General features: G+C 39.0%; 6 protein-coding genes across 9 annotated transcripts; 3 read left to right on the top strand and 3 right to left on the bottom strand.

Moving 5' to 3' along the window:
* Positions 1-1321: 1321 nt before the first annotated feature.
* On the bottom strand, positions 1322-7616 carry nat9 (N-acetyltransferase 9 (GCN5-related, putative)). The gene is made up of 7 exons (XM_058405508.1): positions 7452-7616; positions 7265-7363; positions 4002-4111; positions 3266-3406; positions 2577-2636; positions 2387-2481; positions 1322-1884 (listed from the first exon to the last, which is right to left on the bottom strand). Exons 2-7 carry the CDS (start codon positions 7339-7341, stop codon positions 1714-1716), a joined length of 654 nt encoding a protein of 217 aa, XP_058261491.1. The 5' UTR covers positions 7342-7363; positions 7452-7616; the 3' UTR covers positions 1322-1713.
* A 2025-nt stretch (positions 7617-9641) lies between these two features.
* itgb3b (integrin beta 3b) lies at positions 9642-35242 on the bottom strand. The gene is made up of 15 exons (XM_058407069.1): positions 34869-35242; positions 32405-32490; positions 30773-30977; positions 30225-30477; positions 27182-27344; positions 26932-27093; positions 26750-26845; positions 25838-25927; positions 24877-25011; positions 22128-22554; positions 19331-19553; positions 17266-17366; positions 17051-17170; positions 12212-12378; positions 9642-10787 (listed from the first exon to the last, which is right to left on the bottom strand). Exons 1-15 carry the CDS (start codon positions 34951-34953, stop codon positions 10719-10721), a joined length of 2382 nt encoding a protein of 793 aa, XP_058263052.1. The 5' UTR covers positions 34954-35242; the 3' UTR covers positions 9642-10718.
* Positions 35243-38432: 3190 nt separating this feature from the next.
* Positions 38433-52014, top strand: synpo2lb (synaptopodin 2-like b). The gene is made up of 4 exons (XM_058405518.1): positions 38433-38786; positions 41545-41696; positions 42781-43490; positions 47647-52014. Exons 1-4 carry the CDS (start codon positions 38685-38687, stop codon positions 50277-50279), a joined length of 3597 nt encoding a protein of 1198 aa, XP_058261501.1. The 5' UTR covers positions 38433-38684; the 3' UTR covers positions 50280-52014.
* Positions 52015-52313: 299 nt separating this feature from the next.
* LOC131363206 (histidine-rich glycoprotein-like) lies at positions 52314-58464 on the bottom strand. Of its 3 annotated transcripts, XR_009206289.1 has the most exons (4): positions 58285-58464; positions 57889-58043; positions 54340-54417; positions 52314-54252 (listed from the first exon to the last, which is right to left on the bottom strand). XR_009206289.1 is itself a non-coding variant. In XM_058405520.1 (3 exons), exon 1 carries the CDS (start codon positions 56367-56369, stop codon positions 55185-55187), a length of 1185 nt encoding a protein of 394 aa, XP_058261503.1. In that variant the 5' UTR covers positions 56370-56405; the 3' UTR covers positions 52314-54252; positions 54340-54417; positions 55062-55184. The 3 variants fall into 3 exon arrangements, 1 of the variants encoding a protein (XP_058261503.1); XR_009206288.1 differs by having other exon boundaries at positions 57889-58464; XM_058405520.1 differs by lacking the exons at positions 57889-58043; positions 58285-58464 and adding an exon at positions 55062-56405.
* Positions 58465-60056: 1592 nt separating this feature from the next.
* On the top strand, positions 60057-67242 carry btbd17a (BTB (POZ) domain containing 17a). The gene is made up of 3 exons (XM_058406953.1): positions 60057-60403; positions 64622-64907; positions 65848-67242. Exons 1-3 carry the CDS (start codon positions 60295-60297, stop codon positions 66866-66868), a joined length of 1416 nt encoding a protein of 471 aa, XP_058262936.1. The 5' UTR covers positions 60057-60294; the 3' UTR covers positions 66869-67242.
* Positions 67243-70313: 3071 nt separating this feature from the next.
* Positions 70314-104335, top strand: map2k6 (mitogen-activated protein kinase kinase 6). 2 transcript variants are annotated; one of them, XM_058406535.1, is made up of 12 exons: positions 70314-70846; positions 87805-87871; positions 88121-88169; positions 90369-90482; positions 91571-91690; positions 92920-93036; positions 95405-95456; positions 98754-98881; positions 100145-100222; positions 101813-101952; positions 102644-102689; positions 102875-104335. In XM_058406535.1, the coding sequence occupies exons 1-12, from the start codon at positions 70753-70755 to the stop codon at positions 102950-102952; spliced, it is 1083 nt and encodes a 360-aa protein (XP_058262518.1). In that variant the 5' UTR covers positions 70314-70752; the 3' UTR covers positions 102953-104335. The 2 variants fall into 2 exon arrangements, with proteins under 2 accessions (XP_058262518.1, XP_058262517.1); XM_058406534.1 differs by lacking the exon at positions 70314-70846 and adding an exon at positions 87323-87581.
* The last annotated feature ends 39844 nt before the right edge of the window (positions 104336-144179 follow it).

Genomic DNA, 144179 nt, shown 5'->3' on the forward strand with positions numbered 1-144179 from the left:
TCCTCTCCCTATATAATGCAGATACAAAACAAATCATTCGCTTATGTCTTTTAAAGTTAATCTCCTTATCCAGGACACATCTACACCTTGAACACAAGCATCAGGAAGCATGGTTACATGCCACCGTCTTCCACAGCACTGTGTATGTACTACCAGTATGGATTTGTACACGTTTGTAATTTTTTTAAGAAAATGTATTTTAATTGTTACTCTGATGATTCAGGGAGATTTGCGGCATAAATAAATGTCATCGTATTGCAAATCTGCGTCTGCGTTCCGTTATGTGTAGCGTGTTGGCGAATTCTTGATTCTGATTGGTCAAAAGGTGTTGATTAATTTTCTATAACAGTAGCTCTGATGTTAGTGCAGGTTTACTTGATGTTAAATATGTTGCTTTTTCTATAGTAAGAGCTTTCACAGGGGTTTGTATGACTGTCTACATAACCTAAGAAAAAATAAAAAATGTTATTTAAGTAAGAACATCAGATCATTAAGTTATTTTTACATTTAGAGAAGTCGTCTCCAGTGGCAGCCTAGTATAAAACTCAATAAGTAGAGCTTTTGTTCCTGAAGAAATGACCGGTCATGCACTGTGTATTCTGACACCTTTCTATCAGAACCAGCATTAACTTCTTCGGCAATTTGAGCAACAGTAGCTCGTCTGTTGGATCGGATCACACGGGGAAGCCTTCGCGCCCCACGTCCATCAATGAGCCTTGACCGCCCATGACCCTGTCGCTGGTTCACCACTTTTGATAGATACTGACCAGCGCAGACCGGGAACACCCCACAAGAGCTGCAGTTTTGGAGGTGCTCAGTTTGGCCCTTCGTTGAACTCGCGCAATTCCTTACGCTTGCCAATTTTTCTTGCTTCTAACACACCAGAGGACAAAATGTCCACTTGCTGCCCAATATATCCCACCCACTAACAGGTGCCATGATGAGGGGATAATCAGTGTTATTCACGTCACCTGGCACTGGTCATCATGTTATGCCTAATCAGTGAATCTGTGCATAGAATGATCCAGGATTTAAATGGGCAGCTGATCAGTGAGGCTTGATGGATTTTTCACTAATAGACAGGGCAGATGTGGTCGGACACATGGTCAGCTAATGTGTAATTAGTTCATTTGTTGGTTTTGATGATAATTCCATATAAAATCCTACAAACATTCAACCACTCACTCTTGAGATGTCGCTCTAATGAGGATCTCTGAAGGATAAAAATAACGCCTCCTCTACTTTTTTGAGCAGGCATAAAAGAAAACACCTAGTGTGTGTGTGTGTGTGTGCATGCAGAAGTAGGACTGCAAAGAGGAGATAAAGAGAAGGTTTCTGTTTCATATTTTACACAAACCGGTCATTTTACACATGATGAAAAAAATGATCAGACTAACACTTTTTGAAAGTCATTAGCAATACATCCAAGATCTCCCTTGAAATCTGTGTCAATGTTAAAAACTTTCTTCTTAAAGGCAGATAATAGCGAAATATTAAAACACGTAATTATAAGGAACAAATTCAGTCAATAAGTTCATTTTGAGCTAAATGAGCCAGGAAAAAATGCCAGAAAAAAAACACATAGGCTATGTTAAAAGTGCAACATGATGCTTTCAGCAGCAACTTAAACAATGTTTAGATAATCCACTGGCGCCCATTTATGAACCGTTTCTCGTATTTTCTCTTCGGATCTTATTAAAACCGCGTCTCATCTCAGTTCCCGTCAGCTCCGGTGGTCGTGGCATGTTCAGCTCTGTGCCTAGAGTCCCGTGTTTTCCCGTACTCTCTCTCCTCGATATCGGTGCTGCCCAGCAGCTTTTCCCATGATGCCTCGCTCACCGTCAGGCCGAGAGTGACTTCCTGAAACACCTCGCTGATGGAGAGCTGGGGACAGAGAGAGAGAGAGAGAGAGAGAGAGGGAGAGAGAGAGAGAGAGAGAGAGAGAGAGAGAGAGAGAGAGAGAGAGAGAGAGGGAGGGAGAGAGAGAGAGAGATCCAGCACTGCATTTATAATAAAACAGCAGCAGACATGACGATCAAGCGAGAGGTCATTTAAACTAAGGAATTAAACATCTGGGGGTGTTTCATTGCAGGAAAATGATACCCAGGAGTTGGTTGTTACCACCCAGGAGCTGATTCATTTCAAGTGCTTTATCAGGTATTTTTGTCTTTAATATATTTATTATTAGTCTTAGATTATGTGGCATGTCCACTGTACAAGTCCCTGTAAATGAGCTGTTACTATAGAAGCGATAATTTCATTAGAATAAATGCAAAAATATACATAAACCTGTGATCTGGATTCCAGCTGCACTAGCGTCAGAGCTGCTGTTATCAGAAATCACCATCACACACTATAGTTTCATTACGATTCTATTCACTGGTACCTCTTGAAACTGGAGCTTCTTGAACATATCTACGCTGATCCGGTTTTCCAAACCGATCTTCACTTCGAATTTCTTGATGCCGAGTTTGTTGATGCCTGTGGAGGTTTATTACAAAATATCCAAACATCAAATCAAGACAGTGTGAAGATTTCTGATTTCTGATTTTTTCCCCCTCTCATCTCCAGCTCACCGTACTGCATCATCATGCGTGTCACCTCTTTGCCATAACCTCTGCCTCGGTAGCTGGGCTCTGTGGAAAGCAAGGCATGATGTAAAATGTTGAAAGATTCCCTTTCCTTTAAGTGGTTTTAATACAGTTAAAGCATAAAGCTTAGTCTAAAATTTCATAGTTAGGACATCCACCTTTTGGACGTTTTAACTGAATCATAATAAATCAGTGAATCATTAGGACCTTTAACTGAATTATAATGAATCAGTGAATCAACAGGATCTCTACCTAGATCTTAATGAATCAGTGAATCATTAGGACCTCTACCTGAATTATAATGAGTCATGGAATCAACAGGATCTCTACCTTAATCATAATGAATCAGTGTACCATTAGGACATTTAACTGCATCATAATGAATCAGTGAATCATTAGGACCTTTAACTAATGAATCAGTGTATCATTAGGACATTTAACTGAATCATAATAAATCAGTGAATAATTAGGACCTTTAACTGAATCATAATGAATCAGTGAATCATTAGGGCCTTTAACTGAATCATAATGAATCAGTGAATCAACAGGATCTCTACCTGGATCATGATGAATCAGTGAATCAACAGGATCTCTACCTGGATCATGATGAATCAGTGAATCAACAGGATCTCTACCTGGATCGTAATGAATGAGTGAACCATCAAGTCTATCACCTGCAATCATGATCTCCATCTCGGCCAGTGATGGGTCACTGGGGTCAGTCAGGAAGAGGTTGACGTCTCCCACCATGCACTCTTCCTCTGAGATTGTTGGATCTGTCCATCGCTGTTTGTCCAATACGATGAATGTGCACTCTGCGTTTACAGGCGTAACATGTTCATTAATTATTTGAAAACTTTGGACTTAATCGTAGAACCTGACAATATTCTTTCAGTATTAGAGAATCAAATGAAAGCTATATTTGTAGACATCAAGCACAGTATCGACCTAAAAAAGGTTTAAACACAACCGAATTGCTGGGAAATTGTCAGCAGATCTATATAAATATGGCCACTTTCCTCCTGACTTGGAGCCTGGTCCTGTAGGGTTACGTGTACAGATAATGTTTAATCCTGTAGGAAGGGATAAAACACCATCCTTCAAAAAGCTTTAGTTTAGTATAATTATAGTTTTATAAAAGTCTTATAAAGTTCATGAGAAAGGGAGGGAGTGCCTGTTTACATATCTTCACTGTTTGCTTAACTTCTTGTTCCACAAAATGGACGATCCACAAAATGAAAAGTAATGATATACAAATAAAACGTCCAATTAAAAATTGTAATTGTTAGAAATTCGCTGAAAAACACCAAGTGAGAAAAGCAGCCTAAAACTATACACATCTGATTAAACACCATAATGACATTTAACAGAATGTGTGTGTGTGTCTAAGAAGTCAGGAAGAAACCTCACTATCCTCATCTTCTCTCCAGCTTCTCTGCATGTCGTATTCCTGCTCCAGGGTTAAAGGTTCAGACGCTGTGAGTTTCTGCAGCTCCTCGGACGTCATCCACTGGTGATATCTAAATGATCAGAGATTCATACAGTGCTTTATTTAGCTTCTTTTCATATTCAGTATGTAGGAAAACATATTTTGAGGTCACTCTAGAATCTACTGCAACATACACTTCTCTTTGAATAATAATTTACCTATCCTAACTTTCACCACCAAATGGTGATCAAATCAGACGCTGATCAGGAACTGTGAACTAGCCTACAGTTAGGGGGGGGGCAGCTCTGGGGATCTTTCTCCCATTCAATGGTTTGTTTAAGAGAATCACCTCTAGGCTTTTGCATTATTATACCAGGGAGTCGACACCTGTGAGGTCTACCTCCCCCTGGGGTTTTTTTTGTATCACCTCTAGGCTTTTGTATTGTCACACCTTCAAGGCCTGCCCACTCAAGGCCTTTAAAACTGTAACGCATGTTCCTTTTCACTGGACTCGGTGACTACAGTACCACTTCAGTGTGTTCTGATCTACAATAAAACATTCCTGCTGAACACTAGTTATATACAGGGGTTGGACAATGAAACTGAAACACTGGCCAATTTAGTGTTGGAGGTTTCATGGCTAAATTTGACCAGCCTGGTGGCCAATCTTCATTGATTGCACATTCCACCAGTAAGAGCAGAGTGTGAAGGTTTAATTAGCAGAGTAATAGCACAGTTTTGCTTAAAATATTGCAATGCACACAACATTATGGGCGACATATCAGAGTTCAAAAGAGGACAAATTGTTGGTGCACGTCTCGCTGGCGCATCTGTGACTAAGACAGCAAGTCTTTGTGATGTATCAAGAGCCACGGTATCCAGGGTAATGTCAGCATACCACCAAGAAGGACGAACCACATCCAACAGGAGTAACTGTGGACGCAAGAGGAACCTGTCTGAAAGGGATGTCCGGATGCTATCCCGGATTGTATCCAAAAAACATAAAACCACAGCTGCCCAGCTCACTGCAGAATTAAATGTGCACCTCAACTCTCCTGTTTCCACCAAAACTGTCTGTCGGGAGCTCCACAGGGTCAATGTACATGGCCGGGCTGCTATAGCCAAACCTTTGGTCACTCGTGCCAATGCCAATGCTGTGGACAATGTGAAACGTATTGTTCTCTGATGAGTCCACCTTCACTGTCTTTCCCACATCCGGGAGAGTTATGGTGTGGAGAAGCCCCAAAGAAGCGTACCACCCAGACTGTTGCATGCCCAGAGTGAAGCATGGGGGTGGATCAGTGATGGTTTGGGCTGCAATATCATGGCATTCCCTAGGCCCAATACTTGTGCTAGATGGGCGCGTCACTGCCAAGGACTACTGAACCATTCTGGAGGACCATGTGCACCCAATGGTTCAAACATTGTATCCTGAAGGCGGTGCCGTGTATCAGGATGATAATGCACCAATACACACAGCAAGACTGGTGACAGAGTGGTTTGATGAACATGAAAGTGAAGTTGAACATCTCCCATGGCCTGCACAGTCACCAGATCTAAATATTATTGAGCCACTTTGGGGTGTTTTGGAGGAGCGAGTCAGGAAACGTTTTCCTCCATCAGCATCACGTAGTGACCTGGCCACTATTCTGCAAGAAGAATGGCTCAAAATCCCTCTGGCCACTGTGCAGGACTTGTATCTGTCATTCCCAAGACGAACTGATGCTGTATTGGCCGCAAAAAGGCCCTACACCATACTAATGAATTATTGTGGTCTAAAACCAGGCGTTTCAGTTTCATTGTCCAACCCCTGTGTGTGTGTGTATATGTATATATATTTTACTATATCTCAGTTTTACAATTAATCTACAGAAATCTGGACAGATAAACAATATTTAATTTTTTTCTATTTCTACTTCTTGGCTTATTTGTGATTAATGGAAAGAAAGAAAATCAATCAATCAATCAGTCTCCAGTCCTAATTTAAAATAAGTGTACAACATTTATTTTACATTCAAAAAAGGACATTAAAACTCCTTAAATTCATATTATTTGTTTATTTTATTACTGATATCCTCACATTTGCTATTTATAAAAATGCAAAAAGGTTCAAAAAACCCATCACGCTAAATGTGTATAAAATAAATTATTTTGCATATTATATATTTTGTATTGTGTGTGTGTTGTATCTATGTATCCATCTAGTCTTCTTCATTCTAACCCTAAGGGTGTGCGAACTCTTGCACACAGCTGTACTTCATTATCTCAATGAACAGGTCCAAGAAAATGTTGATAGCTTCCCAACAACACAAAGAGTTCTGTTGTCTTTCAAATACTTATTATGTTATTATGAACATGCCAAGCCTGCAAAAGTAAAGGCACCCCAGTGAGACCAGACGAGTGATGAATGCCAGTCATCTACAGGACGTAGGATTTTAGGAAACACTGCTAACATCACTATAACTACTGGATTTAGAAATAATCATTTAACTGACCATGAGTTTTATTTTACTAGTGAACAATTATTCTTCGGTATTTGTGCTCATCAGTACAAACATGATCATGACCTAGGCACATTTGCTAGAACCTACAAAATGACTGGTTGAAGCTGAAGATAAACACAGAAAATAAATTTGAATATATTCAATATACACTGACCAGGCAGAACATTATGACCACCTGGGAACTCTGACTGGTGTGTGGCTATGCAGACCCATACACAGAAAACTGTGATGCTCTCTGTATTCCAAAAACCTTAATATCAGAACCAATATAATAATAATATCAGAGCATTAACTTCTTCAGCAATCTGAGCAACAGTAGCTCGTCTGTTGGATCGGATCACACGGGCCAGCCTTCACCTCACGTCCATCGATGAGCCTTGGTCACCCATGACCCTGTCTCCGGTTCACCACTGTTTCTTTCTTGGACCACTTGACAGATACTGACCACTGCAGACCGGGAACACCCCACAAGAGCTGCAGTTTTGGAGATGCTCTGATCCAGTGGTCTAGCCATCACAATTTGGCCCTTCATCAAATTCAAAGCTCAAATCCTCACGCTTGTCCATTTTTCCTGCTTCTAACACATCAACTTTGAGGACAAAATGTTGACTTGCTGCCTAATATATCCCACCCACTAACAGGTGCCATGAGGAGATCATCAGTATTATTCACTTCACCGGTCACCTGGTCATAATGTTATGCCTGATCGGTGTTTATGTTTATGTGAGAGATGCTGATACCTGGGAACATGTTCAGTGTTGTAGGGAACCAACACAACCTTACTGCCTTCCAGTAAAATGTCTTCATTTATCCGCATTTTTTCAGAAAGCTTATTTATCCTGAAAGAAAAAGCAGAAAGACATTTATAACGCAAACTAGCCTGTACTCCTTTAATTGATTTTTCTTTTTAGCACAAGGTTAGCATACCTGCTTTTAACGGCGTGTTTTCGAGGATAGTTTAAAATAATAATTTAAATAAAAATTATTTTATAATTATACACTTCAACACACAATCTTAATAGAAATAACTAAAGCGACACGATTCCTGTCTCAAACGGATTAAGACCCACGCACAGCAACACCGACGTCATCAATGTGCGCTTGGGCTTATTTACCTAACCTATGGAGAACACACGAGGGCGCTCTCATTTCACGTCCCAGTATATAACAACCCAAACCTCTGTATCAGTCGCAGGTCTTCTGACACGTCAATGCGTCCGCCATATTGGAAAGGGACACGTTCACCCGTAAACCTGTGGAAGAAACTGTGGCCTAGTTGGTTAAAAGAAAACGGCATGTACCTCGCATTATGTTTACCGATTTTCAGAAAATCTACGCGGTTACAGATGTAAAATATTTCTGCAAAGTCTATATGCACAATAATAATAATTAAAAAAACAAACAAACACATTGATAATCTTATTGAACCCAGGTCACAGACACAGCCATAGATTCAGTACCAGAGGTTTCCTGCCCTGGTCCTGAGGAACCTCCTGCTCCCTGTTTCAATTAATATGTTCATTAACAGTTCTTTCTCATGTGAAACAGGTGTTTTAATTAATACGTCCATTAACAGTCCTTCCTTCTGTGAAACAGGCATGTCTGTGGAGGGAAAACACTAAAATGTACAGAACATGGAGTTCTCCAAGACAAGTTAAGTTGCCTTTATTTGTCACATATACATTACTGTACAGTGAAATTCTTTCTTCGCATATCCCATTCTTGGAGGGTTGGGGTCAGAGTGCAGGGTCAGCCATGATACAGCACCCTTGGAGCAGGATGGGTTAGGGGCCTTGCTTAAGGGCCCCAAGAGTGGCAGGTTGAAGGTGCTGGGGCTTGAACCCTGATCTTCCAGTCAACGACCCAGAGCCTTGAGCAGAACCACTTGAGTCACCACCACCCCATAGATAGATAGATAGATAGATAGACAGACAGACAGACAGACGATAGATAGATAGATAGATAGATAGATAGATAGATAGATAGATAGATAGATAGACAGACAGACGATAGATAGATAGATAGATAGATAGATAGATAGATAGACAGACAGACGATAGATAGATAGATAGATAGATAGATAGATAGATAGATAGATAGATAGATAGATAGATAGATAGATAGACAGACGATAGATAGATAGATAGATAGATAGATAGATAGATAGATAGATAGATAGATAGATAGATAGACAGACGATAGATAGATAGATAGATAGATAGATAGATAGATAGATAGATAGATAGATAGATAGACAGACGATAGATAGATAGATAGATAGATAGATAGATAGATAGATAGATAGATAGATAGATAGATAGATAGATAGATAGATAGACAGACAGATAGATAGATAGATAGACAGACGATAGATAGATAGATAGATAGATAGATAGATAGATAGATAGATAGATAGATAGATAGATAGACGATAGATAGATAGATAGATAGATAGATAGATAGATAGATAGATAGATAGATAGATAGATAGATAGACAGACGATAGATAGATAGATAGATAGATAGATAGATAGATAGATAGATAGATAGATAGATAGATAGATAGATAGATAGATAAACAAATCATCACTTTGTGGTGAAAAATGACAGTCACACCTAATCTGGCTAAATTAGTAGTTTGCTTTACATCGACTATAAATGACTCAGCACAGCGAGCCACTTATTACATTTAAGCTTGGGTCCGGGTTACAAACTTATAATCAACATAACTAATAACTTCAGCTTGCTTCAACTGTTTGTAAAATCTACAAGACCGAAATTTAAATGATGTAATGCATGGCCGTTGATTCTTTCGTAACCAGAAATATTTCACACTTCTTCAATTTGACTATGAGGTTTGACGTTTTTCACCAGAAATGTAGACTTTAATCGGAACATACGTCAATCACATATATAAATTAAAGTTAAAAGTTTGTTTTCTAATTATGCTACATGAGGCTCCACCCCCCAAAGCTGGTAGATAATAAATGGATACGTACACATAATGTGTTTTGTTTTACTTATTTAAAGTTGTAAAATACACAGTGTGCACAATTCTTTCATTAAAATGAAGAAAATGCAACATGCAACCAGTGCTGACTAAAGAAAATTCACCCATTAAAGTTTTGCCACAGATTTATGGAAAAAGATACAGGATCAGACAGACTTTATGGACAATATAAAGACATGAACAATTGAGCAAAATTGAGCAAAAAAATGTCTTACCCAAAAATTTCACAGCTTTCACTGGAATTCTTGGCACCCTTCATCAACATGACCAAAAATACAGTGAACATTAAAAAAGACAATTTGTGACATTTTGAACTGAAACATACACGGAGGCTGTATATTTATTTATTTTTACCACAAACTTTCAACATAAAATCTGCGAACAGAAGAAAAGCATCTTTATCCCTGGTTTTAAAACAATGAACTGTGACCACATATAGCAACAACAGCTCATTAACATGGACTTGTATGCAGGATGCTCCACATAAAAAGCATAATAATAAACGGATGAAATATATATATTTTTTTTTAAAAAAATGACATTATTTAACAAAGAAGAACAAAGGTATTGAGATGCTTATTTATGGAAGGAGTCTCCAGTGTCAGTGCTTTGTTACAGGCAGAGGTAAAGATGTAACTAAGTTTATCCAGCAAGGGAAAAGACAGAAGACGTAGCAGTTTCTCAGCACCATGGCACATTTTTGTGTGGCTGAAGAAGAATCAACTGTTTGTAGCTGCTGTAACATAAGTGATAACAAGAAACACAGCTATAAAGAATGACTTGAACATGGTAACAGTGACTCCGCTTCATCACACCAAAACCCATCACTGATTATTATCCTATATAAGAGTTTTATTCCATATTTAACCTTTATTTATTTACAGAACATTTAACAAGCATTAAAAAGCTCTTCCTGCTCGAGTGACATGACATGTTAAGCGATGGAATCCTACACATGAGCCCGAAGCAGACAAAATGTTCCAACGATATCGCGTCCTAAAACACAGCTCAGAACTGAATCATAATTTTGTTCGTCGAGGCTCTCGATGATTAGCTATCTCTACACGCAACTGCTCTATTTACACACAAGGAAATGTACATCCCGTACACGAGAAATGACAACAACAGTGCTACATCTGGAAGAAAATAACGACCAAAACGATCTCCAGTAGCTTCGATGATGATCAGTCCTTTCCTCTATAGGTAATGTTCATGAAAGTAGAAGTAGCACCTTTGTAGAGAGGATTGTGGCCCTGAAATAAAGAAAAGTGTATATTAGAATTATGTTCTAACAGTTCAGGTTCAGGTTCATGTTCTAACAGTTCAGGTTTAAGCACCTTTTAGATTCATCAGATCATTATATTTCATTTAGGGTTTTTTTGTATAGCGCTTATAACAAGGTAGCTTTACAGAAATATACAAATTCAGGATGTAAATTTAAAATTTATAAATTTTACCCTTAATTTTTTTTTTGTTTTTAAATAACATTTAAACCTAGAATTTTGTTGGTAAAAAATGGATCTAATGTGAATTTGTACACATTTAAATCGGTTCATAATTCATCACCATGAAGAGATAAATCATCCTTTTTCAATGACATAAAGGAGATCCGAGGCATTGTGTATAGATATAGATAGACTACAGTCAGTGATTTTTCTGCAAAAAAATAATTTTATAATTTTTTTCTTTTGAAAAATTTAAAATGCAAAATATCAAGAAAACATTATTTCATTTAAAAACTACAAGACAAGATACATTTTATATGTTACAAAATAACCTATTAAACAATTACTATTACTAAAAAAATGAAATTAAAATGACTAAATCTTTAAAAGATTTGTACTAAATCTTCAGTCCATTCATCCATTTTCTATACCCACTTTATTGCTAATTAGGGTCATGAGGATCTGCTGGAGCCTATCCCAGCACACATAGGGTGAAAGGCAGGGGTACACCCTGGACAGGTCACCAGTACATCCAGTAAAAAATTAATTTGGACATTTAAATAAGAAACCTGGAATGTTCCAAACCCAACGAGAGCACCCGGATCTGCAAAATTTATGTATAACCTCAAGGTGAGTTTCTGCACTTTCATACCCAGATTCCACTGTCGATATTGAACACAGTGTTAAATGACAAAACCACCACCTGTCCGCTCTGTGATTGGTGCATCTATAACACTATCAGCGTAACCAAGACAATGCTAGCCCTCTATTCTACATCAAGAAATTTGAAGAAAAACATAGCTGTAGATTTCTACCTTTAAGCATGTAAGTGGGAGAGCTGTAAAGAGGGCTGAGTTTTTAAAGCAGACGCAATCCCCACATGTGTTTGGAATGAGGTTATGTGAGTGCGAGTGCCTACAGACCTCACCAGGAAAGCCTAATTAGCAAGGCATCAGTTAAAGCCAAATGTGCCTTAGGGAATGGAGGCGTTGCTTTGTTCGGCAGGGAAAACAGCATGCCACAGGGACAATAAAATCATCCTGCCCACATCTAGGATTTACCAGATGACTTTTACAAAAGACTAATGCTAATTTTGACACGAATGTGAACTAGTGTAGTTTTAGTGTAATATAACACGTGTTATATTGCAAAACATACCACGTGTGCAAACGCAGTAAAGGCAGAATAATTATGAAAGTTTATTAGCTTTTAGTTAAATGTCCCAGACTCACCGTTTCCCACTTGGCTCGTGCTCGCTCTTCTTCAAATTTGGCAAACTCGCGCCGGTCGTGAATCGTCACCAGAAGCTTCCAGATGAGCAACGAGGCAAGACCCAGGATTAGTATAGCTCCGGCAACAAAAAGGAGGACGACCAGGATGTCAGGGCCTTTAGGGCAGTCTAGGACACAGCAGGAAGTGGGGACAAAGTCAGAGAAGATTATATGGTCCAAGAAATAACACAGTGGCTCTGAGTATGAAAACATATACTGTATAAAAGGCTTAAAGGAAAATTTTGGAAAAATTACAAAAAGCATCTGATCAATAAATAAATGCATTTCAAGTGAAGTTTGTTGGTAAAAAAAAATATCCTAATATCGCTTTTACACAAGAAATGATTTATCACACAGTTTCATCTGCCAAGAAGAAATGTCTTTCATCCCTACAGATAAAAAACATAGTCATGCCACAAATATGAAAAATATACATATTTTCAGTTTGTGATTAGTTGTTTAACTGGAATGTGTACGATTTTATTATTATTTTTCATTCGAATTGCTGTATAGCTTACCAAATTGTACGAAAGCTATTATTTTGTTGCGTCATTGTTATATTAAATGGTCAATTGAATCCCATTTAACTTAAGTATTAACTATTTCACTGTGAATTTATTTTGAATGCATTATTAAATATGATTGAAATATTTCAATATTATTTCATAAATAATGATATTTGAAACTTGTCTGTACGAGAGAGATTTGGATTCTTTTTACAAATGTCTGGCTGGGGTCAAAAAGTTATTTGAAGATAACCCGATAACTTCAACGATCCGCTCGAGTGAACTTCCTTGCAGTGTCATACTTTATCAAATGTGTGTGTAGACACGTATCCGCCACTTCATGTGCGATTACACGGCACACATTCTGCCATGTCAGCATGTTCCTCAGTAGCTCGGATGCTGTTTATTGCCTTGCTTTACTAGACCGGGCTCCTTTCTGTGTTCCTGGCCTGTGCGTTGGAGTGTTTAATGGAGCCCATGTTTAACATGTGGGTTTGTTAAAGTACAGGGGCTCAGCTCTCACTGCAGGCTCCAGCCATTTGCTGGTTTAATGACCCACACCCTCACCGAAGCTGCTTCAGAAGCTGAAATGCGCATGGGCTCAGACATACACACACACACACACACACACACATCCACCCACCGCCGTGTACCTGGACACCCTGGGAAGTAAACCACAGTCTGAACTGGAAGTTAGCTTAAATAATACACAGCACACGGTTACACATTCTTTATTCGGGAGGTTTAACCACAGCACCTACTGCCACATGCGCTTGCTGGTCTAGGTGTCTGTCTGAGGCTGTGATTTAATCATTTACTTGCTTAAAACGCGTGTAATTTAACACCTTCATAAAGCCTGAGCTAAGTTTCAAACAGGGTCTTCGGGAGATTTTAGGTCTTTCAAATGAACAAGAGTTGTATAGTTTTAGGTTGCTATTGTATATCTGTTTACATTTGCATTTTGTGCTACATCTGCACTATACCTCTTTACATCTACACTATACCTGTTTCCGTCTACACTATACCTGTTTCCATCTACACTATACCTGTTTCCATCTACACTATACCTCTTTACATCTACACTATACCTGTTTCCATCTACACTATACCTCTTTACATCTACACTATACCTCTTTACATCTACACTATAACTCTTTACATCTACACTATACCTCTTTACATCTACACTATACCTCTTTACATCTACACTATACCTCTTTACATCTACACTATACCTGTTTCCATCTACACTATACCTCTTTACATCTACACTATACCTGTTTCCATCTACACTATACCTCTTTACATCTACACTATACCTCTTTACATCTACACTATACCTGTTTCCATCTACACTATACCTGTTTCCATCTACACTATACCTCTTTCCATCTACACTATACCTCTTTACATCTACACTATACCTCTTTACATCTACACTATACCTCTTTACATCTACACTATACCTCTTTACATCTACACTATACCTCTTTACATCTACACTATACCTCTTTACATCTACACTATACCTCTTTACATCTACACTATACCTGTTTCCATCTACACTATACCTCTTTACATCTACACTATACCTGTTTCCATCTACACTATACCTGTTTCCATCTACACTATACCTCTTTACATCTACACTATACCTGTTTCCATCTACACTATACCTGTTTCCATCTACACTATACCTCTTTACATCTACACTATACCTGTTTCCATCTACACTATACCTCTTTACATCTACACTATACCTCTTTACATCTACACTATACCTGTTTCCATCTACACTATACCTCTTTACATCTACACTATACCTGTTTCCATCTACACTATACCTCTTTACATCTACACTATACCTCTTTACATCTACACTATACCTGTTTCCATCTACACTATACCTCTTTACATCTACACTATACCTCTTTACATCTACACTATACCTCTTTACATCTACACTATACCTGTTTCCATCTACACTATACCTCTTTACATCTACACTATACCTGTTTCCATCTACACTATACCTCTTTACATCTACACTATACCTGTTTCCATCTACACTATACCTGTTTCCATCTACACTATACCTCTTTACATCTACACTATACCTGTTTCCATCTACACTATACCTGTTTCCATCTACACTATACCTCTTTACATCTACACTATACCTGTTTCCATCTACACTATACCTCTTTACATCTACACTATACCTGTTTCCATCTACACTATACCTGTTTCCATCTACACTATACCTCTTTACATCTACACTATACCTCTTTACATCTACACTATACCTGTTTCCATCTACACTATACCTCTTTACATCTACACTATACCTCTTTACATCTACACTATACCTGTTTCCATCTACACTATACCTCTTTACATCTACACTATACCTGTTTCCATCTACACTATACCTGTTTCCATCTACACTATACCTCTTTACATCTACACTATACCTCTTTACATCTACACTATACCTCTTTACATCTACACTATACCTGTTTCCATCTACACTATACCTCTTTACATCTACACTATACCTCTTTACATCTACACTATACCTCTTTACATCTACACTATACCTGTTTCCATCTACACTATACCTCTTTACATCTACACTATACCTGTTTCCATCTACACTATACCTCTTTACATCTACACTATACCTCTTTACATCTACACTATACCTCTTTACATCTACACTATACCTCTTTACATCTACACTATACCTGTTTCCATCTACACTATACCTCTTTACATCTACACTATACCTCTTTACATCTACACTATACCTCTTTACATCTACACTATACCTCTTTACATCTACACTATACCTGTTTCCATCTACACTATACCTCTTTACATCTACACTATACCTCTTTACATCTACACTATACCTCTTTACATCTACACTATACCTCTTTACATCTACATTATACCTCTTTACATCTACACTATACCTCTTTACATCTACACTATACCTCTTTACATCTACACTATACCTCTTTACATCTACACTATACCTCTTTACATCTACATTATACCTCTTTACATCTACACTATACCTCTTTACATCTACACTATACCTCTTTACATCTACATTATACCTCTTTACATCTACACTATACCTCTTTACATCTACACTATACCTCTTTACATCTACACTATACCTGTTTCCATCTACACTATACCTCTTTACATCTACATTATACCTCTTTACATCTACACTATACCTCTTTACATCTACACTATACCTCTTTACATCTACACTATACCTGTTTCCATCTACACTATACCTCTTTACATCTACACTATACCTGTTTCCATCTACACTATACCTCTTTACATCTACACTATACCTGTTTCCATCTACACTATACCTCTTTACATCTACACTATACCTGTTTCCATCTACACTATACCTCTTTACATCTACACTATACCTGTTTCCATCTACACTATACCTCTTTACATCTACACTATACCTGTTTCCATCTACACTATACCTCTTTACATCTACATTATACCTCTTTACATCTACACTATACCTGTTTCCATCTACACTATACCTCTTTACATCAGCATTTGTATCTATTAACACTTACTTTATGTATCATCTGTTCACATTGTATGTGTGTGTGTGAATGTGTGCACCATTTAAATGAGAGAGCCTTAATTTTGTTGTGTAGCTGTACAATGACCATAAAGTATTCTATTCTATTCTATTCTATTCTATTCTATTCTATTTCTACACCCAAAGTGCAAGGCAGTGTTTACACAAATAGATTCCTTTGGCACTCATGAGTATGATATAGCTAAGAGGAACAGCGATTTGTGTGTAAATTAGTGCCAATTTGCGGAGGCTAATTCTCACCATTTGACAAAATACTATTAATATTACTTTAATAAACGTTCTCAAGTCTAAGTATGTTAAAATAATAGGGATAGCTTTTCAACGTATGATTAAATTTCACAACAATAAAACAACTCAGGATGTGAGGCTGCATGATCTGTATTTCAGCCTGTACGTGCAGCTGGGCAGAGAGGAAGTGACTCAAAAACATAAGACAAAGATCGTCAGCATAATGACACCATGGGTTTAATTTGTTTGTGCCACCTTTAAATGGTGGATTTTATATAGCTCCCTGAGAACTGACTCATATATATAAATATAAATGATTTTCTTCCTTTATTTATTTTTTCTCTAATAACCGAGTACATATTTCGTCTTTCCAAATCACACAGAAATCTAGACTGAAAGTGTTGAGATTGTTACCTGGCTCCTTTACCACAGACAGGATGGACTTCCCGCTGTTGTCCTCATAGTACTGAAACCTCTGGACACAATCGTTCTCGTCCTTGTAGGTACAGTTCACGGAGTTCTTATCATTCAAAACTGTGGAGCAAAAGAACACCAGAAAACTCATATGAAATAAAGCACTTATGATCAGCCTTATGTTGCAGAATACAGACTGTATAGTTGTTTCTTACCCAGATCATCAACCAGACTAATCTCGTCTCTGCAGATTCGGGCACAGCTTTCATCTTCGAAGAGCTTCCCTCTCTTAAAATGCTTACATTCAACACAATCCCTGTAGAAATCAAACAGCAAATCACGCACCAGCCTTCACTACAATATAAGATCCAAATTTACACAAACTCTCTTCTCTTTATCCAAATTAAATCAACCCAGATTCAGGTCAACATTTGCGTCCTTACAGTGCCTTACATACGTATCCACCCCCTTGCCCCTGGGAAAGTATAACGCTTCCAATGAATCATCTTGTTTGATTCCCTTATCTGCCCAGTCTTGACTTTTGGTGGATCGTCTCCTCCTTCCTGGTTGTCTCATATTCTTTATTATTTATTTATTTATTTATTTTTAATAACAGATTTAATGATGTTCTCCAAAAAGTTCTGGATTATTTTAAAAACCAAACCCTGATTTAAACCTTTCCAGAACTTCTTTGTTTTTTTGATAGCTCCTTAGTCTTAAAGTAATAAACTGAGCGCTTCTAGGAACAGGTGTATTTATACTGAGAACAAATGGCACTTTAATTGAACACATTTGAACTCCATTCGTCTAATTACGTCACTTCTAAAGGCAACCTGTTGCACCTGATGAACTAGGGATATTTCCGAGAGCGGATACCAGAGCTATATGCATTCGCAGCTTTTTCGTCTTCTATCTGTAAATAATTTAATTACCTACGTATTTTTCCCATTTCACCATTTCAATGTTACTGGTTATTTTGTGTAGGTTCATGACTTCTTATTGCATGTTACATCTATTTCATGTGCAGGATGTAACACAAGGAAGTTCAAGGTGGTGAATACTTATGCAAGACACTCTTCTGACTGAGCAAACTGTTCAACAAAATCGAAAACAGATGAAGCTCACTGGATTACTTTACGAAAAGTGATCTGTTATTTTTTTCTGCTTAAATGTGAAATCTTTCATTTTAGTCTTATGAGACCCTGGATAACAAATAAATGTATATTATTTGACAAATAAATTAATTCAGCACCCGCTGAGTGTGATCTTGCTGAAAGGAACAAAGATTGTATGTGTCAAAGCTTGTTTTCAAAATTTTTATCTTTTATTAAAAAGTCTCAAAATCATGTCATGGAATATTAGTGCAATATGACGTTGGCTCCGGGTGAGCTATATGCAGCTATAAAGGTTATAAAGGCTATTAATAAGTAAACACACACTTACACTATATTGCCAAAAGTTTTGGGACACCCCTCCAAATCATTGAATTCAGTTGTTGTTTTTCAGGGATTGGGCTCGGACCCTTAGTTCCAGTGCAAGGAACTCTTAATGCTTAATAATTCATGTGGGAACAGTTTGGGGATGACTGCTTCCTGTTCCAACATGACTGCACACCAGTGCACAAAGCAAGGTCCATAAAGACATGGATGAGTGAGTTTGGTGTGGAGGAACTTGACTGGCCTGCACAGAGTCCTGACCTCAACCCGATAGAACACCTTTAGGATGAATTAGAGTGGAGACTGAGAGCCAGACCTTCTCGTCCAACATCAGTGCCTGACCTCACAAATGCGCTTTTAGAGGAATGGTCAAAAATTCCCATAAACACACTCCTAAACCTTGTGGAAAGTCTTCCCAGAAGAGTTGAAGCTGTTATAGCTGCAAAGGGCGGGACAACTCCATATTACATTCATGTGCATGTAAAGGCAGATGTCCCTTTTTTTTGGCAGTATAGTGGTTTTAATCCCAATAAGTAGCGAGGTGATATTTATTTCAGGCTGTATGTACAGACAGATCATGTGGTAGCTTAGTGGTTACGGCATTGGATTACTAATTAGAAGTAACTACTGCTGGGCCCCTGAGCAAGGCCCTTAACCCTCAGTTGTATAAAATGAGATAAAAATGTAAGTCGATCTGGATAAGGGTGTTTGCTAAGTGACAGATAAAGATGTAGCACTGAGGTTAAACTATGTGTTTTTACTTTACAGCAGGAAATTCAGTGAGAATATTTTTTGTCTCAGCTCATAAGCTCATTCATACACTTTTCAAGTCAAGGTCACTCACTTTTTCATAGTGCAGGCATCAGGGCAGGTGGGACACTTGTCACAGGTGGATCCGTAAGCCCCAGGCTGAGTACACTCACAGCTTCCGCACACACACTGACCACGGCCGCTACACAGCAACCCCAGGCTGGACATGCAGGTATCTGTGCGGGTGGAGCAGTTACAGTTCTCCCCTGACCAGTCCGGGTAACACTGGCAGAAACCACATGAGCACGTGCCATGACCTGTAAAAGACAAATCCATCACATTAACATGGCCATTCTAGCCAGGACTCACATCACCACATACTAAACAGCTGAGATCATGGACACGTTTGAAGTAAATCAAAGAAAGCACGTTTGCTGCCTGAGGTGAACGGTGTAAAGATTTAATAATACCCAAAGTCATGGAGCGACTACACGTGAAGAACACTGGCCTTGTAATGTTTTCTGTGAAAGCACGCGATGTTTAGGTCTGTTTAGTTAATAACTCGGCTGTAAAAATACATCATGTGACCAGCTGCGCATTCCACACGTGCACAGAAATAAAGATCATACCCGAGCCGGCGTTTTGGGGTGGATACGGTTTACAGAATGAAATCCTAGAAGAACGATGCTGCTGTCGATATGCCAAAATGCCTTAATCTCGCGGTACATGGCATGGACTGCCAAAAATGGGAATGTTGTGGAATCTTGGGAATTAAATTGATGGAACTGCTGCAACTGAAAGCACATTGGTCCACGTGCATGAGTTCAAAAGTTTGTGCACCCTTAAAACAACATAACAGAAATTTTAGCATGATTACAATAATCAGTGTATATTAAGAAATCAATAATGAACAGTTCAAAGGTTTGCTTGCCTCTTTTCTTTTGAATATATGTCATAGATATTCTCTTGTCATTCTATTTTAAAGGAAGAAAAATTACATGTAACTAGTTCAGGTAGCTCTAAAACCTTATAGAGATCCGACTAATTCTCGGAACACCTGTTTATTATTTATTCCCTATTTTATTGCCAAAAATTTCCATGTGTTAAAACACTGGTAATTGTTATAAATGGCCTTTTCGTGATTAGTCCGGAGAGTGAAAGAGCCATGGAATTTGTTTGTTTTCAAATTATTTTTTGGCTTTGATGCTCACCAACAATTCTGTCATTTGGTCATATGGTAACATTAATGATGTACTTATTTCCAGTCAGAAGCCTTGAGGGAATCGGACTTTTGCACTGCAGTGTGTGTGTGTGTGTGTTTTCTGTTCAACTGCGTAGCCTATTCAGTGCAATCTGAGGGGGGAAAAAACAGGAAAATTGAATACAATAGCAAGACCATTGTAAACAAAAAATAGAAAAATAAACATAAACATAAACAGTCAGTCCCACAAGGCCTATAATCACGTATCCCACTTAAAAACCTCAATCCCATTCCAGCTCAATAAATCTGAAACCCACTCACCTCCCTCGCTGCGTCCAGCTATTTTAGCAATATGACATCATCGGTGTGTAGTAATGCAGAAAGGCATGTTCACTATAATCACTGAACTTTTAGGGAAGAAGGTAAATATGGCCTTAATTGCTGAGTGACAATGGGGCCAAGCAAGCAAGGCTGTTTATAATGAAAACATAGTAAAATATTATTCCGGTGTTAAAACCCAGACAGACAAAACAAAAAGACAGACAGTATTTTGAGCTGAGTTTGAGTTTAAAGTTGAGGGTAGATATTTCTACCCCACAGTGAGGAGTGAGTGGTCTCTGCTGAGATGTTCCACTACGTTACATGAACCTCTGGCCGGCTCCGTCCCGCCTGCAGCACACACACACTCGCATTGCCGAGTCCATACGCTTCCACACGACATGTTTATTTCAAATGCTTAACTACATAAAGAGACATCCATTGTGTTATTCTCTCCACTTGGGTCTTTTATATTAAGAAAGATTTTGTCAGAATCTCATTCTCTCAGAATCTCAAGCCAAATTTTTATCCATAGTGAAATACTTCAAATACACCTGAGAGTTAATCAGTTCTTTTCCCACAACTGGCAGTAAGGGGGAAATATTTGAAGCACTGCTGTTAGAGGAAAAGTCTCGACATCAGATTATGTCACCATCCTGAAGATGATTATTATCATTTTTGGTACATGAAAGAATGACGTCATGACTTTTCATCAATTTATAGTCACAGTTAGCGTTTTGATGACGAGAGAAGACGAGACAAGATAGTTTTTTTTTTTGTGAAGAAAAGATAGTGCCTGTTATTGCTTACATTACAGGAGCTTTAAACAGCTGTGTTCTCACTAGCCTCTCATTTATTCTACACTTGATTTTAAAAAGACAAGAAATTAGTCAGGACAGTATGGGCTTTCAGTGTGTGATGTTTTTACCTCTGTTTGTATTTTAGAAGCAAGCACTTGAGGGCATCTCAGAAAGCAGAAATGAGGTTGATATCACTGTTTACTTTGAAGATACAAAGGTTTCAAAGGTGAAAAAATCTAGCCAGTTTGGGTTTTTTGGAACTTTTCTATGAATATATGGCTTCTAGTAGGCTAGGGTAAAGCAGAAATACTTAACTAAAACTACAAATTCTTCAAGTCCTGAGTGTCTACTTTCAAATAAGCTTCACAGTAACCACCACTGTGGAGTGGAAGATGACAAACACATTTACTGTTGAACATGGACACAACAAAACAGGCACAAATTCCCCTTTTTGGCCTCTGGGAACGTTCATCATATCTGGTGGATGTCACCATCATTTTTCTTACAATATGGCTATGGCAGCCATAGCTCTCTTGTTGCTATCATAAGACATGAATATGAAAGTCTCTTACCTGAGCACAGTTCTCCTTTATAGCGCAGGCAGCTGAAGTCGTCACAGTCGCACCTTTTCCCCCAGACCTTTCCAAAGTCGTTGTTGTGACACACGCACTGACCACACACACAGTCCCCTCGCCCGCTGCAGACCACTTTGTTAGGGCCGGTACACGTGTCCTGCTCGCTCAGGCTGTAATCCCCCTCTGCACACTCGCACCTCGGACCCAGTCTCCCCGGATGGCACAGGCAGATGCCGCACTCGTAGGTGCCGTTGCCGTGGTGACACAGAGGGCTGTCGGGCTCCCCATGCGCCTGGCACTTACACTCACACTCGAAGTCAACGGTGATCTCGAGTGTGTCTTTAAAGCCCACGGGTTTGATGGTGAAAGTTTTGGTCTTCTCCTTTGGGCAGCCCCTGGCACGTACCTCAACACTGAAAGATACCTATAATAGCAGCAAATACACAACAGAGAGCTGGTCTCAACAGGGAACTGAACTGAGCTGGACACACACACACACACACACAAATTTGTCTTGTTTACATGTACACGTCACTTTAATATTTGTATCTCTTTGCATTCATTGTCAATCACTATTCTTTTGCACAAGAGTCGGCGTTATGTGTCTTGTTTGTCTGCACTGTCTTGTCTTGTCATCCTGTGCACTTATGTTGTATGTTTAGTTTCTAAAGAATGCACCTTGTAGCATAGTTTAGTTCTATGTTTGTCCGCGTCACCTGTACTCTGTTTTTGTTCTGTGTAGCACCTCTGGTCCAGGAGGAACGTTGTTTCACTTCACTGTGCACTGCATCAGCTATATATGGTTGAAGTGACAATAAAGCTTCTTTGACTTTGACTTGGATTTGTGCCTAAAGCTTTGTTTGGATTGGAATAATTTTATATATGGAGGTGAAAATGAATGCTTCCAGGATTTCGGGATTCCAGGGAGTTTGCTTGATGCTAGATTTTCACAAATTTTTTTCACAATTTGTTGAGTTTTTGTGCCTTTTTTTGTGGGAAAACTACTTGAATTGAATCCAAACTGCAATCACTGTAATCACAGGGTTCTTCTTAGCAATGAAATCCTAGCAGTGAAGACACACATGTAATGACTTTCTATGAGAGCTGTACTCATGTTTGAAGCACGTGAACAGAAAAGAGCCTCGGCTGAATGCGTGTTATGATGGTGTCACATGATGTTTCACGGTCCAAATCTGAAATGTACTTTTCAAAAACATTGCAAGCTTCTCCGAACAACACGATTACACAGAACAACAGTTTACTCGATTGTGTGTTAATTTGTGTGATCACAAAATCCTAGAAGAACAGAGTCCCAGGACCACCAAACTGCCACTGCTGGGCCCTTGAGCAAGGCCCTTGACCCTCAACTGTATAAATGAGATAAATGTTTTGGATAAGGGAGTCTGTCAAATGGCAGAAATGTAAACTGATGAATGCAGTTATTACTGAAGAATTTCTAGGAATAAATGTCTAAATCTGTCACATCAGACCTTTTTTTTTATCTGGAAAGCATTTTATCTTAAGCATGACAGAAAATCCAATCCAAACTGACATAATATTTTTAAGAGTCCATTATATCCAGTGGGAAATGAGGTTTTGTATTTTTTTTCTTTAGATTATACACTTCAGGAAGTGCTTGAGCACTTCTTTCTTATCAAACATTAAAATGCACAACAATTGAAAATAGATGACAACGTAAAGTGGAGAATCAACACATCCAGGGATTTTAAATACATGTAAGTTTTTGAGTATGTTTTTAAGTAAGCTTGTTATGGTGATGTGATCTACTAATAATCTGGTCTAATTTGCATAGCCACACCCACTACAACAAGCATGTTATATTATAGGTAAAGTTTCTTAAAGGTATTTCCATTCCCTGTGATTCATACAGACATCCTCTGGTAGCATTACCTAACATTGAGGTATCTGGAAATCTTATCTCATACGAATTGTTCTGTTATTTTTCTACACCTTTATACAGTAATGATTTCTAATCTCCCTATCCGGTGTTACAGAGAAGAGGATGGGTTTTCCTTTTAAGAGATTTGTCTCTTATGTCATATCAGGGAGTTTCGCACGTCTGGTTGATTAGGGATCTAAATATTCAGCCGTAAAGCCGTCTCGTGACAACGTCCATTGTTAATATTGTAACAGAAATTAAATATTAACCATGAACCTAGTCTGTGACTCATTTTATTCCCCAGTTTACAGACCTATATGAGCAGGGAAGGACATGAGGACGTTCTGACAGAGCAGCTGAGCTAACAAGCTGGACATAGTGACTCATATAATAAGACCAGGATAGGTTGAAGGAAACAGACACTTCTGATTGCCAGACATAGTCAGCAAAATGAGTAACAACTCCCTTCCACCTTTCCTGTCTGAAACACACGCCTTATTGTCTTGTTAATCACTGACTGAAATAAAGGGCTACGAACCGCAAAGCTTAACGCAAGTCATTTATCAGGGAGAGCACATGTCAGAAAGGCCTCTTCCTGTTCTTCTGTGTTCTTCCTTATTTGGGATATGTGAGAACAAACCTCCCAATGTGGAAAGAGTAAATAAGGAGCAGTCCATTTTTTAGGGGGAAATGAGAATGTAGTAAAGTACTTGTGGAATGAGTCGTTAAAAAGAAATATTACCAGCCATACTGGAGAGAGAGAGAGACAGAGAGATAGACAGAGAGATAGATAGAGAGAGAGAGAGCAGAAGGAATTTACATAAGCGTCGAGATTAAGGTACTGACCTGGTCTCCTCTCTTGAGTCCAGAGCAAGACTTGAGTCCAGGGATGAACTCGTTGTTTAAACATGTGGCATTGAAGGACAAGCTCAATTCTTCCGGCACGTTCAGGAGCTCGAGTTCAACCTTCGATCGAAGTTTCTGTCCATGAAAGACAATTGAATATTATGTAAACATGCCTTAAATACATGAAAATAATTAAATGCAAAAATAAGCAGAGAAATCACAGCACTAATGGCTCAAGATTCCAGGTTTTTATTTATTTATTCATTTATTTGACATGTACACAGTTATACACAGTATACAACTTGCTATAGTGTACTCCTCCTAGACCGTGCATATCAGTGTACTGAATTTAAAAAGAACAATACGTTATATGGTATACATAAGGTCAATATGCAGGGGTCGAAATGCAAATATGCAGAATTTTTTGTTAAAATATTGGCACACATAAGATACTGAACTACGGAAACCGTTAAAACTGGTGGATCATCACAATTACGTCTTCATGATTGCAGTTGATTAGCTTTCACTGTCGTTAATATGTTAGGAAATAAACAGCTGATTAGTGTGTTTATGTGTTATAGTATGTGTCCTTTATTTAATTAATTGTGCTAAACATTATATTGCAGTACTACTTATTAGTTACAGGGACGTTTTAACTAACATATATGGATCTAGTAGCCAAAATCTCTTCTTAGTATTTCATTTCGTTTTTCTAGATCAAACAAATAATCCATTGTGTTTCCATTTAAATGAGATGGCAAAAATGTGTACATCCTTAAAAATGGGACAGGAAGTCAGAGAAATACACTCCAATAGGGCAATATCCAATAATCCTCGGGCTTGCATAAAAACAACGTATGCTGAGTCAAATGGAGCAACAACCTGGCCTCAGAATGTAGAAATGATGTATGATGTATGATAACACAAAAACTATTTTAAGCGATTAACATAATGCACTTACAGTGTAGGCGTCTTGGATCAACTGGATCACGTTGCGTGAGTCCTGAGACAGAGTCCCCACTACAGTCCCGGGGATCAGGTCACTGTAATTCTGTGTAAACGAACAACATGAGAGAGAGAGAGAGAGAGAGAGAGAAAGAGAGAGAGAGAGAGAGAGATAGACAGACAGACAGACAGACAGACAGAGAGACCGACAGAGTGAGAGAGACCATAATGAAGAACAATAGAACACCAATTTCTTAAATTCCTGTAAACCAGTTCCTCAATGAGCAACACTGAGTGTAATTAACACACAACATAAACTCATGAATGTTATCTTGTCAACAATTAGCCAAATCTGAACACATCCAATTTTACTGTCAATTTGCTCAGGGTTTTTCTATGGTATACTTGAAGAGTATTATTTAAACAGCCTGCTTTAGAAGGTTCAGCCTTGGCTAGTTGGATCGAGTCCATTTGTGCATTTGACAAAAAAAAACAAAACACACATCGTATTTTTTTGTATTTTAAAATAAGCCAAAAAGAAAGCAGCCTGATTCTATGTGATCAGATGTTGCGGTTTATTCAGTCACATGAATAATCACTGAAGGCATCTCACCGGACCACAGACTCATTACAGGGCTAGAGACCTTCATTCAGAAGAGGAGATTACATTGACTCTGTCTGGTATGACGTTTAAAAAAAAATTATCAAATGGACAGAGAAGTATGCTTTTATTCTCTCTACATCGAATTGAAAACAGTTGTCTCATCCGTGGCATAGTGGCGTTACTCAAACTTTTTAGCTACTTCAAGTTAGTTTTAGTTGCTTAACCAAACCTTTGAAAGCAAGACACCTTAAAAACTGAAAATGTTATGCTAGTATCTAAAAAGAAAAACATAAAAAAACACATGTTAGTAGTCTTAAATTCTACCTTGTAAAGTGGCAGTACATTTTTGGTCACGGCGAATATGAGATTGATATTGTTCTCGGACATTTTCTCTGTGATCAGTGCCAGAGATGGGTAGTCCTGTGGAAAGGTAAATAAAAAAGATTCAAATGAAGAATACAGACCGTTTCTACGTTAATATCAAGCTAAATGCTATAAGGCAGTACCATTGTCGTGGACATGTTGTACACGTTATCTGCACCCATGTGACACTGGCCGTCATTCGGCTGTACGATGCCAGCCAAGCGTCCGTCCAGTGCTACATGAGTCTTGGCATCTGTTGTAAACACGAGCAGGTGAGAAGCACCAGGACGCCAGCCGATTTTCTCCTGATACGAGCAAGACGCAAAAGATACGGAGTAAAAATCCAGACTGCATCTGTTTTTGATTGCGTCAGGAACTTTGGAGCGAACCTACCTTGCATACGGCTGCCTGGATGATGGCATCAAAGCCTCCTTCAGGGGCGTCTCTGTTCCGAGACACCTTCTGCTTCTTTACTTCCTCTGTGAAGCGGCTCACGTGATCCGTCAGAGAGAGGACGTGTCTGTAGCCAAACTGCGGCTGGCATTTGTATGGAATCCTGTCACCGTTAGAGGAGAAATAGCTGAGATTTAACCTAATACTTGTAACTGATACCATGCATACATCATCTAAACTATAGAGAGACTTTATCTTACTACGCTTTCAGACATGACTGGTGGTTTTGGACATCACATCCTAAGCTGGGTTTAAAATTGAGTCCCAAAAGTACTGTATGCACTGTGCACTAATCTGGAAGGTGGGATAATCAGACACACTTTTAGGCGTGGTTAAATTTAAATTCTAATAATTTTGTCAAGAATCCAAAAACCAGTTCCAGATCATGTTCAGAGTTATATGTGTTTTTAATTTTTGTTAAAAGTTTTCTAAGAAAGACAAATGCCGCAATAAAGACAAACCCTAAAACTCCATCACTGGAAGATGTGTTAGTTCTGTCCTTTATCTGCTCAACCTCTTCTGCTTTTACTTCTACACAATCAGACTTTCACTCATCTTCACCAATCACACACTGTCTCCTGGTCTGGGTTGCACTGAGTCTATCCCTAAAGCTCTCATTCACAGAACCTAAGGGCAATTTTGTGCATCCTTCCCACCTATCAGTATGTTTTTGATAGTTGGGTGGAAACCGGAGCACCTAGAAGAACAGTGAGAACATCCACGCAATGAAAAACTCATACAGTCAGCAACCGAAAGATTGAACTGATGACCCTGGAGCTCTGATGCAACATTTCACCCTGTACCATCATTGCATCATATTTCATAGTTCTCAACTATGTTTGACTTATTACGATATAATTACTGTCTTCAACATTCTTGATAGGTTGGTTAAGGGAGCACTTAACCATTTAATCTCCTCTATTATTATACAGTTATTTACTCTTAAAACATATAATTCAGAAGATATTAGGAATTATTCATTAATTACAGTCAAATTAATAGGAAAGGTGTGTAGCAACAGGAGTATAGACTATAAGTCTGGAACTATCAAAGTTATGAATGAAAATTATCTTAATGATTTTTCTTATATCCTTATAAATAACCACTTATCAGGGTTCTTCTATCAGTGCAAACAAATTTTCTGGCTGTGAGTCTGATATAAAATGATCGTTTTAGACGTGTGTTTTTCCCTCTGTTGGATGACCTTACACACAGTTTTAGTGGGTGAAGATAACGCCTTCATATTTTAGCTGATTATGAACAAACACCTGTGGCATCTCAGAGAGCAGAAATGGGTTTGATATCAGCATTTACTTTGAAGATAATGTACAAATATTTCTGTGGAAAAAAATTACTCTTAGTACATTATCGCAAGAAAATGATATAAAATTAGTAAAATTACAAATTCTTAGAGCTTCATAATAACCACCACTGTGAAGTAAGACAAGACATTCACTGCTGAGCATAAACAATTAAACAAGGTTATTTCCTTTATCTATATTTATCAAAGAAAAGAATTTCAATAGAATATGGAAGAATATAAAAATTGTATGAATGACTATTGTGAGCAAAGTGCAGATAAAGTTCAACTGAAGTGGTTAAGGCTCTGGGTTGTTGATTGGAGGATCAAGGTTCAAGCCCCAGCACCGCCAAGCTCCACTGTTGGGCAATTGAGCAAGGCCCTTAACCCTCCCTGCTCCAGGGGTGCTGTATCATAGCTGCCCCTGCACTCTGACCCCAACTTCCTCAGCTGGGATACATGAAGAAAAGATTTCCACTGAGCTGTAATGTATGTGTGGCGATAATACAGACTTCTTATATAAAACTGACTACAAAGTTTTATGCAAATGGATACAACATAAACTCAAATTTAGAATGAGGAAGAGCTTCTTCCTGCAGGTCGTTCATGCCATCGACCTGGACTGACCTACTCAACACACATTACTTCTACACACCGTATATTGCGCTACACATATTGCACATTTATTGCACTACAGTTGACCGTTATCTGCACTTTACTTACAATAGTCATTTATACAATTTTAACATTTTTCCATATTCTGTTGAAATTCTATTCTTAATGTAATTTCAATAAAATTTTTCTACTTTAATTTATTGTTTGTTTGTTTGTTTTTGGTAATTCTATTGTCAAGACGCAGACCGTCAGTAAAGCATTTCACGATATGATGTACTGTGTTTGGTTGTTTTACTGCTTAGGTTAGCTGGCCAGTTTTACGTTTCCCATTTCCCAATTCCCCAAAAAGTTAACTCAAACGCACCGTTGTCATTTATAGTGACGCTTTCGTTATTGCGTAACATGATTATAAGCTATCGAGGAATTACCGATGGAGCTTTATGAGGCATTATTAGAGTTAATAAAAATGTTTACCTGGAATCATTACCAATTTAGCAGGAACTATAAACAGTTATGATTTAGGAATATGAGCTTCATAAAAAAACTGTTTCAAATTCATTCCTGTGTTATTCTGCCGCCCGAGATCGTTATTATTTGACATTTTTTGCTTTTGCCTTGCCCGTAGTATTCTGGTGAACGGTTTTAATTGTTCTTTGCCCATGTTTGGACTGTGTTTTCTCAAATTAATCACCTCTCACCATGTATCCTGACACGGCTGGCGCAAGTTTTGCCAGGGAAAAAACACAGCGTATATTTAGATCAGTTAGCGTGCGGCAAGAGTGCAAGTCATCCCCTGAAACCTTAATGAAGCCGCTGAGTCATGACTGACATGTGTGCCTTAAATAACCATGCTCAAGTCGGACTTTAATGGTTGCTTGTGTGGTATGCAGTAGTGCACATTGTTAGATGTAATTATGGTCACCCACCAAAACACAAAAATGAAAATACTGAGAAATGTTAAGCCAAAACATTGTCAGCACACACACATACACATCTTATTAATGTTTAGATGTAGCAGCTGTTGTATTCCTTATGCCAGGTTCTTCTGGTCATGTTTTTTTTACTCACGAGTAGCACGGGTTCTTCACAGCTTCTGGTGGCGAGATGTACATATACGGTGATACTGGTTTGTCCACGAAAGCACCGAAGCCCATACGCAGGTTACTGGTGGTTTTGCTCATTTCTTCAGCCAGTCCATTTCCCAGCTTCCTCAGCTGAGTCAAATCATCATTCATGGAGTAGGACAAGTCCATCAGGTAGTACAGATCCACAGGGTAATCTGCGACCTGCCTCACCTGCAGCGTGAACGTCCGTGAGTCATCTGTGGAAAGGAGAAATAGTTATATACATATATAAATATATACGGTCAGGTGCAAATGATTCTCGAGTCCGACTGGTCAAAAAAAGGTGTTGATTAATTTTCTATACTTTTCTATTACATTAGCTCTGATCAGTAAGCCTGGATGTAAAGTCTTTCAGAGGCTTTATCACCAGTTCTGGATCTGTTAATCTGTGCCTAGTTCTATGCAGGTATTAATAATCAATGTGTCAGACTAGATCAGAATCAGATAAATTATGAGTTCAGATCTCAGCCTAACGAAATCTAAGAGTCTCACCAGGTCTTAGAGTGATGTGCAGTTTCTGTGGTTGGATCTGCGTGGCATCAGTGGTGGACCCCGAGGCCTTGTCGCTAAGAGGTTTGTCCTCGGTAACAGTCATCTGGCTGACGGGATACTCCATTTTTTCTTCTTTGCATCCGGCTTCTACCAGGTTCTCCTTTAAGTCACAGCGTGATGCTGCAGGGCCATTTAACCCAAAATCCTGATGTGTCACACAAACACAGAGACTGCGCTCTACATCCATTCATTTCTTTATCTAAGTCATAACAAATGTATTATCACATGTTTAAAAACAACACCCACAAAAACCAGGCTACTGCCTGTGGCTAGAATATCTGCATGCTAGTGCAAGTGACATGATTGACGGGAAAGTAAAGACAAATCCTTGTCCTAATTGTTTAAACATAATTTCCCTCACATGGAGTTTTCCTTCTAAGTGGATGGTTTATTGGCTAGAAAAAGCAAGACCTTGGAAATATAAGGTTTGAATCTACAATTTTAGCATTTTCAGGACATAAAGCCATACGATCTTGATCTTAAGTAATGTGTTTTTAACCTTTTTAAGCAATATTTTGGTGTAAATCTTCTCACACTTGTTGAAAAGGAAGTAAACATGTTACGTATTAATAACATGTACAACAGTTTCTGTTGAAAAAAGTCTTTTTAGCTGATTATTAAAGGAAGAGTTAGCGCCAGAGTCATACAAAGCTATTCCTCTGTCATGTAAACATTTTATGGTGGATCCAAAGCCTATCCAGATAACACAGACAGGAATATATCCTGGATGGAATGGCAGTCTATCTCAGGGCAACAACTATTAAATAGACCTAATAATATAATAATAAAACTATAAAGATAAAATACAGGTATAAAACCAGCACAAAGGGTTGTTCATTATTAAAGATTGTGCCTAAGAACCTAAGAAGTAAGTTACGCAAGAGTTGTAACCACAATATGTGACATGTTTCAGGCTGTAAATACGCTCCAAAAATATGGAATGTTATCTGAGACCAAATATAATACATTTAATGCTTTACTAAGTATTATTATCTCTTAAATAAACAGAAAACATGACTTTATTTTACACATAGGGACAGTGGAGGAGACAGAGTCTTAATCAGAGACAATGCCTTTGTTGAGGAGTGAGTTTTAAAGTTGTATAATAAATAAATAATTGCTCATCATTTATGAATTAACTTAAACTGGGGTGTAAACATAAACATAGCAAAACTTTATACAGCTATGAGTAAATATGCTTGACAGGCATTACAAACTTCTTCAAGAACCGATTGCAAGTTTATATATAGATATATATATATATATATATATATATATATTAATTAATACAAAGCAGGTTATAAAAATTTAATATAGGTAAATTCATTAAAAAAAATGTTATGGAATCCTTGAAGGTTCTGCATTCCCAATAGATATGGGATTTGAGCATCCTGGTACATGCACAGAACCTTAAGCACACAGGCACCGCTGGTGTTTTAAATCTTCAAGCACTTGTTATTTGCTAGATAAGAACCAATGTAAACACTGCACATACTGTATGGCTTTGAATACTGTGTCTCTAAGTTCACAGGGTCAGACGTTAGGAGTGAATAAAGTGAATGTGTACCACACCTCTTGGAAGCACCAGGCACAGGAATGGTGCACTGCCAAACACTGCTGACACGTGCTAGCTCCCCGAGAGGTGCACATATTAGATCCTGAAACAGACAAAAGAACATGCACTTGAGTGATATATTCCAGGAACACACCATGTCATGGCATACAACGCTCTCCCGAACATATGAGTAATTTGATGAAATAAAGAAAAATGCACACAAAGCCACTGGCATTTCATGATTCACATATTTTGTACAAGTTGTCATAGAATTTATCAGAGCTGAGATAAGGCTGATGATTAAGAAACCTCAGCTCATGTGAGTGATGTGACCCATTGATGTTCTTTTTAATCTGGGATAGATGCAGAATTCTAAAATGTCAAAACTACAAAAGAAGGGAGTAAAATAAACTAGATCTGAGATACATGCAATAAAAATGGCTGAGTAAATGCTTTAATGTTGATGCTTCTTTTCTGTTTGGTTTCTTTAGGTTGGCTTAATGCCACAAATGAAAGCATGTAAGCAGAGCTTTACCTTATATGGACTCAAATGTGCTGAGATTTCCCAATGTATAAACATCTTAAAACGTTTCATCCACAAACCTTGAAACATCATCTCTGAGATTCACTTTAGTGTTACATACATAGAACAAGTGTGGTACATGTACATACATTCTTACCAGACACTCTAATCCAGAGAAGCTTACGTTTATCTCATTTATACAACTGAGCAGTTGAGGGTTAAGGGCCTTGCTCAAGGGCCCAGCAGTGGCAGCTTGGTGGTCATGGTGGATTTGACCTCACAACATTCTGATCAGTAGTCCATAGTCTTAACAATTGAAGGATTTGTACGTTAGATACCAAACATAACCAGATTAAAAATTGTGTGTAATTGTTGATATGGAGCTAAAGTTTTCTGTAAAAAGATGTTTATTTAACATTTTTGGAAGGAGTCTCCAGTATGAGACTTCTCTCCAGTTGGATGTCCTTCCTGACGCAACCCGCCCATTTAATCTGGGCTTGGGACTGGCACTGAGAATTAACTCTTCAGTGGCTTGGTTAGCGCCCTGCCCGGGAATCGAACCCGGGCCACGGCAATCTGCCGCTGGACACCAGGAGGCTATTCATTTTAACATTTATTATGCATTATTAACATGTTATAAGAGGAGCACACTGTGTGCTGTAATTGGAAAATAAACAACTTCATGGTTTAACTCTAGTATTGGGTTGCATCACACCACCCCATTGTTGATTATATTCCTACAACAGCATGACACCAAGTCTTTTATACCTTAAACAGCCTATAAAATCATACTTTATGGACTATTTATGTACTTACTATATTTGCTATTTGGCTATGTATTCTACTTCATAAAGCCTACATTGGTACAAAAAATTTAACATGATCTAATAAGGGAATTTGTTCCATATGTATAACTTTACCCTGGAGGACACTTTGAAGCCATGAGTACATTAAAAAAAAAAGGGGGTTCTTCAAAGGCTTTTTATGAAGTTTTCTGGTTTTTAGTTTGGTTCTACTTTAAACAATCTCTGAAAAGAAAACACAGTTCAGTAGAGTTCTACACGGAGCCGCCCACAGAAAGGTGGGGCAAACCGATGATCTTTTATGGGCTGTAAATTTATTCTAAGAGTGTATTTATTATTGATTTAACTTGAACGTGGGCTTAAGGCTGACGAATTCTCTAACAAAAGCTTTGAGTGTACACATTACATCCTTTAAGTGAAATCTACAAGTCGGGGAGTGTGGGAATTCTTCCTCTGTGACACATGAAGCACTGAAGCTAGTGCATCATTTTATCCTGTTGCACATACAGCATCATGGTAAAGCAGAACACACCGATTCTGTCTCCATGAGCTAATATGTTCTGATCAACACTGGGGGGGGGCTTGCAAACTGGTTTTAAGACTTTTTGGATTAATTCTGAAGTTTGCAGTAAATAGAGCTGATTCGTTCAACCAGATTCTTGTCTAAATATAAGTTAAAATGCTTAACAAACATTTTGAGGGTTCTTCATGTCTCAGTTGAGGAACCATTAAAGGTTGGTTGTAAAGTCCTACATACATAGTAGACATTGAACTTGTGTACATAGTAGAACTTGTGTAGCAAGCGAAAACCCTTAAACATTAGTTGAAGATTTAGATTTATACTTACTGATAACGTATACTTGACTTACACTTTACCCTTTACTACTTTACATATATTCTCTCTCTCTCTCTCTCTCTCTCTCTCTCTCTCTCTCTCAGCTTTTAACCCAAACGCACTGAAAGCCCTAGCTATGGAAAGGTGATGAACATGAACGAATACGTTGTCCAGTCACTTTAAATGTCTTGCATAATTAAAAAAAATCCTTTATGGATGCTAAGAGAAATATTCAAGCGAAATAAAATGAGTGCATTCTGTTTTAAAATAAAATAAAGTGCAAATAAAAATAGTGTGAGGATAAAGATCTCGGGACTCACCAAACACTCGGTCAGAAATCAAATACAATAAAAGGAGATAATAAATCCGTAAATGTGACGCGAGGAAAGTCGGGGTTTTTGCCATATTTTTTTTTTGGTCCGTTGTGCGTAAAATCTCCGCACCTGGCGTCCTGAACGCGCAGCTTCTCCGACCGACAGCGAGCTGTGGCAATGAAGAATGAGTGAATGAATTGTTAGATAAATAAGAAACACAACTGGAAAGCTGGATCAAAGCTGTCGTTTCTTAAGAAAACGCGAGGTGGGGCGTGCAGACAGAGAGAGGGAGAGAGAGAGAGAGAGAGAGAGAGTCTGCGACTCCATCAACTCCAGGTTCTACTGCGTGAACACAGCACCACAGGATAAAACACAGACAGTGTGTGGATTAGGATTAGGGAGTGACTTGCACGGGGATTTTTCTAACACAAGTTTATTGGCACAGCTCTAGCATCACAGGCTGAAAATGTGTTTTTTATTATTGTTTTCTTCCCTCTAGTGGCATAAATGACCACTTTTCATGAAACGCGCGCGCGCACACACACTAGTGTACTGTATTATTATTATTATTATTATTATTATTATTATTAATAGTAGTAGTAGTAGTATTATAGTTACCTATAACAGATCATTCATTTGTCATAGTTAAGGCTCCCAGACTTGATTACAAATGATTTCCTAAAACAATATGATTAGGATGCTGCTTTTTAGGAAGCTTCCTAGTCATGGTTCCAGGGCAAGCAGACGATTTTTGCTTCAGTTTAGGTTAGATATAAAGGAGGATAAAGAAAAGTAGTAGTAGTATGTGCTTGGGCAGGGTATCGGTGGTTGAAACCAGGCTACTTCTTGTTATATTTTGGGAAATGGAACCAAATGCACGCAAAATCACTTCAGATTTTTTTTTTTTACATTGTTTTCCAGTGTTTCCAGGGGTTCATATTTAATTTTTCATAATTTAAGATCATGCCGACCTTTAGGGTTTAAATGAGAAAAACTAGTTGTGAGTGAATGTGTGAATTCAATTCAGTTCAGTTTTATTTGTATAGCGCTTTTAACAATGGACATTGCTTTACAGAACATAAGAAACATAGTATACAAAAGTCCTAGATGTTGGACAAAATCATCCCTAGTGAGCAAGCCTGAGGCGACTGTGGCAAGAAAAAACTCCCTTAGATGGTATGAGGAAGAACCAGGCTCAAAAGGGAACCTCATCCTCATTCAGGTGACACCAGAGTGTGATTATAAGTGATTATAAACACCGGGGAGTGTGATTATGAACAATGTCCTTTTTACAGTCATGTACAGTCAGTTGTGTGGTGCAGATACAGCATATGTAGAATGTTATTGTGTGTATTAGTTAGGAGGTTGTTGTCAATGTGTGTGTGTATATACAATGATATAACATTATGACCACCTGTCTAATATCGTGTTGGTCCCCCAGTTGCTGCCAAAACAGCCCTGTAGGTGTGCAAACTGTGATGCACCGTGTATTCTGACATCTTTCTATCAGAACCAGCATTATCTTCCTCAGCAATCTGAGCAACAGTAGCTCTTCTATTTGAACAACAGTAGCTCATCAGTGAGCCTTGGCCATCCATGACCCTGTCGCTGGTTCACCACTGTTCCTTCCTTGGACCACTTTTGATAGATACTAACCACTGCAGACCAGGAACACCCCACAAGAGCTGCAATTTTGGAGACCCTCTGATCCAGTGGTCTAGCCATTACAATTTGGCCCTTTGTCAAACTCCCTCAAATCCTTACGCTGCCCATTTTCCTGCTTCTAACACATCAACTTTGAGGACTTATACTTAATATATCCCACCAACTAACAGTTTCCATGATGAGGAGATAATCTGTGTTATTCACTTCACCTCTCAGCGCTCATAATGTTATTGCTGATGTGTGGTGTTCTGCAATAGACTGGTGTCCCATCCAGGGTGTATCCCTGCCTCACTCCCCATGTTCCTGGGACTCCAGATCCTCCACAACCCTGACCAGGATAAAGTACTTACTAAAAATGAACTAATGAATAAATGATTAAAAAAAATTACTGTTTGAATAAGGGTTATGCCTGTGATATGCAGGTTACAGTATATACACAACACATTAATATTCTTCAGAGCAGTTTCTAGATGTTAGAGCCCTCTGCTGCCGTGGTGTTGAATTGCAATTGCAGAAAAAAAAGAGACTTTTTACTTTCCCCCCTCAACCAACATCCATGTCTGTTTTCGAAACACGAGAATTGCTGTCTCTGTTCCGTTTTGTTGGACTGGGGCTAAATTTTGGAGACATGTAAACAGGAAGTGAAATGAAGAAACGTCTGAAGTCCGTTGTATGGCAATATTGCAAAGGGCAGCTTTGAAACAGACTTTTTTAGACAGCTGCTTTAAATTAAATGAATCTTTAGTGTCTTCCATGTTCTACCACTATTACAAATAGTAAATCCTAAACATTTCTAACCCACAATTACATGTACAGGAGGACTGTTAAATAGTAAATAACAGTACGTAAATGACTTGTATAGCTTGTATCTTCAATCATTTCTGGACAAAAGACAATGGACAATGCACTCAGTACAGAAAAGAAAATAATAGTTATGGATGCGTCCTACAGCAAAAAACATATTAAATAAAAACAGTTTGTCTCCAGACCTGAACTAAAACTAAAAAGGTGTGTGATATATGTGGAGTTTAACCAAACGATCAGGTGATTAGTTAGAACTACTTTCCTATACTATATATAATGTCTTCTGAACAACTACAGGTTTTTTTTTATGTATCTGCAACCTTTTTTATTAGCCGTTTTTATATAGAACACAAATTACATTTTCAGCATTTGGTAACCAAAGCAACTTACATTTATCTCACTTATACTACCAAGCAGTTGAGGGTTAAGGGTTTGCTCAAAGGCCCAAAACTGGCAACCTTCCCTCCAGTAGCCTAAAGCGTTAACCACTGATAATACTTCCCCATGCTCTGGTCTCATTAGACCAGTAGATGTTTCAATAATTGGTTTCTACTCATTCCTCAGTGAAGCAATGAAGCCTCGCTTTGTGGAGTGAACAGATTCTCCCATCTCAGCTATGGATCTCTTCAGTTACTCTGTTGGCACTATCTTGGTTGCTTCTCTGACAAATTGTTTTTGCAAACAGTTAAAAAAATTCCTGCCACTTCAGTATTATGGGCTATTTTGTATAGATTCATGATGTATAATCCCAGTGAGTACATTCAGTTCCAGCGGGTAATACACAAAAATAGGGAAATGTACATTAAGGCACTGTAAAATAAAGTGAACAAAGTGAGATCAATGTGAGAAACAACAGTATAAAGTATGTATTATATTAGTTCAAACATCTTTTCATGCCATGACCTTTTGAAATGCATTACCTTATTGCAAAGTCTAACTCAGGGGTATCATAGACAAAACCCAAAAGCCCACTGGTGGCTTTTAGGCTATATTTAGAGGGTCTATCAGCATCCTCTGGCTGTGGATTGACAGGACAAGTGTGGCCATGAAGGAGGGTCTGGATCCACACCACGCTCCCCAACACCCCACCCTCAAACATGGCATTCCATAGAAAAGAGAGAGAGAGACAGAGAGAAAGAAGACAGAGAGAGAGAGAAAGCAGTCATCGAAGTCCTTCGTTACCCCCCCACCCCAGTCCATTACCACCATTCTCATTCTGCCTAACCTTCTCACACTGATAGTGACCTAAACCCGCAGCACACAGGGCCACTGATTCTGGCCTCGGTGTCCAGGGATGGAACGAGGAGACTGAGCGTGATCAGAGAGGCGCACATTCACAAGAATACTGGCAAAATGGTTGCAGAGGAAGTAGTGGTCACCCTCTCAGGTGGAGCTCCTTGGGGGTTCCGACTGCAAGGAGGAATGGAGCAGAAACAACCACTTCAAGTGTCTAAGGTAAAAGGCTATTAAATATATTGCTGATATCCTTTTCACTACTGTAAATGTATTTACAGTTGTACTGCATGTAGATCATGTTTCATGTTGCTAAATTTGGTTTTCTGTATGTGTGTATGAGATGGTGAGTGAGCGATACCAGTGAGGCCCACACCATTCATTACAATCTATAAAGCTAGCAGGTGTAATATTCAAATACATTTAGATATTACCTTTAGGGAAGACCTTTTTCAGTTGATCCATCATCTATATTTAGCTACTGAAGAAATAATATAGTGTATTACAGGCTATTAGTAGTCCTACAGTTAGTATTCTTGAACCGTAGACGAACCACAGAGTTAGATAGATAGTTGTATAATCTTTCCTTACACATGATACCAGATTTATTTTACAAATTTCCATCTTTGACACCTTGCTACACTCTTGATCTGAGGTCATAGAGTTTGCATGCACCGGATAAACCGGGCTCTTTACAGCATATCTCCTTGCTCTTATCACATTGTCAGCTTTTTATTTGGCTTTCTCTGAAACCCGACACTTTCCAATGGCTCATCTAAATGCGGATGTTATCTCAGGACTGAGTAAAATTACAGCCTCGGATTTATATTTGTATTTGTATATTTATACACCAGGGCACATCTGCGAAACGATGACTTAGACGTTGTGTGGTACATTTTCCCTGATCTAGGAGCTATTTTGGAGTGATGAGCCATAACTGGGTACAGTCTAGTCTCTACATCCAAGTTAATAAATGGTAATGTGTGCTCATGCTCTCATGATCCAAGTTATATGACTTTATATTAACATTTTCCTGAACAACTCTCATCCCATTCCTCTTTGTGTCTCTTCTGTATGAAACAAGGTCACCTCTGTTGAGTTTTATCTGACTTTCCACTTATGGCATGACCTTTTTTCCACTGCCAGACGTGTTCCTAAATGAGATATTCAGATTATCCAGCCATCCTGATTGTCTCTCCTAAGACACAGGCATGTGGAACAAACTGGGTGACAATTAAAGAAACAACATATAGTCTTTGAAGAGTTCCCGTGAGCCAAGTTCATGTGACCTGAATACTTCATGATTGTCCCTGGTTTCGACTCAAATCACAAGCTGGAGTGCGATGTTAAAATGAACCTGTTTTAACCGATTGACAACTGCCTCCTGACAAAATGCTGAGGACTTTATTTAGGCTGTATGGGGAACACATGGTAAATTCATGTCATGCCCCACGTAGAGAAGGAACAGCTGCTCTGGCACAAGGTGTATGTGTTGTTCATTTAGTCCACATTCTTGGCCCATTAGATAAAACAAAATATCAAGCCAAGGTGAATCGTGATTAAACATTTTTGCTTTTCAGTTAGAAGTGTATGGTCATGATCTTGATAACTGGAATGTAAATGACCTCATTTTAGGTGTTTTATGCAGACTGGTCAGGAATGAAAAAGAAGGAACCAAATCCACACCAGTCTGAATCACTGAAATTAGACAAAGATCTGAAAAACATAATTTCTGTGTTCTGTGAATCAAAAGATCTGAAAAAAATAATTCATTATGAATAAATTATTATTATTATTTTTAAATACACAATAATCTGGGACATCACATTTGATTAGGAAACATCTAGACACACGTCTGTACTTAGAATTGGCTCTTATTTATAGAGGGTTAAGCACACTTGTGCTCTTTGTAAAAGGAAAATCCCTACTGCTGGAAGTAGATACGAATATCAGGCTAGTGGATAAAGATGGCATGTGCTGGTGAAGTGGGTGATAGAACAACACGCTCCTATCTGACAGGTGGATTCCAGCACATTGTGACAAATGAGAACACACAAGAGCCACAATTTGAAGGTCACTCTATGTCCTTGCCTTTAGGACAGTTTGTTTGCTGTTATCGAATTAGATTCCTAAGCTAAGTTGAAGGAAGGTTTTAGAGAAAATATTTAATTTCACTCGTTAGAACGATCAGAAATTTGGATTGAAGACTTAACAAGAGCTATTTTTAAATATAAATCTTGTTAAAATGTAATACTTTTGGCCACCAATAATGAGATACTGCAAAAAGAAAACATAAAAACTGTAAAGATAGCCTTCTGAAACCAAGAATTACATCATCTGATCATTTTGAAGCTAGGTGAGTGCACAAGCACAGTCTAAGCATTACCTAGTGCTGATTTACACAGTCAAACTATAGACATAGAGCAGATGGTCAAAAGGAAGGAAGGAACAAATAATTATATGAAAGTAGCTAACCAAATTCAGTAGAAACATGTTAAGCTAGTTTTGAGCGCTATGCTTTAAACACCTGCCACTGCTTTTATGCTATTTTATGTTACATTACACCTGAAAGCTGATAATAGCATTCACTTCAACTTTCTGAAATTAGTTTACGGTATGTTTGGTTCGTTTCCATCTTCACTAAGTGCACCTGCTGAGTGACAGAGTCTAATGATGGGTTTACAGGGAACAGATGCGGCAGTTACATGGTAAATGCCATTCATTTACTTTAATTCCAGTGTATCTGCACAGAAAGCTGCTAATTATAGCTTTAAAAATGAATGGCATATAGGGGCTATGGTGAAGAAAACAACTGAGCGGCATATGCTAATCAAAACAACGTGACTTTCATGTGTTCTATGTATATTTTAAAATGATGTGCTTTTATGAGTGACCTCATGAGTGAACTTCGAGAAATGGCCTGCTGATTGTGTCTGACTTTTGTTGTTTGTGTTGACTTTGTCTCTCCCTGCTGGTGTAGGTGAGGAAGCGCAGTAAGGCTTGCAGGGCAGGTCTACGGGAGGCTGATGAACTGGTGTCCATTAATGATGTGTTTTGTGGTGAACTGTCTCACGCCGAGGCCATGAATTTGATCGACAGTGGCCGGGGAACCCTTCATTTACGGATCAAAAGGTATATGTTTGTGTGCAATATAATGAGAAAGATATGGTGAATTTCAGAAGAAAATGTGATGCACTATAATCTGGTGTCATGAAAGTTCGAAAGTTCGAAAGTTCGAAAGAAAGAAAGAAAGAAAGAAAGAAAGAAAGAAAGAAAGAAAGAAAGAAAGAAAGAAAGAAAGATATAGATATAGATATAAGATATAGATAAGATATAGTCTAGCTCCTGAACTTTCTCTCCAAATTATTTGAAATCATATGTCAATAACTCAATACAAAAAAAGGTAAAATAATCTAGCTTTACTTATTTAAGGTACAAAAATATATAAAATATTTATGTAATATAAAATATTTATATAATATAAAATAATTTCGGCATTAGACTACTGATCGGAAGGTTGTGAGTTCGAATCCCAGCTCCACCAAGCCACTGTTGGGCCCTTGAGCAAGGCCCTTAACCCTCAGTTGCTCAGTTATACAAAAATGACATAAAATGTAAATCACTCTGGATAAGGGCGTCTGCCAAATGCCAGAAAGGTAAATGAAAGATGTGCACTAAAAGGTTACAACCTGTCCTACCTGGAATGTACTAAAGTCAGAATCTTGAAGGGGGAATTTTGACACTCTCTCTCTCTCTCTCTCTCTCTCTCTCCACTTCCAAAACAAGCTTCTGAAAAACATGAAAAGATGATGTTTTAGGAGGAATATATAATCACTAGGCTGACAAAAGTGCAACACATTTCATGCATACATATGGTTGAATGTTTGTAGTGTCAGTACAGCAAGGTTTTTCTCAGAGTTCTATCGGTATAGTTTGCATCATGCTAGTTAACATTCAAGAGATTAGGGATAAAACTGCTCTTAGTCAGATTTAAGCTTGGTTCCTTAGTGAGAGGGGGATTTGCTGTCAGTAAACAAATAACTGTGTGATTTAAAGAGTCATGTTCTTTCTCTTTTGTGGTATTTTTTTATTTGGTCAGAGGAGCATTCACACTTCTACTTGAGTAAGGAATCTGTGTATTTTTACCTTGATTACTTAAAATGTTAAATGTAAAGAGCAATTCTCTATATTTAATTTTCTTTGTTTTTCATTTCAGGGCCCCTTTGGGGTTCCCATCTGTAGTTCTACTGGATCGAGCCCCCTCTCCTCGCATTGATAAAGAATACCGGGCAGCACTCAGAGCTTTGTCTCCACCAGTGTCCTCGAAAGTATCATCTCTCCATAGAGGATCACTCATGTCACCCACCAATGGCCCAGAATGGCTGAGATCCCCTCCTGAAAGTGAAGCATACTACGGTGAAACGGACAGTGATGCAGACGTTGCAGCTCAGGACAGACAGCGCAAGCCAAAGCGTCGCAGTCCCAGCAGCTCTCCAGCCAAAACCTTTGGTCGAATCTCACCCAGTCAGGATGACAACTCAGAGATGAGCGGCTGTGAGAGCACATCTGATATGTCTACATACTCCCAGATTGAATCCTGGGCCATTCCTAATGGCACACATGGGAGGGTGGAGAAGAGTTTACCTGGAGTGGCTCGAAGAGAGGTGGTATACCAGCCTAATGGGGTGGAGTGGCCTCTTCAGGCCGAGCACTCTTCTGAGAACTCTGATCAAAGCCCATCCGGTGCTGTAGAAGTTGATAGCGGATTCCAGGAACCCCCTACAGTTCCACTCGTATCTCCAAAGCGGGCTAAAGAGGCCCTCATGCGTACATCCTACTCACAGCTGGTGCCAATGGTGGGTCCTGTGGATAAACCTGTGGATGAAGAACTCACCATGACATATATGGATAAAGCCAAGGAAGCCAGTGAGTACTTAACCCACAGTACACACCTTGTACACGTGATGTACATACACACATGGCTCCATTCATTATACCAGTCCACTTTTAAACTTTTCTGGCCACAACCTCCAGAATCATGAGGGGTGAATTCTCTTTGTTTCTCTACGCTCCTGTATACAGAAATCTAACCTGAAAAAACTATCTTTTCAGGCAAATATATAGCTGCTAGCCCAAAGATAGTCAAGAGTACCCATAGTTGGATGTTTGTATTATCATTGAAAAAGCCTTTTCCTGTACATGTAGGCAATTCTTGGCCACGTTTGCTGGTGAAACATGTCACAGTCTGCAGTAAAAGCTAGAGGTCAGGCTTGCAAAACTACAGTACCACCAGATACATCGAAAAAATGGCTGATGGCTGCTTTCTTTTACTACTTTAGGGTCTTGACCTGTCTTACCTCATCCACTATAATTAGAAACATCTCATGTTGCCCCCCAGCGGCCATTTATTGAAAGTTGAGTATAGTTTTGTGGCCATGAATTTCAGCCTAAATCACTAGCAATTATCGTCAATCACACAACGATGTCAGGTGTGAAATTAATACAAAATATAAAATATTACTAATAGTACCCAAAAAGTGTTCCGATACTTATGACTACAACAAAACCTAATACAAAATAAATAATGTTATGAATCACACTCAGGTGTAAATAGTTTAAAGTGCCCGTACACATATAGGTATTTGGAAGTGGTTGCTCTATAAGCTCCTGTGTTGTGATTTTGTAAAAGAGTGTGGTGGAGTGGTGAGCTCATATATATGTGGCAGTACAGGTTCTTCCCTAGTCCTATTGAAGAAGCTTTATGGCAGTCAGTTGGGGAAAGGTGGGAGGGAGAGAGGAAGAACTTGAGGCTATATTTTCCATCTGACTCAGGCTAATAATGCAAGTACTTCTGTTGCATGCCTGGAATGGCATGTCCAGTTGCTGCTCCATGTCTGTTGCACGTTTTAGGAGCTTCGCCGCTGTCACTGATTTTGTTTCATGTGTTGTTCTGGTTTGGGTCATCTTCATACTTATCTGCTAAACACACACACACCACAATAAATTTTTTATTTACATGTCACCTATCTATATTACATCTACTTCTGGTCCCAAGGTTTTGTTATTTTCTTGGCTGGCCACATTTTAGTAAAATCTGCAAGGGGTATATTTAGATCACTGTGTAAGGAGAAGATCTGAAGGTAGACACCAACAGGTGTAAAATGTGTATTGAACAGATTCACTGACAAGATTTTTTACAAACCAGATTGATTCTTCTTCTTCTTAAATAGACTTATATGACAAAAGTAATTAATGCCAACCAGCTATTGTTAATAGATATACGCACTCGCCATCCACTTTAATAAAAAAAAAAACTGCACAATGCATAAGATTATACAGATACAGGCCAAGAGCTTCAGGTAATGTTCACACCAAACATCAGAATGGGGGAAAGTGTAACGTCTGTGGCTTCAAACGTGACTTTAACCGTGTTGTCCTGAGATTTTCACACACAACAGTCTGTAGAGTTTACACAGAATAGAGTAAAAAACATTTAAAAAAACATCCTATGTGCAGTGGGTCTATAGGCTAAAACACTCTTTCGATGAGAAAGCTCAGAGAAGCCTGACTGGATTTCTGTAGTAACTCATATAATCCAGGCAACAAAGAAAAGGAATCTGAAACTGTCATGGGCAGATCTAAAAAGACCAGGTGATTTTTTCCTGATCTCCAACTTCCTGTGCCTGTGATAGCCTTACAGTCTTGTTCTTGGCTGACAATAGTGGATCCCAATGTGGTCTTCTCCTGTAGTAGCCAACCTACCTCAAGGTCTGATGTTTTGTCTATTCTGAGATGCTTTTCAGATCACCATGGTTGTAAAGAGTGATTATATGAGTAACTATACCCTTCTTGGTAGCTAAAATCCAGCTATTTTCTTCTGACCATTCTTATTAACAAAGTCTTTCAGAGTGCAGACCCTTTATACACAGGATGTTTTTGTTTTTCAAACCATTCTCTCTAAACTCTAAAGACATTTTGTGCGTGAACAGCAGTTTCTGAAATACTCAAACCAGTCCATCTGGCACCTAAAACCATGATTGGCTGTTTGGATAACTGCAAAAATGACCAGGTGCACAGGCGATCCTATTAGAGTGGATTGTCGTATATTTACACATAAATACTTACATTACTTGTCTATTTTTATGTGCAGCTGATATCTGAGTGTTAATTCTTTGTATCTAGTATCCTTGGTCGATGAGGCGCTAACTCTTATCTCTGAAGTGTTTGGGCTCTTGGCCCATATCTAATCATAGAAGGTCACCTTGCAATCGACTTTTCAGGACTGATTCAGAGAATCTTATACAGATTAGGTAGTGTACCTCGAGCCCTCTTTAGACAGTCACAGATACAGTGAGTAAATTCTTGTTTGTTCATCTGTGAGAAAATGGGATAACCGGGGAGCTTAGTGATATCTTTGCTGTCAAGCTTTAATAGTAAATAGCTAGTATGCTGAGTGGGGATCATTTGAAGCAGCAGTATTAGACTAATCCATCTAGGAATAATAAGATAGCCAAATGCTGTTGAAAAGCGATAATGTTAGACCCTCTGCAATCAAAGACACCTGTCTCCTGCTGCTAGGCTCATATTGGTTTACAAGGCCTGGGACATGGTGCATGAAACTGCGCATTGCAGTATGGTGTTATGTGTCAACACAGACACCGATGAGGACAGTAATGAATGATGATGGCAAACATGAGCAGTTTGTTCTGTACAACTCTGTGAATCAAACAATGCTTAAAGCCAATGGGGTATTACTAAGTCATGGCAGACAGCGCCCAGTGGTGTGCCCGGACAGGTGGGCAGTGTTCAGCGGCACTACTCACAGACTGAAATAGTTTCAATGACATAATGGGGTTTCATTGGGCCTATGGCAGGATCTTGTTGGTAGATGAATGCTCTTTAAAAGGTCTCACCCCAGAGTAAAGGCAGAAGGATTTGGGGGTGATGTGGACAGGGTCTCCACAGATTGCTGGCTGCTCTCTCCTAGCATGTGAGTGTGTGTGTCCTTCCAGTCGAAACTGACGTTGGGAAGGTAGGAGAACAAACACATCATGAAGAACCTCACATCACTTTCCGAGCTTGCGCATGTAGCCCCCTCTGCCTACACAGGTAAAACATGAGCTCTTTTATTTAACTTTGAGTATCCTGCCATACTTTATGATGAAGACCTTTTTTTTTAATCCAGAGCAAAACAAAAAATGGAAGGAAGATTTTGGACTTTGGAATTTTTAGAATATTATAACATTGTAAAATATTTTATCTACTGAGTTTTTGCTTACTGAGCTGTTTGGATTTTTTTTATGGCTTGTTGAGATTATATTCAGATTCTTTTTGAAAAGTGGAATTGATATAGTTAGAAGTTTGATCACTGAATAGTCACTGTGTACATCTCAGGGAATATAGAGGCATTCATATGTTCATGTTTGTTTTAGTTCATATTTGACAAATTAGTGTATTTTAATTTTACTATATTTTAAAAGGAATACATTTAGGGTCTATCTTGCACAGTATCCTCATATTGCTAGTTTGAGGCATTATATGAAAGTATAACACAAAAATATATGTTGCAACATACACACAACATTTTTAGTCTATAGAAAACATAGTTTTTTTTAGCATGAAGACAGTCAGTTTCTCTCTTTAGAGGTCACTCTCTCCTACTGTTAGAATGTGTAGGGCTATTTGTAGTAAAGAGTGATCTCATAGATTCATCATAGGCAGATCTTTGCCAGACATGCTTTTAACAGCTACCTCACCACATTACAATGTCCTATTTCAGCTCTTTCATTACACTATTTTATTACACTGATCGATAAAAAACACATTGCCAGGCATTAATGTTACTAAACATGCTAGCCTGGTGTTTAGTATGTCTGTTCACAAAACTCATATATTCTATTGAACTGAAATTTTGTGTTTGAAATTCCTGTGATGTTATAGGAAGACACTTGTCATTTATAAATTCAGATATATATATATATATATATATATATATAAAATCAAAACAAAATCTCTCTTTGACCACTGGAAACATATTAGTCACTATAATTAACTGTCTCCAACTGTCTTCTTTCATCTCTAGAACTTCACAGAAGTGAGAGTGTGCAGGACAAGCAGGTGAAGGAAGCTCGATCCAAGTGTCGCACCATTGCCTCTTTGCTGACAGATGCTCCCAACCCTCACTCTAAAGGTGTGCTTATGTTCAAAAAGCGCCGACAGAGGGCTAAAAAATACACACTTACCTGCTTTGGCAGTGTTGACACAGACCACTGTAGCAACACAGACGGAGAGACAGAGGACGAGAGCATTTTTCTTGGCAGTGAATCAGAGATTGACGAGGACAGCCTTTCTACAGCACCGGACCCTACATGGGACAGTGGATACCTGGACGTTTTAGAGAGGAGGACCTCAGCATATGTGTTGTCTGATGGGGAGGCAGATGGTAGTCTGGGCTTAAGCGACACTTCAGGGAGAGGGGCAGAGCTTTTTGAGCAGCAAAGGAAGAAGGCTGAGAAACATATACCAACACCCATCACTCCTACAGCGAATCCCATACCCCAGCAACAGTCTGACACTATGCTGACCTACACATCCATTACTCCAGTGACACCAGTCTCCTCCCATAATACCAACATGGTGAATGGGGAGCCTGTGGTGGTGAGCAGAACCAGTGTAGTGCTATCTTCACCTAGCCAGACGTCCATGCCCGCTATGTCAGGGGCCTTTCCAGAGCAGTCAGATGCTTGCTCTGGAAGCTCAGTTATGAATAGAACTGCAAGGCCTTTTGCCCCAGGCTGTGTCAGTCATAGAGCTGCAACAGTCCCAGTCATCTTCAAGCCCAACACTTCTAAGAAGACCCCACTTCAAGCTCAAGCGGTATCTGTGGCAACAGTACCAGCTTCCTTCTCTTCTAATGGCTCTGATGGGAAAAGAGCCAGTTCAACCCTGTACATCCCCCCAAGACCATCCACTGTCAGTCTTCCCACCTCTATCTTGTCTCCATCCTCCTCTGTGGCCTCTGCTCCATTTTCTCCTACTTCTTCAAATGGTATACTTGTCATGCCACAGAGTTCAGGTACTTCTGCTTATCACTCTCCTCCAGTTGCCCCTACTCCACCAGCTATGAATTCACAATCTTTTTCATCACCACCAACACAAAATATGTCCTTCAGCCCATCTCCTACCATGGCTCAACCTCCACCACCATCATCACAATCATATTTATCCACTTATACCCCTAGCCAATCCCTTCCCCAAGTCCCAACCCCTGCCCCTGCTCAAGTACCTGCACCAGCCACTCAGGGCCCAAACACGCAACCACCACCATCACCTCACAAAGTTTCTTTTAACCCATATATCTCAGTGGCAACCACAACGTCTGGAACAGCAGAGTCCTCCATAGTACATCAGTATCCACTTTCCAATTCAAGTACAGGGATTTCTTCTCGAGAACAGCGCATCTCTGTACCTGCTGCCCGAACAGGCATCCTGCAGGAAGCTCGTCGCCGTGGCACTAAGAAGCCCATGTTTAGCAAACCTGAAGAGAAGAAACCTGTGTCCTACAACCCTGACCTGCTGTCTCTAGTGCAGAACCTTGATGAGAGGCCCCGCTCTGGGGCAGAGCATGGATTTGAGTCAGGCCCAGAGGAAGATTACCTCAACCTGGGTGCAGAGGCTTGCAACTTCATGCAGGCTCAAAGGAGCAAGATACCTCCACTAGTTGCTCCTAAGCCAGCAAATACCACAATTGATATCCCCCAGATGGGTGGCAAAGGAGCAGATTTGTTTGCTCGTCGACAGAGTCGCATGGATCGCTATGTGGTGGACAAACAACCCAAGTCGCCAGCCAAGCCACGAGAGCCCTCACCCACCCCATCTCTTCCAGCTCACTGGAAATATTCCTCTAATGTTCGTGCCCCTCCACCTATCAGCTACAATCCATTGCTGTCCCCCTCTTGCCCCCCAGTGGCCCAACGAAGTAGTAAGGCCAATGAAGCTGCAAAAAGTGGAATAAAAACGAACCCTGGTCAGCAAAAACAAGGCATCAAAGCTCTGGACTTCTTAAGCAGACAGCCATACCAGCTTAATTCCTCTTTGTTCAGTTATGGTGGGGGAGTTCCCCAGCCTATGACCACCTATCAACAACAGCATCAGCCATCAATGTCAAATGGAGTTGGGGTAGTCGGCACAACCCTAAACTCACCAAAACAAGTGCCTGTCAAAGCACAACGTATATATGAGATCAAGCGCTTTTCAACTCCCACCCCAATGTCAGCACCCACAGCCTTGAACCCCACTGTGATTGTACCACGCTCTGCCACCACTCTGGCTGAGCCCCTGTGGCATTCTGAAATTGCTTCACCTCCACCTATTACTCCACGATCTTCTGCACCCTTCTGCTCACCACCCACTACCCCAACCTCTCCACCACCTCCTGCCCCTACAGGGGCCCTGCCAGCACTGCCCAAACTTTCCACTGCTCCTGTACCTAACGCAATGCCTATCCCAGGACCTGTTCCCATGCAAGCCAATGCACCTTACCAAGCAGCCAAGCAGTTTAAGAGTGCCCCGAATCTGAGTCCCCTCTCCCCAAGTGGAATGCGCTCAGCTGTATCTGCAAGTAGCCAAAATCTGCAAGCACCTAGACCACGCTTTAGCACCTCAAGTATGGGCCTGCAGCCCAAAGTGTGGAGGCCAGGCTCAATACTATATTAAGCAATATACAGTCACAAAATATCACCTCCAAGGTGCAACACTAACCAGAGACCCTGCCTAAAGCGGATGTATTACACTGCATCTGGTTGTGAATCATTCACCACAATAATAGGATCAAGACACTAATTACATGATTTATTCAGAACATAATTTATGTGTTAAACATTTGTATATCACTTTAAATAGCTGCAACTTTGTTGTTTCACTTGTTATTAATGTTATGAATGTGTGATGCACAAACAAATCATATATGATGCTAATACTGGGATATTTTTCAGATAAATAACAATTAAATGCTCTATTACTATTTTATTCACTGGATTTATCAGGAAAAGGAATGACCAGGGACATTGTTTAAGCTGTGGAAAATGGCAGCACTAGACAAAAACCTTGATAGGTTAAAACAAGGGATGGAATTTTGAAAGATGAAGATGAAAGATAAATGAATATGTGCAGCTCAACTCAGTATCATGAGTTATAGACTGTCCGTGACTGACTCAAGGACTCCAGAGAGTTTTGTATACATGTGCCAAACTTGCCATCGGATGTAAAGAACGTGGATATATTTGAAGCAGTGACAAAACAGCGAAAACAGTTATTGTGATAAAGAGATATAGGAAAGATGCTTGAAGGATTCTGTGTGGAAACACGATTGACGTCCTCATCAGGAGAGATGGTACAAACCATGGTTACTCAAATCTGGACACAATCTATTTGGCTGCTTGATGCATGTGCACATCTGCATCTTTTGCTGATTCAGCCTGCCGATCGCTTGCCGCTGCCTTCTTCTATAATCTGCAATGCATGTGAATCCACCTGTGAGGAGCTGAGATGAATGCATGACCGGTTGGGGAAAAAACCCATGTAATTGCTACACATCATCAACTTTTACATTTTGCTGTTTTGGCGATTATTATTGCAGATGGTTTTGCAATTTTTGTTTTGTTTTGTTTCATTCTTGTTTGTTGTTGTTTGTTTGTTTGCATACCAAGCCTCTTTGTCATGTGTGAATGAACCTAGTTTTTCCAAAATGGTCTAAATGTGTAAAAAATTATATATGCATATACACTTTTTAAAAAAAAGTACTAAACTGTATATATTTCCTGTTCCCTGGTGTGATGCCTTCAGTCATACATCTTTTGTACCTTTAGTATATATCTTTTACTTGGAATAGTCCATGTATTGTACCTTTACATCGTTACAAAAATAATTACAGGCAAAAGAGTGATCATTAAGGTCCCGATAAGTACCTTAATAGACACACACCCCAGGGAAATATACAGGTACAGCTTAGTACTTTTTATCTGTAGTATAACAAGCACAATAGTCAAATTCTGTGGTTGGTGCCATTTCTCCTCTGAGGTTTGGTTGTTGGTTTTTGGCTATATTATTGAGAGCATTTATAATAATAGTCCCTCCTTTTTTATTTCAGTTAGTAGCAGACAGACATTGGTGTGTATGTATCCTACAATCCAAGTTAAGATGTTTTAAGATGTTCATTTTCCTGTTGTATTATCTGCCTTTAGTTTACTTTAAAAAAATATATATACATTAACAGTAAATATTTCTTTTGTTATAATTGCATAACAGCTTTAACTATGAATAAAGCAAAGCAAAAGAGGTAGTAGCTTGTTTGACAGAAATATGAAGGCTCTGGATATTGTATTGTGTCAAATAACATTGACTGGACGACACACTAACGCTTTAGCAGAGCAATAAAATAAAACTTAATAAAACTCCATGTTTCTTGTCAGTTTACAAATATATTCACTTTCATTGTTTTCATATTACATGAACTTTACTGAAAGACAATCGTGTATCACAGCTACATGTATAAACTTCACGTTTATCTGCTATCAAAAATTGTCAAACTTTATCTTCTCTTTTTGTGGAACAAAGTTCAGAGAGCATGTACTTTTGAAAAGTTTGTAATTATTGCATGTAGGTCAGGGTGTCAATATTAAATACCAAAAAAACTCACATAGTAGACCAGTATCACATCAACAACTTCTTAAACATGTTAATTTATCAGCATTTATTTTAGAGGTGCACAAATTATAACAGAGTCGTACAGACTGCATTTCATTACCAGACAAACTTTTTCCACATTTTCAACACATTGAGGTCATTAGGAGGGAAAAATACACTACTCACAAAAAGTTAAGGATTTGGCTTTTGGGTGAAATTTATGGAAAATGTAAAAAGTTCACACTACAGTGATATTATATCATGAAAGTAGGGCATTTAAGTAGAAGCATGCAATGATGATTTCCTCATCTCAAACAATTTGTCTCAATAATTTGTCATGTGCCCTTGACCATCAATTACAGCTTGACAACGACGTCTCATGCTGTTCACGAGTCGACTCAGCTGTCTGCTGAGGCATGGCATTCCACTCTTCTTGAAGGGCGGCCCTCAGGTCATTGAGGTTCTGGGGAGCAGGGTTACGAGTCTCTACACGGCGACTCAGTCTGGTCTGGAGAAAGTGCAGGCCACTCTATTTGAGGTACCCCAGCCTCCAGCAGCCATTCCCTAACGATGCAACCTCGATGAGCTGGAGCATTGTCGTCCATGAAGATGAAATTAGGCCTGTGTTGTTCATGCAGGGGCACAATGACTGGATTAATGATGTTATTCAGGTAGTATTGGCTTGTCACTGTACCATTTACAAGATGTAGGGCAGTTCTGTATTGAGTAGACACACCTGCCCAGACTGTAACACCACCACAACAGTGGCTGATGCATAGCGCTCTCCTTGACGTCTCCAACATCGTTGGCGGCCATCATTTCTGCTCAACGTGAATCGACTTTCATTAGAGAACAGCACTGAGGCTCACTGGTCCCTCGTCCAGTGTAAATGCTCCCTGGCCCAACGCCTGTGCCTGGTGGTGTGGTCAGGTACCCTTGCAGGTCGTCTAGCACACAGACCACGCTGATGTAAATGGTTTTGAATGGTCTGACATGACACTTGGCTGCCTCTCACCTCCCTTAAATGTGCCTGGAGTTGAGTGGCATTCATCATCCGGTTCCGCAGGGCACTGTTCACAGTGAAGCAGTCATCAAAGTGGGATGTGGCCAAAAGAACGTCAACTTCTATACCTTTCTGTGACTCTTCCAGTCTCTCTGTATCTCTGTCGCAACCTGCTGATGACACTCTGTGACACTCTAAGCTCAGTGGCCACTTCCCTCTGAGAACATCCTGTTTGAAGCCTCACAAAGGTGAGGTACTGTTGATCAATTGTTAGGTGTGGTCTTGGTCTCATGATGTCAAAATGTGAACAGTATGATGAAGAGGACTGTTTAAATACCAATTCTAATTGAACCAGAAAATGTATCGGTCGATTTATGGATCAAACACCAGTTGTGAATTTTGCCATTAAGCACCTTGTTAGAGAACAGCAAGTTATGCAAAAAGTACTGAAACACTGAACAGGTGGACATGTGCATTCAAAAGTGTAGAGAAGGTCAAATTAAATTCACCTGGAAAGGTTATAGTGCATTTTAGGTGCATCCTGAAAGCCGAATATCCTTAACTTTTTGTGAGTAGCGTATAAAAGCAGCACCTGGTCATGAAACCACCAAACTGTCTTTACCTTTAAAAAAATCCACCAGCTTAGACAAATCAAGCCCAATGTATCTCACACAGCACACTCTGTCTCATCCATGCTCAGGAATTCTCAAAAACTGTAGGATCATCTACAAAATTGATGATACAGTTTGAGTCACGCCGCATAGTGCAGTCATGTATCATCAGTGGCTGAACACGGACCTGAAGAATGCCAGTACTCAGAGTAACGGTGTGGGAAGTGGTTCATGAGATCCAGACAGTGTGGTCATCCAATTAGTCAGAAAGACCAGGGTCAAGCTGCACACAGACAGAATTAAGCCCTGCATATCTGATTGATTTGGGTCCTCTTCCTTCCATGGCAATGGACTGCAGCTCTGGCTCTGCTCCACTTTGCACTATACTGAACTAACACAACAATGATCTCTAATTAATAAATACACTCCAACTCAAGCGCTTTATCATTCTCAGGTTCAAGATGGATATGCAGCTTACCCTGGGAAGACTCTGGGGGAGAAGACCCTGGATGGGTGCTGTGTGGCAACTTCATTACTCACTGGACAACTGTGCCACCTAAAGAATAAAAAGATGTACAAAATTTTAAAATAAGTACATAAATAAGTCAAAAAGTAAAGTAAATAAATATGTGAATATTTTTCATGTTTCTGTCCATTTTCTTCTCAGGTATTATTATTATTATTATTATTATTATTATTATTATTATTATTATTATTATTATTATCCATTTTAAGATGCAGGGCTTTTTCCCAAATTCACTTGGGTAACATTGCCCTCTTGTGTCACAATTTGTGCATTGTGCATAGATCGTATTATTCCAAAACAAACATAGAAATAAATGAATTGAACAGAACGAGCTGCTAAGCAGGAGGCAAAGAGGAAGGCCTATGAGGAAGATGATATGAAGAGGAAGGATATGAAGCTAGTGGGTGCAAGGATGCAGAAGATAGGGATAGGTGGAGAGAGATGATTCGCTGTGGCGACTCCTGAAGGGAAAAGCCGAAAGAAGAAGCAACAGAACGAGTAGAATAATTAAACAGAAAATATACACACTGATAGTGGTGTAGTGATGTGGCCATCAGTAAAATTTATCCTCACAGATTATATAAAATCAGATTGTTCTAATTGTTTTAAATGATTATATACATTAAATTAAATAGTAGGACAGATTAAAAACTACAGGAGTTACGTGACTTTACCTCTAAATATAGTGGCATTATTATTAGTAGAAGTAGTTGTTGTTGTTGTTGTAGTAGAAGAAGTTGTAGTTGTTGTTGTAGAAGTAGTTGTTGTAGTAGTATTTGTAGTAGTTAGTAGTAGTTCTAGTAGTCGTGATAATAGTAGTAGTTGTAGTAGTATTTGTAGTAGTCGTGATAGTAGTAGTTGTTGTAGTATTTGTAGTAGTCGTGATAATAGTAGTAGTTGTAGTAGTAGTTGTAGTAGTCGTGATAGTAGTAGTAGTTGTAGTAGTAGTTGTAGTAGTCGTGATAGTAGTAGTTGTTGTAGTAGTATTTGTTGTAGTTGTAGAAGTCGTGATAATAGTAGTAGTTGTTGTAGTATTTGTAGTAGTCGTGATAGTAGTTGTTGTAGTAGTATTTGTTGTAGTTGTAGTAGTCGTGATAGTAGTAGTAGTTGTTGTAGTAGTATTTGTTGTAGTTGTAGTAGTCGTGATAGTAGTAGTAGTTGTTGTAGTAGTATTTGTTGTAGTTGTAGTAGTCGTGATAGTAGTAGTAGTTGTTGTAGTAGTATTTGTTGTAGTTGTAGTAGTCGTGATAGTAGTAGTAGTTGTTGTAGTAGTATTTGTTGTAGTTGTAGTAGTCGTGATAGTAGTAGTAGTTGTTGTAGTAGTATTTGTTGTAGTTGTAGTAGTCGTGATAGTAGTAGTAGTTGTTGTAGTAGTATTTGTTGTAGTTGTAGTAGTCGTGATAGTAGTAGTAGTTGTTGTAGTAGTATTTGTTGTAGTTGTTGTAGTCGTGATAGTAGTAGTAGTTGTTGTAGTAGTATTTGTTGTAGTTGTAGTAGTCGTGATAGTAGTAGTAGTTGTTGTAGTAGTATTTGTTGTAGTTGTTGTAGTCGTGATAGTAGTAGTAGTTGTTGTAGTAGTATTTGTTGTAGTTGTAGTAGTCGTGATAGTAGTAGTAGTTGTTGTAGTAGTATTTGTTGTAGTTGTAGTAGTCGTGATAGTAGTAGTAGTTGTTGTAGTAGTATTTGTTGTAGTTGTTGTAGTCGTGATAGTAGTAGTAGTTGTTGTAGTAGTATTTGTTGTAGTTGTAGTAGTCGTGATAGTAGTAGTTGTTGTAGTAGTATTTGTTGTAGTTGTAGTAGTCGTGATAGTAGTAGTAGTTGTTGTAGTAGTATTTGTTGTAGTTGTAGTAGTCGTGATAGTAGTAGTTGAAGAAGTAGTAGTTGTAGTAGTATTTGTTGTAGTTGTAGTAGTCGTGATAGTAGTAGTTGTTGTAGTAGTTGAAGAAGTAGTAGTAGTAGTAGAAGATGCTGAATTTTAACATCCTGAAGCGTGTGGCTGAGAAAAAAATCGCTCGTGTGAAATGTCAGGACCGCGACCACCGTGACGTAACAGAATCCCCACCCCCACCCCCCTCCGTATAAAGCTCACGTAAGATTCTGTGACGTCACGTATCTGATAGAAACGGGACTGCTGTGAGTATTATAACTCGTTATTACTGTCATATTAGCTGAATATCCAGATGTTTCAGACACAAAGTGCAGATCACATCCCCGCGTCCGAGCTTTCCCATGAGATGAGCGCGCGCTGCCTGAACTCGCAGCTGCGCCGGGAAAATAAGGAACTGAAGGGACATGTGGAGCGTCTAAGGATTTTACTAAGCGACGTCTCAGAGACGGTAGCAGAGAAACCCACGATACTGGAGGCTTTCGATCACTCCTGCGCGAGAGAGGAGGAACTGAGAAGGCGCTTGGAAGAGGAGCAGACTGAAAATGATTGTCTCGAGGACGTGCTCATGTACATGAGGTACATCAAAACTAGGCATAAAGCTAGGCAGGTAGAGGCTCAAAATCTGAAGCACGCAGTGTTCAGAGCGAAATTACTAACAGAAGAGGTGCAATACGCACTCGCAGAGAGAGATGAGATCATTCAGAGGAGGAATGCAGAGACTGTGGAGTTACTCAGCTTATACGAGGACTGTATCGCGCACCTGGAGATGACCAGAGTGCGCGTACAGGACGCAGAAGAGGCTGTGCGCATAACGGAGCGCTTGCCTAAATGTGAAAGTGCGCCTTGTATAGTGAAGAGGAAGGAGTCTATGGTCCACAGTGAAGTGAGACCGTCCAGAGTGAAGGACATGCGGATTGCTTTGTACAGCTTCGCCTTCACAATGCTCTTCTTGTTCTTTTTCATTTCCTCCGTCATACCTGCATTCAGCAGTGAAGAGATCTTGGACACCGTGGTCACTGAGCTCATCCCGGACAGTGTGAAGGAACTTATAGTGCCTTTCACTACTGTTATTCATACTAACCTACCACTATGTTGATTTCTAAACAGAGAAGGGGGGGGGGGTGTTTGAATGATTTTAGGTTATAAGAAAAAGAATAGTAAGTTTTAGTTATCTCCATGGAAACAGAATGTGGATCTCGGTGATTGGTTATTTCTGTAGGCTATACACTTAAAACATAAACGCGGCATTAACGTTATCTTACTCTCCAACTTCCCTGGTTGATTTTTGTGGACTCAGAAGAAACAGACATGTTGTTTTCGTCCACTGTGTTTGTGAGCCGGTGAAAGATCAGTTCGACTGGTCATTTTTTTTTACCTGTTAGCTACCTATTAGTTACCTATTAGTGAATAGGGCCCACTTAACGGGCACTGTCAGCGGTCACCATCCTGCAGTGAGCCCCCTGCCATGAGATGGATGAGGGCTGCTTCCAACAGAGGAGAGAGGAGGTGGAGAGAGGAAGAGAGGAGGACAGAGGAGGAGGTGGAGAGAGGAGGAGGCGGAGAGAGGAGAGAGGAGGTCCATCAGTGTGAACAGCAACAGGATGAGCACCAACCTGGAGTGATGCGATCCAATCCGAACAGAGAGATTAGTCAGATAGTCCAGCTACAGAGAGAGAAAGGGAGCCATGAAGTCCAGCAGGTTTGATTGATTTCTCTTTCTTCCAGGGCTCGGGGCAGCAGTTCTGGCATTAGTCCACTCTGCACTATTCTGAAATAACACTAACATAGATCATAACCTGATTCACTAAGTAATAACTTTCAGTAAATACTTCAGGGTCACAATGGATGCAGTGTTTATCCTGCATGAGAAGACTCTAGGTAAAACACACACACACACACACACACTTCACTGACTAACAGAAGTACAGGACAAAAGATGTTGTCTAAATCAGTCTGTTTAGATCAGGATCAGACTCCGCCTCACAGGAAGTCTGTCTTATTGAATTTACCTCAAAGCATTTCACTCTTTATTCTCCCTCACTCTCTCTCTCTCCAGTGTGCCATATCTGCCTTCTACTCATGTCTCTGATCCTCTAGCTGGCAGTAACCAAGTAACATAAGCTCCATGTCTACAGAGAGGCTTCCTCCAGCTGCTGCTCTTTCAGCTTGATCAGAAGAAAAGGAGTTAAAGATCCTTACGCACACAAAACTGGGGAAATTGATATGACACTGGCTCAGGTCCGGCTCTCCACCTGTCCGCTTAAGCTTCACGCTTAAAATAGAACAGCGACCGACTCCATGTGTTGTGGCACAAAGAAATAAGTGAATTCAAAAATAAAATTGAACACATTTAAATCATATGACTTCCTGTTGTCTTTTTGAAAATAGAATTTAAAAAATGTTTTGAATAAAAAAAACAAACAAACAAACCCAGGATTAAAAAAAATAAATGAATAAAACAACATTTATTTATTATTATTATTATTATTATTATTATTATTATTTATAAAAATAAATAAAAAGAGTTTTTCACGCTTACAAATCTACAACAGAGAAACTCAATCTACCACAACATTATTAAAAAATCAGGAAAATAAGCATTGACTCAGATTGTGTTTATTCTTTTATTCCTTATTCCTATTCCAATAAAATGTATTAAAGAATGTTGATCACTCTTAAAATAAAATACTTAAAGGAAGAATATTTATCATCAATACATGAATTTTAAACAAATCTAAAAAATGTTGTTTTTGTTTGTTTTGGTTGTCAAACTTGCATTTTTGTCGTATATTCTCTGCCATTTGTGGGTTTTTGAATGAATAAAAATTGCTGTTTTGGAAAGGTAATTGAGAAAGAAAGAATCTGCACATGATCCAAAACATTCACGCTTATCCATATAACATGAAGGGTCTTGATGATAGCAGCAGAAAAAATTCTATGGAAAAAAGTCTACGAAAACCTTTTTCCTGCCAGTTTACACAGAAATGCAGCCAAAATAATCAGGAGAAACTTCATCAGGCAGTAAAGACAATGACCTAAGAGAACACAACCAAGGACGTTGTCAGACAAAAAGTGGAAGGTTTTAGACTTGCCAAGAGACTGAAGGAGGAAAAGCATCACAAAAGAAGAATGCAACATTTTAGTGATGTCTGTGGATCACTGGCTTTGTTGCAGTTATTGCAAGCAAGGCATATAGCAGTAAATATTACGTTCCAATACTTTTGGAACTCATCACCTAAATTATTGAGTGCCTTTTATTTGATATTTGACTCTTTGAATGTTCTAAGTTGTTTGCTACTACACCCTAGATGTAAACATCAGGAGACAAAAGCTGAAATTCTGATCTATAATCTCTTATTCATCTTTTGCTCCCAAACCCAAATGTCTTCCAGTGTATCACAAAAATACACAGAAAAATGACTTTCTGAGAAGATTGTAAAACATACCCAGACTTGAAATGGGAAATTTGTCTTTGGCAAAAGGTAACGATGTTTTATAAGAAAGAGAAGCAACTTTTATTACACCACAGTATTGTAAAAAATCTCTTGTTTTGTGTATTGTGTTTGTAGATGAAACTACACCAGTGGTGTAAATGCTAACACGAGCAGAGACCACATTTTATGTGGTGTTCTTGAGATAATTTCTAGATAAGGGATGATCATTTGACTGTTGATGCCGATTTAATGTTCTCTAGTGTTTGCACACATACTACACACACACACACACACATACAGTGACCTCTGATGCTACTTCCTCTCCACAGCTGCTGCCTCTACTGATCGATAATGTACAATGCCGACAGGAAGAAAAGTCCAAATCGGAGCTGTCACTATGGTAACTGTCGTCCTATTTCAGATCTGCTTGTCAGTGGAGGTTCAAACTCTGGACTGGTGCAGGGGAACAACTGACCGACCCTCTTAATCCAGAGCATCCGATAGTGAGGGTGCTGTTTACTGACCATCACACCTCCAGCCTGGGCAACAACAACACGAGTTTATGTGAAAGAAGTGAGAGAGTGCATGAAAGACACAGGAATAATGCGTGTTTTTGGACCTGGAAGAAGTTCACACGTCGACGTGTTGTTCCTGCTGCTGGCAATGTCGCACTACATCAGGTCGCTGTGTGGAGGTAAGAGGGTTGGACCAGTTCCTGTGCTGCATTTCAAATGAAAGGAGATAGCAGACTTGGCAGAGATGCAGAAAGAGTCAGATGAGGCGGCTGTCTTCAGAAAGGAGCTCTAAAACGAAGCATGCAGAAGTCAGAGCACTACAGGGATTTGAATAGCTTTTTTCAGTCCTTCTAACAGTTCTACCCTTTTTTTCTTTCTTACTCACAATATTACTTTATTAAAGCTTGGGCTTTTAAATGTTTTTCTACATTTTTATACAGTGAATGTGTATAAAAATGTTTTGGCTTTTTCTTAAAGCTCTGTTTTCTAAATATTTCTAAATCTTCCACCAGCAGAATACACTTTTTTTAATTAAAATTGTTATTCCATTCAATATTATCGTTATAAAATAGAGCTAAATTTTATTTTTAAACAACAATAACAATAGGCACTGTCGCAAAGAAGCTTTATAGAATTTCAGTGTATAAATTCAGGATAAATTTTTTAATTTAAATTTATCCCTAATGAGCAAGCCAGAGGTGATGGAGACTGTGAGATTGATGGAGATGAGATGATATGAGGAAGAGACTGTGAGATGAACCAGACTCAAAAGAGAACCCATTCCCATCTGGATGACAGGCACTGTCGGTGAAAATGCTGGTCTAAAAATCCCAGAATGCCATGCAAATATATTTATGGCACCACTGTGCTGAGTTAAGTCAGAGAAGCCTTGAAGCTTTGGAGAAAAGGGCACAAATGAGGAGGTGAGAGAGCTGTACAGAGTACAAAGTCTAAAGTGCTGCCGCATTGCTGATTAAAATGACGTTTAAAATGACAATAGTCAGTGGGAGAAGTTTAAAAAAACAATATAATATAAAAGTCACCTCAGGATTTAATTACAGAGTAAATATTGGAAAACACTGACCTCATGTAAAATTATAAAAATGAACATTCAGTTGAACTCTTTCTTTAAGCACAACGGTAAACTGGTATATATAAATACACTATATTGCCAAAAGTTTTGGGACATCTGCCTTTACATGCACATGAATGTAATATGGAGTTGTCCTGCCCTTTGCAACTATAACAGCTTCAACTCTTCTGGGAAGGCTTTCCACAAGGTTTAGGAGTGTGTTTATGGGAATTTTTGACCATTCCTCTAAAAGCGCATTTGTGAGATCAGGCACTGATGGATGAGAAGGCCTGGCTCGCAGTCTCCGGTCTAATTCATCACAAAGGTGTTCCATCAGGTTGAGGTCAGGACTCCACACCAAACTCACTTATCCATGTCTTTATGGACCTTGCTTTGTACACTGGTGTACAGTCATGTTGGAACAGGAAGGGGTCATCCCCAAACTGTTCCCACAAATTGGAAGCATGAAATTGTCCAAAATGTCTTGGTATGAAGCTGAAGCATTAAGAGTTCCTTTCACTGGATCTAAGAGGCCGAGCCCAACCCCGGAAAAACAACACCTGAGTTCAATGATTTCGAGGGGTGTCCCAAAACTTTTGGCAATATAGTGTACATTACTTGCTAGCCACATTACACTTCAAGTTACTGTGCAGTAAATGTGTGGAGTGACCACTCCAACTCTTACTACCATATGTAATGTGTATGTGTGTGAAGCTACTGAAGCAGAATATATTACTTGACATTTTTATATAAACAGAAATGTGTTTTACTTTTTTTGAATACACTTTTATTGAAGAGTGAAATGGACATTTAGTTAATTCTGTCTGTCGTCTGTTGATGATTAGTTTATAGTTCACTTTATAGGCCATGATCATGTGGTCAGTTCACTATCATGTGGTTAGTTCATGATCATGTGATTATTTATAACAGGCGAATGGTAACTAGGACACGAATAGGTTTGTTCACACACACACACACACACTATTGCACCATGGACACAGCCAATTCCTATTAACACACCTCAGTGCACTTCAAACCTTCATATTCAGCACAGAGAAGTCGATGAAGTCCGCCCGAAGCGTGCTCGCTGTTATTGAGTGTGTAATTTAACAATGATATTCAGGAGTATTCACACAATAAACCATAAAAAACTTGTGAATGTAATTTACTGACCGTTCATCATGTCTTAAACAACTAAATAATATTGTTGTGCGCGTCATAATTATGATGCTAGCTTCATAGACTCTTTAGCTTTAGGTAAAGGCTTATTATCAATCAAATAATGCAAAGATACTGTAGATACTGTATACAACTCAATATAAATATGTGATTAAAGGAAAAAGGATAAATAACATTTTGTGCAACTTCTGTAATATAATCTCTGTACACAGTGTATATCATATAATATATATACTGTACTAAAGGATGTAGTGGTCTCCCTGGCAATATTAGACCTAACGTTACATAACTAGCCAGTTAGCTGACCGCTAGTGGTCTCTAATGTTACATACAAAGCCAGCTAGCTAACCGCTAGTGGTCTCTAACGTTACATAACTAGCCAGTTAGCTAACTGCTAGTGGTCTCTAATGTTACGTACAAAGTCAGCTAGCTAACCGCTAGTTGTCTCTAACGTTACATAACTAGCCAGTTAGCTAACTACTAGTGGTCTCTAATGTCACATAACTAGCCAGCTAGTTAACCGCTAGTGGTCTCTAACATTACGTACCTAGCCAGCTAGTGAACTGCTAGTGGTCTTTAACGTTACATAACTAGCCAGCTAGCTAATGGTCTCTAACGTTACGTACAAAACCAGCTAGCTAACCGCTAGTGGTCTCTAATGTTACGTAACTAGCCAGCTAGCTAACAGCTAGTGGTCTCTAATGTTACATACATAGCCAGTTAGCTAACTACTAGTGGTCTCTAATGTCACATAACTAGCCAGCTAGTTAACCGCTAGTGGTCTCTAACATTACATACCGAGCCAGCTAGCTAACTGCTAGTGGTCGCTAACATTACGTACCTAGCCAGCTAGTGAACCGCTAATGGTCTCTAACGTTACGTACAAAGCCAGCTAGCTAACCGCTAGTGGTCTCTAACGTTACGTACCTAGCCAGCTAGCGAAACGCTAGTGGTCTCTAATGTTATGTACAAAGCCAACTAGCTAACCGCTAGTGGTCTCTAACGTTACGTACCTAGCCAGCTAGCTAACCGCTAGTGGTCTCTAACGTTACATACCTAGCCATCTAGCTAACTGCTAGTGGTCTCTAATGTTACATGACTAGCCATCTAGCTAACCGCTAGTGGTCGCTAACATTACGTACCTAGCCAGCTAGCTAACCGCTAGTGGTCTCTAACGTTACATAACTAGCCAGCTAGCTAACCACTAGTGGTCTCTAACTTTACGTACAAAGAGAGCTAGCTAACCACTAGTGGTCTCTAATGTTACATAACTTACCAGCTAGCTAACCACTAGTGGTCTCTAACTTTATGTACAAAGAGAGCTAGCTAACCACTAGTGGTCTCTAATGTTACATAACTTACCAGCTAGCTAACCACTAGTGGTCTCTAACTTTATGTACAAAGAGAGCTAGCTAACCACTAGTGGTCTCTAACTTTATGTACAAAGAGAGCTAGCTAACCACTAGTGGTCTCTAACTTTATGTACAAAGAGAGCTAGCTAACCACTAGTGGTCTCTAACTTTATGCACAAAGAGAGCTAGCTAACCACTAGTGGTCTCTAACTTTATGTACAAAGAGAGCTAGCTAACCACTAGTGGTCTCTAATGTTACATAACTTACCAGCTAGCTAACCACTAGTGGTCTCTAACTTTACGTACAAAGAGAGCTAGCTAACCACTAGTGGTCTCTAACTTTACGTACAAAGAGAGCTAGCTAACCACTAGTGGTCTCTAACTTTACATACAAAGAGAGCTAGCTAACCACTAGTGGTCTCTAATGTTACATACCATTTGGTAATTCCTCTTTAGTAAAAGCTTCATTGTAGGAATAGATAGATAGATGCTGTTTCATCAATCAATCAATCAATTAGTGTCTAGGAACAAAGATTAAGGACAGGATTTTATTTGTTTGTTTGTTTGTTTTTTGGAAGCTATGAACTGTATTCATAAAGTCTAAACGTTATTTAAATATTTACATGGGGAAAGTTGCACATATTCATTTATATCACCCAGTTAGTTCTTTTTCATAACAGTTGGAAAACAGGTATTAATGCTTGAGTCAGATTTTAGACCCTTCTCTAGGAGTTTTACACACACACACACACACACACACACACACTGTATCTCTCTCTCTCTATCTGCTGCAGGTCTGTTGAGGTTGGATGAAGAAGTGGACAAGAGCGTCTCCGTGATCGGTCACTCTGAGCATTTCAAGGCACAGCTGGAGGCTCTACTGCTGCACGGGAACAACAGCGACGTGGTTCTGCGTGTGGAGACCACCGACGGGGATGAGGTGAAGGTGATCCAAGCCCACACGCTCATGCTGTCTCTGCAGAGCCATACCTTCCAGAAGATGCTGGAGAAGAGGAACGAGAGCATGCTGGTGCTGAGAGAGAGTCCAGAGTGCATCAACGCTTTTGAGAAGTTTATCAGGTGAAGGGAAATTAATATTAATATTAATTGAGATGAGAGAATAGATAACATGATTACTGTTTTAGAGATGAAGAGTGGCTATCTTTGGTCATGGAGGCATTACAAAGATTTATTTTCTTGGTTGAATCACTTGTGGAAGAAGCTAAATTTCAGGTGGGACTCTGGCGTCTCTGAATACAGCAGAAGAAACATGTAGGTCTTTAAATTACTCAAACAGTAGATTCTTGTGAAAAAATAAATAAAATAAGAAGTTTGGAGTGTTAACTCATTTGTTAGATGCATATATTTTCTGACAGTAACGATGAAAATAATATATCAGCTTCCACAAAAACAAACATCTAATGGTCAGCCACATAAATTCAGCTCCTTTTCCAGCAAGAGACAATTCATTCAATCAGTAAGTGCTTTATCCAGGCTACATCCTTGATAGGATGCTGGTCCATCACAGGGGACCATACACTAATACATTTCTGGCATTTAGCAGATGGCCATATCCAGGGTTTTTATACACCTGAGAGTTAAGGGCCTTGCTCAGGGGCTCAGCAGTGGCAGCATGGTGGACTTGGGATTTGAACTCATAACCTTCTGATCTAACACCTTAACCACTAAACTACAACATCCCAATACATATGAGTAATGTATAATAGCCAGTCTACCTAGCAGAATGTCTAGGAAAACCCACACAGACACTGGGAGAACATGTGAAACTCCAGGATTGAACCAAGTATCCTAATTCTGGTCTGTAGACAGATCTTTTAATAGAAACAAATTCATTCATTTAAATTCATTTTATCACAATCTAAAAATGTATTTGATAAAACAAACAGGCTGAGTAACCTTTATTCGATTTCTATCATTCGAATTGCGTTGTATCAACAACCGAAGAAGTGTGATTACTGCGTTCCAATTTCAGTCTTAACACTGTCTTTTCTCTCTGCAGGTATTTGTATTGTGGTGAACTGCATTTACGTTTGGATGAAACCACCGCTCTTCATGAGCTGGCCTCCAAATACGGTGTCTCAGTTCTCCAGCATGGCCTGACTGAATACATGATCCAGAATCTGGCTAGCGCGTCTCTGAGTGGTCACGTGGTGCACTGGTACGAGTACGCGGCTGCCGTGGGTGACGCCAACCTTCGTGTCAACTGCCTGCAGTTCCTGTTACAGAACACGACGTCTGTGTTGCGGAGCTCGCAATGGCCGTCGATCAGCTCCCAGCTGCTGATGGCGCTGCTGCAGCGCTCCGATCTGGTGCTGTACAGTGAGCTCGAGCTGTTTAAGGCCCTCGAGACCTGGCTGATGCACAACGAGCCAGACAACCTGACAGCAGAGAACGTGTTGCGTGCCGTGCGTTACCCGATGATCCCACCACGTGAGCTGTTCCGCTTGCAGCGTGAGTCACAGGTGCTGTTACGCTACTACGAGTCAGTGCGTGATCTCCTGTACATGGCCTACCAGTTCCACGCAGCACCTCCACCACTGCTTGCCAAATTTTTCGATGTGAACTGCAGCCTGTTCATCCCACGCAATTACCTAGCACCAGCGTGGGGCAGCGCATGGCTCATTAACAGCCCAGCACGTGACGACCGCACGGCTACCTTCCACACACAGCTGGGTCCGAGTGCCCATGACTCCAGCAAACGTGTGATTTGGAATGCACTGTTCTCACCACGCTCACGTTCTGACGGTAACCCACGTATTGTAATCACACCAGCTTCCTCCAGCCCCGACTTCGCGGGTGTCGTCTTCCAGAAGACAGTGATTGTGTGTGCGAGGCAGCAGGGCCTGCTGGTGGTCCGCCGTGTGTACAACTTCCACCAGAGCACAGAAGAGAACGGCGACTTCCTGACTGACAGCGACCTACATGAGAGCACCTCTGAGTATTTGGTGGATGGATGGCTGCACCTGCACGTTATCATCAAACCTGTTTATCAGACACTTATCTCCTCAAAAATAAAATAAAAACATTTCCAATAAATACAAACAATACAGGTGACAGAGTAGTTTGCATGTCTTATCTCCTGTGTTTTCCCGTCGTAATTAATTCATTTTTAATTTTTAATTCATCTCACGATCCCATGTTATTTATATTATAATCAACAAATAAGAAATGTTTTTTCCCCTCTTGAGCAAATTTGTTTTGGGAGGTTTTAGGAGAGTCAAACATTATATTATTCTGAGCATCAACTTTGGAAACAACTATGGTGATATGGTGATATTTCATTTGGACAATGTACAGGTTCAACACTCCTGAAGGCGTTCAAGGTGTTCTGTAACTTGACTAATCTGCTGCTTTTTGGTTTTCTTCCGAATAAATAAATTAAGCCATTGATGTACTTAATCGCTATATCTGCTTCATAATTTACTTCGCACCATGTGTAGGTGCCATATGTAATATAGGTATATAGGTTAAGGCAGGGCTGTCCAGTCTTATCTGGAAAGGACCAGTGTGGGTGCAGGTTTTTATTTCAACCAAGCATGAGCCACACCTGAGTCTACCGAAAGCCAAGATCAACTGATTAAACAGGTGGAATCAGGTGTGGCTGGTATGAAACTACTGACCCTTTGAGGAGGAAACTGGACATCCTTGCGTATATGGTAAATGTAAAACAGCGCCACCTACTGGAGACTTTCGCTTTACTCTGTTAAAGGACTGACAAACATGGTGCCATTTTATGGCTGGAGTAAGTGATGTGAAAGGTGCCAGCAGGTGTCAGGTTGTCTGCTGAAAACCCTTGTAAGAGTGCTCTAATGGAATTGACAGAAACTAGAAAACACTGTAAGCTCATGATAAATTTACTGGAATAAACATCAGAAAATACTGATTGATGAAAACACATCTACTGAATTATATTAATATTATAATATAATGAATTAGATGAATCCATCCATCCGTCTGTCCATTCTATTTAGGTGCATTGAATAAGATGGGCTTAGGTGTCAGCTTCTGTTATAGGCTTCTCAGCCCCATCTAAGTTTCTGCAAGCACTGGAAACTATTTATAAGGACATTTCACATGACAATCAGTTTTTCCTGCTTTAACTTTGCAGGCCAGAATGACGTCATTCTCAACCTGTGTACATCTTTGACATATGAAGTGGAGAAAAAAAACATGGACAAATATCCATACTTGTTGTAAAACATCAATCAGTTTAGTCAGTGGTATAGATTTAACAAGCAAATATGTTGGTATGTTGGCTGATCGAAATCAATTACTTACAGAATTATTGCCATTTCCTCTGCGTGTCCTCTATTGAACTGTTTTACTCAATCACATTAAGCATTAGGAAATTGCCAGGGTTTGTGGAATTGCGGAGCTTTTCGCCTGACTTAATTTCAACGTCTGCATTTAGTTCGGCTTTTAGCAGCAATTTGGAAACGAGTTTTGTAGACTGATGGAGTAACAATGGGCTTCTTTGGCTAAAATCACTAATGTTACTGCATGTTTGAAGGGAAAAAAGGAGGCGCATTTGATTTAAAGAACGCTGTGCCAAGTGTTAAGCATGGGAGTGGGTCTGTTATGCTTTGGGGTTATGTGACAGCCAGTAGCCACGGGAAACTTTCAGTATAAATCTTCACATTCTGAAAGAAAATGTGACAAGCTAAAAAAAGAGACTGGCTTATATAACAGAACAGTGATCCAAAACAAACCTGAAAATCCACAATGTACTACATCAAGGAATGTAAGCTGAAGCTTTTAAACGGCATTCACAGTCCCCTGTATTGAGCTTTCTTGATCTTGAATATGTTGTGTAGACAGACTCCGAGTTGGATACAAAAAGCATTTGCAAGCTGTGATATCTACCAAAGAGGGTGTCACTAAGTCCTGACCAAACTTTTATTTAGCAAATACACTATATTGCCAAAAGCTTTGGGACACCCATCCAAATCACTTAATTCAGGTGTTGTTTTTCAAGGGTCGGGCTCTGCCGCTTAGTTCCAGTTAAAGGAACTCGCAATGCATCAGCATACCAAGGGATTATGAACAAGGTCCATAAAGACATAGATGAGTGAGTTTGGTGTGGAGAAATTTGACTGGCCTGCACAGAGTTCTGACCTGAACCCGATAGAACACCAAAACTGGGACGTCTGCCTTCACATGCACATGAATGTAATATGGAGTTGTCCCTCCCTTTGCAGCTATAACAGCTTCAACTCTTCTGGGAAGGCTTTCCACAAGGTTTAGGAGTGTGTTTATGGGAATTTCTGACCATTCCTCTAGAAGTGCATTTGTGAGATCAGTCACTGATGATGGATGAGAAGGCCTGGCTCGCAGTCTCTGCTCTAATTCATCACAAAGGTATTCTATCAGGTAGAGGTCAGGACTCTGTGCAGGCCAGTCAAATTTCTCCACACCAAACTCACTCATCCATGTCTTTATGGACCTTGCTTTGTGCACTGGTGCGCAGTCATGTTGGAACAGGAAGGAGTCATCCCCAAACTGTTCCCACAAAGTTTGGAGCATAAAATTGTCCAAAACATCTTGGTACGAAGCTGAAGCATTAAGAGTTCCTTTCACTGGAACTAAAACAACACCTGAATCCAATGATTTGGAGGGGTGTCCCAAAACATTTGGCAATATAGTGTGTAAAGAACTGGTGCATGAACATGTGCAGAATTTCCTTTAATAGTTCACTGCAGAGTATGTGTCCATTGATACACTATATGGCCAAAAGTATATGGACACCTGAGCATCACACCCGGATGTGCTTGCTGAACAAACCATTTCAGATCTAGTCCTCTCACTTTGCTGTTATAATAAACTCCGCTCTTCTCCTTTCTTCACTTCTGAGAATAGATATTGGAGTGTGGCTGTGGGGGATTTTTTATTTACAGAGCTTGGGGCATCACTGTAACAGGCTTTGGGCCCCGGTGAAGAGAAATTGTGACGCTACAGCAGTAAAAGACTTTCTGTTGTGTGCTTGGTGGAAGAAGCACCTATGGGTGTGACGGTCAGGTGTCCACATACTTTTGGGCGTAGAGTGAATGTGATGTGCTCCAGAAAGAAAGAATGAGCATGGATATCGTATGGCTATGGTTAAATTTGTGATAAACACCACCAGACTGTCACAGTGAGCACGCTAGCTCTTATATAAGCGCTCTATATGAGGAGTGTACTCAGCCATTTGGAGCTCAGCCATTGAGGGCGTGGCCATTTCTTTTCAACGGTCATTCGGTTTTGACTACAACTCCCATGACACCTTGCGCGATTTTTTATTTTTTTACAGTAAAATAACGAGTCCGCCACGTTCGGCGTGACATAAAACATAAACTACATTTCCCGTGAAGCCTTTGCGCCGATTTCCTCGGAAAATCGCGCCTATGTGACGAACGGAGCGAAAGAGCAAACTACGATTCCCATGAAGCTTTGCGGGGTTTTTTCCTCTCTCTCTCTCTCAAACCGGAAGAACGCGTTGACAGAAGTGGGGGCTCATACTTGATCCAAGTTAGGAGCTGTGAGCTCAGCTGCTGCTTAGCTAGCCTCAGGCCCATCATGTAGCTCAGCGCCGCCGAGCCCATTAACCCCCACTGTTTTTTTTTTTTTTTTTTTTTGCAAAACGGTTTACAGAAATTCCCCGTTGCCGTAGAGAACTGCAGCTCGTGCATTGAGTCTCGCGCTCGCGGGATTGACGCGAGCCGACTTCAGGCCGAAAGCGCACGAGTGCATGAGGATCACGGCTTATATTACTGCACCTTTTATTGCAAAGAGAAAAAAAGGGGAGCGAGTGAGCAAGCGAGAGTGAGAGAGAGAGAGAGTCCTCCAGACCGCCGAAGAAGAAGAAGCACGAGAGAGGGGGGGAGAGAGAGAGCGCGCGAGAGAGGGAGAGAGAGAGAGAGAGAGAGAGATGGAGGGAGGGAGCGAGAACGAACGCAAAGTCTTTTGTGCTTCCCCTCCCCCCCACCGGAGCAAAGGGGAAATGTCCGTGTCCAAAGGAGGAGGTGAGTGCCTTTAAAAGCGAACCGTGCAAAAAAAGAAAAGAAAACCAAAACTCGCAATTGCACACACTTTTGCATGTTTTGCGCCGTGCACGCTTTTTGTTACCAATGCATTTTAAAGTTGTAAGTGTTTTAAAAAGGGTCAGTTGCGTTTCCTGTTTTAAGATCTGCCTTTTTTGTCTGCAGAGTTTCCTGGTAAGACAAAAAAAAAAAAAAACGCTCTCCTTCGGGCTTGCTCGTGTTAAGTAACCTTAGCGAAGCGCGCGTGCATTCTTCTTCGAGCAGCAATTATTTATCATTTTCAAATATCAATTTTATCCTTTTTTTTTGCTTTGCATTTGCAGCGCAATGAATCGTGCATCGACGGCGCGAGCTACTTAACGAGACATAACCCTTCTGTGTAATGCACCTAGATATATCTGTATATAAATTTGCACGAGACGTTTTTTTTTTCGCTTAATATGCAATGGCTGCATGTTCTGCAGGAGAGCGTGCACGCGATTTGAACCATTGCATGCAAAGTGCATGAAATAATACGTGTATAAACTTATATTTCTTCCTGCAAAACACGCGCAGGGAGATGGTGGTGAAGGAGTGTGTGTGTTGGGGGGGGGGTCGACACAGACTGTGTAATATCTGTGTAAAATAGTTGCATGGAAGGTAAAAAACAAGCAGAGGTGGAAGAGAAAAGAAATGACGCTGGAGTTTAGACGATTTTATGAGTTGCCAGTTTTGTTGTGACTGTGCGTAATGGAAAATGATTGGGACGCCCTGAGCTTTGGCCCAGTAGCAGGCTGTTGCATAGGCAGACCTTGCACACACACACACACACACAAAAAATTCTAAATATAGTGTTGCTACTGAGAACATATTAAAGAAGAAATGCAAACAAAAGTGCCTTTGCTTCTTTTTTTTTCCAAGGAACAATCTATGAATCGCTGTTGCAAGATCCTACAACTTGATTGTGACCTGAAGCCTTGCTCTTGCACCTCAATGCATGCTCTATTCCAGGCCTAATCTTAAAAAACAAAAAAACCTTGGGTTTTCCAGATCGTACAGATCTTAAACATGGCCTCTGACATACGTCAGATGTCTGATCCTGCAGCAGCAGAGCTTAAAAGATTGCAGGCCTTTTAGACCAGTAGTCGGTGTTCAACATAGTAGAAGGCGTTGTGCAAGAATGTGGGGCCCTGCCATGATGTTTTCCATGTCGGAAGAGGAGTGGTTGTGTTAATGCGTAACTGGGACACACCTGGCTCTTAAGATTTGGTTTTGAGTCCGTGGCCTCAGCAACCTGCACGCAAACATGCACTCCTCTCTACCTGCGTAGGGACAGTTTGGGAGTGTCCAGGAAATAGATTGTGGGAAGGCAGGGCTGTAAAATGCTTCGTTCAAGTGTTCCTTCGAAGCTTCTGTTTTCCAGTTGCTGTGTCATCGTCACTGTAGAAGCACTTGCGCTTGTTAATCGGCAGGTCCTGTGTATGTGATTTGTGAGAAGAATATATATATAATCTGTGGAAACATTTTTTGCAAAATGTTTTTCAATGCTTGCATGTTTACCATTCTTATACTGCTCCTCTGCACACCTGAGGGGTTTGCGTGACTTATTTATTTATTTATTTATTTATTTATTTATTTATTTATATGCATTTGTAAGCAATGCAAAGTATTTTTTTTTTCCCCAGGTTTAAGCCAAGTTTGTTATTAATCTTAAGTGTTACTACATGCTGCAAGCATTTCTGAGAAACCTGCATTTACATAGAATTACTAATGTTTGTAAATTGAGTAAAATTTCCTGTTTGGAAAATCCCATTTGTTATCAGTCAGAGCAGACAGCATGCGAGGAACGGCCGGTTACCTGGAAATGTAGGATTTTTATTCAGAATCTGGAACCAGCTTGAAAAAAAAAAAATATAGGTGTAACTCATAAAGCAGTGGATTTTATTTTCGTCAGAAACAAAAATATCCAGCTGATGCAATGTTCAACCTCGAGCATATGGTGCATTTCAGCTTAATTGGTTAACGTCTATTTATTTATTTTTTTTCCTATTTTTAGATTTAACCTCGTACTCGATGGATGTTTCAGTCACATTTGGAGTGTTGTTGAAAATATTTCCTGAACATTGAACACAAAGTTTTCTCCAGTTTCAGTTTTCCACTCCATGAGGCGCCTGGTGACGTTTTTGTTCATGCGTATGGCGTGTGATGTTCGGACATGTTTTGTTTCGAGCGGCAGGAAGTTACGCAAACCAGACAAAACTCTCTTCCAAGGTGGATTGTCATTTGCAGAGAAAAGGATGATGTGTTATTGAAAATTGATGCATTTTGCCATTTTCTTTTATTCCGCTAAACAAATAGCGGAATAAAGGAAAATTGCAGAGAGAAGCTAAAAAGGCGTTTTGAACACGCACATAGCTTGAAAGAAATGAGCTGATTTGCATGATTCAGATTTGAGACAGGATTTAATGCAAGGTGATCAGTGACCTCGTGTGTATGATACTGCTGACGTGCTGAAACCGGTTCTACACAAGAACACCGCCGGGTTGTAGGGACGACTTGTACAGCGCAAAATACCTTTCTGAATACTTTGATTAGTTTATTTTGATTAGCTTGTCTTTGCAACAAGCACTGATTTATTTGAAGAGACTTATTTGTGCAAGACTTCGTGTTGACATTTTTTTTTTTTTTGTGTCTCTTTCTCCTTGGCTACTGCTTTTACATGCAGTTGCAACACTGCACGCGCCTCTCTGTCCACAATGGTGTGCCGTCCCGTGGCCCCAGCGTCCCCGCCGTGTCTCGCCCCTACAGCCGGCCCTAAAGTTACGCCGCACAATTGTTGCATTTGTCATGCAAATGGATCCTGTGCGTTTAAGCTGCTGAGCTACTAAATCTGCCATTTTTTTTGGACAGGCTGATTGTCGGAAGGCTGTGTGGCCATGCTGTGTTTTATGCAACAGGAACAATTGTATTGTTTTCCTGCATTGTGCAGCAATGACATTAAGCACTATGCCTTTTTGACTGCAGCCTCGATCGAGGGGGGACAACGCTCAGGAATATGCACTTTTTTTTTCTTCCGGGGAAATCAATCACCAATCCCGGATTTCAGGCCTGACGGACGTCACAGATCACGCAGTACACACGCATGCAAAGAGGTGGCTCGCTGAAAATAAGACAAGCATAAATAGTGTCTCCCTGGTGTTGAATCTCTTGGGAGTAGTCAGCCTGTTCGGTATGCAGGCTCTCCGACTGAGAGGCCCTGCCTAGAGGGGGCAAAGCATACACTCTATCTATCTCCCTCTCTGTTCTTCCTTTCTCACTCTCTCTTACTCACTCTGTGAAGGATGTGAGCTATGCACAGTTGCGCAAGCTGTGTTCTGACATTGATCTGTCTCTCTTTTTTTTTCTCTCTCTCTCTCTCTCTCTTCTTTTTGCAGACTTCTGAATAATTGACTTTAGGAAATTTTTCTCCTCTCCTCTGTCTGTACTAGTCTGGTGTCTCTTTACGATCGTACTTGCATCCAATCACACAGACTATTACAAAGCCACAAGGGTCTGCTTTTAATCTGCACTGCTAAAAAAAAAACGAGAAGCTCGGGCCTGCTATGTTCCTGAAATCTCCTGAAATGCGTGATGGTTGAATCGTGACATTTGACCTTCTTCTCGGCTGGTTTGGAGGTAATAAATAGCCTCTTGTCATCGTCGAGCAACAGCACAATCTGTTCGATATTAAAGTGGCACTCTTACTTGTCCCTTCGACGCACAATTTGCTAAAGCTCTTGCACATGCAGGAAGTAATCTTCTCCATGCGAAACAAGTACACCAATTCATTTTGCTTTCAGGGAGCTCTTGCATAATTCAGGTGCCACGTAACAGCCATGAGATTTCACGTCGAGAAAACCTAAAACGTTGCTATTCAAAGGATGCTGCCAGTAACCGGATGTCGGGTTGCAGGATTACTATTTGGCAAGCTTTATGGTGAAACGATCAGAGCAATAAGTTAAACGTCTAATGAGCACCACACATCTAAGTGCTTCCAATTAACACACCTATCGGGTGTTCGTTACGGGTCGTCGCATACTGTAAGTCTACTTATCGCCAGGGCAGCAGCTTGAAAGAGAAGTGTGGACAGGGAGATCTGACATCTGATCTTTTTTCCTCCGCGGTTCCCTCACACAACCTTGTCAAAGAGGGCAAACTGGGAATCTTTGGCTGAACTTGTAGCCATGCATGCAATCGTGTTTTTTTTTTTTTGTTTTTTTTTAATCCCAAGATCTTTCTTGCATGTGTAATTCTGCAGCCTGACTCTTCTAAAATGGGGTAAGGATTGGTTTTGTGGGAAGATGTTATGCAGGATAATGGTAGAGGCGTTGGCCTGGACATGAGAGTTCTGTAGAAAGACCTGCAGAGGAAGCAGGCAGACAGGAGCCAGTGACGACACTCTTCCCAAACTAGCGGCCTCGGCAGTGCTAAGCTACATGGTCTGCCATCTTTGGAAGTGTGCACTGTCTTACAGACTGCCAGAGCGGTCAGGGGGGGCAAACAGCCGGCAGCTTAAGAGAGGTTATTTTCATCTCCTGCACTCTTTTTCACTCTCTCTCTCTCTTGCTCTCTCCCTCTCAGACTCGGGAAGTTGCCTGCTGAATTGTTTCATTTGCTCGTTTGTCCATTCTCTCTCTCTCTCTTCCTCTTGCTCTGTGATTCATCCTTCCTCCTCCGGGTCCTTGAAATTCCACAGCCAAACTCTTGGGATTGTTGGAATTCCGGGCAGAGTGCGTTAGCGGGATTGTGAAGGTTGACAACAAGCTGCATGGTCCTCGCCCAAGAACTCCAGGCATGCCGAGGCCACGCTTGTTGCCAGTCAGTGGCTCCCAAACCACACAAGTTAAACCAGCAATTGGCCATTTAGAAACGTACAAAATAACAGCAGGAACAAATTTACAATGTCCTGCATTTCTTTAAGGCTACTGGTTTATTTTATTATCGTCCTCTTTCTGCTTCTTTTCTCCGAGACGACTTCTTGAGCGATTTAATTAGAGGTCATCTGAATGTAAATGCCATGTACAGTTGGAGCTTGGCTTTCACGAGACCAGCCGAACTACTGTGTCTTGGCAACATCTGCTTTGGATTGTATGCACTTTCGGCGTATATCCAGAGACTCTTTGGAGTACAGAGAGTTCATTGGTTGACATATGAATGGGCCAGCACGAAGCACTCAATATGGCTGCCCTTTGATTTAAAAAAAAAAGGCCTTGTCGGTAAAGGAATATTGAGCTACCCTGAAGCATGCGTAGATAAATCACTGCTTTCTAATCAAAAACTAGTGTAGACTTGTGCAGAAAGTTTATAAAACTCTCCCAGCAGACCCACCTCATATTAGTTTTGTCTTCATACCAAAAGCAAAACGATAAACTCGGTATTTAGATTATTCACTCGAGAACTTTTAAAAAAAAAATCAGCACTTTAGGCCCAATACGTTGTATCATGACTCTTATGATCTGTAAAATTGAATAAACCAATTTCACAGTAAGTCAAGCTAAGCCACATGCTCTTATCCTTTTTATTTGTCATATTGTACTATGTGTATATATATATATATTTTAGTCTTTGGCATAGAGAATGGCACATGTGCAGGACTGTGTATGCACACCATTTTTTTTCAGATTGTAACAGTGATTTCAATGAATCAGTGCTTGAAATGTCAGCCTGTTGAAGGCTTTTAGGGTTTGAGTCACCTTTCCATTCATGTAGATGCTCAGGGATGTCAAGATGTCTGTTGCTCGGACTGAATTTGGTAGAATGGTGGTTTCAGTCTCAGACTTCACGCCCATGACTGAAAGTCTGATGCATGCAAAATTGGAAACTCTTCAGACGTTTAAGCCGTCATCTGATTGGTCGCATTCTGCAGGATGTAGTTGTCAGTTATTATTATTATAATTTTTTCTGGTCAGTCTGGAAGCGAATCCATCGTCACGCTTTACTTCCCGTATGGAAGAAGGAAGCCGTTGTGTTTACATCTGTGACAATGAGCTCTTATGAAGACCAGCTAAACCCTGCATTTTCCATATTATCTAAGGTTTATTCATTTGCATTTAAGAAATACTTACTTGAATGAACGATCTGTGGTTGTTTTTTGTATGGTCTTTACGTTTTCCCGACCCTAAACATGATGCTGAACAAAACGCTGTTTTGTGATTGGTTGCTTTACATGTCAGTCAGACGCCCTAATGGGCGGGACTTCCCCAGTAAAAGCCGCCATGGAGTCCAGATTTTCTGCCCTCAGTCTGCAGTCTAAAGGTCCGGCTGTGTGAGACTAGTAGGAACAAGGACCCGATGCTTGTTGAAGCATTTTTAAGTTTATTATAACCACCTGCATTTCCTAATGAAGATAAAACACTGAGCACTCCAATTGGCAAGAACGCTCGAGGAAGTGCCAGTCTTATTCCCTTTCCGCGCTGCTAGAACAATAAACGCTAGCCATTGTTTCTTGCCAGTAGTACATAATCATAATCCATCGATCATATTATGTCCTTTCCTGGCCTGTAAGTTGTTGGTTGTGAATAATCCAGGCTATGTTTTGTAGCTCTACCTCCATGGAAACGGTACGTCACCAAATAACAATCACCAGTAGGTGTTACTCTGTGTAATTTACAGTAGGCTGAGCCCTGTTGGCTCGTCCTTAGTTCACCATGACCTGCTTAGGTGAAGTGTTACTTTGAAGGCAGGTTGGCATCTAGCTGTGCATGGATACTGCCTTGAATGCAAGGTGTGGCTCTGCACAGCATGGAGAGCTGCTGCTGCTGCTTCCTGAATCACTGAAAGGCCTGCATTGTCTTAATTGAAGCATTTCTGTGCCTTTGGATAGTTTCGAGACCCAGTTCCTAGCTTCCTGTAAGATTCGCCTCCTTTTTAAATACACCATCGCTGCCAGTGCTCTGTACACAAACCAATACCAGTCCCATCCTGAAATCTTCTTCGTGATCGAGTGACTTCCTGCAAGTTTCGATTGGTAAATTATTCAAAGTGCCAGGTGTGATGGAGGTTCATTTTAGGACAAGTCGTGTCCTGTGTCTGTGTGCAAGATCTGTCATGTTGGTCATTGTAATAAGTTTGTGGCATAAAATTATGTCGAGTGTCAAAATGTCCTGTGTCTGGGTTACTGGAGTATTATTGAATCGAATCTGTGCGTTCCTAATTGAAAAATGAGAAAATAAATCATTAAAATTCCAATAATGGCAGTATTATATCCCAGAAGTTAATTGAGTATAATACTTAACAATCTGCCCTTCTTCAGTCTTCCCAGAGTGTGTTATTTTTTTATATCTTGGCTGTGGTAGTGGTTGCATAAATGACTTCAGGATGGAACTGTGAGTCTCTTTTCATCACTTTAAGTAGCATCTGTACAACCAGGTTGGGCTCTTTCCCATGTTTAGATGGAGCTGTTTAGAGTTTCTGCAGATCACAGAGCGTCTGTGCGAGTCTTGTGTGTGTGTGTGTGTGTTTCTGAGAGCGTCTTTCTGATTTGTGTTTGTGAACGCGTGTGTGTGGGTGAATTGGTAATTTGCATGGCTGGCTGGGGGCAGATGAAAGCTGTCCTCTACTCTGTAGAGCATGCCACTGCCTGTCCCAGCGTCTCCAGTTCATCTCTCCATCGCTCTCTCTCCCTCTCTCTCTCTCTCTCTCTCTCTCTCTCTCTCTCTCTCTCTCTCTCTCTCTCTCTCTCTCTCTCTCTCTCTCTCTCTCTCTCTCTCTGTCTGGCTGAGAAGAGGAGAGCACGGAAAAACGGCCGCGTAGCCAGAACACAGCGACAGCTGAGTAGCGTTTGACATGGCACGACACCGCCTGTTATATTTGGAGGCTCTGGACTGGCCTCGCTAATGCTTACGTAACCATTTTTTCAGCTCGCTACGAAGCCTGCTTTTGATACACTTACCTTTTCTCTCTTCTGTGATGACAGTTTGCAGCAGCTTATCAGGCGTGACGGGTTATAATTGTGAGGATTAAGGACTTGGCCTGTAGTTGGAGTAGATAACTATGTGGTCTTTTTACCTTCTACGTAGCATAAAGTACTTTTCGGCACCTCACTAGGATGGCCAAAGCAAATTTCACCCTCGTCAGCCTATTGGGTTTTGTGCAGTGTTTAGTCTGTTTGATTAGAGCCCTGGTTTGTTTCCTACTCAGTGTAGTTCTTTAGGCAGGCAGACCAAAGCAACAAGTCTGAGAGCATTTGACCGTAATGGTCTTGCTCTGTTTCTGAGTGAACTGTGTTTGATTGCAGTGAGAAAGTGAATTCATACAGCTGCAAGAAGCCAAAAATGGCATGTATTTTAGGTAGGTTTTTTTTTTTTTTTTTCCTCGTAGCTGCCAAATGGAGCCATTTGAATAAAATCGAGCCAGAGAACAGAGTATAGAGCTGTTGCACTGCATAAATAAATGCCATGTGCTCTGGAGATCTGATTGGAGGAAGAGGAAAATTCTGGATCCGATGCACAAAGTGCTTTCTTCGTACAATGATCAAATCATTTATTTGGCACTGGCTTCCTTACAGAGGTTTGTTTACCCTTTGTATGCTACTGTATTTCTGTCCAGTTTTATGAATATGATTTCAGCCCAGCTTCCTACTCTAGTCAAAGGTGTTTATTTTCTTCTTGATTTGTTTAATAATGTACACGGCGATACCAAATGTATTCATGTTACTCTCATTCTGACTTCTGAAATGGACTTTCTTTTGGCTTGCTTTCTTTGTTTGTTTAAATAAAATAATGTCCTAAAGTTCTGTAAGTGACACATTTTTGGCTGAATCTTAGATCTTTAACCCCCAAGTATAAATTTTTAGGAGCCTTTTTGGTGAATATTTCCTGTGAGAAGACGAGGTGGTGATGTTAGATGTTGGTGTATCCATAAAAAGAAAACCAAGCACCAAAACCAGTACTGTAAAATTGTTGATGCTCTGTGGAAGTTTTTTAAATACAAAAGCATTGAAGTAATCCACGTTAAAAATGCAACTCGGTTTTGAGTCACCAGATCTGTAGTTGCTGAAGTGCGCACCTGTGCACTGTGTGTATCTCTCGGGGCGTGTTTGTGTACGGTGATGGTTGTGGGGGTAGTTCAGTGTCAGTTTTCTGCCATTATTGTTGTGTGTGTAAATGTGGGTGGGAGCAGATCCTCCTGACTTTTGGGCAACAAAGCTGCACTGAAAATGAGAGGAGCGCAACCATGAGCGGGGGTGTGAGGTGGAGGTGGGAATAAAAGGGCAGGAACACACTGCTCCGGATGGGCAAAACACACAATGCGCGCTGTCCTGTGCCTACACTTCCTTCATGTCCAGTCGAAGAGAGATATGGTCTCGCAACCCCCCCCTTCTCCTGGCATGTGCCGTTTTCTGTACTCGCGTCATTGCCACCAATGGTCTCCTACTGAAGCAACAACACTGGTCAAAGATAATTATTATAATCATGATGGCAAGGTTTTTTTTTTTTTTTTTTTAGTTAATTAGACATTGACCGCAATGCGCCTCATTTATCATAATGAATAAGAAGACTAGCTGATGTAAACCTTGACTTCAGATCTTTGAATTAGTACTGTGCTTTTGTATGGAATATAATGTTATGCTTTTAAATGGCTTATTTTTTTTTTTATTACATTTAGCAGATGCACTCATCCAAAATGCTTTGGAGTTAAAAACACATTTGTCATGCTACTAGTACATTAGGTCTGGGACTAAAAACACCATCTAGGACATTTTAGTGAAAACGAGTGTTTTATTGTGTCGTGAATATCCGTGCAAATGTAAACGCCTTTGCTGATTTTTATCGCTTGATTATTAATATTAATAATATTCTGTTATTAAACCTCTTTATTGCCATAGAAATGAGTCCAAATATCTTCCCCTTGAGCCTTTCATCTTTTACCCTGATCGCTCATTTCATGCTCTCAGCCGTCTGTACACTTTACCTTTTATGGAATATTGTGGGCGTGGCTGTATGCAAATGAGCCGTGTCACGAGACTAACATGAGTACAAGGGACATGAGCTTTACGAAAACGTTCGGCGGAAAACGTTCCGGCTTGAGCAAACATTTCCGCACCATTTTTAATTCAGTGCATTAGATCACAACCTCCCTGTTTGTTTTAACTGTATTTTTATGTATTTTATTGTCTTGTCTTATTTTTTGCTTTTTGTCTTTTTTTCTTTTTTTTTTGTTGTCGTTTGCTTTCTCATTTTTTTTTTTATTTTATTTTATTTTGTTTGGATTTAATTTTAAATATAATGTGACTTTATATGTTAATTTAACGGGCGCACTCAATTATTATGAGTTATGTCATGTCCGTTAATACGCTTGCAGTAGGAAATATTACATATACTTGCATATAAAAATATTTGCCGTTAATGACATTTTTTCATTTTTATTTCATTCATATTTTCTCATGTTTATTTTTCTGTCCACGGTGTGATGATGCCTGTATTGGTATGTTTTTGCCGTTTCAGTATTTTGCAGCAGTCCTTACAGGTTACAACAGCTTACAGAGCACTTTATTAGAAACACTAATGCTGAGTAAGACCTCAGTTTCTTCCCAGAACAGCCTCAAAACTAAATAGCATGGTTTTCACAAGATGTTCGAAACATTGCTTTGAGATTCTGGTTCATGTTGAGATGATTGCATCATGCAATTCCTGCAGATTTTGTAAGCGTACTTTCATGATGCAAATCTCCCATTTTACCACATCATAAAGGTCCCCTACTGGATTCAGATCCGGTTACTGGGAATTGACATGCTCAATACTCATATACACTGTGGCGTTCAAGCCATGACTGATTAATTGGTATTAATAATTCAGAGTATGCCAAGAAAACATTTCCTACACCATTTTACACCACCTCCACAAACCCGGGGCTGTTGACACAAGGCAGGTTTGAGTCCACGAGTTCCTGCTGCCAAATTCTGAACCTACCTTTTGTATGACTTGGCAGAAATCGAGATTATCATACCAGGCTTATCAGACCATTTTTTTTTTCTTTCTCCAGTCTTCAGCTGTCCACTTTTAGTGACCCTGTGCTTTTTGCAGCTTCAGCTTTTTGTTCTTGGCTGAAAAAAGTGGAACACGATGTGGTGCGTTCTGACATGCTTTTCCGCTCGCCACAATTGTACAAAGTGGTTATCCGAGTTAGCTTTTTTTCAGCCTGGATGTTCTCTGAACTGACCGCTCTAATCAACAAGCCGTTTCTGTTCAGATGTTTTTTCTATATTGCAAACCTCTGTGCATGAAAATCCCAGAAACTCAGTTATAGAAATACTAAAACCAGCTCATTTGACACCAGCAATCATGCCACAAAATGGTCAAAATCCCAATCCTGATGGCCGACTTGAATGTTGGCTCTGATCTGTTACTAAATTGTCTAATTGAATAATTGCATGAATGAGTAGGTGTACATGTGTTCCTAATAAAACGCTCAGCGAAGGTATGTGATCATATACAGTACAATAGGAACACGTGTTGCTGTTGCGAAAACGTTCAGAGAAGGGTAATAACAAATGGCACCCTACATGACTCTTGCATTAACTCCTCCTCTAATTCGGAGGTGTCGGATCCTATGGATTCCATAGGTATCAGTTACAGGAAAGATGACCTCGAATATCTCCGACACACTGCAATGCACATAACAGCACTTAAAAAACAAAACAAAACGTAGAGGATGTTTTCAGTTAGTGCAGACGGAAAGCAAAAAGAGACAAACCTGGTTTGTTTTAAGTCTCTCAGTCCGGATGCAGCCACATCAGGAGGCAGTTTTCCATTGATTTTCGAATGCAGGATTGATTAAGTAATGGAAGGAATAAAAAAACAATGGGGGCCTGCCCTTATAGAAAAATAATCAATGACAGGATCAGGTGATTGGAAAGTTTTATTGTTCATTTTCTAGAACACGTCCTGAAACATTTTAACTTTTTTTTGTAACTTGAGTCATAACGGCTGCAAAGAGTTCTCTCATGAATCAGACGAAAGAAATGAAGCTATTCATGACAACAAGCTCAAACTCTGATATGCTGAAGGCTTTCCTGTACTGTGATGGTGGTGTTACAAAATTCTGACACCAGAGACTCTTGAATAAACGATAAATACAACACAATGTGTTACATTTTACATTTTAATAATAAAATTGGTTTTATTAGGTTTAGATTATTTTTAATCATGCCATGTTTTTATTTTAGAAGCACTGTATTGGAACAAGTACATTTAATTAAAAAATGTAATTGATTAATTATTTTGCTGTTAATTTACAGTATCTAATCAACCCCTTTTGATCAGATTGAGTGCTGAGGTACAAAAAGATTTTTAACTGAATAACAGTCGCTATAATAATCCCAATCATCATCCCAAAATAACTCCTGAATGCTGCTAATATTTTGAGCAGAACCTCTACAACAGGCGTCCCCAACCACCGGGCTGTGGACCAGTACCGGGCCGTGGACCATTTGGTACCCGGCCACAAAGAAACAATAAACTTATAATTTTATTTATAAAACTTACATATATGTACTTATTTTAAAAAATTGCCACTTCCACCCGCGCCTCACTCCCGCATTTGATGCAGCCGTGGGTTTTTCCATACATCAGTAGAGCTGAGTTCACACTGCATGATTTTAGCCCTGATTTTCAGTCGCCGACAGGTTTTGCAAAAATGCCCAAAATCAGAGGTAACCCGGAGCTCGTGCACGCGAGGGACAATCCTGCTCTACAAGACGAGTGGAACAGGAAGTATTTTGGTCTCGAAGCTCTGTGGTGTTGTTTTGTATTGTACTAGTAGTTGTATGTTTATGTAGCACCAGGTCCTGGAGAAACGTTGTTTCATTTCACTATGTACTGCGCCAGCTGTATGTGGTTGAAATGACGACAATAAAAGCTTGAATCTTGAATCTTGAAACGTCCGTTTGTTGTTACGGTTCACCTTCCCCTCCACTCCAGTCCACTCCAATCAGCTCACAGTACGATAATGAATAAATCCATCACTGGAGATTCATCAGCGTGCCGAGTTGAGTTCCCTGCACTCCTGGCGCTGATATCTGGATCAGGTGTGTTGGATTAGGATTTGAGTAGATCAGGCACCGTGACTGAAAGGATGCTCGTATTTCCTGTACAAGCGTTTGCTGAACTCCCTCCTGTAGTACATCAGTGTTTATTGATGTGGTGTGGTCATGTGCTTTTTGTTATAGATATACTCCAGCTTTTCTCATTTGGTACATAGGTATTCTTATTATAGGTTAGAAGTTAAAGGCATATACCTGCACTGATTTCGAGGGGCGGGGTATCACTCAGCACTAGTGAATATTGATGGATCAGAAGGTATTGATTGAACAGCAGCTTGGACAATAGTGCAGCTTCAGTTCACAGGGTTATATCAATGTTTGCATTGTAATGCTGTACAAGATTTCTGTAGTAACCCACACAAGGACTGGTATAGCAGGCGCTTTTTGGAAGGAGTCTCCAGTGTCGGAGCTTTGCAATGTTTCCTGCCACTGGGAAAAGAAAATGTTGGTGGTTTCTCAGTAACATGACTAGCTAGCCTTTTTTTTTCTGTCTTATTCATTTCCAAAAAGAGAGAAAGGAAAAGGAGGACGGTGAAGGAAATTGACTTTATAGCTGCTACAGGATAAGCGATAACCTGATGGACGATCCACAACATTGAGCACATCTCTAAAAATATAATAACATTGTGGAGTAACCTGAATAAAACATGCTGTATTATCTAGATATATGCTGTGATTGGAAAATAACCCAATAATAGTTTTGCCGTGGTAACAGCATCGTTGTGTCTCATTACACCTTGATATTTATGATATTTCTTCCTGGCTGAATCTATATTTGCGCAACACTTTTTTTTTTTTTTTTTTACTGAACACGTTCTTGAGTTGAAGACTTGTAAGCGAAGCTCTAAATCTGTAATTCTTGTTCTTTGAGATGGAGGTGAGAATTTCAGACACTGCAGCTCAGTTTGAACACCCCGTTTTCTGCCTTACTGCACAAATTTTCACCTCAGGAAAGTGTAAATATCTGGAAGTTTTTCTCTCTTTCTTCAGCACTGGGTATAATTTTTAAAGGTTTGTGTAATAGATGTAGTTTTGCATTAAATAGTCACTCATTTATCAATGGAATGCAACATCTGCTCTTGGGGTTTTTAAGACGCTACGCTGAGGATAAGGATTAGGCTGAAAAGCTCTAGAGCGTTCCTTTTAATAGCCGTATGAAGTCCTGCCATGAAACATTACACAAAATGATACTGCTGCTTCATAAATTTCACTTAAGTCTTTGCAGATATTCAAGGAATGGTCTTAATGTGTTCAATAAGTAGGCCAAATTTACGTGTAGCTTTTTCTGTCACAGAAACCAAAACCAATAATAGTGTCAATAGGAAATGAATTGCTGCTGTGACCCAAAACTAGATTTTCAGTTTTAAACATTGTCCAGAAAAGAAACGCCTCAGATTTCTGATAAATCTCTAATATTTGTCCTCTAAATATTAATGTTTGTTTATTTATGTTGAGAGAAGAGACGAGCAAAAGGAGCGCAAAGAGACAACAAATTAATTCGCTTCTGCAGGTAAACATAGTCTGTTGTGTTTATTTATTGTTTAAATAAACAAAAATAAAACCTATAAATACGAAACCCAATAAAACCTGAACTGCTCAGAACTTATTTTTTTAAGATCTCCATGAGGGAGGAGTGGCCTGTGTGTCTTGATCTTAGTGAGTGAGGCGTGGCTTGTGTCTTTTATCTTGGGGAGGGCGGCGTGGTCTGTGTTTTAATCTCATTGAAGGGGGTGTGGCCTAGGAATGTTTTAATCTCATTGAAGGGGGTGTGGCCTAGGAATGTTTTAATCACAGTGAGGGAGGTGCAGCCTGGGGGTGTTTTGATGTCAGTAAAGGAGGTGTAGCCTGTGTTATCTTATTGAGGAAGACGTAGCCTGTGTTATCTTATTGAGGAAGACGTAGCCTGTGTTATCTTATTGAGGAAGGCGTGGCCTGGGTCTCTTTTGATCTTGCGGAGAGAGGCGGGGCCTAGGAGTGTGTTGATCTTAGTGAGAGGAGGCGTGGCCTGTGTGATCTCAGTGAGAGGAGGTGTGGCCTGTGTCTTGATCTCAGTGAGGGAGGCGTGGCCTGTGTGTCTTTTGATCTCAGTGAGAGGAGGTGTGGCCTGTGAGATATCAGTGAGGGAGGTGTGGCCTGTGTGTCTTTTGATCTCAGTGAGAGGAGGCGTGGCCTGTGTGATATCAGTGAGGGAGGCATGGCCTGTGTGTCTTTTGATCTCAGTGAGGGAGGCGTGGCCTAGGATTTTTTTGCTCTCGGGGAGGGAGGCCTGGCCTGTATGTCTGCCATTTCCAGTGAAGTGTATGTGGCTTCATTGCCTGTTTGCGGTCTCTGTGATGTCAGTTCCAGTGAAGGAAGTGTGGTGTGTGTGTCTCTGTTCTTTGCATAGATTTGTTTTAAGGTCTGCTGTGATATCTGGCACCAAGTCCTCTAAAGTGCGAGGTTGAACCTCAATAGCCTCCGTGGAGTGGACCTGAGGCTCGACAGATTGAGATCTGGGGAATTTGGAGGCCAAGTGCTCAAAGCATTCCTGAACAGCTTTTGCAGTGTAGATTGGGGACACAATAACAGTAGTCAGTCATCACAGTTTGGTGCTGGTCAAAGTGGCCCTTGCACATTTTTCCTGCTTCCAACAATCAACTTCAAGAAATGACTATTCACTTTCTGCCTAATACATCCCACCACTCGACAGCTGACTCTGTAACCAGATAATCAGTGTTATTCACTTCACCTGCCAGTGGTTTTATTGTTGAGATGGCATGAGTGTGAATGAGGGGAAGAGAGAATGTGTGTGTGTGTGTGAGTGAGTGTGTGTGAGAGAGGATGGATGGATGGATGTCCATATATACCTAGAGAGAGATATAGATATATACATATATAAATAGACAAATATAGAAAAATTTCCAAACTTTAAAAACCAAATGATTCTTACAAATACCCCAAATATTACAGTGTACATGTTTAAAAAAAAAGGTTTATATTTGAATAGTTGGAATACATTCAAGAAATAATTGTATACCTCGTTAAAGGTATGTGAAGGACGGTACCTCGTTATTCATTCATCATTCATAAGAACTTGTATAGTTCCTGGCTGCAGAAGATTTGACAATATGTAGTTAAGCCTTCCAGATATTGAAGGCCCTGTATGTTTGCTTAAGCACTGGTGTGTGTGTGTGTGTGTGTGTGAGAATTTATAATTCCAGCCCTAAATCTTCACGTCTCAGTACCCCTGCCTCTCTCTCACTCGCGCACTCTCTATCTTTCTCAATCGCTCGCTCTCTCTCTCTCTCTCTCTCACTCTCACACACTTGGTTCTTGCCCAAATTGTACCTGCACCCACTGCGTTTATTCCTGTTTAGTGGAGTGGAAATGATGAGTTTGGCAAGCTGCTATGTGATGTGTGTAGTGCTGCCTTTATGGATCTCTATTGGCTCGCCCACCTGTCAATCACACCACAAGCCCTGCCTATGGCTGTATGCGCTCAGGAGAGCCAGTGTAACACCGTATATGAGAGAATGCGTCCATCGCAGTTAGCTCGTCTACCCACCTTGCTCCTGTACAACACTCGCGCTGACTCGGTGCTCTCGCGTGCGCTCGCGTGCTCACTCTCTCCCTCGCTTTTGCTCAGCCAGGATCTGGAGCCACGGGCGCCGTCCAACCGTAAGTGCTTCTCGCTTTTGCCGTTCCTAACCCGGACGATTCCTGGAGAGCGGCTTGTTGTTGGCGGTCTTTTATTTATTCTTCTTCTTCAGTGCATGTTCGTCCAGGTCGATTTCAACCATTGTTTTAAGTGGCAGCATCTTTGATTGCATTGGTTTTCAGGATCAGTGTAATTATTATAACGTTTCTTTCTCATTTTGGTTTCTTTTCTTTCTCCACGCAGCTAAGAAGAAGCCGCCTGTGCCCAGGCTCCCTAAGGAGGCGTTTGAGCAGCAACCTACACCTCCTGCGTAAGCACCTCTCTTAACCTTTCCCACCCAAACACATCTTCATTCCAGTCTTAGTTTAGTAAACTTTGCAGTAATAAAAAAAAAAAAATGATTAAAGATGTATGTTGAACTTTGCTTAATTTTTTTAAAGTGAGCTCTAGGATGTGATTAAAGTCGACTCGCCTCTTGAAATATGATTAAATTTGTGTTTTTATTTATTTATTTATTTATTTATTTATTTATTTATTTATTTATTTTGTGACTCTTCAGACCCCCGAGAGACCTGGACTCAAAAGCCTGCGTTACCATAGGAGAGAAGGTAGGACTTCTCTTCTCCTCCCTTCTCTGTCCTGTTATTCCATCCTCCCCTCTCTTTCATTTCTTCAATCTTTGTTTTTATGCCATGTATTTTATTTAATTATTTATTTACATTTTTTTTTTTTTGCATCCTGAATAAATTTTAGCTGATGGTTATTACTATCATGATGAATTGTTTTTTCCTTTTTTTTCTTTTTCTTTTTCTGTGCTTAACAGTATAGTAAAGTATTCAAATGGAATAATACAATTGAAACTAGTGTTTGAAAATAGAATAAAATTAGAATTGTACATGAATAGAACAATTTCTTACATAATCAAACAAAATGCACAACATCTTAAAAGTGGAAGGAATTACAGGACCGAATAATGAAAATAAAACATAATAGAAAGTAATACAGGAAAAAATAGGAATATTTAAGTAGTTAAAAAATATACTGACCTGGAACAAAATAAATATTTTCTCTGATTTGGAAGAAAGTAAACAGTAAACCAAACCGCGCGGATAATATTACCGAAAGACGGAACGAGGTTAATGAGCAATAAACGACGTGCTGTAATCCAAGATTTTTTAATGAAATGATGAAAGACAAATCAAGCCGTATTCTAGTGAATACATCTGATGTTAAAAAGCATTCAACGCCGTATCTGATGACGTTGGTGATTAAAGCAGTGACGATTAATATCTGTTGATGATGATTTTGTGAATGAAACTCGTCGTGGTCGCTGACGTCTTTTGCTTGACCCGACTGCATGACTACTATTTACATAATTACGATCAGCTCCATAACAATTAGGTGAACTTCATCCGATCTGGACCATCTGATAACTAACACACAGAGAGAGAGAGAGAGAGAGAGAGAGAGATCTATGAATGTGAATCTTTGAATCTGTTAAAAATTTCTTAATTTGTCCAAAATGACATTTATTCAAAATCCAAGGCCCTAAGAGCTATTTTTGAATTATTATATTTTATTAAATTTGAATTATTCAATTTGTTTTTTAATGTATTAATTATTTTGATATGGTTGTATTGTATTATTTTACATCATTTGGTATTATCTACAAAAATAGCTAAAATTTAATAGATAAATAAGATTCTTTTAAGATAAAACGGATAAAATTCTTTTATTTTTGGGGGGTTTGTTTTTGACAAAGAAAATTAAAAACAATGTCCTTTCTCGTGTGTGTGATTTTAAATGATCGTTTATGAATGAATCTCATAAATGAGATTTTAAGTGATCGTTTCATATTGCCTTAAGTTACATTAAATGAAACATTTTGAAGATGATTATTACGCAGTGTGTAGACATGCTGTGAGGACACGGCGCTCGATTTCCTAATTTGCATAATTTCCCCAAGAGTTTGCCAAGGGTAACATGTTTATTATTATTATTATTATTTTTATTATTTTCCTTTACACTCATGTGCATAGATAAACACAGAGTGTTCCTGAGAATGTTAAATCCTCTCATCTTAAATTCTTCTGCTATGACATTTAACAAACCCAGGACATGTAGGAACATATTCATATCTTGCGTTCTTGTATATACGGTGATGTAAGGTTCTGATGGACCACTTATAAAAGCTTAGCTCAATTAATCGCCCCCAGAGCCCTGAAGAACGGCCCAGCGCACTTTATAGCTCAATTGAATCCTCCTGATTGCAGGCAGTCAGGAATGTGCTTTACTGCCTCCTGAGCTGTAAAAATATTTATTTAAACCCGTCAAGTAAGTGGAATTTTCCATTGGCAGAGGCGGTGGCTTTTTGTGTGTGTGTGTGTGTGTGTGTGTGTGTGTGTGAGATGACAATTTAACAAAGTCGCTGTAATGGTGGTTGTCTGATAAAGGCAGGTTGGATTTTATGAGGGGGACTGAAAGGGTCTCGGATTACCGAAGGCTGTGTTTTGTGGCCTTCAGGTTCGGAGCTCTTTCTGGTGTTAACCAGTTAGAGCAAGTAGCAGCAGGCAGGAACAAGCATGAGCTCTTTCACCACCCACCACTACTGAAGCCACTGCTGGAACAAGCACACTTTTCCTCTTGATTAATATCTTTAAAAAACACCCAGAATATCCCTTATCTATTTTCTGCCTCCTGTGTGATGATCTTTTTATGCATATCCTGGATTCATTGAGTCACTGTGATAGAATGAATCACTTGGTGCTGAAGTGCTACTTTAATCGTATGTGTGTGTTTGTGTGTAGAATTTTGAGGTGAAGGCAGATGATCTGGAGCCGATCGGAGAGCTGGGCAGGGGGGCGTATGGAGTGGTGGACAAGATGAAGCACGTGCCCAGTGGCATAATCATGGCTGTAAAGGTTAGAGATGCATTAATGTTGAATGTGTAAGCTTATGACTGACGAGGTACATTATTAAACACACACTGCTTCTATATATATATATATATATATATATATATATATATACATACATACATATAACTATATATATATATATACATACATACATACATATAACATATATATATATATATATATATATATATATATATATATATATATATACACACACATATATACATACATATATACATACATACATACATATAACATATATATATATATATATATATATATATATATATATATATATATATATATATATATATACATATATATATATATACATACATACATACATATAACATATATATATATATATATAAACTGATCAGGCTTAACATTATGACCACTGTGTATTCTGACACCTTTCTATCAGAACCAGCATTAACTTCTTCAGCAATTTGAGCAGCAGTAGCTCATCTGTTGGATCAGATCACACCGTCCATGAGTCTGTCTCCGGTTCCCCACTGTTCCTTCCTTGGACCACTTTTGATAGATACTGACCACTGCAGACCGGGAACACCTCACCAGAGCTGCAGTTTTGGAGATTCTCTGATCCAGTGGTTTAGCCATCACAATTTGGCCCTTTGTCAAAATCCTTACACTTGTCCATTTTTCCTGCTTCTAACACATCAACTTTGAGGACAAAATGTTGACTTGCTGCCTAATATATCCCACCCACTAACAGGTGCCATGATGAGGAGATCAACAGTGTTATTCACTTCACCTCTCAGTGGTCATAATGTTATGCCTAATAGGTGTATTTATACATGTATGTAAAATGTATGTATAAAATGCTCAGTTTATGAAATATAAAAAAGAATTATAGAAATATAGTATAATAGAAAATATTTTATATGAACTCATGGTTTAGGACAGAGCTGGTTTTGTTGCTCAGTTTAAATCAATTATTTTTCATGATTTAAAACAGTGAATTGTGAAGCTCTAATCTTAATTAGGTAATTTGATCATAATTGTTTAATCGCATAATTTCATGCGATTGTTTGTTTATTTTTTTTTATTTTTCTTTCCCCTTTTAATAGAGAATCCGGGCGACGGTGAACAGCCAGGAGCAGAAGCGTCTGCTGATGGATCTGGATATTTCGATGAGGACGGTGGACTGCTTTTTCACAGTCACTTTCTATGGAGCGCTGTTCAGAGAGGTAGCTACAACCGTCAAGTTAAACACACACTCTAAATATGACAAAGCAGACCTTTGAACTGTAACGCGTTTGGAGAGAAAAATGATTTCATACTCGAGGTAGTGTAGTTTTCACAGAAATGGTGTGTTTACGAATAGTAAATACTTTGGGCCTGAACTGTGTGATGCGTGATGACGGGGAAACCCATCCACAGGAAACGGTTTCACATGTTCTGGTAGTTTCAGTACTGATTTGTGTATTAAAGGTTTCTTTCTTTGTGAAATGGATTGTGAATTGGCGAGCTGCTTTTAAGCAAATCTTATTGATCTAGAAATGATGACAGCAACCTAGCTTAGTGTTCTAGATCTGAGAAATAAAACTAAAGCAGCAGTTCTTTCAATTATTTAATTATTATTTTTTCACTGTGTGCACTATGTCCTGTTTCTCGAACTCTCTATCAATATTATTTTAGAATATTTCATGCCTTTGTTTTCAAAAAGTAGCACGATTAATTCGCCAGGACTATTTGAAGAAAGAAATTGCACTACATTTTTTCTTATTTTTTTCAAGAATTGTTTGTGACCCTACAAAAAATATGAATTCAGTAAGGATAATATCCTATTTACATGATTATAAGATAGAAAAACGACGACAAAATAAAATAATTAGCCGAATGTAGTGTAGTGTAATGATATAATAATTCATATTTTGCTTTGGAGAATTAGAAATATTTCATAAATATAAATAAATAAATAAATAAATAAATTGTGGTGGCTCAAGTGGTTATAGTGCCAAGTTGCCACTGTTGGGACCCTTGAGCAATGTCCCTAACCCTCTCTGCTCTATGGGCACTGTATCATGGCTGACCCTGCACTCTGACCCCAACCTCCAAGGATGGGATATGTGAACAAAGAATTTCACTGTGCTTTAATGTATTTGTGACAAATAAAGGCTATTTCTGTTTCATTAATGAACAATAAATTCCTCAATAATTATAATATAATACTATAAAACCCTAAGCATAAAATATATTTTAAATGTCATCACATATTTGCCATGTAGGATGTTAAAAAAAAAAAAAAAAAAAATGTTATGAAATAGTTTACAAAAAAACAGATCCGTGTTATAAGCATCGACTTGGTGAGTTTAAAGTCCATTTAAAATGTCGATATCTTGCAAGAATCTCGCGTTACAATATGCTCGTGTATTTTTGCCTCCCTCTTCTGATTGGATGAATTCCATGTTGCCAGGGCGACGTGTGGATCTGTATGGAGCTAATGGACACTTCACTGGATAAGTTTTACAAGCAGGTCCAGGAGAAGGGTATGACCATCCCGGAGGACATCCTGGGCAAGACGGCCGTTTCGGTGAGTGTCGGACATAGCAACCGTCTCAGGATTGTGTTAGTCACGCTACTTATACACGCTTGGTGTCGCTATAGACATTTTGTTTTAGTCCACTAAACATTTACTAAAGGGTCTAAAAATAAATAAATATGTAAATAAATAAAAGTACGTGAAGCTAGTTATGTCGGGTCCCATCATGTCATGTTGTGCCAAGTTACGTCAGCCCTATGCCACTTTTCTGTCATGTTGTTATTAAGCTTTTGTCTTCGACTTCCCCTCGTGACTCAGGCACTTGCTGAACAAGCAGTTTCACGATTTAAAAAAATTAACCATACTATTATTTTTTCCTCTGCAGTAAGCACAAATGTTTTTGAATGTATTTGCAGCATGCGGTTGTGGTGGCCCAGCGCTTAGAGCTTCTGATTACTGATCAGAAGATTGAGTTTGAGTTAGTCCCCCCTTTTTTGGGCGGCAAGTCCCTTAACCTACGCCTCAAGGAGATGAAAGCGTTTTCTAAACAGACTTTAATGGAAGACAGATCATAATTAGAGAATTATCATTAGAACAAAATATCAGTAGTTGTATTTTTCTTTATACACACACCGGGGATTTTTACGTGCAGATTTAGATTCAGAAACCTGCATTTGCATTTGTACTTTTTGGCACGGTAGTATACGTACACCGGCTGCCAAAATCGATGGCGTATTAAAAAGAAAGCAAGAGCACTCCTTTCAATTGCATTTTCATTTTTCCGTCTTCCTAATGAGGAAATAACTAAATAAAATACTGCCTGGTTTGGAAGCTACAAATGAAACGGTGTGGTTTCTCATTTCTTTTTCTTTTTGGTTTATAAACATAAACAGCTTTTCCAGTTTGTTGTTTCTCATGAATAATCGTCACTGTTATTAGTATATTTGTGTAGTGTATATTTTTAGAGTATATTTTTCTTTCATTTCCACCAGAAGGTCTGTCTGCAGTTCAAGGAATCATACTGACGCTTTGAGATACGGGATTTGATACTGAGCGCCATTGTGGTTTATTTCGGCTCGCTCCGTCCAAAGAGTGAAGGCGTAGTCATAACATTTTAACACATCTACCATAACACCGCTCCTGTTGAGTATCGTTGGTATCGCCTTGAGGCAGCTTTCATCGTAAAGCGGCATGCACAGGCAAAATATTCTGGGTTTCTTAAAAAAACAAAAAAACAAAAAAAACAATTGTGGATAAATTGTTGGAACTATTAAAGAAAGCAAATGTTTAATGTAAAAGTTATTATAATATAATAATTATATTAATTTATTTATTTTTTAGTAATATTTTTTTCATTAAACATTAATCATAAAAATAAAAATTTCCATCATAAAATGATAGTATACTCAGTATGCAATATTGCATTTATTTATTTATTTTTTTTAATATTATTTCCATCACAGATGCATTTGTGCATTGGAGCAGAATGAAAATTCATTGCATAGACCTCAAGACTCTTGTACATTAATCTTCTAGAGTAAATAAACGTAGGATGCTACGTGCGCTTTTAGTCATCGCTTCAGCTTGAAATCGGATCTTTTTGTTAAAAAAAAAAAAAAAAAAAGCCTCATAATAAGTGTTCACTTTTCTGTATTACATAACCTTATGTATCAGTAAGTGAGAATAAAAACAGCTTGTCTGGAGCGCTCGGATGGCAGAGCGGAGACTGCGGCTGTGTTGGGTAATAAGAGAAGACTGTAGCAGAGATGGACAGGAAGATGGATTGGACGCGTCCCAAATTGCCCTTACTGATTTTCCCTTTCTGTATATCTAGGGATTAGGGCAGGGCAGGAGGATGATATAATATTAGTGTAGTGATAAATGAGATCACAGTACTTATTTTAGGAGACATTGTGATGGTGATTTTTGTAAAATAAATTAATTACAAATGGATTGGAAGAATCAGTGTTTATGAAATGTCTTAGTGATACTAATATTCCTTCTGTTAAAAAGACTAATTATTTTTTACATTTTTTTCTCATTATATTTGCTGAATAGTTTTGTATTTCATGATATACTTTATATATATTATTTTTATTATTATTATTTATATATATATATATATATATATATATATACATATGCCATTAGAGATCACTCAAGAATTGTGTGTTTATTTATTTAATTTCTTTTTTTTTTTCCTTTTCATGCTTTTCATCTAACAGTGGAAGTACATATTTGGCACAGATGAGTCCGTAGAAATAAGATATTTCCTGCTTTCTTGTCCAAACGACAAATGGACTTCCTCTGTTTCCATTCCTCACTCCTGCACACAGCCGTGTCCATTAGCCACAATTACTGCCCTCCGCAGTCAGGAAATGAATGTATCTGTTGCACTGAATCTTGTTTCCTCTTGCAGATTGTGAAAGCTCTGGAACACCTGCACAGCAAACTGTCCGTGATCCACCGAGGTGAGAGACGACACTAGTCTTTTTTTTTCCTTTTTTCCTCCTCTTTCTTCCTGCACGTGAAATCCAGCTCCAGCATGCAGTTAGATGTGTCTAGTTTCCTGTTTCCTGCCATGTCCCGTATTCTAATCAAATGTGACATAGGTTTTAAGATAATTTATGCCCAACAGCATAACTACTAGTTAATAACGTGCCCATAGTTTAAGGTCAGTGACAATTTCTGATGCTTCCATACACATTTTCTGTATAATGAACCAATACTTACAGTTTAAATTGGAATAATAAAAAAAATATCAATTAAAATATTTCTTTTAAAAATCAAGGAAAGCAAGTGTATGACCCTAAACATAAATATTAGCCAAACAAAAATGTATATATATCTTATCATATTCTGAATATTACTGAAACTGATGTGTAGCTGATATGAAGTGTGCAATTATTATATTATAAAAAATTATACATCCATTTATAGAGCTGTTTTTTGACCTCTTCTTTTAAGCGAATTATATCATTAAGTTACGCTTAATGATAATACCTAACGTTTCTTATATTCAAGATGAAATATTTTATAAAATGTAAGCCTAACGATGGTGTTTAAAATAAAAACATACAGTTTTCATTTAGCTGCAGATAAATCAGAAATATGATGAAGATTGGATAGATTTTTAAACGCGTTTTGGATTTTTCGCTCTGAATAAGGATCCATTTCTGCAGAAAATGACATTCGAACCAGTGACCCCGGAATGATTGACAGGTTGCGTAGGTGTTCCTTGAAAAAGCCCCGCCTCCTTCCTCCCGATCATAATCTCTCTAGATTTTCCCTCTTGAAAGATGCTTCTTGCTTTCGGTCACGGTAAATAGAGCATGTTGCGTGTTGAAATTGGATCAGTCGGCTAGTCTTAGACCAAGGTGTCCGATCTCATCCGATGAAGGTGCAGGTTTCCAGTCCAGTTCTAAGCAGAAGCCACGCCTGAGTCTACTGAAAGCCAAGATCAACGGATTAATCAGGTGTGGCTCCTGCGTGATTGGAACGAAAACCTGCACCCACACATACACACGGCTCTTCTGTGGATAAGATTGGACGCCCCTGCCTTAAACAAACACAAACAGAACCATAAGTATTTCCACAGCGTCACGATCGACACCACCACAATGGATTTGAAATGAAATAATCAAGTTGAAGTGTAGACTTTTAAGCAGCTTAAGATACATAATGCATTGACCGTTGAGGAATTTATTTTAGAAAATTTCTTTCATAGTTCTCATTCATTCTCAAGCTCATAAGGAATTGGACAAATCAGCATAATTCTTTATATACAGTGTGTGTGTACATATATATATATATATATATATATATATATATATATATATATATATATATATATATATATATATATATATATATATACACTATATTGCCAAAAGTATTCGCTCACCCATCCAAATAATCAGAATCAGGTGTTCCAATCACTTCCATGGCCACAGGTGTATAAAATCAAGCACCTAGGCATGCAGACTGTTTTTACAAACATTTGTGAAAGAATGGGTCGCTCTCAGGAGCTCAGTGAATTCCAGCGTGGAACTGTGATAGGATGCCACCTGTGCAACAAATCCAGTCGTGAAATTTCCTCGCTCCTAAATATTCCACAGTCAACTGTCAGCTGTATTATAAGAATGTGGAAGTGTTTGGGAACGACAGCAACTCAGCCACGAGGTGGTAGGCCACGTAAACTGACGGAGCGGGGTCAGCGGATGCTGAGGCGCATAGTGTGAAGAGGTCGCCAACTTTCTGCAGAGTCAATCGCTACAGACCTCCAAACTTCATGTGGCCTTCAGATTAGCTCAAGAACAGTGCGCAGAGAGCTTCATGGAATGGGTTTCCATGGCCGAGCAGCTGCATCCAAGCCATACATCACCAAGTGCAATGCAAAGCGTCGGATGCAGTGGTGTAAAGCACGCCGCCACTGGACTCTAGAGCAGTGGAGACGCGTTCTCTGGAGTGACGAATCGCGCTTCTCCATCTGGCAATCTGATGGACGAGTCTGGGTTTGGCGGTTGCCAGGAGAACGGTACTTGTCTGACTGCATTGTGCCAAGTGTAAAGTTTGGTGGAGGGGGGATTATGGTGTGGGGTTGTTTTTCAGGAGCTGGGCTTGGCCCCTTAGTTCCAGTGAAAGGAACTCTGAATGCTTCAGCATACCAAGACATTTTGGACAATTCCATGCTCCCAACTTTGTGGGAACAGTTTGGAGCTGGCCCCTTCCTCTTCCAACATGACTGTGCACCAGTGCACAAAGCAAGGTCCATAAAGACATGGATGACAGAGTCTGGTGTGGATGAACTTGACTGGCCTGCACAGAGTCCTGACCTCAACCCGATAGAACACCTTTGGGATGAATTAGAGCGGAGACTGAGAGCCAGACCTTCTCGTCCAACATCAGTGTGTGACCTCACAAATGCGCTTCTGGAAGAATGATCAAAAATTCCCATAAACACACTCCTAAACCTTGTGGACAGCCTTCCCAGAAGAGTTGTAGCTGTTATAGCTGCAAAGGGTGGACCGACGTCATATTGAACCCTATGGATTAGGAATGGGATGTCACTTAAGTTCATATGCGAGTCAAGGCAGGTGAGCGAATACTTTTGGCAATATAGTGTATGTACACACACAATCTATTGGTTTAAAAACACCACAGAGACGTTTTGCACTAATCTTTTTAGAGAATAAAACAAAACAAAAGTTTAATTCAGCCTATAGCCCTTTAATTCAGCCTACAGATTTTTATGGATTATTATAATAGGAATAATAATTCAAAATGGATAATCGCCTGCTTTCTTGCCACCTGGTTGACAAAAACATGCTCAAGCAGTGCAGAGAGATCGGTCTCGGTATAAAATGTAGTGTATGTGTGTAGTTTTACAGTAAACACCAGGCAGCTTCCTCCTGAAACTCCGTTACCATAAATACTGTGAAATAAATAAATAAATTTGTGAAAGGTTTTTACGCCCACCTCACACTTTACACTGATACAGATAAAGTCAGTTCTGTTGTGATAGAAACATTTTGAAGCTCCATGGAAAGCTCTGTGTCTTGGGGCAGCTTGGATTTTGTCAAAACTTCATTTAATTGAAGCTTTTTAACTCCAGGTGGTTCTCGTGATACACAGCACCTTGTGTTTAATAGCAAAAACAAAAGGACTGTTAATGAAGATTTTATATAATAGGAAAATGTACTCAAGGGGTTATTTTTCAATCTTTTCCTGACTTCCTGTCTTGCTCTTTTGTGCCTGTGTGTGTTTAGACGTGAAACCCTCCAACGTGCTGATAAACATGCAGGGTCAGGTGAAGATGTGCGATTTTGGGATCAGCGGCTACCTGGTGGACTCGGTGGCCAAAACTATGGACGCTGGCTGCAAACCCTACATGGCGGTAAGTTTGGGAATTTCCTGATGAAGGAGCAGTGTGTGACGTTCAAGTGTCGGATATTAGGACCCGACTTGGAAACTTCTGTTGCCAAATTATGCAAAATATCCAAGGCCATGATGGTGGTGTGGTTGAAAGCACTTCTGTTGTGTGTTGCGTATCACGCACGTTCATGTCAAAGGAAAAAAGTCAGAAATTCAATACAGTTTTGTCCCTCAGGGTTTTTTTTCCTATTACTTTCATTACAAATATACACTAAATTTATTTTGATTATTTATATTATTTATTTATTTATATTATTATTTATATTTATTAATTTATAAATTAAATTTTAATTAAATTTATTTTTATTTATTTATAAATTTACAAGTAATTTTAAAATGTATATTATGTCTATTTTCTAACAGTAATTGCCTCCTTTGTAGGGTTTTTTTTGTAAATTTTGAATATATAGTTTCTCTTATTTATATTAAATTTAATTTATTTTCTAAGAATTTTCTCCTTTTTTGTATCTAATTACTTTTTGTCAATTTTTAATATAAATGTTCTTATTTACTGTTTATTTTTTAATTATTTATTCTATATTTTATTTTATTAGTTATTTATTTTTGTTTATTTTTTTAATAGTATGGCTCAGATAATATTGCCACTTATTTTTAAACAAACCCTGATGGAACCCACGCATTATGATTTGTATCTAATTAATAACCAGAGTACTGAGAGAGAACTTTCTTCCTATTTTGACTGATGATGTTTATTTGACTGTATCTTCATTCAGTGAATCTGGCTAGTTTCTGTTTGTGTCTGTTGACACGTTTTCTGGCCCAGAAATTCGCTCCACCGTCTTTTTTCTCCTCCCCTTAAATGCAACTCAGAAGAGTGTTATAGTTGGGACAGAGAGCGTGAGTCTGGTTTCAGGGAAGAGGAAAAGCTTGTGAATGTTTTCAGTGTTTTTGCACGACAGAGGCTTCTAAAAATGACAAAATGCTCCTTTAATGAGTTGACGGTAAAAGACTGCCTACATGAAGTAGTGCTGAATAGAAGCTTCATACAGGACTGTGTGTGAGGGGGAGAGAGAGAGAGAGAGAGAGAGAGAGAGCTTGACAGCTTTGTGAATGAAAAGGGAAGCTCTTTGTAGTCTGAGGAAGAGATTTGTTCATGCTGAAGTGACATCATCTACTTCCTCCCATAATATCTCTCTCTCTCTCTCTCTGTTTTCCTCCCCACTCCCTCCCCCCCCCCCCGTTTCTCTCATCCTGTTTCTGACAGCCGGAACGGATAAACCCGGAGACCAATCAGAAGGGCTACAACGTCAAGTCTGATATCTGGAGTTTAGGAATCACCATGGTGGGTCTGAACTTCTAGATTATTTTTGTTTACATCAGTTTGAAATTTGTGCACATAAAAAGAAGGCATATCCCATGTGTACACACGCTGTGAACGTTGAAGAAAAAAAATCCCACACATTCTAAAACCGCTCTGCTTATGCATAGATAGCGGTTTCTTTATTTGCATAAGAAAACGCCCCCGCATGACCATATATGGTAAACAACTTCCTTTTGAAAAAGCCCAGTGGCCTGCTTTGTAGTACTGCATGGTGTAGGTGAACCAACAATGTCACATGAAGTAGAGGAAAGCGTTTATTGTACTGTTGGGGCTCTTGAGCAAGGCCCTTAACCCTCTCTGCTCCATGGGTGCTGTATCATGGCTGACCCTGCGCTCTGACCCCAACCTCCAAGGATGGGATATGCGAAGAAAGAATTTCACTGTGCTGTAACGTATATGTGACAAATAAAGGCTATTTCTATTTTTCTATTTCTAAAGATCAAGAAAACCAACCGATGAGCCCGTTTATCATTTTCAGCAATGTGCATTTCTACCATATTCGTCTATATTTCACGTCTCACCATCTGCACCATGTAATGAAGCTATTTCTCCTTCATGTATGCTGAAAGCAGCATAAAGAAACTCTTCATGATCAAGTGATTTATGATTATACGGTTTCTACTCGTATATGATCAGGAGTCTGTGCACTCATGTGCGCTCGTCCTTACACAACTTGATCTCTGTGTAGAAAGCAAGAAGTGCACGTGGAAGCTTTTTACACAATAATAAATGAGACCCCAGTGCTGCAATATATTGTTTTTTGATTTATTACAGTACTGAGCACTCAACCAGCTCAGGTTTTTATGTTGTCTTGTGAGCGTTTTGATTAATCAAACCCAAGTCAAATAGAGAGGAGGTCTGTAGAGGTTTTGAAGGAGTATAATATTAAAAAAAACGTAAAGAAAAAGTGATGGATCAAACAAAAGTGGCTGGAGAAAACTCTTCATGGTTAGAATTTTAATCTCATCACATTTTTATTTCCTTCTGTTTGAATTAGATTTTTAATTTAATTTAATTTTTTTTTAAAATAGCATTATTCCTTTAGCCTTTTTTGGAAAGTAGAATAAATAGAGAGAGGAGAGAAAACAACATGGAAAGAAACAAAATTTTAAATCATTTTATTTAAAAATGCAGTGATTATAAATTGCACAAACTTTTATGGTCCATTGTTTGTTTATGTTAATATATTTAACATCATATGGTGGTGATATTTTTAAGGAGGAGGGGGGAGCCGTGCTTTATAACCCCACTTCTAGAAACCTTCGTCTAGCCGGGATTAAGAGCAGGGATTAGAACGATGATAAGCTCAGGGTGAAAAATTATAAAAAAAAGTGTTGGTGTGGCGTTAAATAATTAACAGTCTGTAATGAACTATAAATTGCTGTGATATCAGAGGAATTAAACTCTGCTGTGATCTGGGGAAATGATTTCATATCACCCTCACCCTGTCGGCGATTATTTCCTGAGAATGCATGCAGCAGTGTATGTGGATTGTTGATGTTGTGCATCATTTGTTTGTATTGACCGAGAGGGTTGTTGTGTTGTGTTCAGATCGAGCTGGCCATCCTGCGTTTCCCGTACGACTCGTGGGGAACGCCGTTCCAGCAGCTGAAGCAGGTGGTGGAGGAACCGTCCCCTCAGCTCCCTGCTGACCGCTTCTCCCCCGAGTTTGTGGATTTCACGACACAGTGGTGAGCGCTGTGTGTGTGTGTGTGTGTGTGTGTGTGCACAAAATCCAACCATTAAAACCCCTTTAAGAATAGAGATGCCTGCATTAATCTTTATTTATTTATTTATTTATTTATTTATTTATTTATTCATTTTTTATTATTAAATACTGACCTTTCTTTTGCTAATGTTTTACATTCTTTTTGATGCATTACGAATTATTTATTTAATTATTTATTTTTTTATTTTTTTTATTTATAACCTGTGGAAAGTATGTGATTTTACATGGCTGAGAATTTCAACACATTTTCCTGCCCTATGGAGAAAACACATTTTAATCTAAACAGATTTTATTATAATTAGGTCAGGCACGGTCATCATAAATTAATAAATGCAAGACTGTAATAGAAATTATTTAAAAAAACTACAAGCATTACATGGTTATAAAAACTAGGGCAGGGAGATATTAACGGTATAATATTAATTGAACGAAATTAATATTATATCCAATATATATATATAAAATATCCAATATACTAAATCCAAATTTTTTAAAATTAAAAATAAATATTGATCCCTTGTAACCTTCTCCAGCTGTTATAGATGAATTCTTTTCTTATAACAAATTAAAATGTGTATATATAATGTGGAGCCTGATCACATTATAAAGAAAATTAAGCCATTTTAATTAATTTCCCCCCCCATTTGTTTCAGCTTAAAGAAGAATTCCAAAGAACGGCCAAACTACACAGAACTCATGGTGAGTTTTCACACCTGCACTTTCTTAACGTGACCACTAGAGGTCAGTCTCGTATCATTTATCATCAGTCAATTCATCATCATCATCAGACACTGCAGTCAATGGTGCAACTGGGAGGGGAAAAAAACCTTCACTTTTTGGTGTCACTTAATGATTTTTTTTTTTTAATCACTTTCTCTATGCAGCAACACCCCTTTTTCACCCTCCACGACTCCAAAGAGACAGACGTGGCCAGCTTCGTGAAGAACATCCTGGGCGACTGAGCGCCTCTTCTTGGAGACGGCGAGGCAAAGCGGGACTAATTCCACAGAAAAAAAGAAATAAAAATTAAAAAAAACAAAAACAACCACCCAATTGCAAGACTGACACCTGTAAGCCACGCCCACCTCAGGCAGGAGTGCAGGGGGGGCTCATAGAGAGGGAGAGAGAATGAGAATGAGAGAGAGAGAATGGAGATAGAGGGAGGGGCGGAGACTGATTCTAAGGGGGCGGGGCATTTCCTAGGAACACACAGATGATAGGCAGGGGACAGGGTTCTGCACGTGTGTGTGTGTGCGTGTGTGTGTGCACATTAATTAAAGGAGGGTGTTAGAGTCCCGATCTGATTTATTTTTCTCCCGTATGAAAACATTTGCCATGCCAGTTTATTTTACAGCATTATTACGTCTACACACACGAAAAAAAAGCAGCATATATTTATACGTCATATAAATGTGTGGGATTCAAAAATCACTGAGAAGCTTTTAATTGCTTCTCGCTTCAGAAAGCCTTCAAGAGCCGACCTCGTGTCAGTTTTTAAATGCGCCGTGAATATGCAAGGTCATGTAGTTTATCCCACAAAACTGATCCCGAGTCAGCGTTGGATTATTTTACAACACACCTTTTTCAGCAAGTCATATTTCTGTTATTTCCTATTAAAATATCTTCCTAAAAATTCTAATCTGGTCACCCTAGCCTACATTTTTGCTCTCTCCCACCTCCTAACACACCTGTACGAGGCCATCGACGGATAGAATCGGGGATGTGGGACAGAGCAAAAACAAAAATGTGGCACATCTTTTGGGGGAAAAGCTTCGCTTAAATGATCTGGCTCACTGAGAAATTCAGCAGTACCCTTCATGAAGTGTGTGTGTGTGTGTGTGTGTTAAGGTTATCTGGGGAATTGGTATCTTTTTGGTCTGTTGCTTCATCTAGTCCTCTGTTCTGAGCCAATCAAGAGAGTTCTCGCTCTGTGTTCAACTGCAATTCAACTGGAAATTATTACTATTATTGTCATGACGATTATCATTATTATTATTATTATTATTATTATTACAATATCCCCACCTTATGAGAACATGCGTATTAACCCGTCTTGAGGTGTTTTGCAGTTTCTGTATTTATTGTAACTGCTGTTTTTTTTCTCATTGAAAACTTGACATTTTTTCTTTTTAATTTTAAGGTGTGTGTGCGCGCGAATGTGAGCTTTTGTGAGCATGTGGGAAAGTGTGTGTATGTGTGTGTGTGTCTGTGTGAATATTGTATTACAGTTTGGACACACGTAGCTGACACTTCTCTGAAAGTCTCACCGTGACTCAGAAGCCTGATTTGTGCCTCTTTATAGAAAAAAAAAGATCTACAATACATTAAACAGAAAAATGACAAAACCCCCACGCTGCTTCGTGTGATGCATGTTTAAATGGAAATCTTTTTACTGCTTTGTTTTAGCCTTAAAGACTTGCTCTGATCAGTAAGTGAGCACATGGTCATATTACTGTACTTTCAGATCTTGAATTTAGGCGGCTCGTGGTGCTTTCACTCGGATTAAATCAAACTCTGGTGTGTTTTCCTTCTTGAAGTGATTCATTTCTCCTGTTCAGATGAGATTGATAGGCAGATGGATGGATATACAGGTGGATGGTTGGATATACAGATAGATGGATGGATAAATGGATATACAGAGGGATAGATGGATAAATGGATATACAGATAGATGGGTGGATGGATGGATAAATGGATATACAGATATATATTTTATATATTACATTACATTACATTACATTACATTATATACAGATGGATAGATAGATAGACAGATGGATAGATAACACCACTAACCGTCCCAGAGCATCTAATCTCTGTGATCTCGGTTCGGTTCCTGGTGACACCAGCGTGCTTTGACCTAAGTGATTTGTGATTCGTGATTCGACTCTGAATCGACTCACCTGCAGGAAGTGAATCGAACATGCCGTGTATTATTATTATTTGTTTGGGGGGGTTGCTGCTTTTTTCCCCCTGTAGATGTAAGTGGCTAAACCGAACTGTAATGCTACAGAAATGCCATGTGTTCTGGATATTTGGACCACTGAACAAAAAAGGAAATAAACAATGTTTTAAACTAGTTATTTATATAATTACCTAATCACTTACTAAGCGCCAGCGCTCTGTTCTCCATGCTCGGGTGATTTTTGTGATTTCTACGTGCACCTGCAAAGTATTTGTTTACCTTTTTCTGTCTGCGTCTTTTTGACCAGTGAATGGGTTTACGAGTGTGTTTTCAGTCCTGCACGTCCCTCAGGCTACGGTTTTTTTCTTTTTTCTTTTCAGTGTGGGTTTTTTTTTTTTTTTCCCCCCTTTTTCAGCATGAAATCAAAGACCAAACGACCAAAAAGCATTAAATTCTCTGTGAATCGTAATCGATGTGTAAATGCCGTTAGCCTTTGTATCGATTTAAGACTACATAAATCATATTTTTGACATAGATAACACTTTAATAATGCTGAAACACAAAACATATGCATGTTGTTTACTGGATTACAGAGATGCCTAAAATAGATCTAGGTATCTTCTTATTATAGATTCTTCACCTCATAGTGCCTAGAGATATCTTTTTAAGTTCATTTGGACTTAAGGAACGTTCCCAGAAGGGGAAAAATCCTAGTTTACCTCAGTTTAAAGCTTAAGTTGTGGCATATCTGTTCAAAAGTGATGTAAAATGACCTTAAAATAAGTTCAATTATGGTTGAATGACTTTTTATTGACGTATATTATATTGGTAGGAGAATGTGGGACATGGAGCTGCCAGGCAGGAGGCAAAGAGGAGGTAGATGGATGTAATAAATGAGGATATGAAGCTAGTGGGTAGACAGAGCGCAAAAAAAAAAAAGAAAACAAATCCTGGCCACACCCACAACTTATACTTAGAAAGCACTAAATGATCCTGCTTACACAGTCATGATGAGTTTTTCCTTTCTTATAACGGACATTGTCACAAAGCAGCTTTACAACTCTACAGAAATTCAGGATACAAGTTTTGTCAAGTTTGTCCCTAATGAGAAAGCCAGAGGTGATGGTTGCAAGGAAAAGCTGAGGACGATATGAGGAAGAAACTTTGAGAGGAACCAGACTCCTCATCCTCATGTGGGTGACACCAAAGAGAGAGAGAGAGAGAGATTATAAGTCATTTTCCTTCTATAATTGTGAACTATATGTTCAAATCAGTCAATTATTTAACCAGGAAATGAATCATAGTCCTAAAATGAAGTGTCTTGAGGTTATCGACTGCTCACTGATGGAGACTTGAGTGAAAATCAGTTTGAGGCAGGAGTACAAATATACAGACTTGTGACAAAGTAAAGGAAAAAGAAAAAAAATCAGTAAGTTGATTCTGCAAGTCTATGGAGCTGTACTGGAGTGATGGACAGTTATTCTAAAAGATTCCGAGGATGATGATGGTGAGGATTGACGTCTAAGATTGAGCTCTAAGAGGGTTGAGATGTGGTGAGTGTGAAGGCCACAACTTAATCATCCATTCCCATCCTCATCAAACCTTTCAGCAGATAAATTCTCAACCCTCGACCTCTTCTGTCCGGCACGTTTTAGTGTTTTCCACACAAACGTATGCAGGACGGAAGTGAACTCCATGACCAGGGCTGGGAATCTCCACGCTACATGTTTGAGAAGTGTGTCTGGATGCTTCGCTGGTGGTTTCTTGCTCTCTGAAACCCTCGTCTCTGCAGCACATGCTGGTCGGAATGCTGCTATATTTGGGGGGAGGAATTCCCAGGCCTGGTCCTAACATTCAGCTGCTCCAACACACAGCTGATTCCACTCAGACGTTCGGTAATAAGGCCTTCGGTGTTTGAAAGATTGTTGGAAAGCAGAGAAAGTGCTACACTAAGAAAGTTCGTTTTGCAGAAAACATTTCAGGGTAAGCTCATACTGTGCTCTCAGGTTGAAGTAGTCATGCATTACATATTTATATGTTATATAATGTAGTAGTGTAGTTATATAAGTAGCACAAGAACAGCTGTCTGAAAACAACACACACATTTAAATATCTAGAAATGCATCATATACGGTACATGTGGCTCCTGTTATTCAGCCGGTTTCATTTAGTTACACTCTACACGAGTTTATGGAATAATTATGTCCAAAGCTCTTATGTATAGAAAATGTATCATATAAAAATAAGTAAAAAATAAATAAATTATATAAGTGTTTTGGGTTAATTACAATATTATATGCTATAATATTATTTATTATGTGCAATAACACTTTTACAGTATTTATTAATTAAAATAAAAAATAAATTATTTAATGATTAGTATTATAACATACATTATATTCTAATATTAATTATTCATTTTATTATTAAAATATTTTTTTTGTTATTTTCAATAATAATTTTCTTATTTTTCTTCAAATAATATGACTAATAATATCTACAAGAAATAAACTAAATAAACAGCATCTTTTATAGCATTTGATGATAATATTAATCTTCACATGATGTCCTGATGGATGGATGATCTATTTTTAATTGTTAAAAGATATTTATGATAATTAAGCCTTTTAATAAAGAAGATAGTTGGCAGATAATGTTGGTGATTTTAATGATTAAGCTTAACAATAATTATTAATATATATTGAAGGGTTAATGTTTTTTGTTTGTTACATAATAATCTCACAATGGGAATATTACATAACCTAATTTTTTTATATATATCATTACGTAATTTTCCTTGTATTCAAGAAGTCCTGACATGCTCAGATCCCCTATGCAGTGCACATGGACATTTATGACATGAATGAGATATTTATTTATTTACTTACTTATTTATTTGCTTCTATACTGCTATATGAAGAAGGTAAATGAAATTCTATTGAAAATTTAAAAAGCCATAAAAATAAAAAAGCCATGGACAGATGGCTGAAAGCTTCCTAATAACACATTCAGTACAGACAAGCTAAAAAGGTGCAATAAATAAACAAACAAACAAACAAATAAATAAATAAAAGGAACAAATATTATAGGTCTAATATTACAGAATGATCATGTGACTGATAACAACAATAATAACTGAAGGAAGTTTTCTATTCAGAATTTCTACCTATCTTAATCAAATTTCTGTTCTACATAAAACAGTACAAGGTTCGAAGCAGACCATAAATCTTCTGGAAGATCTATGCAGTGCTTATGAAGGTATTATGAAGGCCTTTCAGTATATATTTTGATGAAAATAACTAGCCCTGGTTACAGTGATGTAAAACTGTGTGTGTGTGTGTGTTTGTGTGTGTATTTGGCCTAGTCACAGTGGAAAAAGTACCTTGTTGCCATCCAGCAGTCCCCAGTGTCGCTGCCTATTTAAGAAGCTCTACAGGAACCGAGGGCACTCAGTGTGTCACCGAATCATCATCATCTTCTTACTGGAAGCCCAGACTTGGACTGTAATTAATAACAATGCTTATTATCATCCAGGTGTTGCTATAGGATTAGAGGTCAGAAATTTACTGAATTAAAGGAAATATGAAACAGTCTTCCTGGAAGTGTTGGATCAGCATCCCGTCAAACAACCTCACTCAATGTTTTTGTTTTTTATTTGTTCAAAGCATGCTAGAATTATTAAAATGTAATATGATTTTAATAAAGTGGGAGACCCAGACCAGGATTCATAGCAACTGGTAGATTATTTAAGGTTTAATTTAAAGGAAAGTAAAAGCAGGATAGAATGGAGAGTAGTAAAATGAAACTGGTGAGTTGATTGGAAGATTGGAAAAATGTCAAATTTAGCTTGAAAATTTTCAAACTAGGAATCTTAGCTTAAGATTCAGGACCAATCTCAGCAACTCTGAGCAAAGAACTTTATCTTAGAGTCTAGACTGTGATTGTACAATAAAAAAAATACAAGAAACAGGGTCTATTATAAGCCTTCACTTTGAAATTACAGGCCTATAGATCACATCAGAGATACGCTAACGTCTCCGACACAACACAGAAAAGAAAGTAGCATGTTAAAATATGTGGTGCTCTGGTGAGGATGTGGTAGCTTAGTGGTTAAGGTGTTGGCCTACTGGTTGGATGGTTGTGAGTTTGAGTCCTACGTCCACCAAGCTTTTACTGCCTGGGTCCCTGAGCAAGGCCCTTAACCCTCAGTTGTATAAAGTGAGATAAATGTAAGTCACTCTGAATAAAGGTGTCTGCCAAATGTACATAAATACCTAAACTGTAGCGTCTTCACCTTTCAACCATTTTCTCCTCTGCTAAAGAACCCTCTCCTCCTTACTCCTAACACTTTTTGACCTTATGAGCTCTTTTAAGGTTTAAGATGCTTTGTGAGGAACTTTTATCTTTACTAGAATCTTTCTTAGAAGGAGCAACTCTACTGGCCCCTTTGTTACTGCGTACAGCTCCACTGTCTCAGTTTCCATCCCGAGCTCATGTTGCTGCCTGTGTGGGGTTTTGCATGTACTCCCTGTGTCCGTACGGGTTTCCCCCAGGTTCTCCGGTTTCCTCACCCCTCCCAGAAACTTGTAAGCGGACTGACTAAAATAAATCGCCTGCTAGTGTGAATGAGAGTGTAAATGTGTGTGGTGCCCTGAAATGAACTGGTGTCCCATTAAAGGCAGACTCACACATAGTGTTAAAAGGGATCGGCTCCAGCAGATAGACAGACAGACAGACAGACAGACAGATAGACAGACCACTAAGCCACCATGCCGCCCAATAGGAATAATAGGCTACTTTAATACCTTTTATATCCTCAGACAAAAAAAATTATCCATAATAGCAATTAAATAAGGATAAATATAATAAGAAATTCATAAGAAATAAACTGAATATGCTAATTGCTCTTAATAAGCCTCTATTGCTTGGTCACTATATTTGAGTTGCACTGAAAATGAGCCAATAATTCAATTTTATAGTTGCGGAATGATACGGAAATTTGCGTCTTATCTGTCTGAATAAGTAGTGCAAAGATTTGGAAAGCTCTTAACAAGAGACACCTTGAACTTCAACCAAGCGCTAATTTTAGACTATTTTGAGGACGTCCTCGGCGGTCACGTAGCATCTCCTGGATGAGCGAACCTGTTGAACTGCTGAGGATATTACACATATTGAAGAGCGGAAGTCCTTGGATTTTCCACTGGACCTCAAACAGAAGAGGCCAATAAAACGAGCCGAAATAAAAGCGTGTCTGTCAAAACAAGCTTTGCTTTGGCTGCGCGGGAAGTGCATGAATACGATTTGGCCTTGAACTCAAGGCTCGCTGAGAGATTCCTCACGACTTAAGAGTTCTACCTCACGACCACCTGCTCTAGACGTGACGACTGTTTTGACTCACATCCTCTTCTTCTGAGCTCACCCTCAGCTCTGGTCTTGTTGATTAAGAGGTTATTTATAGAAGCAGGGTCTTCACTGACCTTACGGCTTCCAGGATTCAGAGAATATATAGGATGTCTAAGCTCACGCACACACATAACTCTTTTGTAAGAAGAGTGTAATGGATCGGTGTAGAAAATTCATGCTCACAGACATCCATCCATGACCATCCATCGTTCTGTAACAGGGTTGTGGCGAGCCTGGAGTCTCAAGGCATACAAAGCAGGTGCCAATCCATCACAGGGCACAATCGCACACACATTAGACAATTTAGAGATGCCAGTCAGCCTACAACACTGCAAGTCTTTGGACTAGGGAGGAAGCCATAAAGCAGTGTAAAACAACACATACTGTATATGGTGTATTATGAGTAAATAATTAAAATGATAAAGATTTTAGTCTTTTTATGATGAGATGCCAGTAAAATAGTCACAAAATCTTTAATAATAAGCAATTCATGATTCATTTACGCAGCACCTATTCCTCAGGTAGATTTGTATATTGAAGAAGAAGAAGACTTTATGATTGATACACATTACAGTACAGTACAGTGGAATTATTTCCTTTGCATATCCCAGATTTTTTTTTTTCAGGAGATGGGTTAAGGGCCTCGCTCAAGGGCCCAGCAATGGCAGCTTGGCAATGCTGGGGCTTGAACCCTGATCCCCAACTCAGAGCTTTAACCACTTGAGCATAAGCTGTGACCACCAGTGTACATTTACAGCATTTGGCAGAAGCCCAAGAGCAATTGAGGGTTAAGGGCCTTGTTCAGGGGCCCAGCAGTGGCAGCTTGGTGGACCTGGGAATCAAACTCAACTTTCCAACCAGTAGTCCAACACCTTAACCACTAAGCTACCACACCCCCCTAGTGAATTTAGGTAAATACATCAAGAATCATGATGTATGTCCATTTCTCCACCACAGGCCATCTATTCTGGTCAGTGTTCTTAGCTCATTTCCAGTACTAATATTTTTTTCCCCCTCTTTATTTACCTTTCGCATCGGAAAATTCCTCTTCCTGATCTTCACGTGCAGCCGAGTGACAGATAAATGTAGCAGATTAGAAAATATAACTGGTGAGATAATGGATGGCTATTTAAAAGCTTTTCCTGGCTCAGTGAGGACGTAAAATCAGTGCTTTTACTCTCCAGAACTTTTCTACATATCTGTCTGGCATCATTCATACACACATGCACATGTGGATGTTCCTGCTTTGCGATGATCTGAGACGAGCTTTGCTAAATCTCTCCTAATGTTGAGGGATTTAGATAAAGGGAACGGATCCATTGGATTCAGATCCATACACTTTAGTGTATGTGTGTGAGCCTTCCTGTTGCGTGACCAGCTGGTTGCCTTTTTTTTTTCCATGCCCTGGTTTGAGTTTCGCAATCTAAGCTACTGGCTTCTCTTACTGACAGCTGATGATGTCATGGAAACTGTTATGAGTGTGCTTTTTAAAAAATTGGGAGAGTGAGTTGTAATGAAACGCAGCCCCCACACCCTCCGCCGTCCGGAGGTCGTCTCCCATCGGCCTTTATTAAGTCCGTCTACCTGAGCTGAAGTCTCGACTTCTGAGCATTTTTATGTCTTTACGTAACCCATAACAGCCACTTCGGTGAATCTGGGACATGCAAAACAAGTTCCTTTCTTTCTTTTTTTTTATTCATTATTGAGCCCCTGGAAACTAAAAGGCTTTAATGCATATGTTTATGTTCTCTGCTTTTCAGCATGTGCATGACAGAGAGCGACGGGAGGACAAAGGAGCCTCTGAACCGTGATGCACAGTCCCCGAATTCTCACGCCACACCGGCTAAACATAAAATGAGCATTCAGGGGGGCTTCAGGGAAATGGAGGTTTCTCATACATGCCCCCCAAACAAAATAGGATTGCATAATGAATATTATATAGACTGTAAAAGAGAGAACATTAAGCTCAAGAAGTACGACAGTGTAATAGCTGCAGTGGTGTGTAAATATAAGATTACATCCTTTCCGGTAGAAGTGGCAGATGACACACGAGTGAGACCGAAAAGCTAAGAAAAGAAAACCACTGAAAAGTGGATCTAGCTGCAGAAATACACTTATGAAGTCAACTTTAAAAAGAATCGAATTATAAAGAGTTAAGTCCGTGTAGATTCTCAGCCATCCAGGTGAGGTTACCTGGAAGCTGAATCACATCTACTGGTAAGAACGGAATGTTTCACTACTCACCTGAGAATCCAGATATACAGTAAAGAGTCAACTTTGAAAGGAGTCCAATTTAACAAGAATCAAAATTTTAAAGAGTTAACTTTAAAAAGAGTCATCTTCAAAAAAAGAATCACATTATAAAGAGTTAAGTCTATGAAGATTCTCAGTCATCCAGGCGAGGTTAGCTTAAAGTTCAGTCATGTCTACTGGACTTGTTAGATCGAAATGTTTCAATACTTATCCAAGCATCCAGATATAAAGAGTCAACTTTAAAAAGAATCAAATTATAAAGAGTTAAGTCTGTGTAGAAAGAAAGACTTCTTTCTTGTTAGATCAAAATTTTTCAATACTTATCCGAGCATCCAGATATAAAGAATAAACTTTAAAAAGAATCAAATTGTAAAGAGCCAACTTAAAAAAGAGTCAAATTTATAAAGAATCAAACTACAAAGTTAACTTTAAAAGAGCCATCTTTAAAAAAGAATCAAATTATAAAGAGTGAGTCAAATTGAACAAGAGTCAAATTATAGAGATACATTATGAAGAGTTAAATCTATGAAGATTCTCAGTCATCCTGGTGAGGTTATCTGAAAGTTGAATCATGTCTCCTGGACTTCTTTCCTGTTTTGTCTGAGCATCCAGATATAAAACATTAACTTTAAGAATCAGATTTAAGCTCCCCAAGATACTTGTAGTGTAACAATGACCTTCAGTAAGAATATATGAATAACATATGAACAGTATACAATAATAAGATGAACATTGACAAAGAACATTGTTCTTAAATAAAAGAAATTAAAGTAAAAAATTTTGCATAGAATTGTTGCCTAGTTACAATTATGTCTGCTGTGTAATTGCCAGCATAACACTGATGGGCTACCTGACATACACCTGATTTATTTTCTAAAAATTCATATTTAACTGATGTAATATGCTTCAATATTCAGCAGTGTGGACTAAGAATAGATGTCATTGTTTGAGTGTGTGTGTGTGTGTGTGCGTGTGTGTGTGCGTGTGTGTGTGTGTGTGTGTGCGTGTGTGTACATGTGTGTGTGTGTGTGTGACGGTGAGAGTTACAGCTCCCACAGAAGAGAAGAGATGAGTTGCACTAATGGAAAAAGCGGAGGGGGAAGTTGTCTCTGTGCACCTGCAGTCGCGCTGCTTATTGGTAAAAGGGAAGAAAACAGGATCTGGATCTCGAACAACATCCTGTTGCGCATTCCCCTCACTGTTTGTATATGTGTGCGGCTATTCCTGCCTTCTGGGTAGAAAGTTGGAAAGCGATGAATCAGGGTGTGACGAGTTCCTGCACTCCAGCTTCGCTTATCTTCACATTCTTCCGCTTTCTTTCCTCTTCGTTTAGCTCTTTTCCTTTCATTCACTTAACACTAAGGCAAATAGACTGGCTTGTATGTGTGCGAGTTTGGTACGAGTCAGTAGTGCTGAGTTGTATATGTCACATCTACGTAAGTGCCAGTATGGTCTATTTACCAAATCTGTGCTCTTCCTTTTGGGGAAAACCAGCTGTGATTAACTCCTGCTGGATGTAAAATAACCTCACTGCATCATTTCCTCTCAGCGCATTTGAAGCAGCCAAAGGTGCACATGTCGGTGATTTTTTCCCCCTTCTCATCGTGCATGAGAAATGGCTGACAGATGATAAAGATGTAGCAGCTTCAGCTTCCTTCGCTAAGGATTGTTCCGTCCGACTGTTTCTGCTACAGGATGTTAAATGATGGCGCTACGGCTGTGTGGATTTTAAAAAGTGTATCATCGAGGCTGGCTGAAATTAATGGCTTAATGAGGCATATGCTTAAAATAAATAAGGCTCAATTTTTGTAAAACAGTCATAAATAGAAAGGTATGAAGAAGTGACACTGTGGCTAATTTCTTTCTAGCCCAGACTGTAGATTTACAGTCGCGTCAGGTGATTATGCAGAGTGACACGCCCCCTAGAATTTGTCTCCTTCTGAGCTTTTATTTAAAGCCAGTTCAGCAGCGATTGAGAAATACAGTCCCAAGTGGGATGAACGTTAACAAGGTGCATTGTTGCTACTAAAGATATCTTTGGAGGAGAAACTTGAAGAAGTAGAGAGATTAAGCATGATGCTGTCCAAAGAGCAAAGTTTATGTTTATCATGTTGGGATGAATCACCTGGACTGCACCCAGGTCAGATCAGATCGCCAGGTCAGGATCTTATGATCTTCGTGGACAGCTTGCTGATCTCCCCTTAGGCCACATCTTGCAACCATGGCTAATCAACTGTCCTTTTACTCGTATGTTGCTAATCTGACATGCTCATGCCGGTTTCTTTTTCACAACATCAGTGTGTTTTTATCCACACAGGCTGCTCAGGTCTCATGTCATAAAAAGTGTAAAATTGAACTACTGCAACTCTCTGCTGTCAGGTCTACCTCTGAACACAATTTGACCTCTGCAAATGATCCAAAATGCAGCTGCGTGACTTGTTTTCAACCTTCCTAAGTTCTCACACACCATCCCACTTTTCTGTTCCCTCCACTGGCTTCTCATAGCTGCTCACATCAGATTTAAAACGCTGACACTTGCCTACAACGGTAAAAAATGGACCAGCACACTCTTACCTCAAAGCTCATTCACTCCTGATACTGCACCACACTCCTGTAGATCTTCTGCCACCGCTTGACTAATCCCACCATCTCTCAGGGTAAGAGGTAGGTATGCATCAAGACTCTTCTTTGTTCTGCCATCCAAGGCAGTGGAATAAAGTGTGTGTGCTATATACCCCCCAACAGAGTTTCAGACTGATGGCATCCTTAGTCTGTGACCTTGTGAACCAGTATTGATGTATTCATGGATAGAAACCTCAAAGCACATTTGTACGCTGCTCTGGATAAGGGCGTCTGCTAAATGCCCTAAATGTAAATGTTTGGTATTCAGAGAAAACAGAGCATGAACTCAGTAGTGCATTACAGACTATAAGAAGCACTATACACAGATCAGGCATAACATTATGACCACCTGCCTAATATTGTGTTGGTTCCCCTTTTGCTGCCAAAACAGCCCTGACCCATCAAGGCACTGACTCCAGTAGAGCCCTGAAGGTGTGCTGTGGTGTCTGGCCCCAAGATGTTAGCAGCAGATCCTTTAAGTGGGCCCCACCTCACAACTTACAGGACTTAAAGGATACTTTTGATAGATACTGACCACTGCAGACCGGGAACACCCCACAAGAGCTGCAGTTTTGGAGATCCAGTGGTCTAGCCATCACAATTTGGCCTTTGTCAAACTCGCTCAAATCCTTACGCTTGTCCATTTTTCCTGCTTCTAACACATCAACTTTGAGGACAAAATATTCACTTGCTGCCTAATATATCCCACCCACTAACAGGTGCCATGATGAGGAGATCATCGGTGTTATTCACCTCACCTGTCAGTGGTCATAATGTTATGCCTGATTGTGGTATGCATTAGTTATTGCATGCTTACCTTATTTATATAATTAGTGTACACTTGCTTTGAACCTCTGGGGTTGGGGTTCAATTCCCAAGTGTGCAGGTTCTCCCTATGCTTAGGGGGTTCCCTTGGGGTACTCTGGTTTCCTCCTCCTCCTCCTCCTCTTCCAAAGACTTGCTCTATAGGCTGTTTGGCATCTCTATAGTCCATAGTGTGTGTGTGTGTGTGTGCAAGTGTGTGTGTGTGTGGTCAAATAGTGCATGATAAAATTGTTCTATTAAAAAAAATGTATTTCTTACAATGATATAAATATTTTCTAGTCATTTTTATTCCCACACTTTGCCTTCATAACCTCCAGCCTGCAGTCTCTCTCCAGTCCTCTGAAGAGCTTTTGGATCCTCTCAGTGTATAATTTCTGTTGAAATGATGCCAGATCTATCAGTTACACACCACCTTCTTCTAATCAGGTCAGCAGACTGAAAGGCTGCTTACAAAACTGTGGTTTTTTCCCCTGTTTAAGAATACTCCACCGTTTCATTTTAATAATATGTAAACTTCCTTTATTTTTCCCAAGAAGAATCAAGAGGGATGTGAACTTTTTGACTTGATTGCATAAAGTTATTTATTTATTTATGCTTTATTAAGTACTAGAGATTATATTCCCTTAAAAAATAAAATAAAATACAACAAGTAAACAAACAAACAAACATATAAATAAATAAATAAATAAATAAAAATATTTGATTGTATAAAGTTATTTATTTATTTATGGTTTACTAGGAACTGGAGATTATATTCCCCTTTTAATAATAATAATAATAATAATAATAATAATAATAATAATAAAATAATAATAATAATAAAAAAATAAAAATATTAATATAATAACATAAATAAATTTCCATATAAAGCATTGTTGAGCAAATGCAAAAATTTGCATAAAAGATGCAGGCTTTACAAACACTTCAAAAAGATTTGTTTCTATTAAAAGAGGACTGATTCCTGCTAAAGAGGAAAGATGCAGATGTAGATGTGGCTGTGGTCACACACACACACACACAGACTCAGTACAATGCATGTCTGGGCTTGCCCTATCATGCTATAAATAAACTCATGGCTGATTTGTGAGCCTGACAACACATCCATAGTAAAAGTGCACCGTCATGGATAAAGTTAAGTAATCTCTCTATTTTAGATCTAGCTTTTTTCCTATCTTCTCACTCATCCCTGCTGGTTCAATATTGCAGATAGAAAAGAAATGTCAAAATTTACAGCTGGTCTGTGTCTCCCAAAAACTCAAAACAGGATTTTGTAGTTAAGCTAGTATTTACTGGAGTATTTACAATATTACTGTACACAATAAACAAGATGATCTCGGTTAAATCTTGGCTGAATTTTAGAACAGACACCTTCTATGGCAGTTTATATGAAGAAGCTCCTGAAACCCTAGATATGAAAATGACTACATTTTCCATTCGTCATCAATCTGTGTGATCCCTGAAGAATATATTTTCCATATACAAAATTTTTTGAAAGGTGGAAGCTCAAGTGGTTAAGGCTCTGGGTCTTTGACCAGAAGATCAGGGTTCAAGCCTCAGCACTGCCAAGCTGCCACTGTTGGGCTCTTAAACAATGTCCCCAACCCACCCTGCTCCAGGGGTGCTGCATCATGGCTGGCCCTGCGCTCTGACCCCAAGCCCCAAGGATGGGATATATGAAGAAAGAATGTCACTGTGCAATAATGTATATGTGACTAATAATAAAGATGTTCTTTCGGTCCAATATCATGTTTCACAATCACCAATACTGTATTTGTACAGAAACGTTTTGCTTTATAATATATTTATATTTCAAAGATTGGGAGAGGGAAAGAGGGATTAAGGAATGGTTGATGTCCATTCCTCAAAAAAGTAATATGATAATTTTGTGAAAACTTGGCAACCCTGATTAACTGGGTTAGCTATTCATTTCTACGCTTTGCAGACACACAATGCTTTATTGAACACAGTTGAAGCTCAAAATGAGCTGCTGGACAGGATAGTGAATGACTGAATGTTGTCGAATCCTAACTCTAAAAATAAAATAAATATTACTTGACTTAATTTTGTTTAAGGAAATCCTGCCCCACCAAAATCTGTGGGCACAATTCCTGACATTAAGCATGTGTGAAAGGGGATGCTGTTGTATCCTCTTCCTTTTCCACACAGTGCATCATACCACTGCACCACTGGAGTTCACTGACATCTTCCTGAGACATCTGCAGTAGCAGGTGTAGGTGAGTAGACGTGGGCGTGGGCGTGTCCAGCATGACAAAGTTGAGAAACATTGAACTTTATGCAAGAACACTGATTTGTTGTCAAGTGGAATGCTAGTCACTGATAACCATTGTTACCATGGCAACCAGCAGTAGGAACACCAACTGGGGTCTTCATAGTACAGAGACTGGTAAATTGCAGAACTAAAATATGAGCATAGATTATCGTATGGGAAATCGCCAACCACAGATGGCGATATGTTGACACATATGTTGACATGATTGTATCTTGCTATTAGAGCAAGATAATAGTCCCATTGAACTGATAAAAAGACTCAGAGTTGCAGAGTTATCAAGCTATCAGTTATCGACATGGAATCATTCCACCACTGGAAGACACAATAGAAAAAAACTTTGATTCCATCCAGGACTTAGACCTAGGGCTCTCTGGTTTGCCGAAAATAACTCTTCCTTTCAGATAATTTAAGGAAGCTAGAACCCTCCCTTATCCAATTATCTTTTTAAAGATTGTAAGATTTTACCGTCTCCACTCTTCACTTCAAACATGTTCTTCAATGGTTCCTTAAGGGTTCATTCGATCATTAAGGGTTCTTAGCTTACAAAAAACAGTTCTACTGGGAACCCTTTCTGCTCTGTTGAAGGGTTCCACATAGAACCCTTACGTCCTCCTCTACAAAATTCCTAGATCCTGTCAGGTTTTTAACAAATTACTTGGTACACTCCTAAAAAAGGGGTTCTTCAAAGGTTTTTGAAGGTTTATTGGAGAAATAATGGTTTTAATTCAGATTTCAAATAAGACTCCTACATAGAACCTTTAATGGTTTCGAATTGTTACATGCTTTTAAGATGAATAACTGAATAATAAACCAAAAGGGTTTAAAGGGTTAATTGTTAAAGTAGGTCCAACCCCACAACTTTCCTCTTTCTGTGTCTTTCTATGAGCAGAGGAAGGAGAGTTGTTGGTTGTGGGATGCCAAAGTGTTAAAGTTATTAGGCGAGAGGGATTTCTGTGTGTACGGGGCTTCCTGTGGACAACAACTGCTTCCTGCCCTCATTTCCACATATGACAAACAGAAGAGAAAGAGAAGCACAGTAGCTGTAAGGTCAACGAGGGAGAAAATTCGTAGCTCATTAGCAGTGACTCACTAGCATCTTCAACATCGCTTAAAATGCTTTGTGTTTATTGTTTCATGTCCTGCTATTACAAACTTTTACTAAAGTATGCTCTTTAGAGGAACCATTTTAAGTGTTCAAAAAAAAAAGAAAAAAAGAAAAAGAAAATAATTAATTAAATAAATGGAGTGTATTCCCACCCTGAGCCCAAGTGGTAATGAATAAATGACTAATTTCTGTGATTCTTTATACATTTTTATTGTTGTCACAATAAACCAAATAATCATTCACTACTACAAATAGTCTTCCTAATAATAGTAACATTACGGTGAGAAAATATTCTCTGTAGGACCAACAAAATCATTAAAGAACTTAATTACATGTTCACATTATTTCGGTATAATATTTATATTTTAAGTCTTAAGTTTTTTTTTTGGCAGAAAAGCCATTTTCTCTGTTTTTATTTGCTTGTTTTTAATTCATAGGATTAAATTCATCTCAAACGTGACTGCTATTTACTTTATCAGCGCTACTGTATAGCTTTCTCAGTCGTACTCGAAGAAACAGAAATAAATCTCTTAGTGTCTGGTCATCTCAAAACAATGGCTGGTCTATCACAACCCAAAAAAACATCTGCTGACGTTATGGCATTATCAGATTAACTAAACTGTGTGATGTAATCAGGACCAATAAGCAATGATCTCCCTGCTCATGTGGCTCACTGATTCATAATTATGGTAATTAAGGCGATAGAAGCAGAGGCCCAGTCAGGTCCCAATGCGTCCTCAGTTTTCCAATGCCATGTCCTCTATTGATTCTCATGCCCTTTGTGTAGAATGTTTCAGCCGCTGGCACTGGTTTACCAGATGATGGCAGGCTTCCATGTGCCCTCTTTTAGTCCTGCTCTCATGGGGAAAGTCTTAGGATGACCAGGGTGTGGGCCAAGATACCATCTATCTTCTCTTGTGCCAGCCGGCCATCACATATGCCTCTCCAGTGCAGCAGGTGTCCATGCCAGTCTTTTCACACACACCTCTCAACGGACCAACTGAAGTGGCCACACACACATTCATAGAGAATGCTTGGACAGACTACTCTAACACACACACACACACTGCTTGGTTTTGGATTGTTCCTGGATTATCAGTGGTTAGGTGTTTTTCACCTCTCTGCTCAATGCTTCCTTGCTGTAAAATATTACACTACCAGTCAAAAGTTTGGACACACCTTCTAATTCCATGGTCTTTCCTGATGTTTATTTCTTTCTACATTGTAAAACAATGCTGAAGGCGGCCAAAATCCACAATAATGTCCTTTGAACAGTTGATATTGAGATATGTCTGCTACTGATGCTCTGTAAAGGCTTCATAACGGCTCTAATCTGAGGTGCTGTTAATTGGTGATTTCTGAGGCTGGTAACTCTAAATGAACTTCTCCTCTGCAGCAGAGGTAAGTTTTGGTCTTGCTTTACTGGGATGGTCTTCATGTGAGCCAGTTTCATCATGGTGCTTGATGGGTTTTGCAAATGCACTTGACAATACTGTTCTTGCAAGAACTATTCCAGAACACCTGACCTTCGTGTCTTAAAATAACAACTGACTGTTTTTTGTTGTCATTACATATGGATTACTGAAGTCCATGTGTGTTATTTCATAGTTTTGAAATCTCCAGTATTGTTCTAGAATGTAGAAAATAAATCCCTAAACAAAAAACATTGAATTAAAAATCCAAACTTTTGACTGGTAGTGTATATTATTCATTTCAGCTGCATTTTATGCATAGTGCTCAAAAACTCCACCTGACTATATTCAGTTGTAAAAAGAGTGAAGTTCCCTATTGATTTTGGTTCTTGTCAAGGTTTCTTCTTCATCGTCTCAGAGACTTTTTCCTCGCCTCTGGCTTTCTCATTACGGACACATATGAGTTTAAATTTTTTATAAATTTTTATATTCCTTTAAAGCTGCTTTGAGACAATTTCCATTATTTAAAGAAGCCCTTATTATCGCCACACATACATTACAGCACAGTGGAGTTCTTTTCTTCACATATCCCAGCTGAAGAAATTGGGGTTAGAGCACAAAGGCAGTTTTATTAGTGTATTAGTGATTTTTTACAACCATTTCTTATATGAAATCAGTTACTGAGGTGCAAATCAGGACTGCAGATTGAGCTACTGAAACTCCACTCATGTCAAGATGCTAACTAGCTTAGTGGTAGTTTGCTACCTGGTGTGTGAAGTTAGCTAATGTTAGTATCATTAGGCTAACAGTTAGTATAGCATGACATAGGTGTGTTTCCGTACTGTATTTTCCATATTGCTCATACAAGTTTGGGCTACTTTGCAGTTAATTCTCTATAGAGTTAAAAAAAAAAAAACCAAACAAACAAGAATTTTCCTTTAATGATCAAATCTTTGCCACATTCCTCTAAGAAACAAAGAATAAATCTGAGTTAGCATTGAGAGACAAGCTAATCCTATTCCAATAGACAAACACAAGCCCTGTAACACCCGTTCCCCTGGGCAGTGCTGTGTAGCTGTGTAGGAGTAAAACATTTCCATTTAGCATATTATTACACGTGTTTGTTAATGAGGATAAACATGACACTCTCTTTTTTTGATACCACAAAATATAATACCAAATGGTAATACTATTATTTATTGAAGAATAACTACATCAAGTACCTAATTATGCTAAATAAAAGCACATTAATTTATTTTGTTTGACATTTTCCTAATAATGAATGAGCACACACTTCTGCTTAAATTATATGATAAAATGTAATGACATTTTCGCTAATGAATAAAAACAAGATGAATTTGACAAATCATAACTTTTTTTTTTCACCTCTTTTACACATTCTCTATTATTACAACCTGGAACTGAAATGAACCAATAACTCAGATCCTATCTTGGAAAATATCCCTTAATATTAAACTGGATAAATTCAATGAATAGGTTTATAAATTATTCACAAATACAAAACGGTTTGTAAATGCATTCATATTCACCTTTTAAGTGATCTCGGGTGCAGGACACATCAGAAGTCTCATAATTAGCTGAATGAGGTTAACCTGTGTGCAATTAAAGCCTCAGAACATATACACCCGCTCCTTTAAGAGCCAAGAGTTAGTTAGAGAACATGTCTAAACAAACATCATCAAAACTAAGGAGGCTGTCCAGAGTCTCATTAAACCCATGATTGAAAATGGACAGAATATGGCACAAGAGGAAGCCATCCACCGAAAGTCAGATACCAGGTAAGGATGGTATTAATCATAGAAGCAACCAAGAGGCTAAGGGTCACAAAATTATGGACTATTGTCTGTTCAGGATAATAATAATAATCCCAATCAAATCCGTTCCACTTTCTGGGTGGAATACTACAAAATATAGAGAAGTTCAAGAGGGGGTGAATACTTATGCAAGCCACCATCTATCTATCTATCTATCTATCTATCTATCTATCTATCTATCTATCTATCTATCTATCTATCTATCTATCTATCTATCTATCTATCTATCTATCTATAACATCATATCCTCCTGATTGCACTCCTCTGTTTAAGTTTGTTTAATAACTAAAGCTTCTGTTGTACACTAATGTTCATAAGTTTGGGATCACATGCAAATTTCCTTGCTTTCCCTCCCGCTCCTCTTTCTGTTCTGGTTAGAGTTGCAGTTTGTGGTGTTCTATGAAGAAAGTAGTTCACAGCATGGTTAAGATAAGTTCTTACCATGAAAAGAAAGAAAGTTCTTTCTTTCTGGTCATTTTGAGTCTGTAAACAAACCCCACAACGTCTGCTGCTCCAGATACTAAACTAACCTAAAGAAGGCCACTTTTATTATTCCCTTAATCACTATAACAGTTTTCAGCTGTGCTACAACAATTACAACATGTTCCTCTAATAATCACTCAGCCTTATAAAATGATTAACTTGGATTAGAGAACATAACATGAGACTGAAACAGATGACTGATGGTTGCTGATAATGGGCCTCTGTGTGACAATGAAGATCTTTCTTTAAAAATCCTCTGATTCATTTGATGTTTTTGATATGGATAAAAAATGGGTTAAAATCCAGGATCTAGATTTTATCTATGACAAATTTTAGGTATTAAGAGAGCAAGAGAGGACAGATGAATGAAAATCTATGAATATCTTTAATAATGCTTGTCTTTCTGTATGTTCTCTGGAATGTTATGCCTTTAGCTAAATGAATGAGATTGCACAAGCCGTAACGTCGGATCTGCTACAAAAGCTGAAATGGTGCATGTTTAGAAAACTAGAATCTCTGTTCTATAGACAGTTTTTTTTATATACTTCTTCTCTGCTATTGTATTTTTAGTTAGTTTTTAGTCCAATAAAATACTTCCTGCCAGGTGATGAACTCTGATCTGTACATAATGGACATACACAGCATCAGTTGTAGTGAAGAAGAATAAAGTTATAACCAGTCTGGTGATGAGATATAAATCAGCCTCAGTGTGATGAGAGCTAATAGACTAACCTAGAAATAGAAACCTAGCTGTGACTCATTTACACCCTTTCATCACTGCTCTATATCACTCACTAATTACTCAACTGCTGTGTGTGTGTGTGTGTGAGTGAGTAATTAAGGATACTTGAGTCACTTTTTTAAATAATTTATTTGTGTACAGCGCAGATCAAGCATGCCTCTATACCCTTGTGTAGGATCTGCTCCTGCGCCCTAGCAAATCTAAACTAGACCGCCCTAAATGGCTGGGCAGCTTGGATCGCACATCTGCAAGTGTGTGTGTGTGTGTGTGTGTGTGTGTGACATCAAGCTTGTGTGATACGTGCGCAACATGTGCCTTCAGCGTGTTTATTTATCGCCTGGTGATGGCAGTCATCCTGAAACATTACCTCAGTGTCTTCTCGTGCAATGTGAAGACCGCAGAATCCGTCTCGATCTGTATTTACAGCCGCTGTAATATCGGTCTTAATTCGTGACCTCAGAATGAACGTATCATTATTGTCGGAACGTGTGCATGCATGTCAGCAGTTAAAGGTTTGTAATTCAGTACAGAAGGTCTGTGGAAAATGCTTTGTCCCTTCCCAGAAGTGGTCAGGTGGGAGCATATCTTGTTAAATTATGCAACCGCAAACATTTAATCCTGCTGTTCTGTAAATCCTTACTGTTTTTTATCTGCATGAGATAAGTTATTCCTCCTCAGTTAAGAGTTTTGGGGTAAAATGAAAGAGTTTATGGTAAATTGGACGAGAAAGCTTGGAAGTAGATCTCCAACGTCATTGGTTTTACGCAATTTGATGACATCATAAAAAGTATTTGACATAATAAATCACATTGAGAGACAATATAAAAGTATCCTCCGTCCTCATTTTCTTTTTCCAATAATTGCTCCTTCCTAAATCATCCTCCCGATTAGCTAATATTCATTTACATTGATGGCATTTGGAAGTTATCCAGAGTGACTTACATTTATTTCATTTATACAACTGAGCAATTAAGAATTAAGCGCCTTGCTCAGGGGCCCAGCATTGGCAGCTCCTGGGATTGAAAATCACAACCTACCGATCAGTAGTCCCAACACCTAAATCACTAAGCTACTTCCCTCTTTATAGTAGCTGAGATTAAAGCTGTTGCATTATTTTTCCTGCTTTCTAAAGTCATTCGAAAGACTAGCTTGTACACCCAGATTTAATTATCTCCTATGAGCTCCTTATTATCTCTAGGAGCTTGCTAGTTAAGCACATCTTTGATACAGCATACTTATTTTGTTTGAATTGATTTTCTTTTGTCATTTCTCAGGGAATTTGTCCAATTATGGTGGCTAATTCACTATATTCTGGTTTTAGCATGTTTGCCTTGCAGCTCTGGGGTTGAGGATTTGCATTTATGTCGATGGCATTTGGCAGACGCCCCTTATCCAGAGCGACTTACATTTGTCTCATCTACACAACTAAAGCCATTAAGGGTTAAAGGCCTTGCTCAGGTGGGCAGCTTGGTGGTCCTGAGATCTGAACTCACAACCTTCCAATCTGTAATCCAACATTTTAAACAATGAGCTACAAGGAGAACTCTGAGCATGTTCACCTTGTGCTTCATTGAGAAAAGTTTCTGGTAACGGCTCAAGGGTAAAGTTCTGGAAATGTATTTATTTTTACACATTTTCACTTTGTCAATAACAGAACAGCGTAAAAAGTGGATGGAAACTTGGCTTCAGTTTGTGCCTTACCTGACCCAAGCCTGAATCTTGAACATTTTTTGGGTTTGTTTGCCAGTTCTTACATTAAAAACATAACTTGAAACTTCAGCCATCTCAGCCTCCGATATTATAAGCACCACAGTGTTGGTATAAAAACGGTCAAATCCCAGAACCACCACAGCTGGGCCCCTGATCAAGGCCCTTAACCGCCACCTGCTCAGCTGTATATATGAGATTAAAAAAAAGTCCCTCTGGATGAAGGTGTCTACCAAATCTAAACGTAGAGCTCCTGTGATTGCGCCTTCTGTTTATTTTTATCCGTTATATATAACATAGAAACAAAAAATAACCATCGTCATAATCCCATTTATTTGTGAAGACATTTGACTGACTGGAAAGTGACCCTGATGTGTTTGTCCTAATGTGTTAAACTCCACACACTCTTGGCGTCGGGGGATGTAGGACATGGGTCCTGACACGACCACAGCAGCAGAAGTAAACAAGAAAGTACTGCTTGGACACGTCCAGCTGCCAGCTTGTTTTTGGAACCCGAAAAGATGAATGTGAGCATAGGGAAAGGTTTCTGTTTCATAACAAGGAGAGGGTGAATGAGAGGGACGTGCAGATTAAAGAGGTGAAATGGGAGAAAGGGCAGGAGGAAGGGCAGAAGTTCAGTGTCTCAGAGTGGACACAATAGGAATGCAGATATTGTCTCACCCTGTCCTTTCATAACTAATAAACGCTGTTGCAGAAAGGTGTGTCTTATCAAAACTGGAGGTATTTCTGTCCCATTTTCTGTGATCAGACCTGCAATCCATCCAGTGCTTTATCTTTATTCATCACAGTGAGACAATATTGTTATACAATAACGAACACCGACATGACATTTGTGATTGTGGTTAAATCCGCTTACTTTCAGTAAGTGCTTTATCCTGGGCAGGGTTCAGGTGACTCCAGAGCTTTTCTAAGGAACACTTAGCATTAGATGGGAATACAACCTTGAACATGATACCAGTCCATCACAGGGCAACACACACACACACAGACGTGACACATTCACACGCATTCACTCCTACAGTCTTTATTTCTGAAGTGGAAGCTGAAGATAAATCCAACAGTATAATATTTTCTTCCAATACATTTCTGTCATTATTTCAAAACAAATTGTATAAAATGGTGTAAAAACTAATGCAAATCATTATACATAGTCACAAAACATGTACTAGTAGCTACTGAGCTACTGACTGACCCAACAGGGATCTGGTCATATTGATGTCATCATTTCATTATATTTATGCTGAACATTTCTGAAAATCGTTTTACTTATTAAGTCAAGAGTTTAGATAATTATAAAGTTTTGTTTTTTTATGTCACAAAACAGCAGTTTGAAATTTGTTTGGAAACCAAATCGACAAAACGTATTAATTGCAGCTTTAATTAATTCTGTACAGATTTTTCTTTTTTAAATAAGCTTGTTCTTGTACAGTTCAACACTCTCACTCCACGCCTGAATAAACAGATCAGATATTGAAAACACGTAGCTTCAACAGAACAATAACTGATTAAATTAGAAGGAGATGTTATATAGATTTTTAGGGGGGAAAGGATAAAACTTTTCCTATATTTGAGTCAGCACTCACTTAAAAGTGTCACGGCCTGGTTTATTCCATTCAGTAGATTCAAGTGACAAGATTTAAAGGCTTATGTGTCACAAAAGTGCTGTGTAATGAGATGCAGAAACTCCGAAGACTGGGAACGGCTAAAAAAACAAAATGAAAAAACTAAACAGAAAATACATGGGTCCAGTGGATGTAGGGTGAAGAAGACCAAACAAGAGTATAAAAAAATACACATATGAAGTATAAATGTCTGTATGTAAATGTGCCAGGTGTGTTCTAATGTCCTGTCTAGTTAGTGTGCATTGTCCTGCACAGTGAGATTTATTGTGTATATGTTGCACTCAGGTCATACTGCCTTGTTTTGGTTCCTACGTATAGCAGTTATACATAAGAATGGCAATTAACACTGCATAAGGTGACACGACTTTACTTAAAGGAGGGCAATGGTGGCTCAAGTGGTTACGGCTCTGGATCCTTGATTGGAAGGTTGGGGTTCAAGCTCCAGTGCTGCCAAGCTCCACTGTTGGGCAATTGAACAAGGCCCTTATCCTTCTCTGCTCTAGGGGTGCTGCATCATAGCTGCCCCTGTGCTCTGATCCCGGGTTCCTCAGCTGGGAAACGTGAAGAAAAGTGTTCCACTGTGCAGTAATGTATGTTGCAAATAATGTGTGGCTTCTCTCAAAGAGTTGACTCATCACTACTCTTAGAAATGAGTAATAATTTATATATTATATTATATTATATTATATTATATTATATTATATTATATTATATTATATTATATTATATTATATTATATTATATTATATTATATTATATATATATTAATGAATTGGTAATAAACAGGGAAAAGTGGTGGCTGACTGTTTAAGGGATTGGACTAATGGTCAGAAGGTTGTGAGCTGAAGGTTGTAAGCTTGGATCCCAGCTCAACCATGCTACTGCTGCTGGGCCCCTGAGCAAGGCCCTTAACCGTCAATTGCTCAGTTGTATAAAAAATGAGACAAATGTAAATTGCTCTGGATAAGGGCATATGCCAAATGACGTAAATGTAAATGAATTCATGCTGCCATTTTCAGTAAGAGTATAGAGCTCTAAATATCTGCTCCAAATACTGTAAGTGGGCTACATTGGCACATTTCTTTTAAATTAAACATGAACCCTAAAACTATGCCCTAGAAACTCTAAGGGGGGAAAACATGGCTTCGGGGGGAAAAAAAAAAAAAAACTCACAAAATATAACAACAAATTTGCAAAACAAAACCACAACGATAATATTTTAGCAGATTTATCATACTTTAGTTGGGTTTGTTATGAAATGTTCACTAGACACACTGTTAGAGTCTATTATAAAACTGGGACACACTTTCAGAGCTTTAAATGATCTCATTATTATTGCCCTTATGACTCTCTTGGTAAATTGGCATTTACGAATAAAGAAGAATGCTGAAAACTCACATACAGGGTAATATTTCTTGACTTAATTAGGCTAAATTAATGTAGAGATCTGCTGTGATACAGATACGGTCTGTAGGAGGGGTTATATGGAGCGGCGGCTCTTCTGGGAAGTGACAGGAGGACGTTTTAAAAAAGAAGCTGGAAAACTGGAGCTCAGCAAGGCAGGTCAGGAAACCAAAGCAAACCTCTGATGACAGACCAAAAAAAAATAAAATAAATAAAATAAATAAATTAACAGTGCGCCTCCGATTCATTTCTGTATTTCCAGACACTCAAACCACACATGAATGAACAGATCAGATAGAAAAGACATTGCTTCCATTGAAGCATTTTGATTAAATTACACTGTGGATGAACAACATAGTGAACATTTTCATTTTATGTGAGTCAGCATTCACCAAAATGTGTCGCAGTCTGGTCTCTTCCATCCAATAGTTTAAAAATAAAGGAATGCACCTTCCATTTATGTCAAATAATGTATTCATGTTTCTATTGTGAATATATTCCAAATCATGTGAACAGGATGCAATGTGTGTGAACTGTAGGTCTGCATTGTTTCTATAGAGAAATATGTTACAATACTATGTATGGACACTTCTGATTGTGTGTGTGTGTGTGTGTGTGTGTGAGTAGAAAAGATGGAGAGAAAGGAACTGACATTTATTTACTGACTTGGTCTGAGTGTCGTATGGAGGAAAGAGAGGAGGAATTTCCCATGCGGTTTGCGGTGCATTTAGGAAGTAAAGAGAGCATTTATAAAAAGCCCGGGCGGAAACTGGGAAAGAAGGGAAGGCTCAGCAGCGGGCCAGGATCTGGTGTGAAGTTATTCCTGCCCTGAGAATTCCTCACACACAACACCGGATAAAAACACTGTGAAGAAATGGCCTGTCAGTAGTGCATCGCTCCTCCTCTCCTCCACACTTTTGTATCGAGTGACCTCAGCTCGCAGTCTTTCCACCAGCTCCATCTTCCGTGTCACTCGATACGAGCTGCCGAACCTGAGCTAACGACAAAACAGTTAAGTGAACGGCCAGAGGAGAGGCTTGGATCCGAGCGGACCTTAATGAATGCGAGAACCGCTCTCGTGGGATCACGTTATTATTTTCCGTATGTTTTTCAGGGCGCCTGCTTTTTCCATTTTTCCAAGGCTGAGGTGGTTACGCTGCCTGATTGCAATCCATTTCTTGCTTGTTAAAATGAAACAGTCGGGGTCTGGTTATGGACTGATATCTTTGCGGTCTTGTATGACCTTTGACCCGAAGTCGAGCATTTCGACGCCTCTTCCGAGAAAACCAGTGTCGCAGTTTTTGAAATGAAGTAAAACACAGAACTTGTGTAACTCTTTGACTCCTTTTTCTTGAGATTTACCAGAAAATGCTCTACATGTATTCAAGCTCAATGACTGGAAATTAATTAATGAAGCTGAATTTTTAGCCAGTGATTTGTCAGCAACTACCAGTCATTAATTAGCTATTTTTACCCCCTTTCCAGTCTTTCTACCCTGAGAAAGTGTCATGACATGATCATCAGCTAATCAGGCAACTACCTTTGCTGAATTTGTTTAATTCAGAGAATTTTTTTTAATTGGTGTTTGTGATATTAATGGAGAAAGGGTATGTTAACCTGACGCAACATCAAACCATCCGTGCATTAAATACTGTATTATACTGTTATTATCATCCAGCAAACATCATGCATCGAAGAGTTTTATTCCTCGTTTACTTAAGCATTCTTATAATGTCTATAAGCAGAAATGGTGCAGAAACATAAAAACCTAAAAAGACACACCTTCCTCCAGCACAGACATGTCTCTATGTTACTGCCTTACAAAAGCCTATTTTTAGACTATTTTCTTTTCTTACTCCTGAAAAACTGACTGAGAAAACTGAGAACTTGAAATGCTCAGTTTCAAGCCAAAGGTCATTCACGACCACCAAAGCAAGTGCCAGGTAAAGATGTCAGTCTGTAACCAGATCCCGAGTGTTTCCTACTGACAGATTCAGAGAGCAGGGAAAAATCTGATCCCATGATAAACGCTGTTTCCATTAATAAACCCTGACAGACCCGTTCTGTCACAAATGGCAAAGCGAGAGAGACCGAGATGCAGGTTTTTCCCATTAAGACTTGCCATTTAGGCCTCAGTGAAGAAGGTGGACCACCAGTGAAGGAAAATTGACCATTTCAGAACCCAGTTTATTTCTCCATGAGCCTAGGTTTTATATTGAAGGTCATTAGGTTCAGAAAACCGACGAGAGACAGGAGATCGCTGTAACACTTCCATTTGCGGTCTAAATTATAGAGACTTACCATAGATATTAATTACCACTGTATTCTTCTCTGATCTCTCTTTGACTGGCCCAGATTTACATTCCTTACTCATTTAATGACATTTTTATGTTGTTCTGAGAGCAGCATGTAAAAAATGATGCTACTTCATGTATCTCAGAGAAAGCTTGTGTTAGCTCTCATCCTTCATCATCAAAATTATTCACCCTTTTTACCAGTATACTACTATTCCATTATGCTAGCAGAATGGAAATGGACTTATGGGACATTTTCAATCAGTATAAAAAAAGTGAATTATTTTATTGTCGTTTTAAAGTCTGATATAAAATGAATCAGGACTCTGTTGGCTTTCAGTGTGAGACGTGTGTTTTTCTCTCCGTTGGATAACCTTACACAGAATTTTAGTGGTTGAAGATAATGGCTTCAAGTTTTTGCTGCTTATGAACAAACACTCTGGACATTTTATAGAGCAGGCATTGTTCTGATTTCAGATTTTACTTTGGAGATAGAATCATTTGTGTGAAAAAAAACCTTTACTTTTTTCTGTAAAAACAGAAATACTTCTAAAAAAAACTACAAATTCTTAAAGCCCTAAGTGTCTACTTTTATATGAACGTCATATTAATCACCACAGTGGAGTGGGACATCACAAACACATTCAGTGCTGAACAGGGACACAACCAAATAGACAGAAAACATAATAACTCTATACGTTTCAGTCTGAGAACAGTGTGTGCTCTGAAATTCTTTTCTTCTGGATTCATTAAAACTAATATTTAGTGTATGTCAATAAAATAAGGTTTTAAATAAAAAAAAATGTATAATGAATGCAACAGATATTAAACCTATTCTTAGATGTATTTCTAGACAAAGCATCGGTGAGAACAATCTAGAATTTCACTGTAACTGGTTCATACAAAATTGCATATTCCAATTTTACCCATTATACAAATGTCCAAATTTAGTCTTAAAGTTTATAGAAAACTTATTTTAATTTTAAAATCTTAAAAACCCCGGCTATTGCTATGAACAATTAATGAAAGACTCCCCAAAAATGAGCATGAGTATTCACAGAAGCCCAAGACATCCTGCGAGTGCTGTAAGAAGACGTCCTTGGCATTGAACAGAACAGTAGCACATACCGAAGACTTAATTACAATGTTCCAAAGGGTCTGTCTAACATTGCTTTTCCAGTACAGCCCATGTGTCCGCTGTCACAGACTCTTTAATATTTGTCTTTGTATGTGTAGTTGCTATGGCAGGGGGATCGCTGGTACGGTGGTGTGTGAACGTCTTGTGAATCGAGGTGGACTTACTGTGTGAAGCTGAGCAGTGTGTGAATGAGGACGCTTTCAGGCCGTGTCACCCCAGGAGAGATGTCACACGGCAGGTTGTGACGTTCTCCCCTCCTGTCTAGAACAATAGAAGGAACCAGCTGTGGCAGAAGGCTATGTGACAGCAGAGGTGCTGTTTACACACAACACACCTCCCTGCCAAGATCACACACGGTGAGACTCGAGCAGACGTCAAGCACATACTTTCAAATAAACCCACACTTCCACCTCACTTTCATACTCAAACATCCACCAGCACCTTCATCTCAAAATCCATTCAAAGCTTTTCGGAAAGCCACCTATTTACACTTTCTACACTCTTCCAAAGATAGTTCAGGTTGGAATTCTTTCTCAGGCACCTTTCTGAAATTTAACTGTTCCCACAGAAAGCCAGCTGGAGAACCGGTTAACCCAAATGTTCACACGAAGTGACACAAAACCATTCATTTTCTATGGAGCTGCAATTGCAGCAACAAGTAACATTTTAATTAGGAATGATGCAGTAAAACGGCACAATTATCCAAATACAACTTATTCCTCAGATCAATCCTATGATTTGAGTCATCAAAACTACTTCGTTTCCCGGACTCACAACCTATCAACAATTAATTTAAGGTCCTTTTATACACAAATACGAGAAAAATTGCACCTGTTGTTGCTTGATGGTATGAACTCCTTTCCTCTGTAGCATGTATTCTTCACAGTTTAGGCAATTCTGCTGGCTAGTTATGTGAAAGTTGCAGCATTCCGTGCTGATCAGGGAATGTTTTATAAATGTGCAATGCATGAGTATTTGTCTCTAATGACCTTCTTTTTATGCTCAATCAAAGTTTTGGAGAACCATTAAAGGACTAACTCAATTCATATGAATGAGTTAGTGAATAATTTGCCATATTTAGTTGTTACAAATCTTTATCGTTAGCAACAACTGCATAAAAACTCAACAAGACAAACAAAGGCCTAGTAATACAGCCATTTTCTAATATGAGCGATTTCTTCATCAGAAAATTACAGGCATGGTTGAGTAAGATTCAGGTCCGGAAATTGAACTTGTCGATTCCAAAACATTTGAATTCCTGACCCTGAAAGCTACATTAAACTTTTTTACTCGAGTCTTGGCCATGATTATTGTTGTTCTATGTTAGCCAAGTGAGTACATTTAAAATTATTTTTAACATTAATGGCATGTTTTAATACATATTTCTTCGGCTTGCCATGAGAGGGATGCTGATTTCAAGGCAGAATCTTTTCACAAGACAATGCATACTGGGTGCTTTCCACTTTTTCCACATTGGCTCACTTTTTTAAATATATAAAACTAGGTTTGGTAATCACCTGGAAGGCTTTTAACTTGGTGGTTTAGATGGTTATTCAGTATATAAAGCTTTGCCTTATTATTTCCTGATCTGCAGGAATGTATTTTGGACAAAAATCCCCAAAACCAAAAATCTTACATACTAGAACTGCAGCTAACAAGTTCACATTAGTTTGTGGTTTACTTGGTCGAATCCCTCCTAAACACCCACGTTTAAGGGTACCTGTTATACAACCTCATTTTACGATGTGTCTTGCCTCATTAATTGATGAAGATCAAACAAAACATCTGGAGCTGATTGTAGGAGTAACATGATTGTGGATGTGACCTATAAATGTTTCTCACTATAAGAACCAGAGTGTTCCTGAGCAAGAGAAATGTCAGTACTTTAAAAAAAAAAATAAAAAAATCTGAGCACTTAAGAAAGAAATCAAAAACAGTAAGAAAGTCCTGGTTCAAGCAGCAGTGGATGACTTTTAATCCGTAGGTTCATTTTCTTAGAAAAACCAAAACACCCTTTTATTTTCTTTTCAAATATAAATGTAAAAGCTGTAACTCTATAGTCATGATTTCAATTCAAATCCAATATGATGAACTGCAGAAACAGTCCACTGTTCCCAGTCTGGAATCCACGACTGATCCAGAACTCTTAATGACTTTCTAAGGTCTGCTGGTGTCCTTTGTAGTGATGCCACTGCTCCAGCACACATCAGTGTAGAAAATAGTTGAAATGGTTCTTGTGTGGGTTTCCGTTGGGGTTCTCTGGTTTCTTTTTTGCTCTCTCCAAAACATGTTACTAGATGGACTGCCTTGTCTAATTTGTTTGAACAGACCTGCGTCCCATTCCGGGTGTGTTCTCACACCCCTCACACACCGGTATACGCCCTGAATCTACCTTAAATCTACCAGGATTAAGGTAGTACTGCTGTATTAATTATGCTACAAATAATAATATATACCAAATTATAACATTTATAATATACATCAATTAAAGCTTGAGTAGTAAACGATGTCTAAGCATAATAATATAGATTACATAGTAAAGATGAATGCTTAATTACTGACCGATTAAAGAATATTTATTATAAATATTTATACATTTTTACATTTATTATATATATATGAGTTTATCATATAAACTGTATAGTATATATTTTTTTATATTTAGGGATTGGTTTACAAATGATTTATAATGAAAGCTTTTTGTTTACTTATTATTTTATTTATAATAAAATATTTACTTCCTACTAATAAATTTACTTTGGATTTTAAATTTCCTCTCGGATATATTTACTTTTAAAACTATGTACATTTGCTTAGAAAAAGTTCCAGACCTTAAACTTTTAACCTTCTTTGAAAAGACTGGACTTCAGAAACCGAGTGTAGGACATGTCAATGGTTATATAAATTATTCAAATGAAACTGCATGTATTATTCAATCAACAGCATGTGAGCTGTGTAACTGTGGGATCTGTGAGTACTTTCTTGTCTCTCTCACGCCCACACACACACACACACACGTGCACACCCACCCACCCACTCTCCAGCTCTTTCCTGAAGGTAGGCCATGGCCCTTTATATTTAGATCACAGCTGTCCTGCATGGAAACATTCGAGGCCTTGAGCAGCCACGCCGACTGGAGTGGGACTTTCACCACAGACCCCTAGACACACCACATCCACTACACAAACAAAAGTGTCCATGACTGGAAGACAGACAAGTCAGCAGCTTGACTAAAATAATATGTACAGACAAAATACTTGGACAAAATCATAGATATTCATGCTCTTTCGTATACAATGCATAAAACACATGATAACAGTGTGTGAAACAATGTGCAGGTGTGTTTTGACCTGAGAGGAAATTTAAAGGGCAGTCTAAATACATCTGCAGTTAACAGGAAAGATGTTACTGAAAAGCTGATGTTTATTCACATAATAAGATGACTGACTGTACCCACCCACATAAGTGGAGGTAACTAAGTGAAGTGGAAGTGGGAAAGGGAAAAGTGAGACATAGTGGAAAGTTTTTATTCATGTGAAACTAAACTTCTGTTAAAGAGAGGAGTCTGTTTCCCATGCTGATGCAGCGAACCCTAATCAGTTATGTCACGTATGAAATTGCAAATAAATACCTTCATTTTCTAAATTGTACACAAATATCTTCTCTAGCTGTTTTTATTTGTTTCTAGCACACTGCACCATATGTTCATTTACTCCTCTCTCATTCTCTCTGTGCCTGGCGTTTACATGCTCCCCATGTGCTTCAGCGGTTTCCTCCAGGTACTTCGGTTTCCTTCTCCAGTCCAAAGACATGTGTTGGAGGCTGACTGACATCTCGAAATTGTCTGTAGTGTGTGAGTGTGTCCAGAGTGTCCCCTACATTGTCCCAAGGGATAGACAACTTTGTCTAGGATAAACACTACAGAAAAAAAGCAGAGGGATGAACATCATTATGGCACAGTTACCTCACATGAATGTTAAGGAACATGCTATTAGATTTTTTGGCAATAATTGCACTATTATCGTGTTCATAAAAGGTCAAAAGTGTCATCATTGCATTTCTAGTTTTAACTGCGAGCGAATTGTCTAAGGAACAGGATTAACCAATTAAGATTTGGCTTTTTTTTGCCAGATACCATTAAACTGCAACTGCTGGGCCCCTGAGCAAGGCCCTTAAATTTCAATTGCTCAGTTATATTTATGAGATAAATTTAAGGGCATCTGTTTCACAAATTACTGTTTGAAATTGGAAATGAACGCAGGCATGTGAATTTAATGTAGGGAAACTGATGTTTGATGATATATTCAATATTCTCATTCTTCTTCTTCTTTTCTTCTACTACTTCTTCGTATTATTATTATTATTATTATTATTATTATTATTTTCATTTTTATTTTTTTTCTTGAAGAAATTCTTTTCTCTGAATGAATGCTTACAAATGACCAAATACCTTTTTTAACAGAATAAGATCATTTAAAACTTGAAACAAATTAGATTAAATGAATTAGAGAAACTGTTTAAAATTATGCATTAGAGTTAAGTATTGGTATAATGCTGTGTTATTTTTCCAGCAGACGATCTTGTAATATAAACTAAAATTTTTTGCGATATTTTTACCGTTGTTGCACTTTTGCAAATCGATATTTGCAAAAGTGCTAGTGATTCAGTTGAATGTAGTCAATTTTACTGCAATCAGTGCAAAATTGTAAATGAAATTGAACAACTAATTCGATTATGCACACTGGGTGAGTCTCAGTCAGCTCTGAGTTCAGTAGTCGGCCCAGTCGGTTCAGGAGGGCACTGAACCATTTTAAAGACTCTTTTGGTCACAAAATCCTTCCTGGCTCCCTAAAAATCCCACTGCAAACAAGGGGTGCATCGATGCTCACTATGTCCCCTTATCGGAAATGATATCATATTTTATGAAGCGTTTCAGCCAGCATTGTCACTAGCTCTAGATGATACTGATATACATTAGCGTAAGTCTGTTTAACTTTATTTGCAGTGTGTTTGAGTCTGCTTCAAGTACCGTGACAGAAATGTGTGTGATATCCAAAGCTACCAGATTTATATGACTTTTTTTTAACAGTGATCGATGAAAACATTTTTCGTGAAGGTTAATTCCTGCACTTCACTGGCAGCCGAAATAGTGCCAGAGACCTCTGGAAATGAGTAACGTTGTCCATAAACAACCACATTTAATTCAAGCTTGTTTGCATCTGGGAAGAGTGTTGGAGTAGCCTGTTGTTGATAAATGCCAGTGATGACGTTTTACAATGCAAGTACGTAGTCATGTCGTTGGAAATTGAGTCATCACTGTTCCAACATGTGGTGAGCCACAGTCTTTACCACTGTACACGCTATATACTGATTTACGACCCGGGGGCAAGGAAGCCGATTGAGACGTGCCGTTATAATGCCACATCAGTGCCTTGTGATTAGAAATCCATTTCCCAGAATCCACAGCCAAACAATAAACTACAAACCCAGTCACATGATCCACTCTGTCGTTCTAGTTCCCCAGATTTCTAATCACAACCTCCTGTTCCCAATCAGCTCACTTCCTATAAATAACTAGAGGTCTTGCTCCTAGCATTCACCCAGTGATGTTACTGAACCGTAGTGGTTGTGCACACACTGTTCCGCTATTAATTCTGTCTGTTTTGCTTATTAAGTTCTAGCCTGGTTACATCTGCATGCTGATCATTTGATACTTTGCTTGGCTATCGATTTTTCAGTTTGCCTGCTTGCATCCAAACCCTGTCCACGTACATCATGTCCCGATGAATGATAATAATAACTACAAGGAAAGTCAACAATTGGAATATTATCATGATACTAAATAAATGTATGTAGGTAGAAGTACATTAGTTTAACAAATCTAAAAATGTGACAGTAAAATCAGAGCCACTTCTACATTCACTAAAATGAATAATGGTAGCTCTGATTAAGTGTCTCATTTTCTGTGGACAGGAGAATGCTCCGTGTCATCTCCAGCACACACAGGATCATCAGGACTCATCTCCCAGTGCTCCCTGTGAGCCCTGAGGACATATACAGAACACAGTGTCTCAGGAAGACAGAACACGGTGTCTCAGGATGGCAACCGGCATCTGTGAGGACTTTACACACCCAGGCCACTATCTCCATCAGACGGTCATTACAAAACCATCTATTTCTTATCATTTACAGAGCAGCTTGCAATTTATCTTGTTTTATACTGAGCAACAACTGAGCAATTGAGGCTTTACCTAAGGGCCCAGCAGTGGCAGCTTGGTGGACCTAGGATTCAAACTCACACCCAGTACTTCACAATCAGTAGTTAACCACTAAGCTACCACTTTCTCCCACCACCACCACCTGAGATCACAACCTGAAAACCTCACAACATGATCCTCCATCCACACTCTTTGCCAGTGTGTAGTGTTTACACACAGTCAATTATACAGAACAGTGAACATTGTTTACAATTCATGAGCACATTTATAATACTGTTGTTGTCTAAGTCACTTTCACTGTCAAAAAAATAAAGAAACACTTTTTAATCAGAGTATACCATCAAGTCAGTTAAACTCCTGTGGTCCTGATCTGGTCAGTTGAGTAAGTAGCAATTTCATTGTTCATAAGTTTCAGCTGATTTTCAGCCTTTAAATTCAGCCCTCTGTAGGTTACTCATGATTACTCAGTCCATATCAGTACAGATATCCAGCATGATGTTGCTCCTTTAATTTTTTTGAGCAGTGTATAATAGTATAACATGCTGCACTACAATTTCTGTTATTCCACAGGGAAGTGGTCGCTTAGTGGTTAAAGAGTTGAACTAATGATTAAAAGGTTGTGGGTTTGAATCCCAGAACCACCAAGCTGCCACTGCTGGGCCTCTGAGCAAGGCCCGTAATCCTTAATCGCTCAGTTGTATTAAAAAAATGATAAAATGTAAGTTTCACGGGATAGAATCATCTGCCAAATACACAAAATGTAAATGTTATCATAATGTTTGCATTATTTACACTGTTACAGTTCTTTGTATACTGTGAACATTGGTTTTATGAATATAAATCCAATACTGGTATTTACAAGTTATTTAATTACAAGGTACTGTCTCTTGCACTTTATCACTTATAACACTATATCGTCACTGCACTCATTCATTCATTCACTTATTCATTCATTCATTCTTTCATTCACTCACTCACTCAATCACTCACTCACTCACTCATCCTTTCACTCCCTTTTTCTTTCACTCACTCACTCACTCACTCACTCACTCACTCATTCGTTTACTCACTCATCCTTTCACTCCCTTATTCTTTCACTCACTAACTCATTCACTCACTCACTCACTCACTCACACACTCACTCACTCACTCACTCACACACTCATTCATTTGTTTACTCACTCACTCACTCACTCACTCATTCATTCGTTTACTCACTCATTCTTTCACTCACTCACTCACTCACTCATTCATTCGTTTACTCACTCATTCTTTCACTCACTCACTCACTCACTCACTCATTCATTCGTTTACTCACTCACACACTCACTCACTCACTCATTCATTCGTTTACTCACTCATTCTTACACTCACTCACTCACTCACTCATTCATTTGTTTACTCACTCATCCTTTCACTCCCTTATTCTTTCACTCACTCACTCAGTCACTCATTCTTTCACTCACTCACTCACTCACTCACACACTCACTCACTCATTCATTCGTTTACTCACTCACACACTCACTCACTCATTCATTCGTTTACTCACTCATTCTTACACTCACTCACTCACTCACTCACTCATTCATTTGTTTACTCACTCATCCTTTCACTCCCTTATTCTTTCACTCACTCACTCAGTCACTCATTCTTTCACTCACTCACTCACTCACTCACTCACTCACTCACTCATTCATTCGTTTACTCACTCATCCTTTCACTCCCTTATTCTTTCACTCACTCACTCAGTCACTCATTCTTTCACTCACTCACTCACTCACTCACTCACTCATTCATTCATTCGTTTACTCACTCATCCTTTCACTCCCTTATTCTTTTACTCACTCACTCACTCATTCACTCACTCACTCACTCACTCACTCACTCACTCACTTCTTCACTAATTCATTTGTTTACTCACTCATCCTTTCACTCCCTTATTCTTTCACTCACTCACTCATTCATTCTTTCACCCCCTTATTCATTCATTCATTCATTCATTCATTCATTCATTCACTTAGTCACTTACTCACTGGTATTTACAAGTTATTTAATTACAAGGTATTGCCTCTTGGACTTTATCATTTATAACACTATACCTTCACTGCACTCACTCACTCACTCACTCACTCACTCACTCACTCACTCGTTCATTCACCTAATCACTTACTCACTCATTCATTCGCTCGCTTACTCGCTTGTTTGTTCATTTGTTTGTTTGTTCTTTCGTTCTTTCTTTCATTCGTTCACTAGTTCAGTTATTCATTCATTCATTCATTCATTCATTCACTTTGTCGTCTCTCAGACTGACATGTGCTGTAGTCAGTCAATAACAAGTATGCAATGTTCAATAAGGACCTCCCCTGTCTAATTTCACCTAACGTTATTCAGTTGTTATGGCTTCTTAATAATAGTTGCATTTACTCTACTTATTATAATATTTGCATATAACGAACTTATTGTATAAAATGAATTATTTTGGGGGAAAAGGAAAACAAGAGTGCATCAGAAAACACACGATTACGACAAGATGATAACGATGTACTCAACAGAGCTGACATGTGTCTGCTTTCATGAGGTTCAGCTGTGCATACCCCCTCCTGGGATTTCCCACAATTGTGTGTGTGTGTGTGTCTAGCCATACTGACCTTGCTGACCTTAATGTGTCAGCACAAACCGCTGCTCTGTGTTTAAGTGTGTGTACATATGCGAAAAAGTGTGTTTGTGTGTGTGGGTCTTGACGCTGTCATTTTTAAATAATCTGACCTCTTTTCAAAACTGTCTTAAAAGCTGAGTTTCCAAGGGAGCTGCTGAGGTCAGTTTCACTAGCAGAGTGGGAAAAAGGGGACAGCTGGAGTGTAACATGAAACCACAGCAGACAGATATTTAAAAGGAAAACCTTTACTGATGGACTGTTTTTGGCATGGAAAAGGCCAGGGGTCAAAGGTCATCCTCCGGGAATTGTCCCAATATTGCCCTTGTTTCCGTAACAGACAATATACCCTAATACCCTGTCAGTAACTATACGCACAGAAGTACTGCCTGTAATCTATTATTTTTGGTTTCATTTTACACTTCAGCAGCTGGCACTGTGAAATTGAGGAAGTACAGTTGAGTGCAAAAGTTTGCATGTCTCCATGGTTATTCGACGGGAACAAAAAATAACTCTTATTGTTGAATCTGAAGACTAATTAGTTTCACAGTCACTAACATATGAGCCGAAGATGTTCTACTTAAAACTATCATTTTGTTCAAGCGAATGTTTTTCATTATATGGATTGTATGTGTATTTACCAAAATCCAAAATATTAAGTAAAATCAACAGGACCAACAAACATGGTGGCATGGTGGCTTAGTGGTTAGCATGCTCACCTCACACCTCCAGTGTCCTGGGTTCGAGTTCCTCTTACTGTGTGTGTGGAGTCTGCATGTTCTCCCTGTGCTTGGTGGGTTTCCTCTGGGTCCTCCGGTTTCCTCCCACAGTTCAAAGACATGCTTCTAGGTTGATTGGAGTCTCGAAATTATCCATAGTGTGTGTGCTCTGTGATGGGTTGGCATTCTGTCCAGGGTGTATCCTGACTTGATGCCTGAGATAGGCACAGGCTCCCCGTGACCTGAGGATAGATCGGATAAGTGGTACAGACATCTCCAGTCCTACCACAGTTCTTACTAGTGGTATTCAATTATTCATGTCATTAACGCTACAGATGTTGAAAGCAAAATTTCACTTTCACAAGAATCTTCTGTATCCTTTGTGTCACAAAAAAAACAACCCAGATGAAAAAGGTAGAATAGGTCATTAATGGCTAATTAATTTAAAAAAATATGTAGGACGAATACTGTCGTACTGTGGATAGTGTCTTATTACTTTTTTTAATATTTTCCCATCAGAGCAATTTGATATTTTAACTCTTGTTTTCTCTCTCTCTCTCTCTCTCTCTCTCTCTCTCTCTCTCTCTCTCTCTCTCTCTTCACGTTTACATGACAAGCTCTGCCTTCAGCTTATGGTGCAAAGAAACTGCAAATTCCTGAAGAATCTCCTGTGTACTCCGGAAAAGTTAAAGTATTTATGCCTGACTGGTACAAAGCACTGATAATGGAGACTCCTTCCAAAACAGCCGCCATACAATCCTTAATAAGTTGTTGCTATGGAAACAGGTTTAGAAACCTAGCTCCTATTAGAGCTGCTGTTATAGAAAATTAATCATGATCCTTTAACCAATCAGATTAAAAGATTTTACAGTATTGTGCTGTAGTGTGTGTATATATATATATATATATATATATATATATATATATATATATATATATATATATATATATATAGTCGAAATGACAATAAAAGCTTTTTGACTTGACTTGATTAAATGACGGAATATTAGAAATGCCTCTTGGGAATCCCATTCCGCCTCTCTTGTTTAAAATGACATCTGCTCCATCAGCCTCCTTAATCACTTTGGATTAGTTTCCTTTAATCCAAGTGTAACAAAGTGGATTTGATTGAAAGGGATGAAAGGACAGTGTGTGTGTGTTTGTGTGTGTGTATGTGTGTGTGTGTCCTGTAAATTCATTGTGGTCAGTATATGATAGTTGTCTTGTAGAGAGATATTTTTTCATCAGAGGTCACTAACAGTGTGAACAGAGTGATTTGTAAAGACACAAAAGCCACTAAGCAAATATACACAATCTTTTTATGGACTATAAACAAAAACTAGTGGGACATGAATGTTAGCATAGTGTATTGTTACATCTTCAACTGAAATTATCCACCAATGAACAAAGAAATATTGTAAATGTGTGTGTGTCTATGTGTGTTCCTTTCGTACACTTGTGTGTGTGTGTACAAGGGGTTCCGAGGTCCTAAGACCCTTTAATTATTTTGTTCCCATACCATGGAGCATAAAGAGTGCTGCTCCTCAAGCTGAGGAACCAAAGAGAGCATTGTCTCCAAATTAGGGGCTTCAACTCGATCCACAAAAGATCAGACTCAACTGCGATGGTTGCGGGTTTGAAGGAGGTCATCAAATTTCTCTGGAACACTCTAACCACAGTCCTTGGGGCGTTTGGCACTAAAAAAAAATCCCAAGTGGTTTTAAATTTGATCCTGGTCAAAGATCAAAGATCAGCCAGCGTGGAACAAGCGTCTCTTCAAACACTGGTCAAGCTGAACTCTTCTGAACCGCTCTGATTTCCGTTCTCCTGAGACACGGCCAGTTTAGCATGTCATATATCTCATTATGTCTTTTCCATTTGGACACTGCTGTTGTGTTTCTACTCATAGGTCTGGAAAACATACAGGGAAATTGAATAGCAATTTTATCCAGAGGAAGCTAAGAGTGTATTGTGACAGATGCTGCTTCGTGCTACACTCAATTTTTTATTGTTTTTTTTTTTTTTATTTTCCCTCTCCTTTTTCGATGAGATTTGAGCTTCATTTTGCGACGGCGATTACTTGTGCAAATTAGTTATTAGGAAACTTGACATGGTAGCGCCATGGTCGGTAATGTTTTATTCAGCATGCAGCGCCTTTGCATGGGCATTGTTGTAGTCTAAAGGTGTGTTGCTGGGATCTTATTGAGGGCAGGAAGGTGTTGTATTGGATTTCATGTAGTACAAGAACCAGCACTGTGTAACACAGAATTCCTATCATTCTTCATATATTACTCCGTTTCCAAGTGTTAACATGTCCTTATATGGAGACATGGTTTTTGGCAATGAATAAATGCTTTTCTTCTAATTATATTGTGTAAAGTTTACTAAAAATACTGTAGAGTATATCTAGATACATAATGAGTTGTGAATTACAGTGAGGAAGCACACAGACAGAAAGGAATTCACAAAGGATGTCTATGTGTGCTGTAGCATTACAATTCCCCTTCACTGGAATTACAGAGTCCAACCTGTTCCAG

Source organism: Hemibagrus wyckioides, linkage group LG13 (assembly GCF_019097595.1).
Source record: "Hemibagrus wyckioides isolate EC202008001 linkage group LG13, SWU_Hwy_1.0, whole genome shotgun sequence".
Lineage (NCBI taxonomy): Eukaryota > Metazoa > Chordata > Actinopteri > Siluriformes > Bagridae > Hemibagrus > Hemibagrus wyckioides.

Excerpts from the sequence above, each read along its gene's own strand:
- nat9 (XM_058405508.1), bottom strand. The coding sequence starts at position 7,341 with ATGCGGATAAATGAAGACATTTTACTGGAAGGCAGTAAGGTTGTGTTG. Across the intron at positions 4,112-7,264 it reads AACACTGAACATGTTCCCAG|ATATCACCAGTGGATGACGT; the intron begins GTATCAGCATCT and ends CTGATCATTTAG. Across the intron at positions 3,407-4,001 it reads CTGGAGAGAAGATGAGGATA|AGTGCACATTCATCGTATTG; the intron begins GTGAGGTTTCTT and ends CTGTAAACGCAG.
- itgb3b (XM_058407069.1), bottom strand. The coding sequence starts at position 34,953 with ATGGCAAAAACCCCGACTTTCCTCGCGTCACATTTACGGATTTATTAT. Across the intron at positions 25,928-26,749 it reads ATGTACTGCCACTTTACAAG|AATTACAGTGACCTGATCCC; the intron begins GTAGAATTTAAG and ends TCGTTTACACAG. Across the intron at positions 25,012-25,837 it reads TGATCCAAGACGCCTACACT|AAACTTCGATCGAAGGTTGA; the intron begins GTAAGTGCATTA and ends TTTCATGGACAG.
- synpo2lb (XM_058405518.1), top strand. The coding sequence starts at position 38,685 with ATGGTTGCAGAGGAAGTAGTGGTCACCCTCTCAGGTGGAGCTCCTTGG. Across the intron at positions 41,697-42,780 it reads CTTCATTTACGGATCAAAAG|GGCCCCTTTGGGGTTCCCAT; the intron begins GTATATGTTTGT and ends TTTTCATTTCAG. Across the intron at positions 43,491-47,646 it reads GGATAAAGCCAAGGAAGCCA|AACTTCACAGAAGTGAGAGT; the intron begins GTGAGTACTTAA and ends TTTCATCTCTAG.
- LOC131363206 (XM_058405520.1), bottom strand. The coding sequence starts at position 56,369 with ATGTTAAAATTCAGCATCTTCTACTACTACTACTACTTCTTCAACTAC.
- btbd17a (XM_058406953.1), top strand. The coding sequence starts at position 60,295 with ATGAAAGACACAGGAATAATGCGTGTTTTTGGACCTGGAAGAAGTTCA. Across the intron at positions 60,404-64,621 it reads CATCAGGTCGCTGTGTGGAG|GTCTGTTGAGGTTGGATGAA; the intron begins GTAAGAGGGTTG and ends TATCTGCTGCAG. Across the intron at positions 64,908-65,847 it reads GCTTTTGAGAAGTTTATCAG|GTATTTGTATTGTGGTGAAC; the intron begins GTGAAGGGAAAT and ends TTCTCTCTGCAG.
- map2k6 (XM_058406534.1), top strand. The coding sequence starts at position 87,338 with ATGGATCTCTATTGGCTCGCCCACCTGTCAATCACACCACAAGCCCTG. Across the intron at positions 91,691-92,919 it reads ATGGAGCGCTGTTCAGAGAG|GGCGACGTGTGGATCTGTAT; the intron begins GTAGCTACAACC and ends CCATGTTGCCAG. Across the intron at positions 95,457-98,753 it reads ACTGTCCGTGATCCACCGAG|ACGTGAAACCCTCCAACGTG; the intron begins GTGAGAGACGAC and ends GTGTGTGTTTAG.